Source organism: Drosophila takahashii, chromosome X (genome assembly GCF_030179915.1).
Source record: "Drosophila takahashii strain IR98-3 E-12201 chromosome X, DtakHiC1v2, whole genome shotgun sequence".
Lineage (NCBI taxonomy): Eukaryota > Metazoa > Arthropoda > Insecta > Diptera > Drosophilidae > Drosophila > Drosophila takahashii.
Genome location: NC_091683.1, coordinates 6,670,652 through 6,809,994, shown reverse-complemented (window position 1 = coordinate 6,809,994; position 139,343 = coordinate 6,670,652). Strand labels below are relative to the sequence as shown.

Below are 139,343 nucleotides of genomic sequence, written 5' to 3'. Positions count from 1 at the left end.
CCTCGAACTTGAGTGGGAAGTATATATTTTTGAAGGAAGGGTTCGTTCGTTGCCAAGCACTCAGAAATTTCAATTAGACGAGGTGTTGATGCTGAAATTCTGCGGTGCGATTGGTTTTGTATTTGTCATTTCAAGCATGCTGCACTTGATGACTGGTTACGTTACCCCCGTTCCCAATAGACCATTAACCATTAACCATAACCACACATATTTTTGTCTTTGAAAGCCAGTAGTCGTTATATTGATGTTCAAGTTAAGGTAAATTATAATATAAATGAAATATCAAGAATAACGCGTATCGTGTCAAATGGATCCAACCGGAAAATATAATAAACTAGTAAGACAAAAAAAAAAGAAAAGGACTCCTAAGTCAGGGTCACGGTGGCCACAAGTCCAGCCACTGGAATCTCTCGATCCATCAAGGTCAACTGCAGCAGATAGTCCCCCTTGGGGGCATTATCGGGCAGGAAGTTGGTCTCCAGCTCGTAGTTGTCAATCTGGTATTTTCCCTTCGGAAAGGGGCACTTTCCCTGCTCCGGCAAGTTTGAGACCTTCAGAATCTGGGGATACGTGTCCTCGTCCTCCTTGATGAATTGACAGAACGGCTTGTTCACATTCAAGACCATCGCCCCGCGCTTTTTGGTGTTTTGATCGTAGGTAAAAACCATTAGAGCAATCTGAAAAAATAATATTTTCAAATTATAAAACGTTAAAGAAAACATAAAATAATTAAGGAAAAATAACTTATCATCTATATTAGGTTCGAATTTAAAATATTGAGAAAATTTTAGAGAACATAAAATAAGTAAGAATTAAAAAAGGTTTTATTTTTTAATCAATATATTTACTCTTTAGAAGATTTAAATGATTAAATTTAAAAAAAATGATTTAAAAATGTTACAACATTTAAGAGAACATTAAATTAAAAGGATAAAATGTTATTTTAATATTTTATTCAATATATTTATGGCTTAACCAATTTACCTTTTGCTGATCGGCCATATTGAGTTTAAATTCAAAGTCCCCAGACACCACAAATTTATTTCGCGAGACCTTCTTCATCCTCAGCGTTCCCCAGACCACCCAGTTATCCTGATTTTCGATGGTTTGGTCCATCTCAAAGGTATTCAACTCAACATTGTACGGCTTTTCCCCACGACACATTAGAACCAAAATGATTGGAAGAAAAAGAGTAAATAAATGGCGCACTGCCATCTTGCCAACTGCCAACTACACTGTCCGCCGATCGAACAGATCTCAAAATATATATAGTTACAAAGTACGGCTGAATCTCTAATCTCTCACGCCAAATCGCTGTTCGTACACGATTATGTGGCGTGTAAGCCTTGATTTTTATGAACTATCATTTCGTGATTGGCTGTTATTTAGTGACAAGGCTGAAGCTCTCATCGTAATGGTTCATTAGTATATGGAAACACAAAAGCTTGTTTGTAATGTTTACATATTTTTGGGTGAAAAATCAAGATTTGGGTTTTTGGTGAAAATAGCAACTTTTTATACAATTTTTTGGAATATCTTAATGAGAAATGTTTCCACATCGAAGATAATTTCTATTGCTACCACTTGGAATCGGGGCCGATGACGTGGCTTTTTCCTGCTCATTCAGCAATCAACAGTTTAGGGAATACCCTGAATAAATTTAATTCATGACACTTTCCGTGTGCTTTGAAAAAATAAAATGTTCGCCAATTCTTTTTAAAACTAATGGAACCACCCCATTCCATTCCACTTTTTCGGTAATAATCTGCCCTGAACTTTTCCGTTGAAATTCTGTAAATATTTTATGCCAACTAATCTCTTAACACTCTATTGAGACATATAAACTTTTAATAGCATTTGCTTCACTCCGCCAAAGAGTGGAGAAGTGGGGATATCGGAGGTCTAGAGACCTTGTTTTATGGCCTGCAGCAGTTTTCGTGTTTGAACATCAAAAGTAATAAATTCATCGAACCATCACAGGCCAGAAATTCGGCGGCTAAGGATTTTGTTGTTGTTTTAGGTCGTTGCTCAATAAGTTTTCGCCGGCTTTTCTCGCTTTTCCCCCCCGAAATTCACCGGTATTGCCGTTAATTTCCCGCGAACCTTTCCCCTTCGTTGTTTTGCCATTGTTTTTGCCGTGTTTTGCACCGTTTTTCCTCCTCTGCTGCTGCTGCAAAGTTATTTAGGTAACTGTCTTGACTTGTTTCTTTTGGCCCTCTGCATTGATTGCCCCTGGTATTCCGTATTCCGTCCGAAGTTGAAGTGAAAGTTTGCGCCGGGGTCACCATAAATATCCCAGTTCAGTTCAGTTCCCGAAACAAGGCAGAAGTTAAGTGTCTCTGAAAGTTTGCTGCAAATATTTCAGGCTTATTTATTGGTTTCTAATCGAGAGGAAAGAATAGGAAACTAAATAGAAATTTAAGTATTGGATTTTTACTTGGGATAATTTCGAAATATATTAATTAATAAATTAATTATATTTTTCAAACCCTTTTTCCTTGACTTTTATTGGTTGACTTGAGAAATGACTAATTTTTAATTAATTAAAGCAATGCCAGGCAATAATTACGCCCCCGACTGCTTGACAATTTTGCGCTTAAATGAGAGTCACGTGACAAAATACACGGGACATCGTTTCAATAAAATAAAATAAAGAAAAACAAACCAACAAAATACTCAAAGAATTTCTTTTCAACGGCGCGCGTTGGGTTCATAAAGACAACCCGTTGTGTTAAAGATAGAAAGAGATAGACTCAAGCGGAGAGAGGGAGACGGCAAGACAGAAGTGTGCTAAAAGAATTGCAGCGAAATTAAAATAAAATAAAATTTACGTTGAATTAAAAGCAGGAAAAGCAACAACAACAACAGTGGCACGGAAAACTCTGAAGAATGTAAAGGGATTTTCACAAGGATAACGAATTGTTGATACTCAGTGGTAGAAATTAAAATATATCTATAATTTAAAATATTAGAGTCCTCACTTTACAAAATTAATTAGTTATTAGAAATAAATTCTCTTTTACAGTATTATATTGAAAAATACAATACATTAAAATATATTTATATTTAAAAAAAATAAGTTTTTTCTTCACAAAATAAAAAAATTATTAGATATTAAGTCAACTTATTTAGTTTTATATTAAAGATATTGTTATTGTTTTAGGATTATATTTATTTATTTTTTTTACAACTTTTAACGACGCTCCCACTTTTTTTCCTAATTAAAATCCCTACAGGGTATATCTGATAAGCGAAAAAAAGGCGCAAGAACTGACAAAAGTGGGAGGACGACGGGAGTCGTGACTTCATTTGCTTGACACTTGGAAAAGGGCCGTGGAAAGCGATGGGAAAATGGTGAAAATGCGCGGCGGTGGCATCAAGTGTGTGCCATAAAGGAAACCGAGAGAGAGAGAGAATGAGGAAGAGAGAGAGGGTGCGAAAAGAAAAGGCTGCAAACGATTCCTAATTGAAAACTATTAAATTCTTTTTTATCCCCCCTTTTTCGCCCGCTGCTACTTAATTTCTCCTTGGCACCCAATCTTTTCCCATTTTCCGCGCTATTTTCCAACACCCCCAGCCCATTTTTTTTCGCCTTCGCGGGTCCAAATTGGAACTTGAATTTCATTTCGAATGACATTCGCTCCATCACGCGTCAACTGCAGCCAACTCATGGCACGTAGCTGAGAATGGTTTAAAAAAAAAAGAAAAAGGAAAGCGGAAAAGTCCTGGACAGGGGGTACGAAAAAAAAAATAAGAAAGAAAAGCGGACATTTTCATTTGAGCATATTTAATTAGATGCAATTATTTATGGTATTAAATAGATGAGGCAGTAAATGTGCTGTACACTGCGTTGACTCCTCCGACTCCCCGACTCAGCGACTAGCCGAGGAAAATTGAAATAAAATGCTAAAGAATTGCGTCGTTGTCTGTCGCCAAAGCAAAAGCGAAGAAGGCGAAAAAATACAAAAAATTGGATAGATAGACCCACCAGAGAAGTGGGTAAAAAATACTGGGAAAGAAAAGCGAAGAGAAATATTCAATTCTTGGCTCACTCAAAAAGGCACAATTCTGCAGCGAATGCCAAGCGATGTCCAACGAATCCCCCTCCTCCTTTCGCATCATTTACCAGCCAACCATAACAATGGGGTCCGCAAACCCCCCAAACCCCCCTGGAAAATCCCTCGGACGAAGGAGTGCATTTAAATGGCAGGAAATTTGAAAAAAATTGAAATTTAAGTCTTTGATATATTGAAACCGATTTATTAGCCGCCCCTTTTTCTTTTCTTCTTCTTTTCCCCCAGCCACACCCATTGTTAGTCACTTTCCACAGTAAAAAAATGAAAAACTTGTCTTACGTTTTCCCCATCTTCTCTTTATTTATTGTCTGTATAAAACAGAGATGAGCTGATTTTTCCGACCCCCAACTCCCAAAACACCCCAAATGGCGACCTACTAAACAGAAATTCAGACCGAAAAACTAGTGGTCAATCTGGAAATAAATAGAAATAACTGAAAATGGGTTTAAAATCAAAGGTGTCGCAAAGTATGTAGAGAAAAAAATTTTCGTTTAAAATATATTGTTGTATACTTCCGAACAACTTTTAAAATCATTTCTATAGTCGGAATATATAAAAAGCAAACAAAATTGATTAATCGAAAGGGGCATTATCCCAGATCAATCCAAATCATTGAACATGCCCACAAATCCACACCTTTTTCGTATCTTCTTTTATTGTCATTTATTGGAGTTAATAGCGCGTGACCATGGACGGTTAACCCCTTTCGCACCTTTTGCCCCTTTTGGCAGACAAGACAAATCACACAAATTGACAAACGTTTAACATAATTTACACAGCAAAGCCGAAACGACTTACACTTGACCACACCACCCACTTTGTCCACCCACCCATCCAATATTGACCCTTTCGCTCCTGGATGTCCTGGGAAAGGAAAACCCTTGTCAACGCTGCGTAACCGAAAACTATTAAAAAGATCAGCCGGTCACTTGACTGCAACTGCCAACAAATGGGGAGGGAAAAAAACAGCCAAAAAATGGTAAGAAAAAAGGGGCGAAAAATGGGGAAATAAAATTGAAGAGGATGTCCCACCCAATTCTCCCGGAATTTTCGGTCATTTTTCACACGCTCCGCACGAAAAGAAGGACATATGTTCATGGTCAAATCGATTAAATAAATCATTAGCATCTTTTGTGGCCAATTTCCGTGGCCCTCGTGTCCTTTTCTTTTCTGGATTTTTTTATCTTGTGTGCGTAACGCGTGTCGCAAGTTTTCTCATGTGTTTTTCCTTTTTTTTGTCAGCAAATTGTTTTTTAATACGAGGCGAAGAAAAGAAAAGACAGACCCCTTCTTTCGCTTTCGAAGTGGGAATTTTTCTTTATTTTCCTTTTTTTTATTTGTCCCCTTGTCGTTTGACATTTAATTTGTTGCTCTCTCCTGTTGAGGAGGCCCAAGGAGTGCCAAAGAATGAAGGCTAATTTATTGCATTATACTTGGGAGATAGGAAGAAGAACGCCTTATGAAAGGAAGTCTGTTAAGCTGATTTTAAGGCTTTAGTTAGCTGTAGAATATTATCGATACAATCGGAAATAAGGGAAAGTAGAAAATAAACCACAAATTGCATGATGTCAATCATCAATTACATTTAATTTATTTTAGTTTAGTTTCATAACACAAAAAAGTAAATAAAATCATTTTAGATCTACCAAAAATGTATTTATCTTTAATTAAGTTTATTAAACAAAGAAAAAAAGGGAAAGACAACCAATTATTCTAGATGTGTTTCATGAAGCATATCATTTTCTTTCTTTTCATTTGCAGCATCCTTTTCAGACTTTTCCAAATTTTTTTTTGTCCACCCATTTTGTTTTCTTTTTTGCGGAAGGATATGGCATTGCTTTTGGTGTTTATTTTCTATAAATATAAATTAAATGGGTGGCGTGCGACTGTCCAATAAATTTAGCTATTTTTATATATATTTCGAGACACCTTTTTCGGTTTCGGTTTCTTGCCATTCGTGTTTTCATTTTTTGGCGTTGTTGTTGTTTGCGCCTTGTTTGTCAGACGTGCCATTGTGGTGGTCCTTTTGTGCTTGAAACTCTGGTTCCATGGATCCCGAGTCCTGAATCCCGGATCCCAGATCCTGCTCCGGTGTCGAACCCTTTTCATTGTGCAATGGCCGACAGGGCGTGGCAGGCTAAAAAATATTGCCCAAGTCGGGCCAAATCATGTGACAATAGTTGCTTTATCCACGATTATTCAGCAAACCAACCCACTTTCCATCATCTCTTTTTTTCTGGGCTAATAAAATGCAATTTGTTTTATGAATGAAGCAACAGGGTGACGAAAAAATCCTGGGATGGAGACAAAGCTTCAAGTTCATTGCCACCGCAGAATAAGTATATTTGCTAATAAATATTACACAATAAAAAAAGAAATAATATTAAAAATAATTGAGTTACTTGTCACAAAAAATTGATGGTTTAAAATTAGATGAATTAAAATCACTTAAAAATATCAAAATAAGTGTCTAAAAGTAGGCTACAAAATATTTGTAAGCCAAAAGTGATATGAATTCATACGGGAAGACGACTAGCATTTATTCACTACATACTTTTAGGCAGCAATTTTGATATTTAAGAGTGATTTTAAATATTATCAAATTTTCTGTGATTTAATTTAATTTAATGTTGGAAGATGAAACCAAAGTGCACTTTTTATTTGTGTACCTACCCATATACTTATATACATAAATAAATATATTGCGGTTTTATATATAGAAATCATAACGCGCTCTTTTGTTTTAGTACAGCCCGGGTCCCCCGAAATCTTTTGTGAAGCGAGCAGAAGCGAAAAAAAATGCAAACAATTTCTTGTAATTAAAATCCATGGCCTTTTCAGTCCCCAGCCCACTTAGGGGGGTGGTGGGTGGTTCGAGTGGGTGGGGCTGGGGTGGTTCAGTCAGGTGCTCAGCTGCGCCAATCAGTCACAGACCAGTCAACCACCGAAGCTACCAGGTCCGGCTGTACTTGTCACTGCAGGTGGAAATGGAAAGCGGCGGAAAATGTGGTGGGAGGAGGAAAAACGGTGGGCAGATGGCAGCCCAAAGGCAGACAGCGACCGACCTTTGCCAAGAGATTTCTCCCATCTTTTTCCCAGTTCTTCTTTTTTCACCTTTTGCCTTATTTTTTTGTTCAAGAATTACTGATTATTAATTCATTTTGAACCGGTGAGGCATTCATATTTCTGCTGCAGCCCAGAGTGGGTCGTCCTTCGACACGCACACTGTGGTGCAGGCTATACTGATGCACGGGAAAAAATAAGGTTCGACATCAAAGGGATATTTGTGATATTTAAAAAAAGTAAAATAAAAGGTAATATAAATCTCTAGAATTTTAAAATCACTTAAATATGCGTCTAAAATTATGCAACCATATTTGTACAAGTCCCATTTATTTTTACTGCATACTTTTCGACACCTTGAAGATCTTTTGTTTTTTCTAAGGCATATAAAATGCCTTATATTTTTTTATATAATTTAGTTTTTGTAATTATTTTTCTGAGTGCATTGACTGACTGGCAGCATCATCCTTTCGGTCCTTCATGTTGTCTGTCAATGTTTTGCTTTCATTTTTTTATTCTTTGACTTGCATATATTTGTATAGCTTGCTGGCTTGCTTTTGCCGGCTGCTCCGATGCTCTGATGTTCTCTGAAGCTCTGAAGCCCCGAAGCTCCGATGTACTGATGCTCTGATGTTCTGGGTGCGTCTCGCGATGGCTGGCTGCATTCATTGTTAAATCATTGGGTTTTTACTGCAGTTTGGCGAACGAACGGCATTCGACGCTGCCAACCTCATATCAACCTCAATTTTGCCGTCTGCCTTTGCCTGGTCTACAGCCTCAGTTTTCTGCCTCTTGACTGTCCATGTAAATAAAGTCAGCGCGGTAAGAAAACAAAACGTGAACTGTGACCGGGCCTGCACCTGGACACGGTAAAAAGCCGGAGACACTGAGAGAAATGTGTGAGGTTTGCAATAATAATAATTTTTAAAAATCGATAGGGCAACACTGATATAAAATAAAGCAGTGGAACAATACTGAAGCTTAGGTTTTAGGCAGCACTGAACAATCAATGAGGCAACACTGATCATGAGTCTGAATATCAATTGGGCCACACTGTTTGCATATCAGGGATGCATTATAGATCCATCTTTGGGTAACACTGATTTCAAAAAATGTACAAGAGTAGGGCAACACTTTTAGTTAGAATATCAATAGGGAAACACTGTTTGCATATCAGGGATGTATTCTAGATCCATTGTTGGGCAACACTTTTTTAACCCTTGCTCAGTTACTAAGTGGCCATATTTCTTCGCGGTGCATGGGGCAGCACAGGACATCTGCTATGAAATGCAAGCCTGGGACTGCGAGTCGGGCTTGTTAGTCTGATTGGGTGGCTGATTGGTTGGAACGGCTCGCGCTGGATCTCTGAATCTCAGCTGAGCGCTATGACAGTTGTCCGCCCCGGATCCTGGATGCCGAGACTCGAGAACCGGGCTCTAACAATGAAGCGGAAACAATGTTTACAATTTTCTTTCTTCGCCCCGCCAACATCCTCATCCTCCAGACTCCTTCGGTTCCAAAACAGACAGCATATACATATATATATCTGTATATATGCCGGCGTTTTCGTTTTTATTTCTTTCCATTTTTATTTTTTTTTTTTTTGCTGTACTTCGCTCGGTTCATATTTTGTGTTTGCCTTGTTATGCTTTGTGTGTTGTATACACATTGTACCTGGGCCACCTGTGCCCCACCTGCCTTCTCCTGCCCGGAATCTTCTAGCTGTGCCATGTTTGACTGTATTTAGCCAGCGGTCATAAAGTTAATTTGTACAAATGTTGCAAATAATTCAAACAGTTTGCTACGCTCTCGTCCGCCTCTCTCCCTCTTAGCCATTGCTTTTATCTGTTTTGATGAGTGTATTTCGTATATTGCACTGACCAAATGGAAATCGGTGGCTTTAATTAGGCAGATGGTAACACTGCCAATCGATTTCTGTCGGTTTTGAGTAGAGTAGTACAAGGAAATTACAGAAAATGTAAAAATTATATGGAATTTTAATTGCAAAATGATAAAAAGTATTTTCGATTTATTTCCCATTAAAACTACGCTTTTTTCTCGATAGGGACACACTGTCCCAGCGATCAGTGTGGCCACCTGCCGCAATGACACCAAATGGCGCCCAACAGCCATTAGCAGGTGCCACATAAAATTTCTAATTAACCAAAAAGCCTATTAGCAGCGACACAACGAACACTATTTTATTATTAGCCGAAAAGCAGATGCAGCAACAACAACAAAAAATACCCGAAAACATTCAACACCTTTTAAGGTGGGCCTAATGAAGGAAGGCCTCGCACATCCGAAGCGGGAAAGCATAATTTTACTTATTACAATTTTATATACACATATATATATACTTTAATGGGGGGCGGAAGAGGGGGGCGTGTCCCGCAGCAAAACATATTCCCAAAAATTACCAATTTTGTTGCTTACGATTATTACCTTGGCAATGGTTTGTTGGTGATGTTGCTGATGTGCCGATGGTGTTGCACGTTCCACTTGCCACGTTAGGCTTTTGCGGCACTCTGGAGATGACTTAACACGTAGCACATCATTAAAAATTTTGTGCCATTAATGCATAACACACACACACAGCGAGAAAAGGGGGAGGACTTCGCTACAATTGAGGTCAGAAAAATAATGAACTTAGAAAAAGATAAACAATTATATAAACCTATAAATAAAATAAAAACCTAATCGAAATTTAAAGAATGTTACAACAAAATCCCGTGATAAATATTTAAAATTTAGGTATTTAAAAGTAATTAAATTATAGATAAAACAATTTTATGTCCAATTAAAAAAATACTTTTTACAGAATATTCCTTAATTTATACAAATTTATAAAAATACAATTTTTTTATGTGATGGTCTTATTATTTTGACTTTGACTGTGCGCCACATGGCTTGATCAAATTGCCAATATGTCACACGCATCCTTTGGAAGGGTTGTGTGTTTGTGTGTGTGCTGGCGAAACTAATACCAAAGCAACATCATCATCTTATTTACGTCTTTTTAACACCTTTGCACCACCCACTTTTGGGGCACCACCCACCAACGTATAGCGTTGAACAATTAACAAAAGGTAATGTAAAATTATAATTATCACACAAAAGCACATTTGTTAATTTAAGCTAAAACAAACACGGCCAAAAGAGATATAGTGGGTGGTGTGGGCTGGTTGGGTGGGTGGTACATCTTCCAAGACATTGTCAACAGTGGGTGGTGGGTGGATGGTTAGGTGGCGTTGTCGGTGTGTTGGCAAACGACCGATGCGTAACAATGAAAAGTCCCCAATGTAATAAATATAAAAACAGCCGAAAAATATGCTATAAAATTATTTCGCAGCCAAGATGCTCGAAGAAGAAACTTCATTTTCGTTTTCACTTCAGCCCCCATTGATACTCTCGTCCTTCGTCCTTGACGCTCTCATCTGTTTTGGCTGTCGTTGATTTTTGGTCCTTTTTTTGCGGCCCATAAATTTAATGGCTCTCCCTAACCTAAAACTCAAACCCCAACACACACACACACACATACTGAACATGAACCCTTTTTTGGGGGGCAGGATTCTATTTGTGTTTGAGCTTCAGCTCATTAATGCTCCGGCCTGATAATGTATTATCATTTCTGTTGAGGCGTGGGTACGTTTTTAGTGGTCCAGGGTAGCACTTTCATTATTAGTCCGGTAATGGGATCGTATTTTGGAAGGGAGTTCTCCATTAATCTGTCGTTCTAACTGAAAGTGATTATATTCTATTCAAACACGAATGAAATAAAAATAGGAAAGTGCTTTTAGTACATTTTTAAGATTTACTTGGGGTATTTTAAAAATTATCGATATTTTTGAAATTTTGCCAATAAAACACAAATTAAATATCGAGAAATAGAAAATTGTCGATATTTTTTTTAAGCTCTGTTTTTCACTACATACTTTCAGACACAATTATAAGCGAATTCAAAGCCCTTGTAATTAATATTAATATATTTTATAGCTCACTGTTAAGGAGTTTTTAGTCCATATTTATTTTTAGTCCATCTTTCCACTTTAGAATTTCCTATTTATGCCTGCCTTTAACTCTTTCGCACACACTCTCCGTGTGTTATTAATTTTTTTTTATAACGTAACGTTTTTTCCCCGTTTATTTTGAATGTGCCCCTTAATTTATGGCCTGCTACATAGTAGCAAACACATTGGCATTTTAATGGACCTTTATGGGATATGCGATAGAGGAAGGTAGTTGGGCCTTTCTGGCCTTCTGGTCTAGATGGCGCTGGAATAGGAGGCACACGATAGGAATAGGAGGTCTGCAAAAAGACATTAAAATTATTGAAGCCGACAAAGGGCCATTAATTCGTTGCGCTTAGCTCGCAATAACGGGGCACATAATTGTTTATTAATGAAGTTTAAGTATTTTTATTGGCACATTTGCGTAGACTATGGAAGGAGGAGGGAAAATTAGTGATATTTCTGCTGGGGAGTGGCTTTCGTTACAAATTAGAAGAGATGGGAAAATGATTTTATGAGAAAAATGACTAGAACAAAATAAATACTAGCTCTTTACCTATAAATGTGTCAAAAAGTATGCAACAATATTTTTAAGTATTTTCTGCAGACTTTAAGACACATTTTTTAAGTGATTTAAAATGGTTGTTTCTAATTTTAATGGTTTTACACTTATTTAATTATCTAATTTAGGCCGGAAAACATATTTCTAGTACAAGGACTTGGGCCAAGGACATTTCCACTCAATATCCCTACCCTCCCCTATACGCATGCACTCAATTTGCCACCCACGCCAAAGGGTTGAACGAGTGCAGTCCTGTTTCAGCTTTCACCCCCCATATATCCATATATATCCATATGGATATAAGGATATGGATATAGAGACGCGTGCGCGAGTCTCCTCCGCATCGAAACCTATTGAATTCGCATCAGATATCAATCGGCACACACACACGCACATCGTACATGTGGAATATGTGAGAGAGATGGCAAATGGACGGAAGAAAGAGACGGGCTGTGAGGTCCTGTCTTCGATTTCGGATCCACGAGTGCGAGGACAGCCAATCGTGCGACTGCAGGCAGCTGATTGGACGCATTTCCCTTTTTGCCAAAGCGGAAAATTCCCCCACACACAGAGGACGCCGGAAAAAAAGGAGAAAAACATAATGGAAAAGCCAAGGAAAAAAGATGAAGCTGAAGGAAGAGAAAAACAGAAAACGGTCAGTTGGGTCGGTGGAGAAATGTGAAAAATTACATAATATGCGCTGAAAAATGTGCGTACATTTTTTCTATCCGAAAAGCTGACCAAGTGGAGTCATTCGAGTTCGCCCCAACCCACTTTTATCCATATATTTCTTGTTTTATGCAAAACTTTTGCGTTTTACAATTCATTGCATATTCAATTTGGTTGGGTTTTTGGTTCGGGGTTTCGGGGATTCGGGATTCGGGTTCTTGGCAGGACATCAACGAGGGCGTCCAAATAGCAAAGCAGCAAAGGTCCAAGGCATATTAATAAGGATTTCATTAGTTTTATATGCTACGCTACATTTCTGTTGCTTTTTTTTATATTTTGTATTTTGTATATTCCCTCTAATGGGTCGATACTTTTGTTTCCTTTTTTTATTATCCTCCTGGGGGCGGGGAAGCCCCTAATAAATGGCTAAACGTTTGGACAAATGTTCGTTATTTTGTATTATCGCTGTTGTTTGATATGAAAAGTTGCCCCGGTCGAAAATCTGCTGGGAGCTTTCGCCACTCAAGCGGTCAGTTGGGTAATCTCGAGGATATTCCCATGGCTCGTTATAGAAATTGAGTTTTTTTATAAATAAAGATTGGGTTCTGATTAAATTTTAATCACAGAATTAAAGATATTTACTAGATTATATTTAAAAAACGAACTTTTATCAGTTTGAAATCAAAATTAGTAATAAATATAATTATTTAAAAATATTTTTGAATTGAGTATTTGAATCAATAAGGACGGGCAACAATTATGACAACAATTTTTATTATTATAAAAAACAAGTAAAAATATATTTTGTTAAATTACGAAATTATTAAGAGAAGTTTTGAACTATGTTTGAATTATTTTGAAATGTTTATAGCATATATAAAAATTTCAGTGTACTTTAGCTGGCATTTCGGGAGACCTAGAAAAATACTAGGCCTGCAGGGCCAAGGGTACATATACAATGTATATTATACATATATCTCCCATTCCCCAATTTTCTTTTTTATTTTTCAAACCTCACCCCAAAAATGCCATTTCATTCGCTTACGGTTACCAACTCGAGGCTCGTTTGTGTGCGAAGGCTTTTTGTCTCTATTAAATTAATCGACGCTCATTTTTCCAACTTAACAAACGCAGAAATAAAAAGTATAAGCGATAAAACATTTGCTGGCCACTGCCACCCCACAAACCGAAAAAAAGGAAATACAAAATAAAATAAAACCCACCCCACAGCCACTTTTCATTTCTTCGTCGGTTCTGTTTCACTTTTAAGTAGCACTATTTTTTAAGGATTCTGTTTTTGGACGCCCATCAGTCGGGTCCATAATATCGTACCCCCTTTCCCTTTCCGCCCATCTAAAACAATTTTGTGTGTTTTTTGTGCATTTTTTCATGCTTATCAAATACAAAACAAACGCACACGACAGGCAGAGGGTTTCGGTTTTTACGGGTTGCGGTTCCCCCGCTTGAAAAACCCTGTGACATTTATGTTTCATTTGGCATTTTTGATGCCTTTTCCTTTCAATTTTGTTACGTTTTTTTTTTTCCTTCAGTTATTTTTTTAAGCGACAGGCAGCAGTAGCGCATTTAGTGTGACATTTCAATCAATCAGCTGGCTTCGGTCGGACGATTTGATTAAACACCAGATTTATGGCCGTGTCAGGACCTTCAGATGGCCGGAAAAATGCTAATGGGATGGCTGAATCCATTTGGAGTGTGAGTTGGGATGAGGAAAAAAATTAAAAGAATTTTAAAAGCCACGGAGAAAAGAAGGATCCTTAGTTAATTTTTTTTGGGAAGGAGAAATATACCATTTCGATTTATTTTATAAATGTAAGGACGACAATTAAACTATATTTCAGCTTAATTTAAAAAAGCTAAAGTAATTGGAACTTCTTATAAAAAACGTTCTGAAGTTTTTCTAATTTTTATAATCGAATAAGGGATAGTCTTATGGATTTCTTATATTTTTCTTAATTTTATTTAGTGAAATATTATTTTCATTTTATTTGATTCCACCGAAAAGTCCCTTTGCGACCCCAATAAAGATTTCCCCATTGTTGCTGGCCCACCAAAAATATCGTAAAAATGTTCGAAACAATGGGAAATAAAGGAACAAGTCGAGAAAGCCAAAGATTTTCGGTGGTCGTGTGAAATGTTTTTGCAAATCAGTGAAATCATGAGCGAAGGAGTCGGCATAAATAAACACATCAACACAAAAGGCAAAAGTTTTACAGCCTGCCGGCAACATCAACTTCGCCTTACCCCTTCCCTAACCTTAACCCCTGCTCCAGAAATTCACATGTGAGATTTCTGCCTTCTTTGTTGTTGGACGACGACTGACGACGATGTCGTCTCCAGCAAAACGGAAGTCAGAAACAAAAATGCTCACAAAAAACACAAGAAAAAAACCCATTTTTAATTGCCTCAGATAAGAAGTACACATAACTTTTGGCCACCCAACATTTAATCCTGCCACGCCCCCGCCCTCCAAATTCAAGACAGGAAGGCGGCAATTTTACAATTCAGCGCACATTTCTGATGAGCTTCATAATTTTTTGCTGCTCATTGATGTTTCTACTCATATCACATTGAATGGAATAATGAGGAGGATTCACCTTTTCATGGGATGATGGATGAGTTTGGGGCCAAAAAACAGAATACAGTTTCTGTAAAATAAAAAAAGTACATGTAAGGAAAAAAACTGAAACAGAAAAAAAAGTTTTAATAAATTACAAAATAAATTTATTTAATAAAAAATAATATAAAAAAATTCAACAAATTTTATATTGAAGAAAAATAAATAAAATAATACATAAAATACTTTTTTGTAGGGTATCAACAAATTTCAAAGACCACAGAAAGACAAGAACCAAGACTGACTTTGCAACTTCTCCAACTCTTTTCCGCCACCCTTTCCATTCATTTCACATATATGTCACACAATTATCAAACGCTGTATCTATGCATCACCGCCCACCGAAAAATAAAATAGAAGACAAAAAGGAGCAGCCTACGATGAAGAAGAGCGTTTTGTTTACACGAATTACATGCATTTTACGCAACATAAACGAGATTAGTGCTCGCTTTCGCATTCGCATTCGAGAAGAAACAGAAATGGCAAACCATCTAGAGGTGGAAACTTTTCAAAAAAGTCGTGTCACGATTTAAAAAAATATAGCACAAGTCTTTGAATTATTTTCGAGTTTCGGTTTTTTTTTAGATTTTTGTATCAAGCCGTTTATTTTTTAGAAAAATTTTTAGAAGGCATATTGTATTACTAGTTACCACCTCCATGGCCAAAACTCCACCCACTTGAACCACCTAGCTCACCCCCTAACATTTCTAGTAGACATGAGGACTTGACTAAGATACGACTGAGGAACATGGCAAAAACGAAGGAGTTGGGCGCCAATTGCTTTTGTTTTTTACTTGCCTTGAACTTTTCTCCCGAACCTTCCTTGCGCACCACCCACTTTCAAAGCCACCCCCTCCCATTTCCCAACCCCTTGGGATGTGTAATTGTTGTGGGGGGCAAGGTTATACTCATATGTGTCTGTGTGTGTTTGCATTGTTAACAAGCGCTGAAATTTTTCTCATCTTTCTGTAAGACACAAAAATTTCTATAGACAATGTCGACGTTTTTCGAGTGTCCTGCGTTCCAGCGTTCCGAATTCACATACATATATGAGTGAACATTCTTATATCTATATTTTTTATGACTTTCTGTTGATCTTGGCGAAAAGGCTTAGTGGGTGTAGTTGTTGGGGGTCGTGTTTATGTTCCACAATCCCTATCAGAAGTTATATAAAACGCTTGCATCCTATTGTTTAAAAGGGCTAGAAGTTAAGGGAACAACTTTACATATCTCTTATGCTTGCTCATAAAAAGTATTTCCTTTATTGTGTGTTTAACTGCAATCGCGATTTTTTATTGGAGCTTTGGGACTTGAGAATTATTGTGGGATTTTTTATATTCGAAATTTTGGAATCTATTTCGGATTTTTAAGGAATATTATAAACAGCTTCTTTAAATAACTTCGATTTTTTTAGAATTGCTTCTATGGAACTTGGCAAGTATTATTGGAATTCTTATTCACAAAATATTGAATCCTTTAAAATACTAAGCTTTTTCCAGTGTGTTTGCAAGTTTAGGAATTTTTTTAATTTTTAAATTTAAAGATGACTGTTTCCCAAAATGACTTTAAAAACCCCTGAAGAAGACATTATATTTTTGCAAATTCGCCGAAAATGCTGAGCTTTGCCACATGCAAAAATCGACAGGAGGTAAGGGGAGGACAACAGCTGGAGTCAACTATGGAAGAAAAGAAAGGACGAAAAGCCAAGGAGGAGAAGGGGGAGGCCGCGGGGGCCAAAGTGGAAAATCTCAAATCAAAATGCCATTAAAGCGTGTACCGCTTGACTATAACGGTGAAGTGGAAGTAAATATTGTCATTACTCAAGCTTAAAATTAAAATTACCCACCTGAATGGATAGAGTGGGTGGGGATTGTGGGTGGATAATGGGGGCGCGTTGCAAAAATGATAAACTGCATAAGGCAGCCAGAACCAACCGGGAATTTCAAATGCAAAACTTTCTTTTTTCGCCCCCTTCGCATGGAAGGGGGTTTTCCATAAATGCCGCAGCGGCAGCAAAGAGCAAAGTAATTTTCATAACGACAACAACAAAGTCGCCGAACTTGGCAAAAGGTGCGCACAGCACAGCAAAATCTCCTGATGAGCTGCAACCCAGTCCAGAAAAAATATATAAGCCCCCCAACCTTACTCACTTTTTTTTTTGGAATGTGCCACGTTAAGCACATCTGTTTTTTATTGCTTTTAATTTGCCATTAATAAACCATTCCAAGGCGGCCGTCGTTGGTCCAAGAATGCTAATTTATATATAGATAGATGTACTCCGTATATATAGGTATATAATATATCCAATTTGAATTTTAGCCAATTTATTTCGGGGGGTACTGCAGCCCAGCTAATGCCTCATAAGTCAATGAGTTTTTGGCATTTTTATGGCTTATGAACAGACACCAAAGTGGCAAAGTGGCTGGGGAATGGGGTCAGGTGGTGGTCCTGGTCCCACAGCTGTTGGGCGGAAAAACTCAACTCAAGTTGGCGAAAACTTTTCCAGACGGAGTAATTTCCATATCCAAAATATTGCCTGGCTCTTATATTCGGCTCGAAAAGTCTGGAAAACCAAGCAGTTATTGGAAAATAATGCTGGGTTTTGAGACCTTAATTTATAATGAATGTTTAATCTGTAAGGAGAATTTTAATTTTTTAGAAATATTTATATTTATTTAATTGTATTTCCTATACATTTTTATAGAAAAAAATAATTATTTTTAAAAAATACTTCACTAATATTACTTACTATAATTTCTATTGCATTTCGAAGGCAATTTCTTACCCAAAAGAAAATACCAAGACAATTCTAACAATTTTAGTGATTTTCCTGCAACAAAAGAGTATAGTCCAGTGTTCCCCACACTGTTTCAACTAGATTTTGGATGGTAGGTGGGAATCGTAGCCACCCCTTTTGTTCGAGACAAAGAATCCCGGCTTTCAAGGCACAGAGCAACATCAAAGATTCTGTCGGGCGGCCTAAACAAGAGAACCTTTAGTTCTCGAGGCTGTCCAACTCGAGGCTCGGGCATTGGCAAAAAGCAGTGCGAAATTAGCCAAAAGTAATCCTTTAAGTTTAGTGCCCAAAAATTGCACACAATTGTCAGTGTCTCAGTGTCCTTCCTTCGTTTTCCAGCAGCCACCTCCCACAGCCCACATCCCAGAGACCCCCAAAGATCCCAACCCACATCCAACATTGTCAGCCACCGTTGATGACATTGTGTAAAATTTTGTTGCTGCTGTCGTCGCTTCGTGTTGCCGTTGTCGTTGATGTTGCACGTGAAAAAATACTACCGAAACTTATTAATCGTATATCGTAAATATACGTTTATAACTTTCACGAAAAACAATCACCGGTTTTCATTAAGATAAGTGTAAAAATCATACAGAAAAGAGGGCTAACGAGATCGCGTTTTACAGAAAAGAGTGCTAAAGAATTCGCGCTTTGGCATATTTTCATAAGAATGCGGCTAAAAAATGTACATTACAATTGAAAAGGAAAGCCGGTAAAATTATAAATAAATTATAAACGAATTATTAGAATATAAATATAAATTGTAGGTAATTTAAAAAAGTAACCATTTATTCTTTTTAAATTTTTTTGAATACCAACATTTTAAAACATTTTTCAAAGTGTATTATTCGCGGCTGCCTCCTCTGGCTGGGCTATAAAACTTTTATAGTAAAAAGTAAATGCCACAAATGAGCAATCGAAAATTTCGCATTATAATGCAAACTGTGTGCATTTTTCGGGGTTATTGTAGTCGGCTTTCGGGCGCAAAGACAAACGCATACCGGCAACCAAAGGAGCCAAATACAAGGACCAAAAATCCAAAAGCCAAGCCAGTCGTCATGGTCGCCTCGCCTTCCTTCCACTGCTCTCCACTCTTCGCCTCTATTAATAATAATAGAATTTTTGGAAAATTTTCAACATAGAGTAAGATGGGAGGAAAAAGGAAAAGGAAGCGCTGCTGCCTTTCGGCTCGCGATTTTTGCATTTGACAACGAAAACGAAATGAACGAGTTGGCTTTTTCTCACCATTCCATTCCGTTCCATTCTATTCCATCGTGAAAATGAAAATGAAAATGGGCATAGCCCACGCCCCATTTCCCCCCGGACTGCATTGCATAATTCAGCGGAGTCTGAGTCCTGGAGTCCCGAGTCCTGGCTGACAATAATGCTAATAATGATAATGATTATAATGCATGAACAAAATATTCCCGGAGATGCCGTCCTTTGTCTATCGAACCATGGACTCCATGGACTCCGCGCAGCTCCATTCCCCCGCTGTTTTTGGCATCTAATGAACTTCTTTATGGCTGCATCATTCGCATAGCTAATGCGGAGTGTCTATGGCTCCCATTTTGCAGGGGCTTGGAGAACTTAACAAGCTCGCAAAATTGAGTTGAAATTCAATAGTAAAGTTAAAATAAAAAAAAATTAATAGGTGCTACATAGAAAAAACTTCTGAAATCAAACAGAAAATATTAGACAATAATTTGCTTGATTATTAAGGAATTTTTTATCATTAAATTCGAGAAAATCGAACGAAAATCGCTTCTACGAAAATTTTGATCTTTAAATTCGAGAAAATCGAACGAGAATCGCTTCTGCGAACATTTTGATCTTTAAATTCGAGAAATTCGAACGAGAATCGCTTCTATGCGATGGCAAACACCTTCGCTACGCCCATTAATTTTTACTGCTTTTGGGTTTTCAAGTTTTCAATTTTCCCGAGCTCGCGGAAAAGCCACGTGGACCAGAATGCCATTTAGCGCTGCATAGGAAATCAAACGCGAAAGGTCAAAGACAAAAAGCAGGCGGGTGTATGGGTTGATGTTTTGAATGGGTGGATGGGTTAGGTTATCACCTTGTGATATATGCCGAAAAATGGAGACTCTCCCTGTGTGTGTGTGTGTCTGCAGCATCATCTTGGTGTTTGGAAACCCAGTGAACCACCGAAAATGGACAGGACCAGTAACCCTTCATCGAGCTGAGGGAGGATGAGGGAGCGGGCTAAGAGGAGAAGAAGCTGGGATGCTCCAAAAACCAGCAGTGTTGATTTAGGGTTGCAAACAGAAATTATGATAATGCCTGTGAAAACAACGGGCAGCGGGAGATAGAAACAAGGAGTCGCCGAAAGCAAAGGAAAATATATTAAATGTTATTGAGAGGAACTAATTTTCATTAAAAGGATTAAAAAGCATTTGGCGAAAAGAAGGAAGGAGTCTGCGATGGGAAAAGGGTGGCGATGGGTGTGTTTTTCGAGAACTGGCAACCGCGACGTCGTCGCTGGCTATGAATTAACATAAAAATCATAAAAATATGACACTATGAGAAGGAAACACCATCATGGCCATCAGCATTATCATTTTTCACAGGGGCTGCGGGGGAAAGGGGTTTGAAAATATAAAAAATATAATTTACAAAAAATTAATATATTTTCTATAAATTTTAAAGTAAATTTGTTATATATTTTAAAGAATTAACAAAACATCTGAAGAATTCGCGTCCTCTTTACATTTTATTATTAAAAATAAAACATTTTATATATTTATTTTTTCTATCTTAAAGCAAAGAATTTAAACAAAACATTTGCTGAAGAATTCGCGTTTTCAGTATTTCAGTAAATAAAATGGAATGCCCCCTTTCCTTTTGCGAGCCACTGACCATTATCATCATCATGATGACGAACGCATGATGCTCATTAAAAGGGGGCGGAGGGGGGACTACAGAAAGGGGCAAGGACTTGAGGTTGAGGCGGAAGCCTGTGGAGTAGTCTGGAAGGGGGTTTCCATTGATGGCAATGCGCGACAATCAACACGAGGCGCGCTGATATCGCACAGCAGTGGGTGGATGGGTGGCTGGGTGGTTTGGGTGGATTTGGGTGGATTTCTGGGTGGTTTGGGGGCAGAGTTACTTGGATTGCGGGTTCGGTTCCGTTGGGCAGGAGGATTAGTAATGGCCTGTGGACTGTGTGTGGGCTAAAGGTGGGCAGAGTGGAGCAGGAGCAGCATCATTTTGATGATACCAAGTGCTGATGACGATACCACCATCCCACCACCCAACTCAACCCAATCCAAATACCATTTACCTTTTTCGGGAGTGGGACGAACGTTGTTGTTTGCTTTTTTGTGGGCGTCGCTGCTGCCACTTAGTAACTCACCCGCAGTTTATTATTTTCAAAATATTTAAATTTTTTGGTAATAAGCGAAAAATGGTTTTAATATAACCGAATGGGCGTACCGAAGCGGACGTGCCTGATGACGACGATGATGATGGTGAGATGATGCTGATGTTCCGTAGGTAATCCACCTGATGAAGCGCTTTTGGAAATAGTAGACCATAGGATGCGGCTCGGGGACATTACGGGGATGATGGGTTTACTGCGGATAATGCCAGCTATAAAGTCACTAAATGAAATCACTAAATAAAAAAATGTTTTTAAACATATGTACATAGTCTATATTTTAATTGTGAAATTCCTCGTTTTTCCAGTTCCCAAACTCATACTGTATATCCCAAAATCATTTGTTTTCATTTACACGATAGATTTGCCAAAAAATCACATTGATGATAGCAATATCATTATCTGAACGAATGACTCAGCCCGATATCTGGGTTGTATATATATAGTATATGTTTATGGATATATTGAGGGGAATTCTAGTTTCGACTGGCATGTTGGTCTGTTGATTTTGGACTGATAGATTATTGATCCTTGGGTGGTTCCAAGTGGCATCTGCCCCAATAGTTTTGTTGCTGTTTCTTTTCTTGCTGTTGCTGCTGTTGCTGCTGTTGCTGCTGCTGTTCCTGTTGCTGTTGCATTTGCATCAATTGCAAATGCTGCTGGCGATTACGTGTATTATCCGCTGCCTGCCACGCCTCGTTGCGTCCGCCGCCCCTTTGGCCGGGGCCCATGGCAGCAGCACTACGTTTATAGGACTTGACGGTCTCCTCCCAATCGCGACCCATCACCTCGCGTGAGATTTCATCGGGGCTGCGCATGAACTGCTTTCGCAGCGAAGTGGGCTCAGTTTGACGGAAATTCGGTCGATAGGCGGAGGGATCACGGGGATTTAGCCACTTCGTATCGATATAACTGCGATCGCGCCACATATTATCCTCGCGATTGATGCGACGCTCCAAGGCGCCCGTATTCGTGCCACGCGAATAGGAGCCCGCATCGCTAATCACAGTGGATGTGGCGCTGGCCTTAGGAGTTTTGGGACCACTTCCACGACCATCCTGACCCCAGGAATCCGACGCCATGGCCCTACGAAAACCATTCCAAACGCCGCCAATCAATCCATGGCAACGCGGCCGCACCAGGGGACAGGCAATCAGTGGATAAGAGCGCTGCATGACTCTACAAATAATTTAAAACCTATAAATTGAAAAATAAATTTAAGCAAGTGTCAACTGTCAAAACGAATTTTCTTCTTTATCAAAAATATTGCCCTTTTTTCGTTGCAAATATTGCCACATTCGCGAAAAGTGGCCACCTTTTGTAGCAAATGTTGCCATCTTGACGAATTTCTGAGTACAAGCGTCATAACCTATCGTTTATATTATATTTTAAAGAATAGTCAAATTTCAAGACTTTCTATATTTTTGTACATGGTTTTCACTTTTTCTACACATACTTCCGCGAAAAATGGTAACTCTTTGCAGCAAACGTTGCCACGTCTGGCTAATTTGCCGAATAAAAGCGCGATAGTCGAGCAGTTCTCGTAATTCACAAAAACTTACCTATTAAAATAAACTATTGATTTGCTTCACAAAATCCGATGTCACCATATGCTTGTTAAATTTGGAATTTTAGCTAAGGATTTTACGATAAGATTTAGGCTCTGGTGTTGCCGGTTGAAATTTCTAAGGTTGAATGAGAAAAACCGAGAGTCTCAACTGAACGGCTCGAAAGGCAAAGTAACACTAAACTCAAAGCCACCTTGGAGTCAAAAAAATGGAGCTATCCTATCGCATCCTTTTAAATCAGACGGATATTAATATTTCGGTTGTTTGGGAGCATTTTTGCCAAATTAGAGCAAAAAATCGATTAAGAAATATTTCAAATTTGTACCAAAAATCTAAGTCCTGATTTTTCACCCAAACAAAACGAGTATTTTGCCCATTAAAATTGAAATAATGATCCAAATATTGAATGTCATACCTCGTTGAACTCGTAATAAAATCCCCAATCGATCTGCATTTAAACCTGGAAATTTTTAATTTTTGCCAATTTTCGCAAAAAATTATGATGTAACCCCTTATCAAAAATGCGAAAATTGGCGAAAATTTTATTTTTCCAAAATCACACGGAAAGTTTACTGATATTAATTATTAGGTTGTTAGCTGCCCAAAACAGTACGCCTTTTTGATTTGGGATCATTTTTGCCCAAGTTATAGCAAAAAATCGATTAAGAAATATTTCAAATTTGTACCAAAAATCTAAGTCCTGATTTTCCACCCAAACAAAACGAGTATTTTGGCCATAAAAATTGAAATAATGATCCAAATATTGAATGTCATACCTCGTTGAACTCGTAATAAAATCCCCAATCGATCTGCATTTAAACCTGGAAATTTTTAATTTTTGCCAATTTTCGCAAAAAATTATGATGTAACCCCTTATCAAAAATGTGAAAATTGGCAAAAATTTTAATTTTCCAAAATCACACGGAAAGTTTACTGATATTAATTATTACGTTGTTACCTGCCCAAAACAGTACGCCTTTTTGATTTCGGACCATTTTTAACCAAGTTACAGCAGAAAATCGATTATGAAATTCCCAATCATACTTCATTTAAACCTGGAAATTTTTAATTTGTATAATTTTATTAAAAATGCGAAAATTAATTCAAAAATATCCAAATTACAATTGAAGAACTGCAAAAAAGGGTATTGGTTTATACTTAATACTTGCAGTCAATAAGGTTTTTTTATAAAAATATCCAGAAAATCAGTACTTGTCATTAAAGTGCCTTTAACTCCCTGCACTGACTTGTTGGCAAGTCCTTATTGTCCACCCAACAAAGCAATGATTATTCATATGCATTTTCCACATACATCTGTATGTGAGTATAATTATAGGGACCAGGTCTTGAAGCAATTGCAATTTTGTGGCCACATCCACATCCGACTGGGGAAATCTGGGCAAAACTGCAGCATACTGGCGACCATTAACTGCCTGAGCCGGGCACTTCTTCGGGCCAACCCACTTGCACTTCTTCGACTTAAACGTTGACACTTGAACTCTTTTTGATTTCGCATATGTGCGCGGTCCCTGAACAATGGCACAATTATGTTAAATATCGACAAGTGGCCATCCAACTGGCGCTTTTGTTGTGGGGAAATATTAAGCACTTGTGGGCGGCCGCCTACAATCGAAATTAAAATTAAAAATAGGAAAATGTAGGTACAAAAAAATTAAAAGAGGTTGAGGACCTACAAGATTGCGAAAAAATGGGCATAAATATGCAACTTTTTCTTAGCCTGCTTCAAGGAAAATTAATTAAATTTGTTTTAAAAAAGATTTAATTATATTTTAATTTACAAGGTAAAAATATTAATATATATAAAGAATTTAAATTTTCCTTACTTTTAACCATAAAACATTATTTTACGTACAAACTAGACTAACCCTTTCCATTGATCTCCGACCTACCATTTTGAAAAGGGAACATTTTCCTGTTGGATATAACTTAATTATGCAATCTAAATGCATTGAATCACCTCAACCAAATGACAATAATCATAATGACAGTGGGTGGGGATTGGGGGATGATGAAAATTGTTATCCACCAGAAATGTTAACTCATTTGTTGTCCTTTTTGCAGTTGGCTCGCTGACAGCGAAGAAAACCACACAGAAGGGCAGGTGAAAATTTTGGGAGTGAAAATCCCCCTTCCCCATCCCAGTTTTCCCTTCTCTTTTCTTTGGCGAAAAGAAGGGAGAACGACAAATCTTTGCAATTTATTTACGTGCCATTTCGTAGCGAACATTTTCGTTAGATTTTCCCCATTCGCCTGGCGGAATTCCAAGACTGACTTCAGTCAGGAGGTCCAGGTTACCCCACCCCCTTCCCCAACCCCTTCTGAACCCCTTCCTATGGAACCTTCTTTGGTTTTTTGGCGACAACAAAAGTCATGACGCGCTGATGACGTTGCCAGTGGAAGGATTTAATGGCACATTAAGAATTTTATTACCGCCCAACAACAACAGCGCGGTAAGATGCTGGGGAAGGGCTAAAGAAGTGGTAAGGAAGGTGCTCTGCGGAAAGGGGTGTCTAACCCCGGCACTCGCCTACCTTGACAGAAAAATTTTTCGCGCGCGTACACACAAAATTTTTGACAGGCATTTGCCATGAAAATCTTTCGGTGTCAACAGAAAATTTTCATTTTCATTGGTTTTGTTCTCTTTTTCGTTTTTTCCCAGCGCTACTTTATTTTAGCGTGGATTTTCGATGCTCAGCGTCAGCGAAAGGGTACGGATTTTCTCAGGGGGGGCTTAGGGCTACATCTTCACTCCTTTGGCCGGGAGTTTTCAACGTCTCGTTGGACTAAGACGATTGTCATTATTACAAGTTTTGCATAAATGAATGAATGACATTTATGTATTTCATTTAGCCAGAGCGAAGGACTCTGACGACTTAAGGAGTTGAATGGTGGCTACAAAGAATGGATAAGAGAGGCGTCAGAGATGGCAAAACTTGCCAAATTATGTAATTAGCCTTGTGCTAAAGAATTCGCGTATTTTTGTTTCTTTCGCAGCCTGGCTCTTAATAAAATCAAATAAAAATAGGATTTCATTTTTAATTATATGGTCTGAAAAATGCCCAATCTGGCATCACTGGTGGCTAAGGAGGTGGCTAGGTCGTGAAAAAGGGGGGCAAGGTAATCAGGGGTTGCCTGAAATGATGCGCGACTTTTTCAAATCTTTATGCCCTTTGTTTGATCAACTTTTGCCGGAGCTGCTCTGCAAATTTTTGGACAAATGAGGCGAACGAGGGATGAGGTCAGGTGAATTCGTCGTGCCATTAACCCATTATGTGTCAGCGAAAATTTCAATCCAACCACAATTTCATCTTGACATTTGTGCATAATTGAATTAATTCCAAAATGGAATTCAGACATTTTCGTTGTGGCGAGGCATGCAAATGGAAATGGAAATGGCTGGAGAAAGGCTTTGAAAGGATTTCGGATAAACATAAAGATTCTTAATTATACGAGCTTAAAATTGAAGTTGGGAGCGAAAGGAATCAAGGAAGATTGAGAGAAATTAATTAAAGTCTTTATGGAAAAATTCTAAATTTATTGAACTAACACTCAAACTAAAAAAGAAAGTGCTATTTATAAGGATATCCCAAATAATCCCCAAATTAACGTCGATCCCTGGAACATCTGGAATGAAATGTGTTTTTATTACCTCCTGTTATTTATATGCAACTTAACCATCTTCTTTCGCCTTTTTCTTCAGTTTTTGTTTGTGCAACCCTTCTCTCTGCTTAATTTGAATGCATTTAAAAATGTTAAAATATGAGAATTACCGGGACAAAGCGAAAAAAAGGAGGCAGAATTTATTTACAAAGACACGCACTTTGAACGTTAACTTAAGCGGGGGAGAAATGGCCATATAGTTTGGCCAGGCCTCGGTACACAAGAGATTTGTACGTGTTCCCACTTGATGAGGCCAACACCCCCCGAAACCATCTTTATCAACCCCCACCCATGACAAATAATACGCGAAAAAATGCCTTCAACGGGAAAAAAAGGCTCTCACACACAGCGAAGAAAAGAGTTAGACAAGGATAAGGGATCTACACTACAGAAAATATTGACATAGCTAATCTTTAGATAGATTTTTATTTAAAATTAAAATATATATATTTTTAGTGGCATGAAACCTGTAAATATTTCTACAATATTTTAATGATTTTTTTCATTATAATGTTATTAAATCTAATAATATTTGTATATTTTTCACTGTGCAAAAATAGGCATTATAATAAAAAAGAAATGGAATACACGAAACAAGGGGCGGAGAGGGAAAGGGGGTGGCGCATTACAAGCCCCCCTCCTCCGTTTGCCAGTGGCTCACGTTACGCCGAAAAAGAGATAATTTTATTTCATTAATCCTTTTTTGGGACAAATTCTCTGTCGTTTTTTTTTTGTTTTTCTGTCGTTTTCATTTTCGGGTTCGCGTTTTGTTTGCTGCCCTCTTGTTCTACTGGTTCTTTTTGCCGGCTTCAGCTTCTGTTTTTTCTTGTATTCCGGCTCGGAAATACTGGGGCGTGGCTCGAACGTAATATTAGCTTAAAATTGTGTAAATAAAAATTACATTCGTAAGAAGGTTCCCGTAGTGGCAGCATCTGCTTAAGTCCCCATCCTCGACTATAATGCGTATAGCCGGGTTTTTTTTTTCAGTCCCATTTTGGGATGGGGTTCGGCATGAATCAGTGACCGCAAGTTCTGGGTTCCATCCGCTGAATCTGGGATCCGGGATCTGGATAGGATGTTTGGATGCTTTTTTCTTTGCCCCTGTCGTCGCTATTTTGAGGTACAGTTATGCTTGCTGACAACTAGTTTTAATCTAGCATGATTTAAATGTCTAAAAATAAATATAATAGGGTTTAGAAAAATTTATTTTGAAAAGATATTAGATATTTAAAAATATATAACAAATATTTAAATACATCAAATATTACCTTTTTTTAAAATACATAAAATATTAGATATTTATGTATATATAAAAATATATATATTTATCGAGAGGCTTTTCACAGGACTCTTATCCTCCCCATACCCCCAAAACGTGATCAATATTAACACCTTGGCGAGTCATTTGTCTGGCAATTTACAGCACTTTTTCGGCCAATATAATTCGCGCTTAATGGCCTCTTGGCCGGTAAAACCCTGGCAAACCCTTTGGCACGCATAATTCAAACGGCGCAAAGTTCAGAAAGCACCCCTCCTCGTTTGCAAATTAATGTTACATTTTATTTGAAGAAGAAAATATAAATATAAATATTTTCGCAGCGCTACAAATAAATTTGTCAGGCGGCGCAGGAGTGTGCTTCTTTTTCGCATTTTCGTGAAAAATTATAAACAGTCCGGGTGTCCTTGCCGCCAGTTACGACTCCTGGTTGGGTATATAACTCCGCTCATTAGTTGCCCTACACGCAATTAAGCACAAATGGCTTTCGAGGCGGGCACACGTAGTCCTGGTGTCCCGGAGTCCTTATCCCCTTCTCCAATCCTTTCCCCTGCCTATGGATGTTCCGCTCCGTCTCTATGACAACTCGGTTTTTAGCCAAGCTTCCCAGAATCGCAGAATCCTGGCTCCTCCTCTTGCCACTTCTCCCACTCGCTTAACTATAAATCCTTGGGCAAAAGTTATTCGCAGCGGAAACATTGTCATTGCTTGCTGGCGTTGTCGTTGCCAGCGCCGTGGAAACTTTGACTTTTCATATTTCTTCGGGAAAGCCCAAAGACAAGGCAGCAAACTCAAAAAAAAGCAGCAACTGTACCTGTGTTTCGAGTTGGTGATCCCTCGATTGATCAGTTAAAAAATAAAATATTATACATATTTCAACCATTAAATGCTCAACTGGAATTTAAAAATGCGATCCCCAACTTTTTACGGTCACCGCAACACATTTCTTGATTTTTCGGGGTCACCACTCAAAGTTAATTATGTACTTTTCCTGTGTTTTAAGTTGGTAAACCCTCTATTGATCAGTATAAACAATTAATTAACAATTAAATGCTAAGCAGGAATTTTATAATGCGATTTCTTAATTTTTGGGGTCACCAATAAAATTAAATAAGTTAAGAATCAAGTTATTTATATGCCATAAACAGTATAACATTTTTATTTAAGCTAATAAATATCTGAAAATATATTACAATACTTTTTATTAACCTAAGAACCCTGTATTCTATTTCGTCGAGGTCACCATTCGACATTCGGGGCTTTTTGTCGCTTCTAGAGCCGAGCCGCATTAAAATTTGTCGTTCGTAACTTTGGCGGACGGGCGCATCCGTTGTTGCGTCTGGGACTTTCCTTCCCCTATATCCTTCCCCTATCCCTATTATATATCCTTCCACCCCAAAAAGGAGAACCGCCCGCCAATTTTCGTTGTAACATTCTGGGCAAAGCCAAAAAATTTATTACACGTAAAATTTCACCTGCGCAAGACTTTGCTTTGCCCATTTTAACGCTTAAATAAACTTTTGGCCACCATTCCCCTCAGAGCGGTGTTTTTTTTTTCGTTTTTAATATATATATATTTCTGGCATAAATATACATAAGCGCGAAGAGGATAAGAGAAGGACAGACAGGAGGCGGGCACACACACAAAGGATTCATAAATTTCATAATTGTGAAATGTGCATTTTAATGTGCTCGCAAATGAGTTGAAGACAAATTTTTGAATTATTTGCAAAATTTTGTTGATTTATTGAAATTGCCCCGTGCTTGCTGCCCACCGCCCCAAAAACTCCTAGGAATTATCCTGTCTGCACTGCTTATTTGAGTAAAACACTGAGTCTCCAACTTAATAACCATTTTCAAACTGTTGCGCCGTAGAAGTCCGAAAATTAAACTACTGGTAACATAGAATACATTTTCGGAACGGGAAATTCATTTTTTGCGGTTTTTTTATGATTTAATTTCGGGTATATCTTTTTATGGGATGTTTTGATTTTCTTTTAGAATTTATTTGGATTTCATAAAAAATAAAATATATATTAAAATGATACATTGATACTGCCTAAAAGTATTTAATTGGCACTCCGAATTCCAAGAAAAAACATTTCTTGTTTTCACTGCATACTTTTAGACACCTTCATAAATGATTTAAAGATTTCTAGTTAGGTTTCTAATTTTTTAAGTTAGGAACCAAGTTGAGTATATATATTTTCCAAGTCCCAGGACATCCGAGTGTCGATCAGTAATATTCCTGGACTGCTGTGGCGAAAATTCAGCCATGTGCATGATTCGTTTATGCCTTTGTCAGGTTCGTCAGTGAGCAGCAGTGAAAGCGGTAGAAATGTGGTGGCGGCAGTTTGCTGCACCTGTCTGACCAAGTAGCCACCACCCACCTACTACCCAGCTACAATCTACCCACCCACTCAGTCTGTCCGTCGAGTCAGTTGTTTGATTTTACAGTTGTAGTCCAATTACGATTTTGAGCGCATACCAACCGCACAGATTTCTGCCTTCAGCTATGTGTGTACTTCAGCAGTTGGGGCCAGAATAATAGTTTCGAAATAATAAATATACAAATACTACTACTAATAGTATGATTAAACGAAACAAATATTAGATTGGGCACACGTCGATTCTTCTATAGGGAAGCCAACCAAAATTCCATGGATCTTTTTTCTCAAATTGTTTTTGTCTTTTTCACTGAGTATCACTATTATTGCGAGCACGTGTGTTCTGGGCTTGTAACTGTCTGTCAGCGCTGCAACAGCGTCCTTTTCGTCCTTGTTTCTCGTCCTCAGTCGGTCATGCTCCTTCCGAACGGTTTGCACGCGGTTTTCGACCAGCTCACCACCTGGATTCTAGATGGGTTCGTCCTGGCCTGCTGCTGCTGCTGCTCGTCCTGCTAAATTACATTTTAGCAAGTTAATTGAAATGGAAATTAGTTGAAATTGTAAAACGAATTGAATTGTATGTGATTAGCTGCAGCATTTTCGAATTGGTTAAACAGCAGTAGCAGCAGCAACAGGAGGAAGGCTTGCCTTTTTCCACCTGAAGGACTTTCGGCCAAGATTGTCCTCAATATTCCGAGCACAACTGTACCTGGCAAAGAAATAATCCCGATTAAATGTGATTGATTGAGGTTTTTCGGGTTAAAATACATATCTTGGATTTTATTAAATTGAAATTAATTATTAATAATTCATTTTAATTAATTTTTGATAATATATAAATAATATTCTATAACTATAATCATATTATATATTTATACCCATTGGGCTCTAATAAAAAGTACCATATTTCAAGGGGAGTCACTATCTATTTGCATACTTCCCCCGACTTTTCACTACTTACTTATCTCTTCCTACGAAAATTCTCTTCCTGTTCCACAAAGACCGCAGACAGACATCGCGTATATTTAACCATAAGTAATATTAATACCCATTTTTGTTAACCGAGAAAAAAAGTGCGGAGTATACTTTATGTGTTCAGTGGGTGGGTTTTTCAGTGGGCGGTGGTTGGGTAATGTGTGTGTAAAATTATTATCCTTCACGCTTAATATGCACAAGCGGAAGCCGTCATTTGTACGCCACGGAGAGATGACGATGACCAAAACCCAGGGCCGCTGGCCATTTAGCATACGCAACTGAGTGTGAGTGTGGGTATGAGTGTGAGTGTATCCTGGTGTCATTTTTTTCCTTTCATTTTTTAGTCCGGCGTTTTTTATATCATCGTCCTAGTCATCGTCTACTTATGTGCCACATGCTTCGCTCTGCACTAAAAAATATATATTTTATAAAAAAAATAATGTATTTTACTTAAATCGTAGGGTAAATTTTTCTAATAAGCTTTTGTGTATCCTGTATTTGTATTTGCTTTATAAATTTCTTTGATTTACGATCAAACAACTGCTTATTTCTCGCAGTGTCTTCTCCTGCTTGCTACGTGAGCCGCTGTCCGTTGTCCAAGGGAGCGCGTGTCCTTACAAAATTAGTGCTCTTTTACATTCATATGCACACATGCATCTATCCCAGATATATATATGATTTTTTTCACAATACTCGTACATTATTTTCGGTTGTACATTTAGCATGGGCTAAAAAAAATTTGGAATAAAAAAAATTAAAATATAAAAGGAGGAAGGGGGATAGCTCCTCTCCCGCGGACAAACGGACAAGCGGACGAGCGGACAGCAATCGCAACGCTGATATATAATATTATATTTTTTTGCAACTGTTTGTGCCACTTTGGCGGAAGTATCGCAGCGACATCAGCACGAAAGGACCCCCAAACCCCCCTTAACCCCTTGTTGACCGACCCACACCACTGCTTTTTTTCAGCACAGGACACTCTCGAGCTTTATGCGTTTTTTGTGTGTTTAGCAAAGCATAGAAAAGTGAGCGTATAAAAAATTGAAACCATTTTCTCATATTAAATGTGTGCCGACCGAAAAGAAGGCGTTGGGTGGGGTGCGTGGGCAAAGGGGGCGTGGTGGCAGCAGCAGTTAATAATGAGCGTAGCGCCCCCTAACGGACAGCGTTGGCATCTGGACGCAAACATCTAAGAACTTCAGGGCAAGCAGTTCTTGAAAAACGATCATAAAGATGATTGAAATTTAAAATTGTTATAGGTTTTATAAAATATAATTTAAGGAATTAAAATGATATCCCAAATAAATAAACTTTGTTACTTAAGAACCATACTTATAATTCGTAAAAATGTACTAACATTAACCTTTGCAATTTTTTTTTATTTATATGTTTATAATATTAAAACCATATATGTTTTTAGAAATTAAATAGTAGATTCTTGAGGAGCTTTTTATTTATAAGGTAGAAGATATTTATAGCCTGAAAAGCTTTATAATTCTAGGTTTTCCATCCTCTTTTTTCCTGTATAAGCTCATATCCGTTTCCTGTTTGTAGGCAACGTAACGCTGATCTCTTCGTTTTATTCTTCTGGCAGTCTGGTATTCTTCTCTCCCATTTTGCACTATCCTATCCCTTTGGGTTGACAGTACGTGTTGCCTTGTCACTTTATATATATAAAAAGTATGTATGTACTATATATATCTGAGACACTGAGACTCGCCTGCTGATTATTATTCCGCTGACCGTTTCGTATTTATTTGAAAGGCATTTGCCGCCAGCCACCAGGACACACATATCTGTGTGTGTGTTTTTGTATTTTTTGTATTTTTATCCTGCAGGCGAGGAACAAAACGACATATTCGTCCTGCATAAATGATGTAATTACAGCGCAAGATTTTTGCTATGAGCAATTTTTATTTTAATTTCTTACCCCAACTTTTTCTCTTTCTTCCTCTTTCTCTCCATTACCCCACCCATTTATTTCCCTCTTTATTTCCCCTCCTTGCCCTATATGATGGTATGATGGTACCCTCTGATATGTAAGTACGTATGCTATATAGCACTTGGTCACACACAAGTCTGCCAGTGCCAGCTTGTGAAATATTTTGCATGCTTTTATCATAATTTTAATTAAATGCGCAAATTACTATAGAATTTATATATTCCTTCTTTTTTTATTTGTTTGTGTGCGCTTCTTTTTATAAAACCTTTGACTGAAAATTGAGATTAATATTAATGATTTTCCTTAAGGATTTTTCTAAAACTGGTAGATATGAAAAACGTAAAAAAAAATCTCAAACAATAATTTTTGAAAAATATATAAAATTGTTTTTATTTACAGCAGGAACTTATGTTTTTTTTTTTGATTTTGTATGCCATATCGCTCTGTGTGATTTTTTATTTTCTTGACCACAAATGTTCTCTACCCCATTTCAAAGTTGACTTTCTGCTATTTATTTTGACCAGTCAAAGTCTCGAATAATATCAACAAACAAGTGCTTACTTTTCCCACCTTTTTTTTTCTTCGTTGGATACCCTTTTTTGTTTTTTCTTTTTTTTTGAATGGAACGCTGATATTTTATGGCCCCAAAACGCGACCCCAAAAATATCAACCCACCTGCCAAACAGACTCTAATGCATTTCTAACATGGGTTAAAGGTGAAACGGGAAACGGGAGAAAAGGGGGCGGTGCGATTTGTTGACACAGCCAACGCCGCAAAAACATTGGCGGGCGTGTTAAATGAAATGAAAAGCCAAACGCGCGACCGCGAAAATCAAACAACAATAAAAAATAAACTGAGGGGGAAAACCGCAGAAAGGTAGCTGCCAACAACAACAACAAAACTGGACCTGGGAAATTGCGATGGCAGCAGAAACAAAAAACAACAACAACACACACTCGCACAAATACATAAGCAAAATCAAGCGAAACAAATTGTAGTTAAACCCAATTTGTAATTTGTTTGGCAAATCGCTCGAATGGCGGTAAAAGAACAAAAGCACCAAGAAAAAACAAAAAAAATTTATATTTATAAATAAATTTGTTTTTTTTTAATATTTATAAGCTTAAAACAAGAAACACATGTTATTGAAATATTTTTAAGAAAATAATTTTTCAAACAACTTATACATTAAATGTATTTTGGGCCTAACATTGCAAAAAATGGTCCGAATACGGAGTGTCATACCTCGTTGAGCTCGTTATTTTATTTTCAATCGATTGGCATTCAAATCGAGAAATGTATAATTTTTGGCATTTTTTGCAAAAAATCATGATGTTACCCCTTTAAAAAAATTTAAAAATTGACAAAAATCTTATTTCTTTAAAATCCCACGGAAAGTGTCATAAATTGATTTATTAATTTGTTATCTGTTCAAAACAGTATGCTTTTTTGGCGTGAGACCATTTTTGGCCAAGTTACAGCAAAGAAATTAAAATTTTTAACAAAAATCTAGATCCCAATTTTCCACGCATAAATAATAAGTTTTTTGCCGAAAATTAAAATATAGATTCAAATATGGATTGTCATACCTTTCTGAACAAGTTATTAAATTTCCAATAGATTGGTATTTAAACCCGGACATTTTATTTTTTGCCCATTTTTCGCAAAAAATTATAATGATGATTTCAAAAATTCGAAAATTGATCAAAATATAAATTTCCCTGAAAGTGATGGGGTTCGTTAGTTTAGGTTGTTAGCTGCTTAAAAGAGTCATTCTTTTAGATGTGATCCTCGATTTGTCTAAATTGTAAGTTATTGAATAAATATAATCAACATAATTTTTTTCTCAGTGCTCCAATATAGCAACAGCAACAAGAAAAGCCACAAAGCTAAAAACAGCTAACGGGTAAACGGTAAACCAGCGACCGCCTGAATCCTGAATCCTGTATCCTGAATCCTTTCCCCCAGCTTTTGTGTGTGTGTGTGTTGTCGCGATGAGAAACGTGCCGATGCATAATCATTGAGGCCATTATCATTTATTTCACTCAAAGGTGTCGTTGCCGTTTCGCTTCCGTTTTGCGCCATGTGCCACCTGCAAAAATCAAAAACACACGCACCACTTCGCCAACAGAACGGAAGTAAAAGAAAGTCAAGCTTAGCTAATGCCGCAATACTTTGGGCCTTGAATGCAAGATCAAACTTTTCAAATGTTGTTAAAAATTAAAAAAAAATATATATATATTGATAGGAACATAGAGAAAAAACTGGGTAAATCTAAATATTTAAAAAAAAGGTGTCTAAAGGTATGCTATGATTCTTTAATGTGATTTAACATCTTGGGATATTTCTTTAAAAAAATTAAAAACCAAACCCAAAGTCTAGAGACCCAAGCATTTAAGGCTTTCAAATCGTTTGGTGCAAAGCAACCTTAAAATCCGCCAACGATTAGCAAATAACCCAGCAACAACAAAGCAGCGGCGATTTTACAACCGCATCCACAGCAAACAGCGGACAAACGGCGTCCTGTGCCTGGAAATTTATGAACCCAAATACCATGGTATGGTATGCCCCCTCAACCAAACCAAATCCCCCATACCAACCTATCACCCTCCTTTTGTGTGTGTGAACTGCGCTCGCGATTTTTGGCCTATTTGTTTAGGTCAGAACTATAAAAATCTAACAAACTATAGCGTAATGAAATCAAAATAAAACAGAACCCACATTTCCCCTCGCATAAGTCAACACAAAAGGACATGGAATATGGGGAACCAAACCATAATCTAGCATAGTATTGTCCTTATAAAAAATTCCAAAACCATTAAAAGTTACAACACAAAAAACCTTTCCAAAAAGCCTGGAAAAAATCATGAAACACACAATTTTTTTAAAATAGACTTAAAAAAGATGTACAATTTTTTTCATTTATATTACAAAAGAAATATTTTTTGTTCTCAGCTCGATATATTCCCAATAAACGCAGATGCCCTAGCGATAGACGCTAGTTGATTATTTGATTGTCAAAGCCCTTAGTGCCGGAGTTTCGAATAGAATTCAGTTACATCTGGCTCGGTAAACAGAAAGCAACCAAAAAAATTAAAGAATACATTTCTTTACTTATATATATTTTCTTCTATACGAAATTTCGCAACCCAACTCCGTTCAAGAAAATCCCGGAGTGTTTTTATACCATAACTGCCATGGCGATGAAGATGATGAACCGAAACCAGAACCAGCTGAAGATGAAGATAAACTACACCCATTTTATGGTCGAGCCCATTTTCCCAGTGCCGCAAATGTCGTCGGCAACTTTGAAGGCTCGTCGGGCCGTCGTCGAATCATATAGAGGTCCCCAAATTGCTCCCGATGATGCCATGCTCCCAATGCCGCCGCACAACAGGGCCCAGAGTATGGGTGAGATTCTGCAGGATCTTCGGCAGAGAGTCAAGAATCTGAAGCTCTGGCCTCGGGCCATTCGTCTGCTGAAGAGACGAGTCTAGTCTTATCAATTCGATATAGCAACTATCTCTATTCCATTCTCAAAATCCCCATTAAACAAGTTCGCATTGTGTTCGATTTTGGGTTCCACAAATCGTTAGTCCCCTAAAAATCGATCACATGACGTCGTCTTAAATATATATGTTCCGAAAATAATTACTTTAAAAGTGTTTCTTTGGTATTCTGAAATTTTCAGATCTAAAAACATTACATTAACACACGTTGAGCAATTTAAATGTATTAAGAGTGGAGTTGGGACATCTGGATCCCAGGCCCAAATCGCAAAAGGCCGCCACTGCAAACTGGAACGACAACAATAGCGAAAAAATTAAATTCCAACATTAAAATAAGTTTTTAAAACTAAGCAACGCGGCGGCTTATGTCACATACACACAGAGAGAAAGACACAAAACAAAGCGGCAAAAAAAGAACCACAGGACAGACGGCATTTAGAATATAAATTTAGTTAAACAAATCTCGGACGAGGCGGCCTCCCCAAGGTACACGAATGCAGCCAGAGTTGCTACCGTCATGTATGAGTTTTCTGGCAGGAGAGGAGCTGCGCTGCAGGAAAATGGATAATCTTTTGCATTTCTCTATTAATTTACTATATTTTTAGGAAATATCTTACCTTATATTTTAGAAACGAAACTGAGTTTTAATGCAGCCAGAGTTGCCACCTTCATGTATGAGTTAGATAAGCTGTTGTTGTTCTCTATTATTTGTTAATTTATCTAAAAATTTAAACAAAATCTTCGGTTTATTAATATATAATTTATTAATACAAATAAGGATCGCCAATTAAAATATCGCTCGTTTAATATACCCTGCCAAACCCAGAAGAACTCGAATTCCCAGACTGTAGGGCATTTTAAAGCAAAGCTTTCGACCCCCAGACCCCCAAAGTGCATTTCGTTCGTTTTAGGGTTAGGGTTAACCCTCCACTGCCCCGCGACCTCTCCTTCGGCCTTTTCTTGTTCTGCTTCTTTATCTTTTTGCCATGTAGGCTTCTCTGGCTCGTATTTCCCACCCCGCCAACCGCTGACAAACGTCAAAATATAATTTTTGCGTGGATTTGCGTTGGCCCAACAACAACAGCAACAGTAATAAATGTCAGGGGGTTTGAAACCCCCACCAAAAATGGAGGAAAAAAAAAGTGAAACAATTTTTGCAACTGCTGCCTGCTTCTTATCTCAGGCACGTTAATGTGGCCTATGTGGCCATGTGGGGGAAGGGTTGCCGTTGCCAGCATTGCATGTCCTACTGTGAGACATAATTTTTAATAATCTACAACACAGCCCGGCCACAAACGGGGAGGCGCCCGAAAAATACGCGCATGCAAATGGCTTAATTTAATATATAATTATACCCTGACAACGCAGCAAGGAGTCCACAAAAGAAGATAGGGCTATATTAGCTAGGGATCGGATATATATTTTATATTTTTAAAAATCTTCAGGGCCTCTCTCTCAACGTTTTCATGGGTTTCATGCCTACCAGCGCCCTTCTATGCGATTCTCAAACTTCTTAGGTAGGTCGCTAAATTCGAAACGGAATACAAAACATATTCAAGTGAATTTTCTTCTGGATATATGCTCTAAATTAGAGCATTCCATAGTCATCCAATGTGTGTTAATCCCCTGACGCCCACTACGGGAGTGATTTCCTCGGTTTTCGGCTTGTACACCTTGTCGTGGTGGCTTTTTTATCTGACTCCGAAGGTTGGCCAAAAAGGTGTTAAGACCAAGATGCCATCCATATACGTACACGTATGTGGAAGATTGTCTTGTCTAAGCTCCAGATTGATGCCGCCTTTGCCGCAAAACTCAATCCCAGAGCTGTAATTAAATTATCATGCCAGGAGCATAACGCCGCCTTACCTCCGCCTTAACCCCTCGCATGTGTTCGGGGGTGTTGTAATTCAAACAGGAGCCAACGCAACGGGTTAACATTAGCGCACTTTTATGGCCTTCGCCGGATAAGTATATGTCCTTTCAGCCCAACTCCCCCGCATCGCCATTTGAGCTTCTCTTTTTTCTATGATTAGCTGCTAAATTTATGCCAGCCGCAAAGGAGTTTTGCGGCAAGCAGTTAAAACAGCAATAGCCCTGCAATGCCTATTTATCTGGGGGAAAAACCAGTAGCTGAATGAAAAAGTATAAACTTCATCATATATTTTACCAGCAGATGAGTCTATGAAAAAATTTAGATAAATTTGATTAAATATTTTGAATAAAAATGGTGGAAATATTTATATTTTTGTAATCTTTAATAGCTGATGATGCGATAAAAAATGGCCACCTTGGTGGAAATATTCATTTATTTTAATCCTTTATAGCAGATGAGTCAGTGAAAAATATTTTAAAATATTTTAATAATATTTTAAATGCTAAAAACCTTTTCTAAACCTAACAAAAGCTTTGCTGATGAGCACCATCTTGGTCTTAAAATATTCATATATTTGAAAACACCCAAGTTCTCCTTCGATCTGAATAACACCGGTAAATATACAGATACGATCAGGCTCCAGTCGCCCGTTTATTTAAATGAAAATCCAGTAAAAAATAAAAGAAGAAAAAGGGGAAAAGCGCGGTGGGTGGCTTTTCCATCTTGGACAGCAGCTGTTGACCAAATGTGGACTTAGGACGTGCTTTTAATTTTTAAAAACTGCTCTTAAAACGCGATAAAACACGTTGAAATGGCAAATAGCGGATGGAGGAGGGTGGAGTCTAAAAAAATCAAGCGAAGGAGAGTAAAAGATGGAAATTAGTGGAGGAGACGACGAGAAGGCGAGTTACATATGTACTTAGCCAGTTACATGTGTGTGTTTCTGTGTGATATATATATTTTATTCATATGGACACACACAACCCACACACGAGAAAATCCCAAGTTGGGGAAATAAAAAATATGGTAAAAAAAATGGGGGCCAGAGTGGACAGTGCATCTGAAAAAAATGTGTAAAGCGTGCATTTACATAATGAAAGATGTAGCAGTGCAAGTGTGTGTGTTTTTTTTCCACAGTATATGTGAGGCAAAAGGATTAGCGATGGTCGTCATGTGCGTGGCACAACCAAAAAAAAATAAAATAAAAATAAAAAATAGGGGGAAGGAAAAAAATTAAATTATAAAATATTGAAGCGAGTAAGAAATGCGCAGAAGGGACAGAAAGGCGACAGCACTGCTTGCTAGCACACCCACAAAGGCACTAGAAAAAATAGGAGAACACCAATCACCACTTTAATAATATTAAAAAAATATTTAAATAATTATATAATAATAATAATATTCTGTAATAAAATAATATATTTTAAAAATAAATGATTTGGTGATATTTATAGTCGCTTCGTCACTATGCAAATTCTCTATCCCAAATTTTTTTTAACATAAAAAAAAACGATTTTGTTAAAAAAAAAATTTTGTAAATATTTTTAAAAAGCCCAGCAAACAAATATTTTTCTAGTGCAACCAAAATTAATGTCCTTTTAGATACAAATGCAATTTATAAGAGCTCGTGTGTGTGAGGGGTTCCGAAAAATGCTTTCACATGGCTTCCATCGCCCACTCAACCCCCCTCTTTTTATATTCTTATACATTCTTTTTTTCGCCCAACATAATTTTGAATAGCATTAAAATTATTAGCTACAAATGAATAAAAAACGAAACGGAAAAAGTGAGGGAAAAAATTAGTGAGAAGGACTAGAAGTAGAGGAAAGAAATGGGCGTACGTACGTACCATCATATCTTCCTAAGTCCCCCCATTTGGAAACCCCCTAATTTTTTGCCGTTTTCCCGCCCAGCAACAAATGCGCATAATGAGCTCTGGTCAGCCAGCCTAGACGACGGCCGTGGGAGGTTGCCATCGCAGAGATTTACGCGCGACAAGTTTTTCTTGCCCTTTTCCACAACGTAATTCTTTTCGAATGCCCTATCTATAGGACTGGGAATTCGAACTGCCACTTGGTAACGTTGTAAAAAAGTATCTTTAATATCTAAAAAAGCCCATTAAATAATAATAAATCATATTTTAATTAATGTTTTTAAACGTTACTTTATTTTTCAACTAACTTACAATTTAAATATTACTTCAGAGCATTAAGCACTTCGCCCAAAAAACCATATCCTATTTTAGTAACCATTTTTTTGTAGTCTCGCAACATCCAGCTAAACACTTTTCAGTTGATATCGCAAATCCTTTTCGCTGGCGCTTACATAATGATATGTGGCCGCAGATGCCAAGTGAGGGAAAAGCAAAAAAAATATATATAGAAAAAAAGAAATTAAAATAAAATAAAAAATGAGTGGAAAGGAAGTACCGTCTGCTTGCCTTTTTGCATTTGCATGCAATTTGCGCAAAAAATGCGGAGGAGGAAGCCTTCCTTCGATCTGATGAAATAAAAACGCTGACTGTAGAACTACATCTATAATTTAAGTACCACACTATCATATTACATTTAAAATCCCATAAATAATACCACATTTTGCGTATTATTAAACGTACATTTTAAAATCAGTTTTATTCCGTTATATCATGCTTGCTGTATTGTGTAATATATCAGTTAAACGTAACTCTTAACTAGGCAATAAAAAAAAAATAGAATCGATTAAATGACCGTAATATATGATATTAATTATTATGTAGCTCCACTTAACAGAGTTGCATTTTTCCTTCATGTTTTTTCAGAGTTGCATTTGATCCTCGGCCAGCTGTTTGGGCCTTCGCTTCCGGCGCTTTCGAGCCTTTCGTCGCAGACGATCGAACTTCCGGATCCGGTCGCAAATGAAGTGCTTGAGGTCATCGCCCTCGGCGGCCGATTGCCGGCTGCACGACATGGTGAATAAAATTAGCGAGTTAAGGTAGAAAAAGAATCTTATATCGTAGTCATCCATCGATTGTTTGGAGCCCTTGGATCGATGATTTTTATCCTTTTTGTGATCCCTTTGTTGCTCCTCCCTTTCCCTCTCCTTTTGGTAATTACTGAAGTTGTGCTTGCGCAACTTGGAGGCGGGATATGAGGTGGCCAGGGGATCAAAGGGTTCAAAGGTCGAGCGCTGGCGCTTCGAACCGCTTATCAGGTGTTGCCGTAAATAGTCGTAAATGCTCATGTTCCTTATAACGATGGTGTTGGTGGTGTTGCTAATGGTAGTTATCATCGGTCCCGATTTATGCGGCGCCACATGCTGTAGATTAAGCCAACTGCCGCCTGCCGCCTGCACGCGAGTTGGCAACGATTGGGCCAATATTTTAATATTACTTCTATTGGCCATCATCGTTGTCGTTTTAAATGTATTTAGCATTGGCTCATTGGTGTTATTGCTGCCGATGTTGTGGCATCGGTCGGTTTCTTCTTGTTGTTTTGGTTCTTGATTTGAATAATCATCATGATTATAGGTATAAGGATATAGATTATGTGGGGCTATGGATTTTATTTTGATTTGTGTTTTTGTGTGATCTACAGCAGTGACTGCACCCCGTCAATGATCGGCCACCAGCGGTCCCCAGAACATCTTCGATATCTTCGAGTCGTCCTCGGTTAAGAAGAACTGGCGGCCCAAATGCACAAACTCCTTGAGCGACAATTGGCCATCGCCGTTCTTGTCTATCACAGCGAATGAAACGGCAGCGTCGTCTTCGGTCAGTCCCAGACAGCGGAAGAAGAGCTTGTATTGTTCGAGATCCAAGTGGCCAGTGTGATCGAAGTCCACAGCCTGAGGGGGAGAAATAAAATATAATCAAATAAATATAATATAATAGGGCAGTGTTTTTATAGAATCTAACAAAAATTTCTAAAGAATTCGCGTTTAAGTGCCATAACAATAAGTGATCAAAGAACTTGTGACACGAATTCTTCAGTATTTTCATTGAGTTTAAGGAGAATGCTAAAGAATTCGCGTTTGAATGTTATAACATAAAGTAATCAAAGAATTTATTGCGTGAATTCTATAGGTTAACGTCAGCCTAACTTCAGGTTAAACAAACCTTAAACAAATACGGCAGGAAGCGACCGATGCGTTTGGCCATCTTCTTGTCGTTGAGACGATGATGCAGATCGGTGAGAAACTGCTCGGCAGTCACCAGATTGTAGGGGGTTATCTCCCCGAACTGCTCCTCCCACGTATGCTTGATCACATCGTTGAACTCGGCGGCCACCTCGGGGGTCAAATGGCCCAGATCGTTGAAGCGTTTGGCCAGCAAACTGAAGTCGTCGAACGAGACGACCCCGTCGTGGTTCACGTCCAAAATGCGATGCAGGGTGCGCATTTTGCGGCGCCAGAAGGCCGAGTCGCCCTAAAAATTTAAAGAATAATTTAAAATTAATTTTTGTTTAATTTTATAAAAGAAATATTTATATGTTTGAAACTTAAAAACACAGGACTTTTTACAAGCTCTTTTATAAACTTTGAACTGCTTTGTTGCTTTTTAAAACGGCTTGTAAAGGACTTTTAACTTAAAGCCTGATAATTCTTTTGAGAACTGCTTGCTTGAACTGCTTTTACTAAATACGTTGTGAGCTTTTGAGCTTCCGAAGGACATGGCTAAACTGCTTGTGTGCTTTTGAAGGACTTTTAAAGCTTTCACTGAACTGCTTTAAAAGGACTTCAGATAACTGCTTGCTTACATGTAAAATCCACTGCTTTAAGCTTACAAATACTTGAAATACTTTTGAAGAGAAAACTGTAATGCGGTATTCATAAGTCCGAACCAGAGCTTTGATCTTAAAATAGCCCGCGATTACAACCGGTTGGCACTGCTAACTGACCACTGTTAACCAGGTTACAATGTTAGACTATTTTAAAATACCTCAAAAAGCAGGTTCAAAAAACGGCATTGAGCACACGATAACCAAAATTTCGAAACACGTTTCTGGGCTTGTCAATTGAAAATGAATCAGCCACGTGGAGGCGTGTGTTTTTTTTTTTTTTCTGAGTATCTTTTATGGGTTATATATATGGTTTTTCAAACAGTTCACTCACCCGTTCGCTGCGCTTGGAATCCATTTTCTGGCGACGTCGCTCGAACTCATCGTCCGAATCGGAATCGCTATCACTTTCCACCTCCCGTCGCAATTTGGCCGCTCCGGCGGATTTCTTGGAATATTGACGGACAGCCTGGACCACGGCCGTGGGCATTTGATGCCACAGCAGTGAGTGTTGTGCTCCATGTCCACAGATGTTGCCACCAGTTGCCAGAAAGAGGCGCTGAAATCGGAGGATAATAAAGGATAATAAAGTAAATTTATTTTTAAAGTAAAATACTGAAGCTTAATTCAATTATAATTATTTTTAGTATTTTTGTGCGGTTCTTAAAATCCCATTTTTAATAAAAGAATTACTGAACATTTTACAAGTTTTGTATAATCTAAAGAAAATATAATATAATATTTTCAAAATTATGTTACAATAATAAAGGCCTTTACTCTAAACCCTATAATATTACCCAATATCTTTGCTGTTGGTTTATTTATTTTGGTTTCTATAACCCCATGCTAAAGATCTTTTTGTTGTTATTCTTGATACGGTTGCTATATGCCCTTCGCCCCATAAGCAATCATTATGTTTTTTTAATTACAACTTAGCGCACTGCTGGTTTTCCTCTCTTATTTTTGTTTTGCTTGTTGTTTTCCCAATGGTTAAGGTCAGTTCTGTTTACATACAAATAAGAATTCTAAACCCGATTCGTTATCTGTTTTCCTACGAGTATTTCCAACTTTTGTCTGCCACAAAAAAGTGCCGCGAATGACTGTCAAAAAATGGGTCTTTGAATTCTTGAAATTCATTTTACAGTTTGAGAGGCTCTCGGCCGTAGTAAAAATAAGAAACCACGTGGCGATCATGTAACCAAATAAATAGAAGAAAATGGAAGCCAGTTGGGAAAAGAATGGGTGTATTATGGAAAAGTTACTTAATTGAATATACAATACATAAAAATAGAATAGTATTTTAAATGTAATTAAAGAACAGGAAACTAAAAGATATTTTTGGAAAAGCTTAAGAAATGTTAAAGTAAAATATTGCCACAATGAAAATCAAAAAAAAAAAAAATTAGATGCCAAAAACCAGTTCGGAGAAATGTTTTTCCCATCATCTGTTCCTCCGACAGCTTCTGTCAATGTCATTTAAACAAAAAAAACAGAGATAAAGAGTTTGCCTCTTTTTTAATTACAAAAAACCGAAGAAGAACACTCTTGTAAACGTTTTGAATTTCAATGGCCCACTCGATAAGAAGGCATCCGAGACTACAGATGTTGCCAGCCACCGACGACGACGAGCCGACGATGATATCATACCATATAATACCATTATCATAAAGCCCGCACACTTATTGTATTGGACTGTTTTCGGAACCTTTTTCGGTTCCAGTCGCTTCGTTTTGGTTAAACGAACTTTGGATTGTTTCTTTTTTTTTTGGTTGGATTTTTCGTAAACAAGTTTCTCCTAAAAAAACGAATTAATGAATGCGAAAAAACGGGCCTCCTTTCATTTAAATGTCTGCGCGTCTCGAAAACAAAAAGAAACACGTTTCGAACATAAGAAAAAAACAAAAAAAATACTAATGATTTAGGTAGAAGATGCAGAGAGTCGGCAAATAAATATCAAAGTCGAGCAACAGGTCAATGTTAAACAGCAGAAACCAAAAACAGGGAAAATTGCGAATAAAAACATTCGAAATCCATCACGAAAAGCACTTCCTGTGATTCTAAAACTTTAGTTTTTGGGGGAGGAAGTCTCTTCCTCTTCCTTTGTTATTATTCCCAATGCTTTTGCGCAAGATTTTCCTGCCACAGAATTTGCGCAGTTTTCCGACTTTCGAAACGAGGGGGGTTGAACGGAAAACTTCATCGGCTTTCACCTGAGTACACAGCGGGAAAATACCAATAAATATCTTGTGTTGCCATAGCTGGTTACACATTAAATTGAGTCAATATCTATCGTCAGCATAATATCATAAATTTCGTTTCGAAACCTAAACATTTATGCAAATATACATAGTTTACAAATATAAGCCGGCATTGTCAAAGATAACAAAAATATTATAATAAAATAAACCCGCGACTTTTTTTCTGTGTAATTTTCTTTTGTTTGCATTACTGTTTTTTGTTTTGTTTATTTTACTGAGGGAAATGCGTCTTTCGGCGCCTGTTTCCAAATTTATTATTGATTGATTAAATTGCTGCGCCCTTTAATGATTGATCTTTAAGAGATTGGCTATTAATTTTATAAATTTTTCCCTCAATCATCAATAGAACGAAAAAAAAATAACGAAAATTTATTGAGGCCGCTAGATAATAATTCTAAAGTCGGCATTTTAAGATATAAAACTCGGCTTCTATCCATTTAAAATGAAAATAATTTATTTGAACTTTAATTTGTCATCACAATTTTATAAATCCAATGGCTATATCTCGAGATATACTTAATGGTAAAGTAAAGTTAATACTTCGAGTTCTTACAGTTTGTGAGCCACTGGCCTCGTTTCGTGAACTTCCCTCTCCCATTTTCCATTCTCCCTTTTCCCCTGCCTGTCTTTATTCCCGCTCTGCATACATTTTCCTTCTCCCCCCTGTTTTCCGAATTGCGATTCTATTTCCCTGTTTTGTTTTGAGTTTTTTTCTTGTAGAAGCTGTTCTTAAGGAATGTTTTTAAAAACCTGGGATTGAACTCGTTTTTAGAGGAATATTTTTGAACAATTCTTTTTGTATACTGTTTTTAAAACCCCCAGCTTTGAGTACTGTTTTTTCTAAGTCCCGTTTGTTTGATTTCTGAGCTCTTCTGGTAATTGAATTAGAGTCACTTAAAACTGGCGCACACACTGAGAGAAATTAGACTTACATGGCAATCGCTGTGCGAAATGGGCGTGTTTGGGGGCGGGGAGGCGGTCTGCTGCAGAACGCCGACAGTTGCGGCCATGTTGCGTTCTAGAATTTCTCTCGAAGTGCGCAAAATACCACGGCTCACAATCGAGAATGCCATCTTGTTTTTTCTTTGAGTTCAAATACTCTCTTGATTTTCTTAAATTTTTCCTCAAAATTTCGCTTCTTTTTCCTACAGTTTGAACTGCACTCCAGAAAATGTGCAACGTTGCCTTTTTTTTAGGGTTTTTGTTGTTGTTGTTTAACTCTTTTCGTTGTTTTTAGTGCAGCGCGCATTTAACAACCGGTTTTTTGTTTGGAAGATGCACCACAAAAAAATGTTTTCTTTATTTTTAGTCCGCTTTAATTTAGTACACACTTTTATTGTATTGGTAACTTATTTTTCGATTTCTCTGGGTTTTGAGTTTTTTGAATAATGTTTTTTTTTTCGTTTTGCTTGGGAGGAAACACAACCGTTCGCTTAAGCGTTCGAATTCGTTTTGAAAACCATCGCTGCGCAAAGAAAAGAAGTCGACGTCGACGCCTGTAATGGCAGAGCGGTCTTTCAAAGTGTGTGTGAGCGGGAGTGCGAGTGTGTGTGTGTGAGTGAAGGAGATGGCAGCATAAGAAGGGTGCGGGGACAACAACAGCTGCTACTTGGAATTGTTGCCAGAAGCAGACAATAATACCACAACTGCGGCCAAAATAATAGTAAATAGTTACATATTTGTTAAAAAAAAATACAAATTGTTATTCCTATGTTAAATAAATTGGTTAAAAATAAACGTTTATACCTTAATTATGGTAGATTTTAGTGTTAAAGGAATGTATTTAGGAACTCAAACAAGGAATATTAATTTTTAACCATTGCTCTTTAAGTTGCCTAAATAAAATAAATAAAAATGCAACAGAAAGAATTGGGTTTCCCATTTTTAAGCTTGTAAACTTATGCATTTTGGTTATAAAATATAAAGATAAATAAGAAATATTTATTTTACCCCACTATTAAAATAAATTTTTAATCATAGGCAACAGTGCGTATGAGTGATACATTTTTAAGACCCTAAAGAATTCGCTTTTTACTTTCTTGTTTCTTTAAATGTGTCCTCAGCTGTATGTAAGTGTACACACACACACAGTTAGACCATGTAAGCCGGTTGAAGAAGAAAATGAAGAAGAAGAAGGAGCATAAGCAGAATCAAAAACAAACAAAAGCAAAACCCAGTGAATGTCAAACCTCGCTTAAATTGTGAATTTTATTCCATTTCATGTGGAACTCCCAAAGGAAAATGCATTACATAAACATGGAGCCACACACACACATTCAAAACAGCTTTTCATTGATAATGTAAACGAAAGAAGACGAAGACAAAAACAAAAACGAAAATTCAAAAACCAAATATCATAAAAAGTGCGTATTTAGGTCGCTGCGTGTGACAAACTGTCGGTCCAATACAATATGCCCCAACTCACTTTTCACCCTTCTCCCCGCTCCCCACCACCCAAAAAGTACCCCCCCATACACACGCACAAATAGTTTCTGTTTTTCCGTTTCTGTTCTACTTCATTGTTCCACTGAAAACGCATGTTTACACACACAGTTGAGGTGAAAATTATAGTTATATTACAAGGATTTACAACACCTAAAATAAAAAAAAATCGCATAATTATTGAAATTTTTCTAGGTTTCAAAATGTACATATGGGCACTTCCAAAATGTCGCTCGGGACATTTGCACACCTTTAAAGTTGATAAAAAATTGTAAAACAATGGATTTTAGTTTTAATTATGGGTTTTTCTTTTCACTCATCCCAAGCTCTATTTTTTTGTAAAAATCTTCATTTTGTACCACTTTTAGTTTTTAAGATATCGGTAAAAAACTGCCGTATTCGCTCGGGACAAAAGTAGAAGTGGATTTCGGGGAAGTTCATACAACACCAGAAATTAGCGAATTCTGATGGAATATTTGAATGCGATTTTTTTTAGAATGTTGTTCAAACATGTCGCTGTGAAATGCTTTTGGTTTTACTTAAAAATTCTTTGACGTTTTTTTTTTATGCAGTTTCAACCACATTCGCTCGGGACATGTCGCTCGGGACATTTTTTCCGACTGTTTTGTAAAGCGGATTTCTTTACCTCTATCTCTCAATTGCTGGATGTTTTGACTTTAACATAATAGTTTAGCATGTGAATGAAGCATTCAGTACAGAAAAATGTCACATATTAGCATTCCTATAGGATAAATTAACAACAGAAGACAGGTCCAAAAAATAACAAAAAAATAGCCAAAAACTGATTTTTGCGTATATTGGTGGGGTTTGTCATAAAAATAATCAAACTATACTCCAAATTTGTAGTTAAGGTCAGTATCCATCTAATTAGAAACTAATATCTGGGCAAAATCATGTGGAAATATGTTTTATTCAAGTTTTAAGGTTTTTGGCTTGGTGGACTTTTTTCTGGAAGTGCCCATATGTAAAACATAAAACTTGTTTATAATTTGAAAATATTTTTCGCAAAAAAATTATTTAGAACCACTAGTAATGGTTCCCCCACTGTAGACACCCATACACACACTTGTTACATAGGTGTATATGAGAGATTGTATAATAGTCTTGATCAAATAGAGCGCCAGTGGACTTGGACCCAAAAAAACATTGCATCGAAAACAAAAACAAAAAAATAACGAGCCCAAAAAGAAAAAAAATTAATGAGGAGGAGTGATTTGAATGGATATATCAGTTGCCGGTGAAAATTAAAGGGACTTATTATCAGCTCCACTAATTCCCGATTATCTTGGTCGCTTTAATCGAATTCGAACTGCCCCATCAAGATCAATGCTTTCATAAAACCCCATCCCCTGAAACAGTTTGGCAAGCACTGGTCCCGCCAAGAAGTGCAACATTTTATGTAGAAAATAAAAAAAAAAATCGAAGGCCCCCCACTTTACCGTATCGAATGCGGCAAACGGAGTGCACTGCACTCTGCGGAGGCAAAAACTTGGAAATACAGACAGAAAGCCGAAACATGTGAGCTGGTCGGGAAATTTCCAAAGCGGTTTATGCGAAGGTGAAATCACGATATCTTCAACGTAAGCCGGTTGTAAAGATTATGGAATTTTGTAATCTATGTAGAAAATTCTAGAGGATCCTAGACTTTTGCAAACAAAAAATAGTTTTGTTGTACAACGACTTGAACATTTTTTTTACCACTCTTCCTTTAATAAAACCTTTGTTTATATTATGTAATATATACATTTTGAGAATACTTTTTTATTAAGTTTGAGAATAACATTTTTTATCAGGAGCTGGTTTCTACCTTATAAATTGCAACAGGTTTCCTAAATCATGTTAAGATATTTCTGAAAATCCGAAATCCGGATCTTAATATCCCTCGGTTCCGCATAAACGTCACTTGTTTTGGGGTGGACGTGTGCTTGGGCCGAGAACAACCGGCGCATCGACTGTCTGCTGACTTTCCGACCGTCACGTAACGCCAGGTCCAGGGACAACAAAAGCAACACAACACAAAACAACTGCAAACATATGACCACCAAAACAGGGTCTCAACTATATAGTATGCATATACTATGCACAGAAGTGTGTGCAGTTTAGCATGCGCCCGCTACAAATACATAAATTAAAATCGGTTTGCTGCTGCACCTGCAAAGCCAAATAGAGGGAAAATTAAATTGAATAAATAAATAACCGAATTTGAAGCCACACGACCTGTCTAATGACGTCACATGGAGCTATTAGCATTACACCCACGATCCACATGACATCTACTACAAAACATAAGTAGCCCCACAATTGCCGAAAATTAAAATGCGTAATAAAAAAGTGTGTGCGAAAAAAGTGTATTAAAACACAGTAGATATTTGCATTTTTAACTTTTCTAAAAATGAAAAAAATATAATTATATATAACTGATTACTTTAATGTTTTGGGGTTCTCAAGTATCAACTTTAAAACCATAAATCATTACGATTTCCAAAAGATCCTTTAATTAAAAATAATTTAATACTAAGTTGTCTTAATACTTTAAAGAAAGAAATGTGTACTTAACATTCTTGATTTCAAAACCATTTACCTAGGATTTTTTTAAAAGTGGAGTTCCTTACTTGAAAGATAGAAATACTCCTTGTTCTTCATTGAAAATAATTTCATTTTTAGATTAAGGTAAATTTTTACAAAACACCGTAGGCAGTGCCCACTGTATTGTAATTGTAAGTCCGCTCCCAAGTTTCTGCTTCTGTTTTATATGTTTTTTTTTTGGGCGTGTGCCGGGGGTCTAATCGGAATGGGAATGGAAATGGATGGAGGTGGAGAGGTGGAGGTGGATCGTTGTTGACACACACACGTGTGCGAGGCGAAGTACCCGAGAATATTGGACAAGATCGTCGTCTCGTCTCGAAAGGGAAGCCTTGTGCTCCATGCTGTTCGAGTTTATTTTTTGTTTTTTTTTCGTGAATTCTGCTTCTGCGTTTCTAGTATTTCTTGTCGCGCTTTTCAAGGTCCGCAGTTCCACAGTTTTAATGCCATTTTTCAGATTTCCGCAACGCCATTTAAATTGATGTGCGTATGTGTGAGATGTGCGGTGTTGTGTTGTTGTTTTCCCTGCTTTTCAGTTTTTGGCGTACGTGTTGCGCCCCAACGCCGGCTCAAAAAAAAAAAGAAAAAGTTATAAAAAGAAAAAAAACAGAACAACAGCGCAGCAGCAACATGTGAGAAGCCATAATATTATCTGCTGATGTTGGTTGCTATTTTAACCCTCTGAAATGGCAATTATTTAAGATAGTTTTTGAATATAAACCGAACAATATTTTATTTTAAAACGGACATTTTTAAAAATTATTTGGATAGTTCTTAATAGAAAATATATATTTATGAAGAGACTCAATATTTAACTAAATTTTCAAAAACAATAATTCTTAAATTGAAATTGAATTAAATTAATTAATTAATTAAATTTAAGTTTAAATTAAACACTTGATATAACTGGGAATTCCCAAAAACAATGTTGCTTTATCAAACGTGATACAAATTCATCTTAATATTTCTGTTATATTTTAAGGAATATTACATTTTAATAATTGTTTTTTAAATAAATCAAAATTTAATTCGTTCTTTTTGGATTTTTATTTAATAGTTTACTTCAATTTTTAGATATTCTTTCATCAGTTTCCCATGGACATTTAAAGGGTTAATCAAGAGGGGTTGTTTACGTTTCGGGTTCACTAGTTTTTTTCTCAGTATGCGGATTTTGGCACGTCGACACACCGGCGACAGAGGCAGCGACGTCGACGTTGGCAGAGGAGTCGTGCTGCGCCTTTTACATAAAATGACATAAAATTTAATTGCGTCGTGCATTGGTGTGTGTGCCTGTGAGTTTTCCAGTTGCCTGCACCACCACAAAAAAAAAAAACAACAACAAAAACTAGAAAATAGCAGCGACTACGTGCCACTTGCAACGCATCCTTTTCCTCGGTGTTGTCGTAGGTTTTTGCCCCATGGCTTTTCCATTTTCCTAATTTATAAACAGTTTTCAATTTTTAAGTGGAAAACCCTTGGAAACTCTAGAACGCTCTTGAAGGTACTTTTATACACTTAGAAAATGTTGGAAAGAAAATAAAATTGATCTTAAATGAATGATCATAAATTAATTTCGTATAAAAGAGGGGACTAGTATCAATTTTATAAAATGAAAAAATATTTAAATTTAGGTGTCTTTAAACTTAAAAGAAACTATGAAAAAACTATCTTTTCATATCAAACCTTTAATTTTTTTGCGTGTAATAAATTGAATTACAGCTGATGGTCGCTTCTTATCAGCGACCTGCTTATAATGGCTGATAAAAACCCCAAAAACAATAGCAACACCGAAAAATAAAAATAACAACACATGACTTTCTGACCATCGCGGGTTACAAAACCCCGAAAGCTGGAGATAAAAGCCAGAGCCAGCCCAACTTTAATGTACAGATTAGGCCAGAAAGCAAATACGAAATGAAAATGAAAAGGGCAAACATAAAACAGATTTGGAAATTGGGAATTGGTTTTCGAAAATGTTCGGTAAATAAAAGGGGCCCCGAAAATTTGGCGGGTAAACAAGGCAATTGATTTCTGTTTACAGTTTGACAAGCACTTGGGAATTTGTATTTAATTTAACCAGTCAATTTTTGGTAAAACTAATAATAAATATTATTTAAATTATTTTTTTCTTATTGCAATATTCAATTAATTCTTAGAAAAATTACAAAAATAAATAAATAATTATAATTATTTTTTTAATTATTACTTTTTAAAAGATTAAATAAAAGATACTTTATCTTGAAGATATAACCCAAAAAACAATTGCAATTTCCTTTTCAAAATAAATCAAATTAAGGGCCAAAAATGGAAAGATTTATGCCGCTGCCATTCGCCTTCGGCGGTAATGATAAATTAATTAAATTAATCTTTTATTTATGACCAATAAACACACTTTTAGGGCTTGTGCAATTGACCTTCGACCGCAAACAGCATTCTGAAAAAGGGAAAGAAAACAAAAAACCAAAAACAACGTGGCCCAGAAAAACAAAAAAAAAACCAAAACAAAAACATGTGAAAAATCTAAACAAACACAAGAGGCATGTGAGTTTGAGTTTTTTTGGTGTAATCCACACCGGCATATAACATATAACCCTGATGTCGGCCGATTGAAAGCTCCTTAAGTGCCAAGTGGAGATCCATCACACTTAGAGAAAAATATCGTATTGGGTTTAATATAAGGTCGATTTACTAATAGTCCAGTTTTCATATCGTTTTAAATATTTCGCTTAATCACTTTAATTAATTCTTTGGGTTTTGTATAGATGGTTTTGGATATAGCAATGTTATAATAAAGCCATATTTTACCGTTTTGTTATTGTTTTTCCCCTTTTAATATTATATTATAATTCATTACACTAAAATATCAACAAAAATTACTTTAATTTTTCTAAAATCTAATAACCTTTTTATATTTATTTTTAAGTCCGTTTTTTTTTACCATAATATATTTTTATAACCCACTCATTTTTTTCTGTTCATAAACAACTTCCATTCAGCATAATTGTAAATTGCTTTTTTTTTGCTGCCGCCTGCTATTTTTAGCTGCCAAATAGAATTTTTTGCTTTATCGGGCTCCCAAGAAGAAGAGTACAAAAAAAGGGTAATTTTGTAACGACGACGTTGCCACCGGCACGTTAACACAAAAAATTGTGCGTAAACAAAATTGTAAAACAAAAAAAAAAGAGTAAACAACAACAAGCCATCAACATCAACAAACTTATCGCCAACTTAACACAAAAATTATAGGCATATTGATAGGGGGCGGATAAGTATATATATATATATATTTTGATAGGCCTTCTTGTATTTAGCAACCATTTATGTAATGTCCATTTGAAGGCATAAAATGAGGTTAGTTAAGTATTAATTAATATTTGAATGCGCGCCATTCACAGTGTTGTAAAGACGTTTACTTTTAGTAAGACGAGCTATCGATTAATTTTTAACTAGTCTATCGATCGTGCAAAAGTTTCAAATATTTAAATTAAATGGTACATAATTTTTAACCTAATATATTTTTCAATTATAATATTTTAAGTATATATAGTCAATAAAAGCGTCTTTCCAAAAAAGGGCCCAGTAACGTAAGTTACACAGAAATTGAAATTCTAATTAAATGTATATTTTTAATGGGCCCTAAAGCGAAATTTCTTGAATTTTTTATTTATTTCCCTTGAAATGTATAACTGTTCCATGTTTTTCTCACCTTGGACAGATAATATTCCTAAAATGTAAATGGGTCATACTTATTAATTACAGCCGGCGTTTGTTGCCTTTTGTCGTGCAAATTGTTCACAGATAAAATAAACTGAGTTCAAATTACCACGTAAGGTTGGATATAAAAGCGGAATGCATTTGTTGAAGGTTCCGAAAAAGTTGCAAAATGTCGGGCCACACGGTTTTAATATTATTCATATCCCTAGTGATCTATTGTTTGGCGGAGGAATACTGCAGGAAGGATCTCTGCCAAGGAATGCCCCATATAGCGTGTGTAAGATAAGATATTATAAAAAGGAACTACAAAATCAATTTATTATATGATATGATAAATGATATCATATCAATATGAATATAATTTCACTACATTTTTCTAGAAAATAACACTATAAACTTTAGTTCTATACATTTTGGTAATATTTTCTATAAATATAAATTTCCTATAAGTAGGAAAATCCCACCGGAGCCTTCGGTAGCGCGTGTCCCCCAAGTGTCACCGTCCGCGAACTCGATCAGGATCTTAAGAATATTCTTGTGAGGGACCACAACTTGGAGAGACAGAAGTGGGCCAGTGGCAAGGGGAAGTTTCCGAGGAGCGCCTGCAGAATGGAGACAGTGAAATGGGATGACGACTTGGCCAATTTGGCATTACTAAATGCAAAAACCTGCACAACGGAACATGATGCTTGTCATAATATCGGAAAGTATATGTATTCCGGCCAGAATATCTATTTGGTGACCTTTCAGCAATGCCCAAGAAGAAGACCGCAAATAGAAATAACAACTAGTGAACTTTTGCGGAATGCAACTAAATCTTGGGCAAGAGAAGAAAAGAACTTTGAATCCGATCATGACTTACAGAGTTTCCCCCTCCCCCAAATCGATAAAGAGTAAGTTTTTAATTTAATATACATATCGTTTTCTTATGTTATATCTATCTATTGAACTTTTTCAGACCGATTGGTCACTTGACCGTTGTGATCAATGAGAAAAGTAACGCCGTGGGCTGTGGCATAGTTACCTATATGATGCCGAATAACACTCGGGAATTTATTCTGACCTGTAACTACGCCTATACTAATTATCTTCACGGTACTGTCTACAGCCAATGCGAAAAGGCAGGCAGTCAGTGTCCCAACGGACTGAGCTCGCAGTATCCACCATTATGTGCCTAAATAAAATATGTTTCAAGAAAAAATATAATTTACATTCTGAGCTGTTTTCGAAAAATTCATTAAAGATGTACAAAATCTGGAACCCTAAATATTTTATTGCAACTTTTTTGCATTCGAATGGAAAATTTTTTAAAATTATTATTATTCGGTTTACGATAAAAAAAATACTTCAAAGGGTTTATAAGAATATTATCAACTATTTGAATAATACCATCTAAGAGGTTTTAAGAATACCATTGAAGATATGTATAAAAAGTCTTGATATTGCTACTTTTTTGCATTCGAATGGAATATATTTTTAATTACTATTATTCGATTTAGGATAAATAAAAAATTTTAAAGGGTTTATAAGAATATTATCCACTATTTAAATAATACTATCTAAGAGTTTTTGAGAATAACATTAAAGATATGTATAAAAAGTCTTGATTATGATTATGATTATTATCCCCTATTTAAATAATACTATCTAAGCTGTTTTGGGAATATCATTATAAATATATATCAAATAATGAATTTTAATGAATATTATCACCTATCTTAAAAATACTACCCACTAAAGATATAAAAAATCTTAACCTTTTGAGTATTTGAATTGAAAATATTTAAAATTATATTATTATTCGCATTATGACAAAGAAAGGTTGCTTTTGGTTAACATCACGAAAGATCACATGAATTTTTAGCTTGGGTGGCGAGATTTATGACATTTTCATATAATATTCTCTATTTTCTATTTGGAGACGAGGGTCTTGAAGACGGTGGGGCACTTGTGGGCCGGCAGGTGACGATAGCAGTACGTCTTGATGGCGTCCAAGTCAATATTCGCATCCGGCGATACAATGCAAATGACGCCCAGCCGATGGCCCCACAACTTATTCGGAATCCCTAGCACAGCCACATCGTTGATGTTCGGATGCGAGATGAGGACCTTTTTGATCTCGGAACCGTAAACCTTGTAGCCGCCGACGGTGAAGACATCGCTCGTCTTGCTGAGGAAGTAAAAGTGGCCATTCTGATAGGCGCAAATGTCGCCGGTCTTGAAGAAGACCGCCTCCTCCTCCGATTCCGTGGTTTCCATTGCCCTTTCCATTTGCCGACTATTGCTGGCCGACGACGAATTGCATACCAGATGCGAGCCGGCTATCTGAAGCTCACCAATCACCGTCTGGGCCAAGGACATATCGCCGCCGATATCCTCCACCTGGATGAGGCCATGATCCACAGTGCCGCCCATTTCGTTCTTGCAGGTTATCAATTCGGCGCCCTTGTTGCTGATCAAACGGGCTGTTACTCCTTTTAAGGGGGCACCCAAAGTGCCAGGACGATAATCATTACGGGCGGTAGAATTATGAGCTTCATCCAGCGGATGGCCCAGAACCAAACCCGTCTCCATCATCCCGTAGTACTCGTAGATATTCTGACCCGTGATCTCGCGCCATCGGTAGAAAACTGAATCGGGCAGCAGCGCAAAGGCGGTGGCCATCAGGCGGATCTTCTGCCGGCAATGATTCACAATGTACTCCACCATCCGCGAGTCCTTGGCGAACATCTTCTCGTACTCGGCAATCAGCCGCTTGTACACAATGGGCATGGCCAGAAAGAGGGTGACCCTCTGCTTCGATGGACTATTGATGCCGAGCAGGGCACTCCACGCGTTGTGCCCGTCGAACTTTTGCTGCAATATCACATTGCCGCCGACATTCAAGACGGCACCCAGGGCCGCGTGCATGCGATTCATGGAGAGAATCGGTAGCATACAGTCCGCTGGACTCAGACGCCAACTGGCGATGAGGCAGCGAACCTGGGCATCGATATTGCGATGGCTTAACAGCACCGGCTTGGGATTGTTCACCGCATTGGGCGTGTAGATCAGCATGGCCGGCGCCTTGGCATAGAAATCGCTGGGCAGGGTGCTCTCCGTAAGGATCACGCCTTGGGTTCCAACCAGTTGCTTGGCATACATCGAGGTGGAGGACACACTCTCCGCCGTCGGGACAAAGGCATGATCCAATATGATGGTCGCCGATTGCAATCCCTGCGAGAGTTCCTGAGCCAGTGGCTCAAACTCTGGAGTCGCTATCAGTAGCTTCGTTTTGCAGCTCGACGCCTGGCGACGCAGTTGATCTATCGCCTGGCACGATTCCAGGGGCACGGCCACCTGGCCGGAGATCCAGCAGCTCCACTGGATGGCCACCCACAGGGCGTTGTTCGAGCACAGGTATGTGACATTCGATAATGAGGCACTACCTGGAAAAATCGGAATATAACGTACCATTATAAATTTGCATACTCATTAACGGATTGATGTGAAAAATGGTATGGGCATAGATAAGGGCCTAATAAGTTAGAGTACCAAAAATTATGGGGATATTTTATAATTTACTACTTAAAATTTTATTATTATTAAAATCTTTAAACGATGCTTATGAATACTGGCATAAAGATAAGTAGAGACCTTATATAAACTAAGATACCAAGTTAGAAAGAAACAGTACCTTTAATATTTAATATAAAATATTATATCCTCGAATATTGTAAACTTTCGTAATCATTAACCGATCGTTATGAATATTGGTATATGGTTAGATAGTAGCCTAATAAACTAGAGTACCAAAAATAATAGGTATATCTCCTTCAAGACTTGTAATACTTAATACTTGATTACTTAAAATGTTATTACTATCAAAATATTTAACAGATCGATATGAATACTGGCATAAAGATAAGTAGAGACATTACATGAACTATGATATCAAGATAGAATGGATTAAGTGAAACAGTAGATACAAAATATAATTGTAAGATATTATATCAATATTATTTTATGATATTTAGGATTAATTATAGAAATCCAAGTTAGAGGTCTTGTAAACTTTTATATTCCCTTATGCTTACCGCATATATTTGAGATCTGGATGGCCAGACGCTTGGCGGCCAAGTACAGCTGGAAGTAGGTGTACTCCCCGGTGATGTCCTTCACGGCGATCTCATCGGGATAGAGCATGGCCTTCTTGAACGTGGGCACCACCAGATTGCTGCGCTCATCCTCATCGAAGCTGTGGCGCAGTTTCTCAATGAAGCCATCCTGAAAAGGAGGAATTTTTAAAACCAGTAAATCAGAAATATAATCATTACCTTGTGTATTAACTCCGCGGAGCAGAGACGAATCCAAGGACGCAGCTTTAGTTTGTGGCAACGTCGCAGTAGCAGCATTTTGTTTTTAATTTTTTTTTATATATTATTTTATTAAGTGGTGTAGGCGCGAAAACACTTAATTAGAGTAGTTGCTACGGAGAGCAGAATTTAGCTCCGATTTTCAGTTGCTATCGCTTGAAAAGCCAAAACGATTCTGAGGTTTTCCTCATGGCTTACTAGAAAATGGAAAAAGGAAACCCACTCGATTCGATTCGGTTTGATTTTGTTGGTCTTTATTTACACAATAATAGTTTGCAGACACAAAAAATAATAATTACAATAGTCGTCGGTAATCGGTAAACGTAAAGTAGGTAAAAAAAATGATGTATTCCGAAGTAAAATGTACGTCACAATTTTTCTTTTGGTATTTTTTTGTGTTCGTTTTCGTTGTTTATAATATTATTATCATTATTATTATATATTTTTTTGTTTGTGACCTTTGCATAATACTCAAAAATGTCGTTTACAACGATCCTGGCTTGAGAACTCGAACGTGCATGGGGTTCTAAATATCTTTTTTTTTTGGGCAATGAAAGGAGGTGCAATTGAAAAACAACACTTAGGAAAAACCTACTATATATTTACAGTCTAAGATCGAACAAAAAAAAGAGGAGATTTCGGGGATTATATGGCATTACACCGATTGTTCCTATGGCAGGCTATATGATTGATCATACAAAAACGTATAGGAATAACGATTCGAGGGCTTTATATGGCAGCAAAAACCTTGAGAGGACGGACGAATTAACGGAAACAAGTACAAAGTGTATCTAAAATCTAGTCTCTTTAAATATACTAAGACACATATATTTAACACAAATCGCATACACATTTTGTAACATTTTCGTTGCGTCCTTTTAGTTATTTTCCTTTTCTTTTTTTTTAGATTTTAAGTAAGAGCCGGGGGAAAAATATATGTTTCGAGTGCGTTTATCAAGTGGCGGGCAGTGCTGGCTAAAATTTAACAGTTTCACAATTAACAATACAATCACAGATTACGAATTTAACATAGTTAACGAAAAACAAATGCACAAAAAATTGAACGATTCGAATGGTTGGTTTTTTGGGCTGGTCGAAGGGAAGGTTAGATTGTGGGATATGGAGATTCGGGTTTGGATTTGATTTGTCTCGATTTTCAATATTTAATTATCGAATCGATATTGTGAAATTATCGAAAGTATCGATAAGCTCTACTTCCTTCCCTCGATTTCCAGCCTTTTTTCATTTTTTTTTCTTTGTTTGTTTTTTGTAGAACTGTAAGGCACTCGGCAGTCTCTTCTTTTTCACTTATACACTTAAAACTCAAAATGCGTTTTATTAAAATATTCAGAAAGTTAACTGGTTACTGTTTCTAATTTTCCAGTGATATACTGACCCTGAATCATCGGTATAAAAAATAAAGAAATATAGTCATGAAAGATGACTACTATGTTTATAAATTTGCTTTATCTCCACACAGTTCTTGGAAATGGATGGCTTAAAATTAGAAACAGTAACAGTGTTTTGGGAGAAATATAAAAACCTGATCTCCACCTTAAACCCCACTGCACCCGATTCGATCCCAGGATCCCTGGATCTTCTACACCCGCTTCGGTTTGCTGACGATCGTGTAGTTGAGCCCATTGTAGCTGCGATGATCGATGGCAGCCGTTTCGAGGCTGCTCTTGTTTGACGTGGCACTATTGCTGCTCCCTCCGCTGATGTTGCAATTCGAGATTCCTAAATTATTATTGTTCGTCGTGGTCGTTGTGCTGGCTTTTCTTAGCACTCCGTAGCCCAGATGACTATCGTCGGCCTTGCGGAAGCTCTCCGTATCGGGACTAGCGATCAGTTCGTATTCATTGGGCGGCGGCGGACTGCAGCGTCCGCGATTCGCGGGCAGTGTGACATTCACAATGGTCTTATAACCACTCGATGTCTTGTTGTTCGGCGAGAGAAAGTCCAGGCGATCGTAGTTGGATTCACTCAGCGATGTCGAGATGCCTTCGCCAATGTCGATGTCTATGATCTTGGGCGTGCAGGATTGGCGTACGAATTCCGAGTTATCGCAGAGTATGGGCGGCATCCGTTCGCAGTGCCTCACATCGCCCACGCCCCGCGTGCGCCACGCCTCGGTGATATTCTCGATGCACTCGTAGTCCCTTTCCGGCGGAGGAGCACCCATCTTGGCGACGCTCTCGTTGCGCAGCGGCAGATCGGGCGGCAGATCATCGGGCGATGGCTGGATTATTCCCGGCGATTCCGAGGAGGATCCCGATTCCAGCGGCTTGGCGGCATCGCAGGCGATGGCCGAGGGCGAGGATATCGTCGTTATGGCCACAGGCTCATACTTCACAATGCTCCTGTATTTATCACAATGTTGGCTTGTCGTCGGGCTGACTCCGCCCAGTTTGCGTGGCGGTTTGTTGGGAATGTGTTTGCTGCTGCTGCTGCTGCTGTTGTTAGCCTGGCTACTACTGCTATTTGCGGATGGTACGGTTAGGGTGATTCCTCCGGCGGGCGTAGCTGCCGCTCCAAAGTTATTCAGCGAATCGTTGGAGCTGATGAAGCCACGCAGGGAAATGCAACTTTGCGTCGAGTTGATCTCGAACTCGCCGCCATGCGGATTGCTCGAAGGCGACGGGGGAAGGGGACTTCGGGAGCCGGGTTCCATGCCAGCGGCGGCACTAAACTGATTCTCGCCGCACTCCAAAGTGGCCAGGCTGCTGTCGCCGCTAATCAGCTTCTTCATCGACTTCATCTTGGCGGACATGCAGCGGAATACCTCCTGCGGATTGGTGTGATCCAACGTGAAGACGCCCTCGCCGGTGGTGCACTTTCTGCCCGCCTCGAAGGTGAACTTGCCGTCGCGATAGCCGTACTTCCGGATGAACCGATACGGCCACATGGCTATGGTGGCCCCCAGATCCTCCGACTTCAGCTGCAGTTCGGTGGGCGTCATCTGGAGCATGTACGTCTTGGGCTCGATGCAGCAGCGGATGGAGGCCTCCGAGGGAATCAGTGTGATGATGAACAGGCCGTCCTGCAAGTATGATAAATTAATTTATTATTATACAATTAAATAAATATTTATTGGGATTTTCTTTTTAGAATTTTAGCCCCGTTGAATATATACTTTCTTAAAAAATGGAATTTAAATAAAAATGTAATTATAAATTTAGAATAAAAATATATATATTATTATTTATATAAAATATTTGATATATAATATATACATTGCAAATTTTATTTATAATTTTTACCCAGGTTCAATTAACACTTTTAATGGTTTTTAATTACCAAATCATAAAAATACCCCTTAACTTTGTTATGTTTAAATTTCTATCATTTTTTTTATTATAATAATAAAAATTCGAAAATACGACTTATTTTCGATTTTTATAATAACCATTTAAAAATAAGACTTATTTTCAATTTATATAATACAAATTGAAAAATAGGACTTAATTTTAATATTTATTATACAAATTTTAAAATAAGACTTATTTGCTTTTATTTTTTTTTAAATCAAATAATAATTATTATTTTGTAGTTTTTATATTAAAAATCATAATAATTACGATTCCTGGTATTATTCTACTCAAATTTCTTAGTTTTATCTGAAAAGTAGGCCTGGGTTTTCAGTTTTTATGGAACATACACATTTTAGAACCTTAATTTTTATACATTGACTACATTGATAAACATTTTCTGTGATATTAAGCCTGAAAAAAGCCACCCAACCAAAATCCAACGTTCTAAATAAGAGATGTCTGAGATAATGGAAACGCCTGATGGGGAAACCCCTGATAAAGAAACTCCTGATGAAGAAGCACCTGATGAGGAAGTCTTAGTAGAGCAAATCCCTGATGAAGAGTTACCCAATGAAGAAACCCTTGAAGAGGAAACCCCTAATGAGGAGACTTCTAGAGGGGATCTCGAGGAACTGGATCTCAAAGTGACGACCGAAGATGAGAGCACCGTGGCGACGGAGAGCAGTGCCGAAAGTAGCGTTCATTTCATCCACCAACTACCCTGCGACAGCCCCTTTCTCCTGGGCGCACCCTTTGACCTGCGGGTGGGAAACTTTGACGATGTGCTCCATCAGCTGAGCAACAGCGGCACGGATTTAACAGGTCGTCAGATTCCGCAAGTATCCGTCCAACAGATGGCGAAAAATCTCGATCCCGAGGAAACAGTTGGCCTGGCTTTGGATGAACTCTGGAGTGAGTCGATGGGTCCACCGCGTGTATTTATCCCCCAGCAGCTGCTGACTATGTTCAAGGAGAACGTTAGGCCCACTCTGATTGTGGTGGTCGAGGAGAAACAGTTCCATTGCCATGCCATGGTTCTCCAGGTGCTCTCCAGCTTCTTCCGACGTCCGAAATTCTCCACCTCGCACATCTTCCAGCTGCCCAGTTCGATGGTCAGCGCCCGTTCCTTTGTGGCCATGTATCGCTGGGCCCTGGAGCCATCGGAGCAAATGGGCCCGATTCTCCTGATGCAGGTTTTCCGAACCGCCAGGTTCTTTGGCTGCCAGGAGCTCGTCGCCAACTGTTGGATCGGCATCGATGAGGGCTCGCGGGTGCCGGATAGGGCACTCTGCATCTATATCTGCAGCCGGATGATGGGATTGCAGCTGGAGGAGGGCCTGTTGTCGCGATTGGGCAGCATCTTCCTGCAGTTCGTGGCGAGTAAGGAGTTTCTGGTCGTGGCTCCGGGAACAGTGAGGAGATTGCTGGGCTTGAACTCACTGGCTGTGAATACGGAACTGGAGGTGAGTGTTCTACGCAATGAAGCGGTTTTAATCCTCCTCCTTAGGTCTTTCTAGCCGCCATCCTTTGGCTGAACTACAAGTGGCCGCAGCGCAAGCACTTGGCCTTGAATATGATGCAGCCCATACGCTTCGACCTGATGCCCTTTATGTTCCTGTTCACGGTGGTCAGGGGCTTGGAGGATGGTCCGCCGGTTATGCGTATGCTGGTCAATGCTCCGGCATTCCGGAAGCGGGCACTCAGCATCCTGAATGATATGTAAGTTAGAGCTTAAATACATCACGGAAAAACGAATTTGATATGAAATAGGGTCTTTTTTACCTTGAAATAGGGTCATTTCTACCTTATTTCATATCAATAAAGAGCGGATATGATTAATGTCAATTTATGATTCAAAAATGTAAACTTGATATTTCATCATTTCATTTTAAAATACCAAATTCAGTATTTTTTGAACAAACATTGTAAAGTAAGATCAAAATTATATGAATAACTTGATCTGCTCATATCAATCTGATCTTTTGCCAATTATTTTTTCTGTGTGATAATCAAGTGTTAACTAATCCTTTGTTTAGCAAGGGATCGAGGACCAGGTATCAGGGACGGTACGGGGATAATGCCCGCACCTGGATCTACGACCGAAGGGCGCCCCATCATCACGGCTCCAAGTGCCGGCAGATGCAGTTCCTCAACTGGGACTCCTTTGTGCGTTATCTCACATGGCTGCAGTCCGCCGGTTCGAAGCACTGGCTCTCCCTACGCACCATCGACGATCCCGAAGTTAAGTGCTGTCCCATCGAGCGTCGCCGCTAATTTATGATATAAATTAAAAATTCCAGTGACTAGTGTCTCGTAATAAAGGCCTAAAGCTAATTTCATTTTGATAGTAAGCAGTGTGAAAGAGATTAATCTGGTTTATCAACTTTATCAGGGGATTTGGGGGCTCTATAAAACCAAAGTTCCTCGCTAATCTTGGGATATGTAACCAAAATAGATCTCCAAGTGACTTTATAATTTGTTAACTCAAAAAAATATATATAAAAACATAAGACAACCTATTCCCCTTTGATTTCGTACTTCTCAAGTGTATTATATCGACACACCCCAGTAAGTTTTCGCGCATAAAAGAGGTGGATCACTCACAAAGGAGCTGCAGTAGAGGTCGTTGTCCTCCTCGATGGCCCCGATTCCGCCCGACGGTGAGGTGTCCGGGAAGGCCACCGTTTGCAGGGCGGTGATCCAGTCCTTGAGGTCCTCCTCGCTGCTGGTGCTCAATGTGAGGGTCACATGATGCTTGACGATGTGGATGAGGCGATCGGGCGGCGGCTCCTGCGTGATCTTCACGCACTTCTCAAGGGTGAAGATCTTCGGGTTGCGGTCCTCCTTGCTCTCGCACATCTCCAGCCGGGCGATCCCATGGCGACTGGCCTTGAAGAGCAAACAGTAGCGACTGCATGCTTTCTGCAAAGGATTGCGATATGGATTAGATCGGTTTGGGTATATGAAAAGTAAAGGTATGGTAATATTTTAAAATAGGTATTTTTTATAAATTCATAAGTGAGTTGGATTTTCAAAAAAAAAATTTTAATAGAAAAAAAAAAATTTTTTTCTAGTTCGATTTGGGATGATAAGATTGAAAAAATTGAGTTTTTAAGAACTTTTACGTGGAGTTTTTATAAATCTGTGTGAGAAATATGTATTTTAGCAAAATAATATAATCTAATAAATCCCAAATAATATGATATAACAATATACGACTGATCCTAACAATCTCAGACTGATATTATCATATCCCTAATGATTTTTAAGCTACATATGCATGAGTTCTGCAGAGATTCTGGCTTACATAATGGGCTAAGCCCCGGAGTACTCATCCACCCCCACTTCCCCCTGCCCATGCCCCTTCGGTGCGACCCCCTTTTCTCACCCTCTTCTCTTTTTCCTCAGTTTTCTGCTGGCTCAAGAATTTCCTGTCGCACATAAACACAAATACCATTAAATCGCATGAATCGCCAGCTGTGTGTGCCATCTGAAACTCCAACATTTGCGGTCAGAGTATTAGCACTCAATAAATTTAACTTTTTTTGCATTTGTAAGGTTGTTAAAAAGAAGGTGTTTTTGAAATTATATTTATTAAGCAAGAAAAATTTTAAATACTTTAAGTAGGTTTTTTTTTAAACTAAACTAAATTATTGAAATAAAAATTAAATATTAAAAAACAAAATAAATAATAAATGTCTGTTGCCTCTTAGTTGCTATCATTTTGACCGCCACTGTATGTTGTCGGCCCCTCTCTCGCTCTCTCCCTCTATCGCGTGTGCCCTCTCTCACTCCCACTCGCACAGTGGGCCTCATTTGTATGCAACAAGTATGCAGACACAAACACAAACACACAAAGTCCTGTTTGGTTTTATCGAAATCGAAAAACTGCGCACTTGTAGGAAAGGAGAATTCAAATAGAATCGCTGCATTTGAAGCTTTTCTAAGATATATTTACAAAAAATATGGAAATTGGCAAAATTTCTAGGCGGCTAGGTGAGTTTTCATACCTTTTTCGAGATGCGATTTAGCGAAAATCCAGTTTGGGTCGGCACATTAAGATATCCAGCCAAAACAGGTATTTCAACATCCATTCTGTGTGCACCACTCCTCCGCCTCTCTCCTGCCCACTCTCCTTCGTCTCCTGCTCTCGTTCCCTCTCCCTCGCTCTCCTGCGACGATCTTGCTCACACAATGCGCCTCCGATTCTCCGATATTCCGAATTGTTGTTGTTGTTGTTGCTGTTGGCGGAGTTTTAACTATGCGATTTCTGGAGTTTTCCTCCGTATTTCATCCGATCTTCTCGGGACTTTGATATAATATCGGCATTTAGTTTCAATCACTCACATCGGTATTTTCACAAACAAACAAACAGCGAGGAGCCCACATGTATGAGAAAGATACAAAATAAATGGGGTAAGGAAAACAAACAAGCTCGATCGTTCGTCGTTGATCGAAGAAATCGAAATGGGGCTCGGGCCCGCTTTAAACTCAATAAATCGATTGGTTTGTTCAATATTCCCCGATCGCCAAACACTTTCGGTTCAAAATCGGTGTGACGCGTCTGCTTTGCTTTGATTATTTTATTTTATTAAAATAAAAAACGACAAATATTCGTGTGACCAGGCGGAGTGTGGCCGTATAACGGGCGAAATACCGGCAAACAAAAGGTACTAAATACTAAATAAATACCAAAAATGTGTAGGAACTTGGGCACTTTTCAACACTGTTATGGTAGCCCTGGTTTTTTTAAATTAATTAAAATACAGATCGTTTCCTAAAAGTTAAGAAAAATGAATAATATTTATATTAATATGAGCACAGTTAATAAGTAATTATGATAATAATAATTCGAAATAAATCAGTCGGTCCGGCAACGCTATCTGATAATCATAAACTAAACGAATTGTTCAGGGATGCCATAGATATCATTTCAGCCTCAATTCCGCTAAAATTTTAGTTTATTTTCGCTGATTCCAAAGCTCTGACTATTTCTACTCACCGAATATCTTGTATAAACAATTAGTTTAAATTTAATTAAATTTTGGCGCCAAAAACCAAACTGGTATCTATCGATAAATACACGCAGCGTTGCCACCTTGTCCGTCCGCTGGCCAACAGCTGTTCTTCCGATAGGCCTCGCACACAAATTGGACACCCCTGGGATCTATCGATAACAACCCCGTTTTACCAAGTGCAAAAAGTAAAAATATAATTTTAATCAAAACAAAAGCGAATTTTTCGGAATTTTGGAGCATGGCCCACGACCGCGAGGTGTTGCGAATGATCTGGGAGGGCCAGATAGGCATCTGCTTCACGGCGGATCGGGACGAGATAGTGGGTATAAAGCCGGAGCCCTTCTATCTCATGATATCGCGACTGAGTTACTTGCCCTTGGTCACCGATAAGGTAAACAATGGTTTTTTAAGGGCTAAAACCTAGATCGTAATGATATATTTGTTCCTCCCGTTCAGGTTCGCAAGTACTTCTCCCGGTATATAAGCGCCGAACACCAGGATGGAGCCGTTTGGTTCGATTTCAATGGCACGCCCCTGCGCCTTCACTATCCAATTGGTGGGTTTTTTGAGATCTTAGATCATATCATAGTTTTCTTATTGATAAGTTATGGATTTACTTTTCCCCTTAGGTGTCCTGTACGATCTGCTGCATCCCGAGGAAGACAGCACGCCCTGGTGCCTCACCATCCACTTCTCCAAGTTCCCCGAGGGCACGCTCGTCAAGCTGAATTCCAAGTAATTATCGCTCTAAAATGCTTCACAAGTTTCGATTATAATATAACACATACTAAGACTGAGAAATTTTGAAAAAATTCAAATTTTTACCAAAAATTCAGATCCCAATTTTTCACAAAAAAATAATTAGTTTTTTGACCGTAACAATGGAAGTATTGGTCCAAATACGGATTGTCATACCTTTCTGAACTCGTTATTAAATTTCCAAGCGATTGGCATTAAAACCTGGACATTTTATTTTTTGGCCATTTTTCGTAAAAAATTATGAGGTACCCCCTTATGAAAAAATGTGAAAATTGGCGAAAATTTTATTTTTCCAAAATCACACGGAAAGTGTCATGGATTTATTTCTTATATTGTTATCTGTTCAAAACAGTTTGAATTTTTGCTGTAAGACCATTTTTAGCCAAGTTACAGCAAAAAAAACAAGAAGAAAAAATTCAAATTTTTACCAGAAACCCAGATTTCAATTTTTCACAAAAAAAAGGTTAGTTTTTTTACCGTAACAATCGAAGTATTGATCCAAATATGGATTGTCATACCTCTCTAAACTCGTTATTAAATTTCCAAACGATTGGCATTAAAACCAGTACATTGTATTATTGGCCATTTTAAAGTGGTTAATGATATTCAAGATTCATTAATTTATTAATCATTTCGAACTTTTGCAGGGAGCTTCTGGAGTCGCACTACATGTCCTGCCTGAAGGAGGCGGATGTGCTGAAGCACCGCGGCCTCGTGATTTCCGCGATGCAGAAGAAGGATCACAATCAATTGTGGCTGGGCCTCGTCAACGACAAGTTCGATCAGTTCTGGGCGGTAAATCGCAGGCTAATGGAGCCGTATGCCGAACAGGAGTCCTTCAAGCACATTCCCCTGCGAATCTACACGGACGATGTGAGTGAGAGAACGAGTACTTGGGATTAGGATCAGCTAAAATATATCCTCTTTTTATCCCCCATTATTGATAGGACTTTACGTACACCCAGAAACTGATTTCGCCGATCAGCGAGGGCGGACAAAAGAAGAGTCTGGCCGACCTGATGGCCGAATTATCGACACCTGTGCGCAAAGCGGGTGAGTTTAGCCCCTAGAAGCCTGGCTATCAATTACCGCAGGCACTCTAAACTCTAGAAAAAATATATGGGAAGGAGGAAAACTAAACGCAGAGTCTGAAAACGAGAAAACCCATTGTCTGCGCAGACGCAGCGTCTCTTGGAAATTAGGGAAAAGGTGCCAGTCAGTCTGGCATGGCCAAGTGCATGTCTATCTCTCGCTAGCTGCCTCTCTCTCTGCCCGCTGACTTATTTATTTTTCTATTGAATAACACAAACGAGCCGGGCACCGGCACTCTCCGGCAATCATTCTTCAATTCATCAATGTCCCGTCCGAACAAAAACCCAAAAAAGAAAAAAAAAATAACAAAATAAATAGAAGTAGAAAATAGATGGACAGATAGATGGAAAAGGAGATTCTCTTGGGCCGCAGAACAATGCCCCCGGGGTGGAAAAGCGACCCGGAGCGGATCGGGTCGGATCGGAACGGATCGCAGGTCTTTTTGGCCATCTCGCTTGCTCCTCGACCTCTGAAGACCTGGCCAAAAATGTGCCCTAGCCATTCAAAACAAAAACGAATGAAAAGTTCTTTGTCTGCGCCGGCTGGAAAATTGTCGACAATGAAAATGTGCGTGTGGATTTTCTGGGCAACAACAAAAGCGGCTGGAAAGGCAGCAACAGATGCAACAAAAATACAGCAGCAATTGAAAAAAAATATCCGAAAAACCATAAGCGATTTTAGCAATAATATTTGAAGAAAACTATTTGAAATTAAATAATCCGAAGTAAAATGATTTTATTAGCATCAAACTTAATTTAATACAAATTTTCAGCAATTTAAGTAAAAAAACTATTTTAAAAATATTTAAACTTAAAGAAAACGACAATAACAGCTACAAAAATATAAAATATTAAAATATTAGAAACTTAAAACCAGAAATAATATAAATAGCTTTAGAGTCTTAAGAATTACCTATGGAAACCAGCAACAATCAAAAAAGCATCAATAAGTAGATGCAACATCAAAGGAAACTCCAGCAACACCTATATAAATGTCTTAAGCAGACTTTTAAGTTGCAAAAGCAACATTATAATTTGAAACATTGGAATAGAAGGTGCAACATGAGCTGTAGAACCAGCAACATCATCTAAAACTTCCAGTAACACCTAACAAAAAGCTATGACAGACTTAAAAACCTACAACAGCAAAATTACCAACTGAAAGAGTTGCAATAGAAGGTGCAACATGAGCTGTAGAACCTGCAACATCTACTCAAACTACCATCAACCCCTAATAAAAAGCTAAAACAGACTTTTAAACTTACAACAGCAACATTACGATTGAAAAAGGAACCAATAGAAGGTGCAACATCAACAGAAACTCCCAGCAACACTTATATAAATAAATATAACAGACAAGTGCAACACTATTAACTGAAATAGAACCAATAGAAGGTGCAACATGAGCTGTACAACCTGCAACATCAACAAAAACCCCCACCAACACCTTAATAAATAGCTATGACAAACTTTCAACTTGCAACAGCAACATTACGATTGAGAAGAGAACCAATAGAAGGTGCAACATCAGCTGTAGAACCTGCAACATCAACGGAAACTCCCAGCACAAAACCTGCAACAGCAGGGCAGAGTAGAAAATGCCAAGCATTGCTGGTTGACCTGCGGCGCCGGCGACAAGAGCAGCACGAACCAGAGCGAGACGGCAGCAACAGAGAGAGAGATAGCAAACTAACAGAAGAGCGAGACGGGTAGAGAGACGGGCTGGCCAGCAGCAAACCTCCCACTCCAGTGGCTTAGGTGCAATAATAGCATTGGGAATTCCAAAGACGGACAAAAGGCGGAACTAAATACCTGCGGCTGGGATTTACGAATTATATTGTGAGGGTTCTTCTCTCTTTTTTTCGGGAACCACTTGGCCATCGCTATAGCTCTGTATAGCCCATAGTATAGCCAGTGCTTCGCTCGTCCATTCAGACACACCGAGCGAAGATCCCTACTGTGTTTTCGTGTGCACATGGTCCATATGTTTCGGGCAGGTTGGGTATTTCCCAGGTGTCCCGATCTTTGAGTTTCGTTTCGAGTCCTTTGGTTCCTACGATACCATATCATACTATACTATGCAGTATGGCACACTATGCACCCTAGTGCGCTCGGCCAAGGTGTGAAATCTTTATTTGCATGCTTATAGACGGCCTTCTCGGCACACCCGATGATCCCAAGGAATTTCCCATTCGAAAGGTGAGAGATTTCCGACGATCCTAAACAATTGCCAATGGATGTCGATGATCAACACGTATTTTCCCAAAGGTCATTCGGTGCTGTTTGTCCTTGGCGTAGAATTTGGATTGAGATTCGAAATCGGCAAGGATTCGGATTTGGATTCGGATCGCACGCCTGGATTAAGTGGGCAATCCACTAACATTTTGCTGGTTTCGCAAGATCCAGGATATAGAATGTTGCGTGTTTTGTCGGGATTTTCGGGTGGGCATTTAAAAACAGGTTGTGCTAGTGACTTTAGGGGATACCAAAAATGAATTAGGGGTCTTTATAATTGGGATCTATTAAAATTGTATTATTTAGTTTTGAAAATAAAAAAATAATAATATTAAAAATTCTATAATACATTAAAATGTTATAATTTAAGTTATAAAATATCTGAGTGATTTATTTTTTATATAACATATTATAATTTATAACTAAATATTTGTTTCAAAAAATAATTCAAATTGGATTATGTTTAAGGTTTTTTTCTTTAGTAATTGTTTGCAATATACTAAGTATTTCGGTTTAAGTAATATCTAAAAGTTATTCCTAAAGCATCTTAATTTTATCCCATTTGTATCTTTAATTTCATAATTTTTTTTTGAGATACATTTTTAGCAATACCATACATACGATCTCATATGGCCCTCTTTCATATCCCCACAATTTCTCGATTTAACACCCTACCTCTTTCCTTTCCCCATTGAAGAATCTTTCGCATTTTTCGGAGTACACAGATCCGAATTGAAATCAAACAGAAATGCATTCAAAACATGATCAATTTGTTTCCCCCGGCTTCTTGGATGGTATTATATGGGATGGATGGATGGGGGAACCCGATAAAGAAGAAGAGGGGGCAGCGATGGTTTGGATAACGATTGCACGTATTTGTGGTGCGTGCATTTTCATAGAAAATCGTATTTAAATTGAAATGAAATTCAAATATACAATGCAGCCGGGTCTCTGAGTTTTCAGTCGGAACGTGGAAGGTTCAAAGTAGATGCGATTCCAAGAAATCAAAAAAAAAAAAAAAATACAAAAAAAAGAAGACGAAAGAAGAAGCGGCAGAGGAAGAATCTAAGACGCGTCAAAAATAAAAGAAACGCATTTTGGCTTTGCCTTTGGCTCCTGCTCTTTCTCTCTCTCTCTCTCTCTTTGGCCAACCATCTCGCTCGCACTCATGTTGCTCCTTGTGCATTGGCATTCGCTTCATTTGTTGTTGCTGCTTTCATGATTTGCCGCCGGCAGCGACGCCGACTGCGCTGCCTTCGCCGGAAAGCAGCAACAATAAATGCAAGTGGCTTTCAGTGTTGCCAGGCTTTTAAAAGTTTACAAAAAAAAGTTGTCATAGAAGTTGATAAAAAAAATTTTTAAAAAAATCGTTATTTTCGATTTTATAAAAAATTTGGTTTTTGTATGGACTCTAATCACATTAATTTTACAACTATAATATCATTTAAAAATTCATATGACATATAGCAAGGACTTTTAATGCATTTTTCTGTAGAAAAGATTTTTGTTTATAAATAATAACTTCAAATTCCAAATTGAAATTAGTCTGAAAAAATTAAAGAATTCAATAGACTTTAGTTCGATTTAAACTCTAGTTAGACGTTGAAAGAAATGTCATTACAAACCTAAAAAGGAAATTATTTTCGATATAATTATAAAAATATTTCCTTATCCCATGATTTCTCTATTTAAAAGTGAATAATGGCTTAAAATTCCATGTTGATATTGGGCTGAAAAATTTAAGAATTTGTTGGAATTTAGTTTATTTTCGATTTGTCCCGTCCTGGGTGATTTTTGCTACTTTCCCTTGTTTTTGGTAGACCATTATAGACTACTTTAGATAGAGATATATATTTTTTTCCTGTGTATAAAAAGCTGTATTTAGCTTGAAAAAAGCCAAAGCTGGCTGAGCTATTACACTGAGAGCTCTGTGTGTGTGTGTTTGCATGTGTGGCATGCTGGCTGTGTTTGTGTTTGTATTTGTGTAGGGTGCTCTCGAATGTGTGAAAAGGAAGTTCTGAGATATCACCTCCGCTTATTTGTATTTACACCTTCGCCAGCACCTCGACCCCCGCCCCTCCTACTCTCATTCCTCCTCCCCCTCCCCCTGCCTCTTCGTCTTTATTTTTTTCCCTTACATTTCTGCCTTTTTTTCGCTGCACTCCAACGAAACTCCGGTGAAAACGGCGGCGCACGGAAATCGCACCTCAATATTTATCACTTTTGCCTCTCTCTCTCTCTCTCTTGCTCCTTAACCTGCCACCCCCACCCCCCCCGTTTTTGGCTCTCCCCCTCACTCGCTCTTTCGTCGGCGCATTTGCTTAGTCCCATTTCGACACATTTTCGTTTGCATTTCGTCAATCAGACAAACAATACAAATACCAATACAAATACAAATGCCAACCTGCAAAATGCAACCTGGACAATGTATCTGTGTGCGTGTGTGAGGTGTGCGTGCAGGTGTGTGTTTGTGTTTGTGCGACAATTGGCGGTGCCACGCCCCGCTTTTTGGGTGGGCTGCAGCTATGTGTGCATGTATTTGTGTGTTGATCTTCGCAGCATCATTATTTTAATTTACCTTTCCTCTTAACACCAGGTGATCATCAATCATACTTCATTTAAATGATCCCAAAATCCGAAACAAGATTTATCAGACTTTTTCAAAAAAGGTTCTTTAAAAAAATTTTAAAATTATTTGTATTCTTGTTTTTTTAACAATTATTCATTTTGCATATTTTTTATTATATTTATATTACGTGTTTATGATTATTCCCTTTACGTTTTTTACGACTTTTTATTAACCTTCATCCTTGAAATAAATCTTATAAATATTCATATATTTTTATAATTTTCAACAATCTATTCCCAATATATCCTTGAACTAAATCTTATAAATATCATTATTTTATTATTTTTTGTAATTATTAACGATCTGACAATCTATTCCCAATGTATACCTATTTTTTATGATATTTAAAAATTAATAATACTACAGAAATTATTAATATACCAATAAATCATATGCCGAAAGCAAGTTAACTTAGTTAACAGGTGTATTTCTTAATATATAAAATTACAACCTGAAACTAAAATGATCGATATGCATTATCGATACGATGGTGATACAATATTGCCAGAAGAATCACTTAAGAAGCCTTCGATATTCTGGCACTTCCTGCCACGCCCCCTCCTCCTCCTCCAACCCACTTAATTTTCCACTTTCCTGTTTGTTTGTTTCCTCTTGTCTGGTTGATCGCCCATAATCGGGTGCAATCTTCAATCTTCGGTGCAACAATCCCAACTGCACCGTCAACGAAATCGAAATCGAAATCCGATTTTATTTCTTTCGCTAAACATCCGCAATCCCTTCTTCCCCTTTGATCGTAATACCGCCCAACTTTGTAGCTGCGGATGAAAATAAACCGAAATTAAAATTGAACAAATTATGGGGCCCCAAAAAAAAAAAGAAGAGAAATGAAATGAAGAAAGACAGACAAACAAAAGCAGAAACAATTGATTAGCACTTTTCGATTTTGCACTCTTTTTTTTCTTTTTTTTTTAATGGCGTCACTGAACTGCAAAAATTGAGTTTTCCAAGTGCAATAATATAATCGTTTTTGGTTGGAACGTTTGGAATTATAGAACATTGATAGGGTTTGGGTTTTTTTTCATACTCTTTTCTTTAATGGCTTTATTGGAGCACAATCTATTAAGTGATTATGATGATGATTGGGGCGCCTTATCAGATCGATGAAGCGCTGTTATTTTTAGCCATGAGCTAGGCGATGTCGTACGTTCTCCGCCTCCCTCGTTTTTTCCACGTTGACGATAATAAAAATGGGATCAATAAATTTTCAGACTGTTTGGCGCCACTCTCGCTCTTTCCCTCTCTCTCCCTCTCTCTTTCTTGGGTAGGGGGCCCCACACACACACATTCGCATATCATCGAGATCAGAGGTATACACATATATATAATGCCTGTCTGCGGGTTTGTCCCCCATTTAATAGTTTATATCGTTCGGGTCGGTTTCCTATGCAAGATTTATGATCTATTTGGCGCTTTGAAGGTGTCTTTGTTTTCGGTTTCGGTTTTCGGAACTATAAAACCAGATATGCGGGGCTGGTCTTGAGTTTAATGTGGTTAGTTTGGGAATTTTAAACCAAAAATCAATAGATTTGTAATATTTTTAGATCTTTAATTTACATTTTTTATATAATAGTTATATATTTATAAATACCTTTTTGACAAATCGTTTAGCTCTAAAAGCCTAATGACTATATTAATCGCTTTCGTGCTATTATATTACCTAGTTATGACAACGGCCAATAAAATTTTTATTATATGTAGAATGATTGTGAATTGTAATCACTCGTTTAGCCAGCAGTCGAACTTTGGAACAATCCCATAGATTTACCTCCCTTCCATTTCCACTTAAAGCGGTTTTTATTTATTGCCTCGGTTTAGTACTTTCTAAATAATACCTGTCTTAATATTTAGTTTGTAAATATTTTGTAAAATAAACAGAATATTTTACAAAAGTATACCACTAACCCCTGAATTATTTCGAAATATTTTGTATACTTTGCAAAAGTATATAATCAACCCCTGAAAAACCACCTGAAATATCTATTTGTAAAATATTTTGTATATTTTGCGAAAGTATACCATCACCCCCTGAAAAACCACCTGAGTGGTGCCCCCCAATCGATTCGCTTCCCATATTTCCACTCGAGGCAATTGGATTCCGTTCATTTATTATTTTTGGGGTAGCGCCATTAGCTTGGTCATTAAACTCGTGACTTGCCCAACCGAAACGAAACGAAACGGATCGGATCGAAATGGAATGGAACGGTGTGAGTGGTGTAGTAGGTAGTATCGCTCTATAGAGCCATAGAGCTATGCGCCCTACTTGAACTCGCGCCCCGTTGCACAAATCTTATCGCCACCGCCTCCCACCGCCTGTAATCAGCCATTATCAGCCCATCCACTCGCACACACATTCCATATCTGGCGAGCATTATATGTATGTATATTATATATCAAGTGAGTGGCGGTATAAAGCCTCGATCGGGACGCTCGCCATAACCACCGGACGATTGGCAATCGCACGGCATCGAGAATTGGCGATCGGCAATCTATAATTACAATTTGTATGCTAAAATTAAAAATGACGAAATTTGTCACCCCGAAAAAACGGGGGGAAAAAAAGAACCAAAAACAAAATCAAGAATGGCATGAAAACACTTGTAGATAAGGCGCTAAACTCTGATTTCCAAGCAAGTCCAATTTTTGAAGAGCCCGCCTCCTCTTTTTTTTTTACCATAATCTTTATGGCCCGCAAATTGATCATGATCGTATAGGGCATATGGCAAATGGAAGCGAAAGCTTATCAGTCTGAAGTAATCGCTAGCTGATCTCATTCATTATAATATAGGTACTCGTATATGTAAACTATTCATTGGTTCTGTTTCTCATTAATGGAATATTGATAGCTGATCCTCTACTTTAATGGGTATACCACCTTAAATAATCTTTATTTGACTTCCGGTTTCCCAGTTTTTTGGGGCCTATATTATATAATATCATTTACTGATACCAAAAGTTAAAAGTCATTGTAAAATACTAGAAATAAAGTATATATCTTAAATGCAGCGGCATAACTCCTTTGAACTTTTCAATGATCTCATTAAGTTTTATAAAGATCGATTATATTTGTTTAGGACTTTTTGCCAGACTTTGCAAATGATCGATAATTGGATTAATTGTAGGTTGGTAATAGCTAACTTTTTTTTTTTATAACCACAAACAAAAATAGAAATAAACCCCCAATAATTCTAGGAAAAATAAATACATATTATAAGGTAGAGGATTACTTGTGGGCTTTGAGTTAAGGAGGGTTATGGTGGCCTATATGAAGTGCCCAATAGTAATACTCCGATATTCTTATTTCCCATTTCCAGTTGGATGTCGCACCCACGGCATCGATCTTCACGAGGAAACCCAGCTACAATGGATGTCCGAGCACCTGAGCTATCCCGACAACTTTCTGCATTTATCGGTGGACTACAAGGATGTTTAGCCCCCTGACTATATGTCTATATCCTATATATTTGCCCATATTTTCCATGTTTTGCCCAGTCCGCGTGTGCGTGTATGTGTGCGTTTGTGTTTGTTTCCATGTGTGTGTTTGTGAAAGCTGTATGTGTGTGTGCTGTTCTATTTTTCGATTCCAGCAAATCCCAGGGCGATCCTCAGCGATCGATTTACAGTCATACATACATATATACGCCTGAATGTATATATATAGAAATATACGTCTCTAGTTAAGCTAATCTGTATGTAATATTTATATGATATATGCCAGCATTTAAAAGAAGCGAGCAGCGCAAACCAAACGATTACTGGAACTACCCACTAACTAATAGATACCAACATACATTATAAATATACTTTTATACAGTTTTTTTTATTTCGGAATCCCTTCTGCAAATTTGATTTTTTCTAAGTTTTTATTTTCTTTATATTTTCTTATTATTTTTAAGTTTTTATTATTATCTGATACACTGAAATAACATCACGGAAGCCATTTTGTATTGACCTAATCAAAAATATATATACGAAAGTTATAAAAAAAAAATTGTTTTTTTAATGGTTCTTTAGTTCAACTTGGAAAGTTCAGGAAGATCGGTGGGTAGATCGTTCAAAACACCATGTACATCGATCATTTTCCATTGGAAACTTTTAAGCCGCCGGAAACTGGTCAAGCCCTGCACCAAAAATACACAAAAAAAAAGGTTATCAATTTCGGTCGCGATTTATCCGCCTGTCAAGATAGCGCCTGGAATCGTAAATTGGGTCTGGACTGTGCTGTAGACCTTACACAATATGTTTTTGGCCAACCCCGAAATCGGCGATCTATTTGTTTTCAGTGAATTTCCTTTATTTGAAGAGCATCGATTTGACACTGTCAGGCGTAAACACATAGTCATATATAGAGTCCTGATCTATAATTAGTTAACGCTTTTGCACCACTCGAGAATGATTTATTTGATTGTTATTTGTATCGTTTGTCTGGGCACGTTTGCCCCCGGCCATTCCAAAAATAAACAGCAAATCTGATAAAACGGACAAAAAGCCAAGCCAAATTAAAATCAATTTTCGTATGAATTATTAGGCCGAAATAGTAAGATTATCGGAAATCTGATGGATCCAACGAGCTGTGGCCGCAACATTGATGGATCCCTTGGTTAGTTGCTCTGTCAGCGATTCTGATTGATCAGGGATCTTAAGTCTTTTGGGTGCTTGATATTATTATTATACTATTTTGTATAAAAATATTGGAAATTTTCCCTTTGAGTTAATTTATTATAAATATTTTTTATAGATCACTAGAATTATTTTTCTTTAAAACAAGGGATCTTAAGTCTTTTAGGGAATTTTCTCCTTTGTGTTAATATATTATAAATATTTTTTATAGATCTCAAGAATTCTCTTTCTTTAAAATAATTTCGGTTATTTTCTTTAAAAAACTTCATTTTATGCCCTTACATCTTGTCATACCCATAGGATATATACAAAACGCGATCGATCGGTACAGTTCAGAAGCAAAAGAATTCATATAAGAGATTATGTCACGATTGTCGATCGGATCGCGCGAGATCCGTTCCTTTGATTACAACATCACACGGTGTGCGCAAAACTCGCTTGATCAATAACAAACTATATAAGAACGTATATATAGATATATAGAGACGATCGCCATCTGCAAAGGCACTCGAGACTCGAGATTCTGGTCTCGGGACTCAGGTGAATTTCTATTGCTTCTTCCCTTATTTACTTTGTAAAATTTCGCTGGCTGCAAATCAAAAAATATACTTACGTCCGAGCGATCGAAATTTGTCACGTGGCATCAGAACGGTAGCAAAAAAAAAATAAAAAAAGAAGAAACCCCAAAATTTTTGTGGTAAGGTAGATGAAAAAAAGGCGAGCAAAAGTTTACACGGCAACGCGGTTTCGAAGAAAACAACACGAAAATAAATCGAAATTTAGCAATCATCTGCGGTCGGGTCGTCGCTCCTCCCACAGTTTCCCGGTACGTTGGGTACCTGAGGGGCCCACCTCGAAATACCTATGGTTCCCCGATTTTTAGCTCTCCCTTCCCCTTTGCCACTTTTTTTTGGTGTCCCTGTTCTGTGGAAGTAACCAAGCTTTATTCCTTGTTACTTTGCCTTTATAAGTTAATATTTCTTATTTCATATCATATCATAATATATATCTTTTCAGTTCCCTGTTTCGGAATTTTTAGTTTCATTTATACATAGGTTCTTTGAAGCTTTTTTTCCTTTCTGAAGTTTCCTTTCGTTGTTTTCCTTTCGTTTTGGAGTAGTTGATCTTTTAAATCCTACGGAATCCGTATCCGATGCCCCGTTCTTATTCCTGGCCCTTCTCGCCCTGCCTCTTCCCTATTTTAACTTGAATACGTGGGAACGATCACCTGAACGATCAAATCGCATAGATGCCAACAGTTCCGATCTCGCACCACCATCCCTACCCTTTTCTACACAGAACAAAATTAATGTTATGTAAGTTCTTATAGACGGGAAAATAAGTTTACTTATTTTAGATGAATTTATAAAAGCAATAAATTTTATTGTTGATATTTTTAAAATATCTAATAGAATATCTAATAGAATATCTTTTGTATTTTTAAGTTTTTTGTTCATTCTATTAAGTTTTATGATCTTGGATGTATATTATTATGTTCTTATGGCAGAGTTCTGTAAAACAGAGGTATGTTTTCAGGTAATACTTGACTTCTGTGTATAAGTAGGTTATATTAGGATTTTAAATATTATTTTTCCAAAATCAAAAGGATAAAACAATTTACTATGAGAAATACATTTTTTTAGGACTAAAAAATATTTCTAATTTATAGAAAAAATCGCAATTCACTCAAAAACGTTCTTAAATTCAGGACTAATACTTTATTTAAGTGGGCATTCTTTTTTCCAGTGGATGACTAGGGTATCCCATGGGGTCTGCGATCACTGTGGGTAAACCGTCTATTTTGTCCGCAAATGTCGCAAAAATTCTTTGGCAGCGATCGGTGGGATTTGCTTTTTTATTTTTTTATTATTTTTTTTTTTTTTTGCTCTGCAGAAGGGAAAGCGCGTCAAGTGAAAAACAATGAGTATGCCGCTCTGTCTCGAGAACCGATCCCCAATCCAATCCAAACCGATCCGATACGATACGATGCGATAGCTGGCGGCGGTGGCGGTTGCGGTGGTGCTGATGTGGGGATGTGGATGTGGATGTGGATGTGATGTGGTGGTGCTGAATGCTGCGGCTCGGGGCTCGTGATTGGCGCACACATTGGCAAACGAGAGCACTTTATTTTTAAACGTTTTAAAAATACGATCATTATAGAATTTGCGGCTTAGTCATACCCCGCCGTCGAAATGTGCCAAGCGAATTTCGACCAGAAACCGAGAAGTTCGAGGGGCGGTGGGTGGTTGGGTGGTCCGTGGTTCGAAATGGAAAGCCCCAAAGCCTTAAGCCTTTTGCCCTGACTGACTGATAGAATGACTGACTGACTGACTGGCAGACTGACAACCCATGAGTTGTCACAATGAGGCACGCAAATGGCACATTCGTATGATCGCCGAGATCAAACGGCGATCGGTTCTATAAATGGGGCCTTAACCTCACCTCAGTCAGCTAAGAATTACCGAGCTGAAGGCAGCGAGATGTTTCTAGAATCTGTAGATTATGCTAATTGATTGGGGGTATTTGGAAAATAAATGAGAGAAAATCATTTCCGAATCCTTTGAAGATAATACCATTTTAAAAGAGGCTTTTTAACTATAGAAGATCTTTTCAGACTTTCATATTAAAATATTGAAATATTTTATTATATGATAAATAGTTTAGAATTTACTTCCGAATCCTTTAAAGCAAAGACCATTTCAAAAGAGAGTTCCTAACTCTTTAAGATCATCTTGCAATCCTTTTCCAATTCCTAGAGTTTCATATTGAAATATTTTTGCATATGATAGCTGAAATACCAAAATTATCATTTCGAATTTCCAAGGGATCTCGGAAGATCAGCAAATTAAAACCATCGAAAAGAGGATCATCCCGAAAAAGTTCCATCCATCTAAAAATCAATTCTTCCCTTGAAAGCCCCACCCAAATTCAATGATAAAACCAGTTCAATTTAAAGTTTTTTTAGTTTTCTGTTGTTAATTTAATCAATTCGTTTTCTTGTTGCTTTCTCTTGTTGTTGTTTATGGTCACACAATTATTGTTGTTGTTGTCAAATGTTATATATAAAAATACTGATTTTTATATATATATATATGTTTTTAGGTAAATATCTCTCTATGTATATGCGCTTTTATTTTAAATAGGTTCATTAAAGATTTCCCTTGGCAATGCACAAAAAAAAACGTTATTCTCTTGTTTGTATATAAATATATTGTATATATGTATATTGTATATAATTATAATTAACTTTTAGATTTAACCCTTAGATGTACATTTAATTTCTTGCTCTCCTTTGTGTTTTGTAAATATATATATATTCATTAAGCTTCAGTTTTCAACAATTTATTAAAAAATTTTGTTTTCTTATTTGTTTTGTTCATATCACAAGAATTTTCAATTTTCAATTTCCAAATAAAAACGGTGTGTGTGTGTGTATTTGTAAAGGTGTGTGTTTTGTTTTTAAAGCTTTACTCTTAACAATTTTCTCAGTTTTTCAAGTTGCATTTTTTCACATTTTTCTCTCTCTCTCTCGCTCTCTTACAAAATAAATTTAGCGTTGAAATTCTTAAGCAAATTCAAATGTTTCGCCTTGTTTTTGCTTTTCTTTTGTACACAATTATTTACACATAAAAAAAAAGAAAAACCTAAACTTAAGCTTAATTTGTTCTTAATAGCTAACCAAAAAAAAAAAAAGAAATGTTATCTAAACCTAGGGTTTTGTGTGGGGGCTTTTTTTGCTGATATGCTTGGAAGATATATGTTTTTTTTCGCTTAGATCTAAGGATTTGTAAGGTAAGTTTTAAGGCTAGGAAAAAAAAACTCTCATTCATAGGCTTAAATATGGCTTAGGGAACTAAAAGGCCAGGCCCAGTGACTGCCGTTAAAACATCCGATTGGTGGGATTGCTGCTTCCTTAGTTGCTACTTGTATGTTGTGTGTTCTTAGGCCACCAGGGTCAGGTTTGTGGGCGCCGAATCCGCCAGGATCCTGGACTCCTGATCCAGCCAGCGCTGCAGGTGTTGCTGATGTTGCAGGTGATGTTGCTGCTGCTGTTGCTGCTGCTGTTGCATGTACATCAGATTGTCGTTGTAGACGGCATGCAGCTGGAGATTGAGGCTGTAGCTGCTGCCGCTGTCGCTGTAGGTGGAGGAGCTGCTCTCGTAGCCGGAAACGGGCGATCCTTTGGGGCAGCAGAAGCCGGTGGGCGAGAGGGCGGGCGCCGAGAAGGGGCTAAGGGGCGTGGCTGCCTGATTAGGACTCCCCCCGGCAATGACGGGAAATGTCTGCTGAATCCCGGTGGGGCATTGAAAGCTGCTGCTTCCGGGCGATAGACAGCCACCGGGATACGGATGATTGCTCCAGATGATCGGCTCCCGCTGCTCGCCGATCTTCTTCTTGTGGCGTCGCAGCTGCTTCTTCTTGTTGTCCAGCTCATCATCATCCTCATCGGAGTCGTCCTTGTCGGCATGCTCTGATGAATCCTCCTCGCCGCCAGCGCCCTCATCCAAATCCTCCTGCTCCTCCTGCTGGTTCTCCTCGTCGTCGTCCAGCAAATAGGGCTTGAATAGCTTGACCTGCTTGGAGGGCACCTTATGCTCCTCCGGCTGCTCCGTCTCCACATCCACCTCTACATCCTCGTTCTCGGTTTCCGGCTCCTTCTTGATCTGCTCCTCCTCCTCCTGCATCTCCAGCTTGCTCATCTTGTCGGGTTGCATGGGACTAGTGATGACCTTGCGCTTGCGGAAGGTGAGATCCACGCCGGAGGGATCGGCAACCTTCTCGTTCAGCTGCATTTGACGGCGGGCGGAGGAGCCGAGGGAGAGGTCCATGGGCGCGGGCGTGGCCACCGCCTCCAGAAAGTGGGGATGTTGGTGGTGGTGATGATGATAGGCGGCATAGGGCATGTGTGGAATGTGACTGGCTGAGGAGGAGGAGGAGGAGGAGGCAGAGGTGGTGGTGGTGCTAGTGGTGGATCCACCTGCAGGCGGGGATCCGCTCAGGATTGGCACTTGAATTGGCACTTGGTTGCTGTTGTTGCTGTTGCAATTGCTGTTGCTGTTGCTGCTGCCGTTGCAACTGCTGCCGTTGCTGCTGCTGCTGCTGGCGGGGATTGCTGCTGCTGCTGTTGCGGCGGCAACCACAGCGGCTATTTTGGCGGCCGAAAGATTGCTGCCATTCGAAGTGGCCTCCGATTGTTGCTGCTGTTGCTCCTGCTGTTGCAAGTGCTGCTGCTGCTGTTGCTGCTGCGGATGCATTGCCACCGGGACATGCAGATGGGGATGGGCGGCCAGGGGATGCGGCACCATGCCGTTCGCCGCCAACAGATGATGGGCGGCATGATGGTGGGCCGCTGCTGCTGCTGCTGCCGCCGCTGCTGCCGCCGCCGCTGCCGCCGCATGATGGTGATGGGCGGCATGGTGGTGGTGATGGTGGTGATGACCCACCGCATGATGATGATGCAACTGATGCACCAGCGGATGGCTCAGCTGATGGAACACCTTGACCGCCGCCGGAGTGGGCGATGCAGATTGCTGGGGGAGAAGTTGCTGCTGCTGTTGCTGCTGTTGCTGCTGCTGCTGCTGCTGTTGCTGCTGCTGCTGCTGATTGTTGGCCACCGAGGAGCGGAGATTGGACTCGCATTGCAGCCACTTCTGGATTTGCCGGCGGTGAATGTTGTACTTCCTGGCCGTCGCCCTCTGGTTGCCCTTGCAATCGTTGTCGTTGCGATACGATTCCAGAACCTGCAGCTTGAAATGGGGCGTGAAGATCCGGCGACTGCCCATTTTGGGGCTGCCCGAAGAGTTGCTTGTAGAATTGCTCGCCGCATTCTCCGCAGAATCCTTGGGCCGCTTGAAATTCAAAGCTCCCGCGGCTCCGTTCAACTGTTCGCTGCTATCCATGATCGTCTTTTTTTCAAGATCTCTTTTCTTATAAAGTGTGTATAGAATTTGCTTCCTTTTTTTTGGCAACAAATAAAAAATAGAGTGTGTGGTGCGGTGTTTTTTGTAGAGTTTTTTTCAGTAGCTTTTGTTGTTGCTACTTGCGTGCGACGCTTGCGCTTTCATAACTCGCGATCTGGCAGCTCTGTCCCCAAAGCAGCGACGTCGACTGCGCACACACACACACACGGGCACTCGCGCGCACAAACACACACAGATACTTTTGGAGTTTTATATATTGTAAAAAATGGGAAAAGCACTTTGAAAATCCGTTTGAAATATGTATTTCGAGAGTGTGGCGCAGAAAAACACTGTTAAAAAAATAACGTTCTTTTCTTTCTTCTACTCCTCTTTGCCTCTGTTTTCTGTCGATTCTGAATTCGAATTCTGTTGCTTCTACTACTTCGTACGCTTTGCTACGCTCTTCTCATAACTCTCGCGCTTGCGATCCGCACGGCAAGGAATCCAAAACACAATTGTTCTGCCCTCGGCGTTCTAGTTCGAAGATACGTTCTAGACTGCTGCCGCTGCGTCGCTGCCGGCGCCGACGTCGACTGCGCGCGCGAGTTCACTCACTCACACATACGTAAAGTGCCTGCCTGTCTGCTGCCGCCGCTGTTGTTGTTTCTGCTTTTGCCGTGCCCGTGCCTTCGTGTGGGTGTTCGTGTGCGTGCACGGTGGAGATGCAGAGAGAGAGAACAGAAACCGAACGGGTGAGAGAGAGCGAGAGAGAGACCAACAACAAGAACAACGCATGGCGCTGAGGCATTGAGCACTGCAGACAAACTGACGACAATCATGTCGCGAGGTGTCTGCCTTTGCATGTGTGCATCTCGCACGCGAGTGCGAGCGGGATGGCCACATACCCGTTTTGCTTTGCTGTGCGGTGTGCACGGTGGGACCGAATGGACAACAGGGGACGGAACAATCCCCCTCCCCCCACACACTTTTCGATTGCGGAGCCACTGCCACAGTCACCCGACGACTGACTAACTGACAAACACCGCCAACGGCACAGTGGGGCAAAGGGGTAGTGTTTTTGGGTTTTATTTAAAAAATAAATTCAATTTTATTTTGCAAAAAATGTGTGTTTAATGTTAGGTGATATACTTATTTTGCACTTGTAGTTTTTTCTATGTTGTTCAGAAGCTAAAAACTAGTGAAGACAAATAAATAAAAACAGGTGAATGAGGTATTTGACTAAATACAATCTTTCTATTGCTTTACTAGAGCAAGATGAAAAGTAACTACTTTATTTAGCCCATCATATTAAGCAGTATTAATTAAATGCACCAGAAAATATTTTTGCTTTATAATTATCAAATATTTAACTTAATAATGTTGTCCTTTTAGATAAGTATAAGTAAATAAAAAGTTGATTAGTTAATTTCTATGAAAATAAATAGTATGACAAAAGCAATAAAGTACTACTAATTTCTTAAGCTTTTGGGTGATAACCAAATATTGTTTTTATGGAAAGCTTTAAATTAGGAGTAAAAATGTCAATTTTGTAGGCGTAAAAAAATGCATAATTTAAGCTTTAATTTAAAGCTTCTTTTAGGAAATTCTTTTTTTTTAATATTAAATTCCAATAACTTAATATGAAATTTTAAATATTTATATGGTCACTTTTTGCCCCACTGTGCTGCGACTTTCGTTAGCGGCTGCGGTTGCTGTTGCCGTTGTTGTTTTTTTTCTGTTTCTGGCTGCGCTACAAATTCGCTGGCTCTGCCAGTTGCTCACACAGATACACCGACACGAAGGCAGCCGCAAGTGGTGTGAGTGTGCGCCAGAGTCGTGGCTGCCAGACATTCTGGCACTGCCACTCCACACGCCCCCCTGCCCCGCCGCCAGTCCCCCCACCCCTTTTGACCCACACCCCTGTGCCGACGCCCCCTGCCACCACACACATACACTCACACACTCGGGCGACGCAACAGATCGCTGAACGAACTTGTTGAGCGCCGCTCTCTCGCTCTCTCTTGAATCAACTGTTGAATGCATTGCTGCATTTTTTATATTTTTACACCAACACACAGGCGAAGAGAGGTTTCCAACTATCTTGGTTTTTTTTTTATTCGTTGTTATGGCCGTGGGTGCATATATACTATAAAATAAATATATATATATAGATAGCTTTAGCTTATTTCTGTCGACGTTGCCGCCGTTCTGTCTAAGCTTAAAAAATAGGAATACAACAACTAGAAATGACAAAAAGGGCATGCAATAAGTGCAACTAAAAGAAGCACTTGTTGCAAATGACAAACGAAAATGCTGCCTCTTCTTCTTCTACTTCAGCAGCTTCAGCTCCATCTTCGTCTTCTTCTTCTTCTGCTTTCCTGCTTCGGCAAAATCTGGAATTCATGAATGAAACACACACACACCGGCGCACACCTCGCTCTCTTTCGCTATTTGCATGCGTCGGTCGCCATGTGTGTGTGTGCTTTTGTCGGCGACAGTGGGCTGCTTGGCTTGCGTGTGTATGCAAATTTATGATAAATAAAAAATAAATAAAAAACATAAAACAAATCAAATATATATGGTGTTGTTGTCGAGCATCAATTTGCGCGTGCGATATGGCAAGATAAAGTGCGAAAGGGATGGGGAGAGCGAGAGAGATCTTGGAGTCACCTAGCTCTGAAAAAAACAAAACCAACAAAAACCAAAAGCAATAATGATAGATCTCTGGGGTCCAGATTCCCACGTCGCTGCTGCTGCTGCCCCGCCCCACTGTACCCAAACCGATTCCCCCGCCCCCTCGCTGCACCCACGAATTGAAAAGCGACGACGGACTGTCTGGAAAGATCAAGGAAGCGGGAAAGGGACGGCAACACAAGATGGAGCCTGCGAAGCGCCTGCACACGAAAAAAAACACAAAATGCGGAGAAAAATAACAAGATGCACTGACAAAAAAAGAATTGGAAATCTGAAAAAAAAAACTTCTTACATTTTAAGCATTAAAAAGAAGGCCAAACCAAGTAAACTTAAGAAAATAACTTAAAAAAAAGTTTTTTTAGAGGCTAAAAAAGTACAAATATTAAATACGAGTTTTATATTTAATTAAAAATAAATTGAATTATATAAAAACAAGCCAAATGAGCGAAAAACAAACTTTTCATTGACATATTTTTAAAAAAATGTGAACAAAAATTTAAAAAAAAAACCCTTTAAAAAAGGCGAGAGAAATACATTTTTGAATTGCATTTCCAAGTAAAGCGGCCACAAACAACCCAAAAATATGCCGAAAAACGCACACACACTCGTACCAAAAATTCAACCGACAAAAAAGTTCAAAAGCAACAGACACACACACACACCGGCATAAAAAATCAAAAGAATTCCACTTTTTTTTTTATTTAGACCCCGTCGGCTTCTAAATCGATTTATCAAAAACAAAACAAAAAAAGAAGCGGAAAAGACGAAGGCAAAGAGATAAAAATTGAATATAAAAAGGTAACGTAAAAATCGAAGAAACCCATACACACATACTCCCATACTCCATACCCATGAATTGATTAAAAAGTTGAGAAAAAAAAGAAGTATAAAAAATTGGGAAAGGGAAAGGGCGCGGCAGCCGACGAAAAAGGAGGAGGAGGAGAAGGAGAAGGAGGAGAACGACGTGCTGGGGCACTTATGATCTCCAATCTTCAAGGGAAGGGGGAAGACAGGGCGAAGGAAGGAGAGGAGTGGGAGGAGGAAGAGGAGTTGCTTTTTTTCAACGACGCTGCTGCCGCCGCGCTGTCTGCGTTTGAATAAGCCCACACAAACAAACAAACCAAAAGAGACACACGGAGAGAAGAAAGACCAAAGACTGAAGAATCGCAAGATGGAGCCCCCAAGTAGAAGAAAAACAAATGCCAGGATACACTCAGTGCCCCGAAAAGGAAAAGATTCCAAAAGTGAAACCCATCAAGATCATCTGATGATACATTTCCAGGATTCGAACCCTATAAAATTCCAAGGTTCCAAGACACTTTCAAAAGAAATCTATAAGATGTAGTTCTTCCAGAATAATCTCACGAATCCAAGACACTCCCCAAAGAAATCCTGCGAATCCATCAACTTACCATTAATATATCAACCTATAAGATATAGATACAAACCCTATGAGACGTAGTTCTTCCAGGATACTCTCGCGATTCCAAGACACTTCTTTGCGAAATCCTGTGATAAGAAGAAATAGAATCAACTTACCATTAGATATCAACCTATAAGATATCGATCCTTTAATTATGACAATACCATAACTCATGATATAACCAAGAAAACCTAAAAATTATAATAACAAAAAAAAACAGGAAATTCCTCAGCTATGAAAACAGGCATGCTCATTTAGCCTATGACTAAACCCCAGGAGAACAGACATATAGGTATACGGAACGTATACATATGAGCCTTATCAGGCGATAAGATCAAACAAAGGCGATTCAAGTGCCAAGTTCTATTTGTCGGCCAATAAAAGTCGATTCTGTAAACAATTTTCGACGGAATGGGGCTCGAGCAATTACAAAGTGCACTATATAGTGGCATGGCGTGCACAATCTGAATCGTGAATATACTCCTCTATATACATATGTGTTATATGCGCCCGCACACTCATATCGGCACTATCTATCTGAACACGTAGTGCCCCCAGGTTATCGGTTGGGGGCCCCTGCTGCAATCTCTTTGCCACTGACCACTCTGGTATCTTTATGGGGCTGGGGCTGGGGCTTTGGGGTACGTCACCCCTCGAATAAGCCCTATTTGTTTGTGCGCCCCCCCACCGATCCACGTGGGTCGATCACGTTTCGGGCGGCGAACAAAAACTAGATCCAGGAAAACATTATACGAGCGGTAAATTATATCAGTTGAAGGCCTAAATGATATAGTACGTATGAACAGTTATTTGTAGTCAAAGTGCTGGTTCCACTCTTGTTTTAGCACCGATATGCCCGACCGATTTTGACTATATCACGTCTCGTGTACATTTTAGATTAATTCATATCGAATTGTTTGTGGCTCAACAAACTAAATATACGATCTTAAGCATAGAGCTTATCTTAAGCAGAAGATTCTTTATTTTAGTTATTATTAAATATTTTAGGCAATCTGAAAAGTATTATTTTATTGGAAACCTTTTCAAGGAGTTCTGTTAACACTTTCAGGATATATTACGATCTGGTATATCTTTTCAAATAACTTAATGTTTATTCTTTATAAATAAGACGAATTTCCTTTGAATGACGCCTGCCTTTTCCGATTTTCTGGTTCATTATTTTGCTGGGCTACTGGGAATGTGTGAAATATCCATTTTCAGTTGAAACCTTTTCTTCCCTTTCTCAAAGTTCTGGTGCTTGCCCAATCTTAACGACTACCAATGGCAGCATTAAGGATCGTTCGCTGCACGATCGTTTCTACCCCAACCATGCCCCATACCCCATCATCCTCTTCCGATTCCCAATTCCCGATTCTCGATTCTCGAAGAATCGACTCGCAAGTCCGATTCCAGGTAACTACGAACCGAAGCGAACTCAGGCGCCTAATGGATAGTTCTTCTCGGAAAAGAAAGCGGCCTGCCAAAGCTGCGAGCCAAAAAGCCAGCGTCATGGTAAAGTAACGTTGTCGCTGTCCCATCCCCAGTATCCCCGGTACCCCTATACCGAAGCCCCTGGCCCCCCGTCAAATCTCAAGGCCCCCGTTGGTACCCAGCGTTTCTTGGGGCCCCTATGGGCCAGACATTGGGCCGCCTTGGCGGTTGGAAGGCGCATAAAAATGCACGCTGACCATATACAAAGGAAAAAAACCGCGCCACATAAATATATATATATCTACGGATACACAAGGGGGCGGAGGGAAGTGGTCAGAAGGACTGCACTGTTATAAAAAAATTATTACCCCAATGTCCTTGACTTTTGGGCTCTCCTAACTAACTATCCCTAACATTAAATTTATTTCTTTCCTGTTAAAAATTTTTTTTTACATTTCGAATATTTCAAGGACTTAAAATTATTTGTATTTATGTATCTTTTATATTACTTTTAAAGTATTTTCAATATGATAGTAGTATAATATTTTGTATATCCATAAAAATCTTTTTATCTAATATCTTTTGAATCTACTACTTTTTTGTTACAGTGTACACATGAGAAAGGCAATGCGCGAAGGCAAAACTTTTATTAACTTTTCCGAGAATTGGAATTTCTTGGATCCTTGTGTTGCCTGTTTTCGCCTCGCTTCGCCTGACTTTTAATGCGCTGCCTCCTTCTCCCCCTCTTCTCTTCCCCTCTCTCCCTCTCTATCCTTCGCACACACACACTTATACAAAGCTTAGCCTTTGAGCTTCAGGTGTTTTGCCGTCGCCGTCGTCTTCTTCCTTTTTGCACCTCTCTCTTTGCCTCCCTCTCTACTCATCCTTTTTTTGGTCTTTGGCTAGTTAGCAAACGCCGACGTCGACTGCGCTGCCGGCGTCGCAGCTTTGCGGTTGCACTTTTCTGTCCAGGGGAGCAGCAAAGGGGGGTGTTCTCAAAAGGGGGGTACGACGTCGATTTGAGTCAATTTCTGTTTTGCAGTCGAACGTGAACGAAGCGCATAAAAACGTGAAAAAACAACAACAACAAAATATAGCCTGAAGAAGGGGGCAGCAGAAGAAGAAGAAGCAGAAGAAGGCGCTGCCTGGGGCCTGTGCCTCAAAAAAAATATTGGGGGCCCTCCAACGCCAACACACACACACGTACATTTAAATAGAACCACAGAACGCAGCAAAACGACGGTGCAGGCCAAAATAATAGAAGTTCTTCCAAAAAAAAAACAATATAATCTATTTTAAAATGATACACCATTTGTATTACCTAACCTTGCGCTATAACATATTCTATTTATTTTCGCTTGGAGATCTTATCTTATCTCTCGGTTTGATTTACTCATGCCCAAAGCACTAGTCATGGCAAATGATTAATCAAAAGTGAAAATAGGCAATCTAAAAATTGCAAGCAATTATGAAATTCCTAAAATGTCCAAGGGATCTTTAAGTATCCCAGTCTGGCTAACGCTAAAAGTTTATAAATTACAGTAATATTAAAAAGGTTATTTTCATAGGCCTTTTATATTATTTTTTTTAGTCTGGAAATTTTATAAAAATATTTGTATTTGAAAAAATAAATTGATCAATAAATGAATTTTTTTTTAATTTTATAGGTTGTTTATTTTTGAGATTCTTCGAATGCTATTTTCGCGACTGCGACAGTGGCCACTAAAAATGAATGACTGTGGCCAAATAAATGAATAAGGAAATTAAATTTTTTTAAAATTTTGTAGGTTGTTTTTTTGAGATACTGTATCTTTGATCCCTTCTTTGGATGCTATTTTCGCGACTGCGACTGTGGCCACAGCGACAGACGAGCGGACGCCTACGTGCCCAGCCAGCAGCAACAGCGACAGCAACAACAACAGCGGACGAAAAGTTGCCTCCGCCGATGCAGCTGTGTGCACAGCGGGCAGTGGGGGAGGGGGGAGCGAGAGAAGTAGTGGGGGCAGGGGAGAGGAACAATCGAAGACTGTGTGGCGCACTCTTGGCAGACAAACTGGCAGGCGGCTCTTCCTCTTCTTCTTCGCTCCAACCCCCCTTTCCCCCTCCCTCTCTATCTCTCTCACTCCCTTTTGCATTCTGCCGCTGCTTCGGCTTCTTTAGCTCCTCTTCGTCTTCTTCTTCCTCTTTCGGCTGCGCCCCAAGCAGCGCAGCATAAAGCGCCACACCATGTGTGAGTGTGAGTGTGAGTTGGCCCCATATGTGTGTGCGATTACGAGTTCACTCTCGCACTCGTGCTCGTTGGTTTTCTCCTGCTCCCGCTCCGCTCTCTCTCTCTCTTCTTCTTCCACTTCACAGCTTTTGTGTGTGTATCTGTGTGTATTTTTAGTACAAAATTGTTGTTTAAACAAACAGGTTTTTTTTACACCGCCAGCCACACATAACTCGTCTGTCGAGCTCTCCCCCATCCCCTCCCCCTCCCCCTCTCTCTTTTCTGCAGCGCCACACTTTGTTGTTGTTGCGCCGTTGTCGATTTTCAATTGGAAAGACAGACAGAGCGGCAGCAATACAAAAAAAGTGAGTGGGAGCGATAGAGAGAGAGATGGGGAGCTTGGCTAATTTAATATGCCAGCCCTGGCGCCATGTTCCATGTTGGCTCTCCAGCCCTGGTTGCTGGGCACAGGAAATAGCGGAGAGATCGCCCCCCACTCTCACGCTCTCTCTCTCTCGTTGACATTCCAGGAGCAAAGCGAAGCCTTCCAGGATCATGATCTTGGCTTTTGCCACGTTAGCAACAACAAAACAACGGCGCCCCAATGTCTGCGTTGGCGGCAGCCAGAGAGAGAGAGAGCGAGAGAGAGCGCCGCACAGTGGCAATCGCAAGGTGTACCAAGCTAATGTTATTTAATTTATTTTCGTATTCACACATTGCGCCCCAACTACACTGCGTTGGAGCGAGATGGCGAATAGAGAAGCGGACGTGGGCAGCAAGCGCCAAAGTGCGAGTGTGTGTGTGTGGGGGTCTGGATGAACGCCAGAGCAGAGAGAATGAATAAGAGGAGAGAGGGGCAGAATGGGGGTGGGGGGCCTGGAGTTGCGTTGCCACACATTCATTTTATGTTCATCCACATTCATCGCTGACGTCGCTCTGTCTGCTCCAAAATGGGAAAGAGAGAGAGGGAGCGCCCAAACAGGTATGTCGTTGAGAGAGGGAGAGCAGGCCGATGAAAAGTGGCAACGTTGCGGCGATCGCCACCAGACAGAATGTCGCCAGTTCTTGCTACGCCGCCAGACACTCTGTCGTCGCTGCCGACGCCTCTGCCACCGCCGCTGCCGCCGTCGACGTCGACGCTTCGGTACAGGCGAAATTCCAAAAGTGGTTTTTTATTTGGGCTCCCCACACCAATTTTGATTCATTACCCCCAACCCCTTGACGGTTTCCCATCGATTCGTTGGAATCCGATTCGAAAATATCTATTTATAGGTATTTCTTTATAAATTTGTTTACAACCCGTTAGTATCATAGCTTAAGCTTAAAAAGTAGTTGGTTTATTTATTATAGTAATATTTAATTTCGATTGTAAGGTGCATTTTTTGGTAATCTTAATTTTACCATTAAAAAAAAATGTTATTTAAAAAGTGGTAGCCTACATTACAGGTTCGAATCTATTGTGTTCTTGTTTCTATTATAAATTCTATATAATCTATGTATGAATTTACTGATAGAAAAAATATAGTAATTGTAAATTCGAAAATATTAAATTCAATTTTAATTTTAGTCATTTTAAAGATCTTAAACTTTTACATTTTAACATAAAAATTTCTTAATAATTTTATTTAAAAAAAGATTATCATATTATAAAGTGAATATTATGGCTTTTTATTTATTTTTTTTATCAGTGTATATAAGCTCGGTTTGAGGTTACTTCTTTAAGAGGTTCGACTGTAGTTTAGGTCCCCTTAGGCCTTTGTTTTTGCGCACATGCTCATGCCACCCTATATATACCCCCATTTATTCATACCTACACACAAACATACACATTTTCGTATATCCCCCTTTGTGGTGCGACCTCGACTTTGGCGAACTGATCGATCGATCGATTGCTATTGCTATTGCTGCACCACCACGTAACCACCGAAGCTCTAAGCACCAACTACTGAGTTTGGAATGTGGTACTCGGTACTTTTCCACTTAAGGGGTATGACTATACCGATGACTATTCTATACTACATGGTATATGGTATACCGTATACTTACATATATAGAAACCCTCTTGATACGAGCCCAAAAGTCCATATTCCATCAATAAATAGCTGTGGCAACCAGATTAAACTGGAAAATGGGAAATGAGTGATATTTATTTGCGAAAATATTACACAATAAAAAACTTAAGACGCGTACTTAGTAATCAGCGATAAGAAATTTTTTTTGAAGTACCCCCTAAATACTTGCGGATTTTTGCAAGCATTCCTAATATTTGAACCCATTTCAAGTCAAGATACAAAGATACAGTTCGTTGGTATATAAGAACCTACTTTGTTGCCCAAATGGATGGAAATAAAGAACCGCCTTATAAGGCCTTATGCCATGCAGTTCTTTTGGGGTCTCTAGATCTATACATACAAATACATATACATATATATCTATATGTAGACGCACGTTCTGAATGAATTTGTGCATTCGCGACGGCCATAATTGCAAACTTTCTGTCCAGTCGACATAAAATTAGCTAAATATGTTTGTTTGTGTGCTATGTATAAAAGTTCTTTCACTTTCACTCGTTTCTGCATTTCCATATTCACCCACTTGCTCCTCCCTCAGTTCAAACTTCCCACTTTGATCAGCAATATTTTCTCGTAATTTCAGCATTTTTAAAGTTTTTTGGGTGTTTTTTTCATTTGCGCGTGTGGGTGGCCAACGATCTTTTTTTGGTAGTGCCCCTCGATCTATTCTACTTGGCTAAAATTTATTATATATTTAAATTTTTGCATAGGTTTGTGGTTTGGTTTATTATTTGATTGATACGCTTTTTGTCTTGGGTTCACTGAAGAACCATATAATAATAGTATATGTAACAAAGTTGGGGTTATAATAATATTACTTAAAAGTCTATGTAATTTTATTTTTAAAGAACTTATAATAATAAGTTTAACTTTTAAGAATTTAAAAGAAGAAGTAATAAAAGGTAATTAATAAAAACTTTTAGCAACTTATAGAATTTTGTTATAATAATAATATTTTTAATGCTATGAATAGTATTCTCAAATAACCTATAATATAAGGTTGACCAGTTTTTTACCAGAAGTTACACATTTCATTAATTTATTATTTAATCAGTTGATCATCTGAAAAAGTCAACAAACTCCACCCATATAATCACTAAAAATATATAAAAAGCATTGTGTAAAGTATGGTAAATCTTCGGTGTCTCCATTTCGAGCTTCTCCCTTTTCATCGGCCTGCACTTTCGTGATCAGTCGGAAAAGTAACTGGCAACGCGTGATCTGGTCGTATGGAGGTTAATTTACATAGTTACGAAACTTGTTTTCACACAGCCATCGATCGTCGATTGTCGATCAAATTGAAGTGAGTGAAGATCGAAGTGCATGGAAGAAATCAGATGTGGAATCCTAAAAAAACAAAACCCTATAGTTGTGCAATTTGAAGAGAAAGAGAGAGAGATAAAGACAGAGAGAGTGCCCAGAGGGGCTTACGAAGTCGGAAGATCAGTAGGTGATCATGTATTAGGAAACTTGTCATCTCTAAACTACAAACTGTGACTCATAGATCCAACTGGTGATCTCTTTTTGGGATGGAATGGTAAGGGTTAATTATAATCCTTGGTTCGAAAAATCTGTGGTACACCGATCTTAACTTTTTGATCGCTTTAAGTTGATAAAGAATCGAGATCATGTAAGTACTGTACTAAACTCATGATAAAGATCTAGGTATTTCAATATTTTGGTAATATAGGTTATTGAAGCTATTCCTTAAATCCATTTCAGGCTTATTACTAAATATTATACTGTGTGGCGTTAGGATGATATAGGGGCGCTTGAAAACTTAAACGCCACTTGATTGAGTTTCGTTGGATTTTTTCCGGGACAAGTGGCTCCCTCGATGAGGCCCAGAGGACATGACCTGCTGCCGGTTGTGGGAAACTCCCAGAGGTCCATCCTTCCAGGGAATGTGAACCTGTGAGGGACCTGAGAACTCAGAACTGAGTTCGAGAACATGTGTCGGTCGGTTGGTTGTCCAGCTTTAAAACTGGGGCTTTCCCGTCCAAACCAAACACACATGTGTGCCTGTATGCCTCTAACTTTGGCTTAAATCGAAGGAGCGAAGGATCGGGTGCGGGTTGTGTTTTGGATTTCCCGTCGGATTAAGCAACTTAGTGCACAATCCATCGCGCTGACCTGCCCGCAGTTTCCTTTCCGTGCAGTTCCGACTCATGCTCGAATATCTTTCACGGGTCAGCTCAGGTCAGTCCGTATCTTTGTCCGTATCTCTGTCCGTCCGTCCGTCCGGCTAATTGTAATCGTGGGAAAAACCAATCAGACGCAACATTCGACCCTGAGCCACTGCCACTTTATTGGGGGGCAATATTAGCGTAATCCACATTTAGGGTTTGTGTCGAAGAAGCCGTAAAGAACTTGGCTTGCGTTTACGGCCGCACCATAAACCTCTACGATTCTCGCATACCTGGCTAGGCATCACCTACCTGCCGCGATCTTTCATGGGCTCTTCGGATTCGGGAATTAATTCGGTCTTTAGTTTAATTCAATGACAGGTTATCAATGGTTTCTTTGACACAAAAAGTTTTCTAAAATTTCTAAAAATATATGTTATAATAAATAGATTTAAACATGTAATTAAGATTTTTAAATATACCAATGAAATTTCCAAGTTCCGAGTTCAACTCCGTTCTAAGATAGAATTTTTTTTTTAATTTTTGTATTCCAAAGAGTGATTGCTAAGGTAATATTTTATACATTTTATTGACACACAGCACTTGTAGTGGCACTTTCGGTTGTCATCCCAGAAATCCTCAGTCGTTTATCATCGCCGTCTAATGATGATGGGTGGAAAATCGGATGATGAATGGATCCATATCCGGTAGCTGGTCAAGATTATTGGATACGTGGTCATGTTTATGCATATCTGGCGATATATTTGGTGATTCAGCTGGGGACATCGCAGGTGGCCATAATTTAGGCGGCGGTATCTCTCGTTTAAAAGTTAAATGAGCCACCGGAGACCTCATTAGATACGCACCCCCCGTCTGTCTATCCATCCATCCATCTATCTATCTATCGAATCCATCTCTCTATCTATCTATATGCATACTTCTAAATCGGCGATGGAACGCGCGTGGCATGAACAAAATCGGCCGAGGAAATCGGTTGAAACAGTAGCCAGCCGACATCGCCACCTGTCCATAAATCGCTCAGACACCGAAAGACCCATGGCATTATAGCATTTATACACAATATAAGCGCGGTGTCGGGAGGGAAACGCACCCGAAATACTAATTATGGGAATGAAATCTATGGGGCGTCATAAATCAAATTCGAATTCCGTTCGCAGGCGTTACATTGGAACCATAGACGTAGAGCACTAGTAGGTTCCATTTTCGGGTTTTTGGTAAGAGAAAGGCTGAGAGATTGCAGATAAGAATCAGTGTGGCATTGCATACCAAAAAAAAAACGAGGATGATTTGTGCCCAAGTGTCCCATGTCAACGGGTCTTCGCATTAGTGAGGTGGAAATAGATACCCTGAACGACCAGGATTGTTTTTTTCCAGTTTTCAAGAACCCCCAGATCTTCGGTTTGATTTGTGACCTTTTATAATGGTGGGGGGACTTAATATTAACCCATCTTCAGTCTCGATAGGAAGTACTTGTCCTTTTGTTTAGAAGATTGAAACTTCCACTTGCTTGATAATAAGATAATAATGATTTATAGACTAAATCCTGGTAAAAAAGAGGAACCTTGAGTTTTTGATCAATTATAATGAATAAATGTAATAAATCCTGGTAAAAAGAGGAACCTTGAGTTTTTGATCAATTATAATGAATAAATGTACATAGCATTTAAGGTAAATTCATTATAAATATTATTCTTAGACTTCAGATTTGTATAATTGTTTTCTAGAATATTTTTAAGATTTTCTAGAATATTTTAAAGATTTTCTATAATATTTTTATATATTATTTGTATAATTACATTAGAAAAATTTGTAAAAGGATGGTAATAGAACCCTTTTTATAGGATGTATATTTTCTATTTTCCTTATAAACTATATAGTTAAATCGATCTAATGTCAAATTCATCTGTCTGCGATGGTTTCATTGTACTATAGATCGTTTTCGTTTTCGGGATCTGCCTGGTGTTTCTACTCGTATCACCCCCTGCTGTTAATGCGCCCCCACCCCCTTAGCACACTTTTCCAGTGCCTACTGTACGCGTGGGACACCCAACTGAGCTTCGGAATGGGGTTTGTTTATAGGGCCGGGGTCAACTATCTATGTAAATCCAATATTTGGAGTCTGATAACGCGTGTACAATCCACATATGGGGCATAAAGCATGCTGCAAATGCAGCGGGCGGTGGTTTGTGGGTGGCTTGGGAGGAGGTGCTTTGTTCGAGGCGAGGTGGAAAAATAAAAGTTTATTCCTTGGCAGGGCATACAAATAAACTTTTTTTTCGGGCCTGCTCGCGGACAGACATTATGTGCGCATTATTTTGAATATATGTAGATAAATTATTTCGGAATATTTATGTACGTCTTTTGTTTGTATGTCTTTTGGTTCGAATTTATGCGTGTGGCTTTCAAGTTTTTGAATGCATTTGCAGCTTTTTCGGGTTTTTTTCTTGAAAGTAAATGTTTATGTTAATGGATGTTTTTTTTTGAGTTGAAATATTTCTTTTAAGGTCTATAAAAAGGCAATTTTAAATGTAGAAAATTCCATTATTTTATATTTTTTTGAACTTTTTCGATTCTAATTTAATTCTTTTTTTTTAACTAAAAAATACTTAAAGTATACAGTATTAGTGGTACTATTTTTAATTTAATTATTTCTGAAATAGTAAGTTTTTTTTTAGCTTAAATACGAAGATATTTATTTGTACGATTCCAGTTTCATATTAGTGTATGTACATAATTCCAGTTTTCTTTGTTTTTTTATGGCATTCCCTGTAAAGTCTGATTGTTATAATAAGTTCTGGCAGTAGTATCACAGAATTCAGGCAATTAAAGCACTCCGGGACTTGAGCACCGGGTTTCCTTTTCCTCCTGAAGGTCAGAGTTTCGAAAGGGAGCACGAGCAACCCTTTCAAAAGGTAAAGTTCATGCTCTACGCTCTACGAAGGTAATGCCCACTGTACGTGTGACTGTGAGTGTTTGGTCTTTCGTTTGGTTTTGGGTTTGGGTTTCGTTTTTGGGATACCTACAATCCGACAGTTCCAACAGTCCTACAATAATGCACTCACCAACACCAACGCCAGCCCATCGAGAATCCATATCAGCACGGAGGAACAATAACAAAACGCCGCAATAACAAAACATTCGTGCCCCGGACAAACGGACAAATGGACAAGCGGACAAACGGAACGGACGGAAAGTTCAGACATACACACTGGCACACCTACGTTCTTAGAGCCACAGTGGGGGGTGGGAAAATAGCACCTTCCTAACTTGTTTGTGTAAAGTGCAAAGAAACTACAAATAACATTTAATAAATGGGCTTCCTTAAAATTAATGATTTTAAAAGTTTTAAAATGTAAGAACAACTTTTTGCCATAGTTACAGGAAAAATCGATTAAGAAAAATTTCATGATTTTTCATCCAAAAAAAAAAGGATTTTTGGTCATAAAAATTGAAATAATGATCCAAATATGGAATGTCATACCTTGCTGAACTCGTAATAAAATCCCCAATCGATCTGCATTTAAACCTGGAAATTTTTAATTTTTGCCAATTTTTGCAAAAAATTATGATCAAATGTCATCAAAAATGTGAAAATTGGCGAAAATTTTATTTTTCCAAAATCACACGGAAAGTTTACTGATATTAATTATTAGGTTGATAGCTGCTCAAAACAGTACGCATTTTTGATTTGGGACCATTTTTAACCAAGTTACAGCAAAAAATCGATAAAGAAAAATTTTCAAATTATACCAAAAATTAAAATCCTGACACTAAAAAATAAATGTATATCATTTGGGTGCTATTTTCGTGAGCTGCGCTGTATGTTCGCACACACTGACGCCAAACAATCGGAGACGGAGGTGGCAGAGGCGTCGACGCCGGCGTTGGCAGCGACGCGGGCAGCGGCGTCGGCAGAGTCAGGCCAGACAGTCTGTCGCCAGAAAAATCCGCACTCACACACGCAAGCGCTGCACTCACACACACACACGTGCACTGGGAGAAACTGGAGGTGGGGAGAAGGGTTGGCTGAGGAGGAGGTGGGGGAGTGGGCAGTGGAGGCGTCGACGGCGGCGTCGCTGCCCACTGTTGTTGTATCTCGGTTGAGAAATCGCTCGAAAAAGCGAAGCGCAAAGCAAAGCAAAATTCCATTTAGATTATGCTCTGTGGCTCCTCTGCTTCTTCTTCACGATGCACTGAGAAAAACTGAAATTCCTTGTGACATTTCATTCGGTTAGCTAAGAATACACAGAAAAAAAGGGGCCGAAAATTTTATTTTCTATTTATTAAAACTCAAAAATATTACCTGATGTAAATTAATAATTAATTAAACTTAAACATTTTTGGAAAAAATTCAGAAAGCTACAAAATATAAAAGTAATTTTAAAATTAAAACTAGTTGGTAATAATAAAACTAAAGCTCAAAAATGGTATAAATCTGACTTTTTGAGACTTAATTGTATAAATTCTAGACATATTTAGGTAAATTTTTTCTCATTTTATGTTATTTTTTTCCAGAATTTTCTGCAGTGTATTCTTCGATTTGTTGCTGGCGGTTTTGACGAACTGAACGCGCTGCTTGGGAGGTGTTACCCTATAGAGAATGCACAAACACACATCCACTCGCAATGAACCCCAGAAATACACACACCACTCGATGTGGAGTGTGTGTGCGAGTGAGGTGTGCCGGTGTGAGTGCAGTGTGCATTGCATCGCCAGACCGTCCGGCGCGCATAACGTCATCGGCATTTGGAACAGCGACAGAGGCGTCCCATTTAAGGGGGGTCGTAGAAAAAATACCCATTTTTCTATTTTTGTAATATATCCCTATTGAAAAGGACTTCCAATCTCCAATATCTGCTCCAAAAAGTATGCAATACTTTTTAAAAATTTTAAATAAATTTAAAAAATTTCTGAACATTTTTTTTTTTTAAACTGTATTTTTTATTTTTAGGTTGACAAATCAAAAAATATATTTAAAAAAAATAGTATCAAATTATTACAATAAAACACCTATCCCCCTTCTCAAGCGCGCCCCTGTTCCCCCACTCGAGTACGAATTTTATCGCCCACGATTTTTGGTTGTTGTTGCTCTACTGTTTGCTTTCGATACCCAGGCACACACACACACATACCCACCTCAAAGTACACAGGGGGTACTTGAGTTCTATGGTTCAAAAAACCCCTACCCCACTGTGCGGGTACCGTCCATGAAACAAATAAAAATATTCAAACAAATTCTCCCTAACTAACAATCGAACGCCAAGTTTCATTTGCCATGTCAATGCAAATGTATAATTTTGGAAAGTTTGATAGGTATGAAAGATTAGAAACTACCGATTGTTCTAATAAATTCAGGATATAAGTTGTACTATAAATTAAAAGGTTAACCCTCAAATTTATGGTAAACTTAAAATGATCCTTTTAGAAGAATTTCCAAAAGTAATTATAATTATTTTTTAAACCCCTTTAAATGACCACCTGTTGTAATCATTAAAACTTCGCTTCCAAAATCTTGCATCTTCTGGAAATAAAGATTTTTAACTAAAATGAAACCGAATCCTGCTTATGGCATTTCCACTGATTCAAAAGATGGATTATCCTGCGAATTCCTTGGATCTTTCTCGACCCTTTCGGCCTGTCAGATGGCATATTCCTCAGGTGCCCGTCTGTCTGCGGATTTTATGTGAGTTTTGGGGATAAATCAAGTGAGAGGCGGCGGTCCAGAGGGGGGCGGAAGGGGAAGGGGGTCAGTTTTGGAGAACTCCAGTCCAAACTGTACTAAAGATAGAGTCGAACACGTTCCCAGTGCACACAGATACACACCAATACCAGAGTACAAAAAAAAAGAAGGAGAAAAAAAATACAGGAAACGCGGACGCCAATGGAGAAAACAGAAATCCAGGGGCGGGGGCCGGAGGACAGCAGCGGACGGGGATAAGTGCATATGTGGCCCCTGAAACTTAACACTTCTTTGGCTCCGGCTGCGAATATTAAAATACCCACTTAAGGCCAACAATAACAGCAGCAAGAAGCAGAGAAAATGTGAAAAAGAGGAGCTAGAATTGAACTCAAGTAGTTTCCTCTCACACAGAAAATAAATTTGTTTTTTTCAATTGTAAAAAAAATTTAATTTGAAAAAAATTCAATATAAAAGTTAAGTTTTTAATTTTATCACAGAAAATATCACCTTCTTATATTTTAAAATATATATTACAGTGTTATTATTTAATACATAAATATTTAATAATATTTATTATTTAAAGAATGTATTAACTTTCTAAATGGTAGTTTCAATTATTTCATATATAAACGAGATTTTTTCCAGTGCATAAACATGATCTGGCATTGGCGCCCGACCGTCTGAATATGGAAATCGAAATGGGTTCGGTATGGTATGGTATGGTATGGCATGATATGGTCTGCTGTATATGGGATATGGATAGGACACTTGAGTTTTGGCCCGGACTTATCCTTATCCTAGGGAAGAGCAAGAGGAGAGGAAAGGAAACCCATCCACTCGAAGGGGCGCTCGGCGGCACTTGAGAAAAATGGAGAAGCAGCCTGCAGACTGCATGGATATTAACTAATTGCCGGCCACAAAAGTGCTAGGGAAGCGATCGACACGCCATTTAACACATTCAACACGCTCCAAAAGTGTTTCTCTTTCGAGTTTATTCTGTACTCAATGGTATTTTCAGGATATTACATCTTAAAAAATTTTTTTTTTATAAAAATATAAATAAGAAAAATATTTTGAATACAATGATTGTAAAATATTTTAAACTAAAAGCCTTAGTTTCTGTTTTTTATCTGATCTTAAAAAAAAATTTAATGAACCCAAAGTATAAATAAACTAACTAACTGATTTATGAATGTGTAAACAATTAATGTTTAATTGCCTAAAGAAAATATTATTATATTATCTAAATATATATGTGCATTTATATTTATTTGGTTTTACTTTCGTACTTTTTAAAAAGTGCGCCAAAAGTGTCACCACACTTTCTGTAGAATAATCTTATCATTTCATTAGCCCAAAACAAATGTTTAACTTGAGAACATAAATTGATAATTATACTATAAATTACAGGGGTGAAATAAATAAAATCTTCAAACTTTCTTTATTTTTTTTTAATAATTTAAACATTGCGCCAACAGTGTGACCCCTCCAAATAGTAATAATGTGAAGCCCCCTACTAAGTGGCAACGCTGGTCCTAAGGGTTTTTTTGCCAACGCCAAAACGGTCACACCTCGGGGAGGAAAAAAAGGTGCAATGTTTAACGTTATTTAAATGTGCTAAGTGGAGTTGCATTGCAGACGACAACAACAGAAACAAGAGCAGTGTGAAATGCCGGCACAATTGATTTAATTGATTCAATCGGGCAGCGCAGCGGCAGAGCAGCAACAACAAGAACAACAAACATAAACTAAGCTCCACATATACAGACACACATACACACGGATACAAGGCCCTAATACAAAGGACGAAAAACAAACGGAAAAGGGAAAAATAAACACAAAGGAAAAAAGGAGAGGAGGAGGAAAAAGGAAAAGCAGCTTTTCCTGAAATTGGGTCGCGCCTTGCAAGCTTCATTTGTTGTCGTTGCTGGTGATTTTCATTCCCTTTGTTGTTGTTGTGTGTGTGTGCATTTGTTGTTGTTTTTGTTGTTGCTGTTGCTGGCAGCTAAATGTTATGGCAACACTTGCAACTTGCATTTGTGTGGGTGAGTAGTATTGTTTTTTTTTTTGGGTGCATTTATAAAATTTTCTGCGTTTTTTCTTGATTTTCCTCTATCAACTTGTGTGTTTTCCTTTTTGTTCAAGAGTGAGGAGTGGAAAGCGAAAGGATAATACCAAGAGAATCGGGGAAGTCGGACGGAAGCCTTATATTTCCACCAGAAAATCCTGGCACACTTTATGGCATTTCTACGCTTGTGTGTGTGTGTGGGTGAGTCTATTATTTTTTACTTAATTTTTTTTATTTTTAATAAATTTTAGATATTCTTTAGTTAAAATCCTTTTTAACTAATTTTGTATTTCATTTATTTAGCGAAACTTCTATGTTTTATTTTTCTTCTTAAATTTAGTTTTGTTTTTGTCTGCATGTTAAATTTAAAGTAGACTTTAAATTCTGATTTTTCATATATTTTCAAAGTTTAAACCGTACTTTAAACTAAAATATTTTAATTAGTTAAATTTCCGTAATTTTTTATTACATTTTTTTAACGTAACTTGTATGGTTTTTTTATATTTATTTTAAAATGGACTTTAAACTCTGATTTTTCAAACGTTTTAAAAGTTCGTTTTTACTAGACTTATTGTTAAATGGAAAATAATATTTTTTAATATTAACTGTATTTTTTTTAAAGCTAAATATAAAAATATATTTCTAAAATATTATTTACCTGAAGACTATATAAAAATTTAAGTTTTTTTCCACTCAATATAATAATTTATATATTTGTATATTTTTTATGAATTTCATTTTCAGAGTGAGCCAGCGGAGTAGCTTGAAAGCTAGACGATACAGTCACTGCTACAGCCAGCCAGTCAGGAGCCTTAATCTCCACCAGAAACTGTTCAGCTCCCCGGAAACCCGAGTCCGGAAAACCCAGATACCCGTATACACAATAAATACCACCAATCCGCGTGCAAAATGAGTGTGGTGGGCAAGCAACTGAATCCCGTGCAATCCTCCAGTGCAGCTGCCGTTGCCGCATCGTCCTCCGCGGCCGCAGGATCCTCGTCGTCGTCGGCGGGCAGCGGAGCGGAGGCCAACGGAGGCAGCGGAGGAGCCGCGGGAGCTGCCGCCTCGGGTGGCGGCGGCGGCGGAGGCGCCTCCAATGACTCCAAACGCAGCGCGGAGCCATCGAGCGTCAGTCCCGACGAGGTGCTCCACCTGACCAAGATCACGGACGACTATCTCTGCTCCGCCAATGCAAATGTGTTCGAGATCGACTTTACGCGGTTCAAGATCCGCGACCTGGAGAGCGGAGCCGTGCTCTTCGAGATCGCCAAGCCGCCGAGCGAGCAATATCCCGATGGACTGTCCGTGGAGGAGACCATGCTGGCGGCAGCCGAGGAACTGTCGCTGGAGGACACTGCCGATCCGAATGCCGGACGCTATGTGCGCTATCAGTTCACGCCGGCATTTCTCAACCTCAAAACAGTGGGAGCCACGTGGGTTGCCTTGCATTTTTTCTATTTAATCTATATCTTAATTGATCTCTTTCTATTTCAGTGTGGAATTCACTGTGGGCAGCCAGCCTGTGAACAATTTCCGCATGATCGAACGCCACTTCTTCCGCGATCGCCTGCTAAAGACCTTCGACTTTGAGTTCGGCTACTGCATTCCATATTCGAAGAACACGTGCGAGCACATCTACGAGTTTCCTAACCTTCCACCCGACCTAGGTGAGCCATCTTTACATAATCGGGGCCCAGCCAGCAGCCAAGTGGAAGTGGCTGCCAAAAGTTTGAGGGGTTTGTGGGTCAAGGTCGCTTTCGTTTCGTGCCTGCAAGTTTGTCAGTTTACTTTGAATTTATCTATCTATAAATAGTATTTTAATATGAGGCAATTTATAGACAGTACACTGAGGCTTTTTATTTCCGAATTTACGTTTTTATTTTAGATTTTTATCTCAATCCGTTGAGGTTTATTTTTGCTACTTCCCTTTTTTCGACCATACTTTTATATATTAGTTTGAATTGATTGTGGAAAAAGATTGCAGAATATAGCACACTTTTGTGGGCTTTTTTTCGTATTTCTTTAGCCATCTATATTTGTTTCATATTTATTTAAATCAAATTTCAATATTATTCAAATATATATATTCAAAAATATATTAAAAATATAAATCCTACACTTAATACATTTTATAAAATAATTTTTAACTAACAAAAATGTAAAATAAATTTCTATTAATTAATTATTTTTTTACTCTATGAAACTTGTTAATAATGTAGAAATACAATTAAATAGGTATTTTTTTTATCATATTCAAGAGGGAAAAAATATATTTGAATAATTATTTACCAAACTATCAATGATAATCTCTAATATCTGTATTTATTTTCATATTTTCAGTGGCTGAGATGATATCGAGCCCCTTTGAGACGCGCTCGGACAGCTTTTACTTTGTGGAAAACCGACTCGTCATGCACAACAAAGCCGACTACGCCTACGATGGCGGCATTATAGTCTAAATACCCAACTAAAGTGGAACTAAAACTAGAGCAAAACTAATAACTAAAGAACTAAAAACTACAAATGCTGTGAGACAAAATCAATGACTTGTCACACACACAAAACAAAACACACACACGAAACACTTGAAAACACCCACTAAAAACTCAAATTGAAAATGGAAAAATGAAAAAATGATTAATGAAAATCAAGAATCACACTCACAACACATCGAATCGAATCGAGGAATATTGTCACAGCCATTTTAGCCTTAGCACAAGAGTTTTACCCACCATTCCTGTTTGATGTATTTAGCAAGGATAATGACTCCTGTACACACACACCAACACAACAACAACAACAAACAAACAAACACACACTGAAGCACGCGGACTGTGTTCATTTATCAATGATTTCAACTTTGACTATATAATTTTAAGTGCAATGTGATTTCCCCTGATTTATATCTGTATTTATACACATTTATTTATTCCTAATAATTAAGTACACTCACACACTCCCAACAAGAAACATACATATATATATATATATATTATATATAAATACATACGTATACACACACGAAACCAAAGAAAATTTCGGAAAAATTGAGAAAAACACTTGCCGTCAATTTTTGTATGCAGCATACGATGATCAGGCGAGATCTATCAGCTTCTTCATGGCATTTTTTTTTTCGTGTCTGTGTATGTATATTTTTAAAGAAATGAAAAGAAAAGAAAAAAACCAGATGAGAGAACAAAAAATGGAATTCTGAAAAATCTAAAGAATCTAACGATCACACGCCGAACAAGAATGATAAATTAAATTACATTTTAAATGTACATACACCACTACAAAACTTGAAGTTTTCAAAGGGGGGTTTGATGCTCCAAGTTGACGTCATTTCAGTTGCATTGCGTGACTAAAAGTACTTGGAAATGCAGCTACAGTAAGTATTCGGTAGGGAATATATCATTAGTTTTAATGAGACGTATTTAGGTATTTTTAAATAACCGTTCAAATAATATTAGATATTTATATCATTTTTGTAGGATAAATAATAAAACCACTAAGCTTTTGGATTTATCTTTCACAAGTTATTAACTAAATCTGAATATTAATTGTTATAAAATTCTATATAATTTTTCTTTTTCTAAGAATCTAAGACCCAGAATTAAATCACCTTATAAGGCTGTTGCCATCCCGCTCTTATTGGTGAAAATTCTAGATCGGTAGAGATCTTTAAAAAGAACCCCTTCCCATGAAAACTCATTTTATTAACATTTTTAATTTAGCTAAAGTCTATCTATTATTGACTCCTTTGTACAATTGGCTAACATATCGAATTTGGTCTAATCAGATCTGTTCAGGAACTCGCTGACTAATGTAAGGAACTCTTGAGGCTGCTCGAAATGCACCAGATGCCCGGCTTCCAGCCAGTGGATCTCCGAATTGGGGAACATCTCCACAATCTGCGGCCACTGTTCGCGTCTTAAAGTGTAGAAATATGATAGTATTTAGGATTGGGATTATAATTTATTAAGCTTTACCTCATGTAAGGTGACCGCGATCCGCAGATAAAAGTGGTGGGTCCCGTGTACGGCGGCAGTTTCTCCAGATTGCTTTGGTAATTATCGAAGCGGGTGAGGAAATCTCGAAGTACCCGGGCATTGCAGGCCCATGAGAATCTAAAGGGGTTTATCTCTTTAAATCGGTTCAAATATAATATTTTATTTCTAAACTTACACCCCCGTCTTTGGATCCTTTCGGAGATTCAGCATGATAAAGTCCACGGTCTCGTCCTCGGTGGCCTTTAGTAGTTTTTCCCTTGCGATTTTCCGGCCCTCGGACATGGACAGTGTCGGTGAGAGATCCAAAGAGACCATCGCATCGAAGATTTGCGTCATCTCTCCAGTGGAACGGGGCACGCTTATGGGCGATATATCCACCACTATTAAGCGCTCCACCAACTCGGGCTGAAATTGGAGAAATAAAGATTGTATTATGGTAAAATATTTAATAGTAATAATATTTATTATAAAATAATCCAACCACCAATCAAGGAAAAGTATTAACAACATTAAATTGAAGTAACAGTAATATATTTAAATGTACTAACTATATTAAAGTGTTGTCCGTATTTAATTTTAAAGAATAAAGATAAAAAGAGAGGAATTTACGAAAAGTGTAGACTTATCTTGTTACTTTTCTATTTATTACAATAAATCTACGGTTTTTTTTTATTTATAAGAATATTTTAAACAAACCTTGGGTATTGTTTTAGAATAAAATCCTGCAGTCATCCTAGGTAAATAACAATAAAATATTTTATAAATACAATTTTAGCAATATTTAATATCATATTATTTAATGAGAGGGAATACTTTAAGTAAAGCTTTACGAAAGAATTGATATTTGAACGTTTTCTGAACAGTATTATATTCCTTTCATTACCTTTTAGTTAAACTTTAAAATATTTCATAATATATTATTGTATTACATATGAAGGTTCTGTTCTATTCATAACATTTTTTGATATAATTACAGTTTCTTTATATAATTTCAATTACAAATTTTTAATTCTTAGGTATGTTTTGGGAACCTATCATTTGAACAATATTACTTATCATCCTGGGCCCATATATCCCAATATTCCCAGGTGAATAGCTATGGAACCCCTTGAGATACTCACATATTTCCGGGCGAAGTACATCATGGACCTGCCACCCATGCTGTGTCCCAAGCAGGCGGCCTTCGGGTGCTGCCGCTGCTCCAGAAACAGACGCACATCCTCGCTCATCGCCCTCGAAGTGTGGACACTCGAATGGGGACTCTCGCCATGATTCCGGCAATCCATGGCATAGACCTAGGGAATATAATATAGGGTAATCTCTGGGTAATATAATAATCCCCTGATGACCCACCTTCCTGGGCACTTTCCGCACCAGAGCCTTGCTGATCCCCCGCCAATTTTGCTTGGAACCGAAGAGTCCATGGTAGGTGACCAGTGGTGGCCTCGTTTCCGGCCCCTCACCCGTGTACACGTCGAAGCTGAGCTGCACGGGTTCCGGGGATTCCGAGGAGTACTCCCTCTGCGCCAGGACCTTGGCCCCCAGAGGAGGACAGGCGGCAGGAGAAAGGAGCTTTCCCGCGGGAAAGGAAAGTAAACGTAACGATTTCGTCAGGCGCTGCATCCTGCAGGAATCACCCTGTGGGCCAGTGTGTACACACCCCAACCGGCGGGAATAACTCAGTGGACAGTGGTGGGGCCGCCAAGGGGGATTCACTTTCCTCCTTCAGTTGCGTAATTAAAATTAAATTCTTGGAAATTCGTTAATTTCAGACATTGTGCCAATTGTAGAGTAGAGTCAAATTGATCGGTGTGTTGCTTTTTCAATTATTTACTATTTCTAGGCAATTATCAGTGGCGTAGTTTAGTCAACAAATAAATTTGGTAATAATAAAAATAAAAATTGCTTTATAAATGACAATTACTGTATTTGAATAAATATTACAAAATTTTTAGCTCAATATTTTTTAAGAAAATAGTCGAAATTTTTTATATTTTTATTTTCTATATCCCAGCGCTACAAGTGCAAAACGTGTAAAATGTTAAGGATTTCAAAAATATACTTAAAACGTTTTAGAAAAATACTTGGCTTTATTTTATGGCACTTTTTTAAACTACAGGTAATATTTTTTATTAAATTTTTATTGAAATTTAAATTTGTAACCCCCAACGACGCCCATGCCTGCCAAGTGGCAACGCTGGCGCCATGCTCCGGGCTTATTTAGGGTATTTCCTGCCAACGGCATTGCCCGCCACGCCGCGCACGGCCACACCAGACGAACAGCCGCCATATTTTCACCATTTTTTTTCGAGACAGAGGTTATTCTTTAACTCATAATCGCAGCCAGAGCATTTTCCGCAGCCCCACAAAGCCAACTTGCAGGTAAACCAGCCGCCAAGAAGCCGGGAAAAGGGGCTTTTCAGTCCACCGACTAAAAAGGGGGAAAGCGCGGCGCTGACGTCGGCAGAGGCAGCGCAGCGGCGCTCTCGCTCGCACCCACACGACTCAAACATAGGTAAGCAGCAACAACAAATCGAGCATATTGCTAAAACCAGACCAACAAATTGATATATTTTCAAGTATTCTATTTTTCCCCTCCAAAAAAAAATCGTAAATGAAAACTGAAAAAGAAAAGTACAAAGTTAAGTTCAAAACGTAACACAGTAACCAGTAAACAGTAAAAGTCGAAAGTCAGTAAGTGAAAAAGTGGTTCAAGTTGTTAAGTAAATCCAATTTCGGTCGCGAAAAGTGCGCAAAAGTCCGCAAAAATGCAAGTCTGCAAAAAATCCAAATAATTAACTCTCTCCTGTGTGTGCGTCTCTGTGTGTGTGTGTGTGCGTGTCCTTAACTGTGTGTGTGAGGGGGAGAGAGCGCGAGAATAGAAAGAATTTTTCCAATTGCTCACTCTCTCTCTCTCGCTCTCTGTTGTCTCTCTCGTTCGCGTCAAGAAAATTAATCAAAAATAAAATACAAAAAAAAAACACAGTAGCACACACACAATATAATCAATAAATTAAAAAGATAAATGCTAATAAAAGAAATGAAGGTAAGAACCCCACTAAAAGTTAACAGCAACAAAAAAAAAAACTTATCGATCAAAACTTTTATTCTCCCTCTCATTCCCACTCAAAAAAAAAAATGATACCAACATCGATTGTTATGCCCCATCGCGTTATCGGAGCAGTCGAAAGACTATCGGCATTTGTTGGGGGGTTTTTCGCCCTTGACCTTGGTTTTCCCTTCTTTGGTCGCCTATCGTTATTTTGTTATCGAAGCTATTTGATCACAACGATTTCGATTTCGATTTATGTAATATTTTTCCCAATTTAAGGGTTATATGGATAGGAAACCACGTGGTATGATATGATTATGTATCAAAACAGACAATAGGGTCAAAGAGTTATGTTTTAAATATTTCTCCAATAAATTTTTGATTTTATAGAACCCAGTATTGTAGCTTGTCCGCTTGATCAACCGGTAATTAACCAGAAAAAAGCCTCCAACAAATGATCGACCTGCTCCACTAGTTTTCTTGCCCCGGCTGTAACTCCCCCCCCCATCAAGACGACTTGGTGGTTTACAACTATCGTCTAAGATTTGCCCAGGGTGTTGAGTAGGTACCGCCATGCCAGCCCAACTAATCGCCTATCCCTTCGAATCTCCTCCAGAAACGCCAAGGAACGAGTTGCCCGCACCGGCGTAAGGCGAACCCATGGTCCTCGACATGGAATCGGACGATTCTCGTGCCAGTTCCCCGTCCAATTCCTCGGAGTCGCGTTCCAATTCGCCCACCAACGACAAGGAGGACGAGGAGATGGCTCCGGAACAGGAACAGGCCGAGGAAGCTGGTGGTGGTCCCACTCTAGACCGATCGGTTCGAGCCGCCTCCACCAGCAGCTCATCGTCCAACTCCAGCTCCAGTTCGAGTCGCAGCGAGCTGTCCAAAAAGCAGAAGAAGAGCTCCAGCAGCAGCAGCGGCAGTGGCAGTGGCAGCAGCTCCTCCAGTGGCTCCTCCAGCGAGGATGAGCCCGATCAGGAGCAGCAGCAGCAGCTCCGATTGCCCGAACAGCAGCAGCAGCAGCAGGAGGAGGAGCCGCTTCCCGAACCTGCCGAAACGGATCCCGAATCCTCGGTAGCCGCAGCGCCCGCGGAGCCAGAGCAGCCAGGCTCGCCGAGCGCCAAATCGCAGCCCAGCTCGTTCCTCTCCTCCGTTCGCAGCCGGAGCAACAGTCCCCAGCTGTACAATCAGGCCGCCGTCGATCTGAACATCAGCCACGAGGATCTGAGCGATGTCAGCGACATCGAGGCGGACGAGAAGCGGGCGCCGTCCAAGAATTCGCTGCATCCGGCGGACGAGGACGAGGACGGGGCCATCTCCAATGACTCGCTGCCCGCCGTTGGCGAGGAGGAGGAGGATGAGTTGGCCAAGCAGAACGGCAAGGCAGCCAGCGGGGAAGAGGGCAAGGAGAAGAAGGGCTCCAAGGAGGCCAAGGTGAGCTTTATTTTGATACTATTTTATTTGTTTATACTAGAGCCCTACGTGAATCATTCAATTTTTGTTTTATCATCATATCAATTCAATTCCATGTGAAATAATTTAAATGTTTTGCTAATTAATTTTGAATTGAATGAATGTATGAATAATTTTATGAAAATACAAAATATTTTCTGAATTTTTTTTTGCTTTCTTTTAAGAACAAAAAGTAGAAAATTCTAAAAAAAATCAATTTTAACTGCTTAGAAAATAAAATTTAAGGCAGATTTAATCACAAAATTATGGCCCTTTCTTCTTCAAAAGAAATTGTCGTTTGAATTAGTTCGAAATTAATGCCAGTCATTCTATCAATTCAATTAAACTCAAAATTCAAATTCATTCAATTCTATTAAACTTAAAAATTTAAATTATTTAAATTCTATTAAACTCAAAATTCTAATTAATTCATTTATATAAAACAAAAAATTCAAAATAATCATTGAATCCATTCATGCAGAGCTGAAGTTTATATACAAAATTAAATGTGATTTTATATTCCAGTCCGACGAAGCCTCCAATGGGCGTGGCCCCTCGTCCGCCTTGGAGGAGGATCTGGTGAAGACGCACGACGACGACGCCTTGGACTTCGAGGCGGAGGAGGGCGAGTGTCCGGAGCCGCTGAAGGAGCCTCCATCGTCGGAGAGCAAAGCCAACGAAACAAGATCGAAAGATAACGACGACGACGAAGATGATGATGATGGAGAGGTGGACTGCGATGAAGACGACGAGGCCAAGCGAAAGGGCAACGGCAGCCTGGAGGAGGGCGAGGAGGCCAAGGACAAGACGGCGTCGGCGGACAAGCGGAAAAAGGACGAGGAGGAGCTGGAGGAGGGCGAGGTGTCCGACGAGGACGAGAAGCGGCCCGAGGAGACGGAACCGAAGCCCGTGTGTCGCTTCTACACGCGCGGCCAGTGCACCTGGGGCATGAGCTGTCGCTTCCTGCATCCCGGCGTCACGGACAAGGGCAACTACACGATGTTCGAGAGCCTGGTGCGTTCGGTGCCCATGCAGGGCGGTTCCTCCGGCGCCGGTGCCTCCGGAGCGGGCTCCTCAAGTGCCGCCGCATCGAGGGCCGCAGCGAGTGCCTATAGTTCCCATGCCGCGGCGGCGGCCGACTATCATGACTATCGAAACGAGCGGCCACCGCTGCACCATCGACCGGCGCTCCTCCATGCGCCCAGTATTTACGGCGGCGGCGTTGCCCACGCCGTCCACGATGCCCGGCCGCTGCTGCCGTCCGACGGCGGACCCGTGGTGGTGGAGAACGCCTGGGAGCGCGGCCTGCGCACCGCCAAGGAGATGATGCGCAAGGCTAACAAGCGCAAGGAGCAGGACATGGACTTTGAGGACAAGAAGATGAACCTAACGCTGTCGCCGGATGAACTGGAGAAGGACTCGTACTACCTCAAGGATCGGGGCGGCAGCAGTGCCCGCTCGCCGCCGCCGCCGTCGTCGTCCTCGTCGTCGGTGATGCGCGAACAGCAGCCACTCAATCCGCTCAGCCTGCCGATGTCCATGCATCCGCATGCCGTCGTCGCACACGGCAATCCTCGCACCCTCCTGCCGCCCGTGTACTCGCTGTACGGCGGACCACCGCCGCCTGATCGGTACGGCCGATCTCAGTATATGCCGCCGCCGCAGTACGAGGATGTGGATGCGTACGGAAGGATGGCGAGATATCGCGAGCTGCCGCCCCATCGGATGCCGCACTACGAGGACGATCGAAGGTCGCGGCCAACGCGCGAGGTGATCGTCCAGAGGGTAGAGGCAGCCGGCGGGCGAGGGGATGAGTGGAGCGATCCCTGGATGCGATCCAAGTCGATTGGAAGGGGATCGTACGATCGGGACGATCGCCGGCGCAGGGACAGGCGCAGCTACAGCAGCAACTCGTCGTACTCCACCTCGAACAGCTCGCAGAGCGACTCCAGTTCGGATTCGTCGCGATCGAGCAGTCCGTCGGACCACAAGCGGCGCTACGGCGGCAGTTCGCACAAGCTGGCCGCCGCCGCCGCCTCGGCTTCCTCGCGCCGGCATGGCGGTCGGACGGCCCGGTCGCCCAGCCAAATACCGCGCCGCCCCAGGCACTCTTCCAGTGAGTAATATATGGGTTATTCCCTTGCTAATTGTAAAAAACTTGTGTTATTAACATGTTAAAGTGTTAAGTTCAAAAAAAGTTATTAACATGAGTGTAAAAAATTGTAGCTTACATATGTTAGAAACATAAATAACACAAACAAAATACACAGTGTGTAAAAAACACGTCGTGTTAATAACACATTGTGTAAAATACATAAGAGAGATGTGTGTGTTAACAATTATTTTTCACATTTTAACACTACAATTTTACACGTTTTTAAGATGTGTGTTAAATTCCGAACTCAGCTAGAAACTAAACTCTTATATTTGTACTTACAGAGGGCAGCCTTTCGCCTTCGTACAAGCGACCCGCTCTGGACAAGCGCGGCGTAGGCCTCAGTCCCGCCTCCAAGCGCAAGAAGCTCTCTTCGCCGGCACCCAAGAAGTTTGACAAGTTGCGGCGACGTCGCAGTTCCAGTACATCCGACTCAGGTGAGAGGTTTCAGCCGCCTTTTATTATCTATATAATCCAATTTGGTTGTAAATTCTTGACAGACTCATCGGATACCTCGTACTCCGAATCGGAATCGGGCTCCTCGTCGTCGGACAGCTCGTCGGGATCAAGGGATACGCCCCAGAAGCGAGTGAGAGCCACCGACAAGGCGCTCAACGAGCGCAAGCTTATTAAAAAGCGTAAGGAATAAATTTTATATATCTTTATTTTATAGTTTTAAAGAAAACATATTTGTTTTAACTTCAGAAATAGTTTTTCTTCATCAAAATATTTAAATAGATTTTTTTATAAGGTTTAAATAGTTATTTCTGACTTGTATATAATCTATATGTGATAAGAAACCATTGTAGTTTATGGGAAAACCCGTTTTATTGTTGGTATTAGTCAGAATCTTTGTATTTGTTGATACAGCTGTTTAATTAACATTGTCATGTACGCAATAGTAACAGTTTTTTAAATTATTATATTATTTTGGCATTAAAACCTAATTAATTCTAACTAATTCTCCACAGCTGCTGAACAAGCAACCAAGAAGCGTTCGCCTATTTCCATTGAGATTAAGAAAACGTCGAACATGGTGGGTGTTTCGGCGCTGGCCTCACCCAACAACTCAGCCGACTCCGACAAGGAGAAGGAGCACGGCAACGGCAATGGCAAGGACAGCAAGGACAAGGAGCACAGCAGCAAGGATGGCAAGGATAAGGAGGGCAAGGAGAAGGATGGCAAGGACAAGGACAAGGATGGCGGGAAGGATAAGGATGGCAAGAAGTCGCGGCGAGAGGAGCTGCTGAAGCAGCTGCGCGCCGTCGAGGATGCGATCGCCAAGAAGCGCTCCAAGTTAAACTGATCCTTCCTCCTCCTCTTTGTTACCCAGCACTACCCACAGACGATCCCCAAACCCCAAACAGTCGACCCAACCACAGCCGGAAGATCATCGGTCGGCATCAATCAATACTTAGAAGTTACGCAACATTCGCATCGTATTCGATATTGCCTTGGCCTGTCTGCTGCAGCCACTCGATTGCAATACAATTCAATGCATTTAGGTTTAACAATCATTATGTCCTTTCGCAAATCCCCCTTCCCCTTTCCACCGCCCTGACTACCGCCAATAATGGAGCATTAAATACTATGTTTATAATAGTCTATAAATAAAAGCCAACACTAATATTGAGAACTATTCTTTTCGACTGAAGAACTTGAATGTAAATTATTTGGTTTACAAGCGGGTTTAATTTAGGTGGATATTATTATGATATTGTGATTATGATATTATATTATGATATGATATTATGAAATAATTATGAGATTAAGAGTTAATTAAGAGTTTTCCGAAATTTTTCAAAAGGCTTAATATTAAAGTATACAAGATATACCTTAAATTTTTAATATTATTGTAGAATTAAAACTACTCTCAAATTTTAGGTAATTTAAATTTTGACTGGATTCCAAGGGTTCGGAAAGATGGACCCCCATACCATCGAAAAACCTGCCCATCTGCGTAGAATTTTTCCCATAGATTGGACAATTTCCCCGACCAGTGTGTGCGTGTGTGTGGGTGTGTGTGTAATGCGTAGCAATTCCGCGCAGTGTGGGTGGGGAAAAACCTATTTAGATGACGAATCACAGAAATTTGGCCTCATCAATGTCTGTGGTTCAGTTCAGGGATTCAGGGATCGGAGGAGTGCGTGTGAGTGTATTACATTTCAGGGTTTCATTTTTTATACATGCACATATATATTATGGTTTATTTTTTTTCTTTTTCGCCTTCGTTCCCCGTCATCGTGTCGCATTTTTGGCAATCACAGGCGGCAGCAGAAGCTGTCAGAAGACATTGTCATCATCCCGGCGACCAAGTCAAGAGCCACACCACCAAAAAAATGGAGGAAGACCAACCCACCGAAGGGTGGGGGGCCATCCACCCACCTGGTCACGTCTCCATGTGCGTGAAACGACCATACATGTGTCCCGTAATCGACTGAGTTCGCAGCTCAGTGCATACACTCGCAGAAAATTTAAATATTCACTCATGAAATGTTTTGAAAAGTATGCTATAGTTTTTTGTGAATCCAGGAGTTGTAAGAAAGGATATTACATAAGGATATTCTATTTTTATAGCCTACTTTTAGACATTTATTTTAAATTTTTTGAGTTCCAATTAGAATTTTTTAAAAAGAAGGTATCTATGTATCTTTTGAAAGGTTCTGAAAAGGAGGTTACAATTTTATCTAAATCCTAAAGTTCTACTTTTTATAGCCTAATCTTAGACCAAAAAAAATTAGTTCCAATTAGAATTACGAGTTAAAAAGAGATTTTTCAAAAGAATATCTAAAAAAATCAGATAAAACACTAAAAATTCCATTATAATTCAGAAATAAATTAAAGAAAAAACTGAACAATTGTAAATAATTTTTTCCAGTGTCTTTCCTTCTATTTTTTTTGAGCCTAGCGAACTGTTTGGGAAATAGTGTAATAAAGGCCAGCTTCAGCTGGCGTCGAAGCCGCAGATTCAGATTTACATTCGCCTGAAAATGAAACTGAAACTGAGACCCAGTCGGCTGAGCTCCGCCTCCTTTGCCGGGATTAGCGAATTCCTCTGCCATTTTTTTTTATTTTTTTGGACACCTCCACCTACCTACCACCCACAACCCAAAAACCACACATGTGTGTGTGCGCGAAAAAAAAAACAATCACGAACAGATTTATCGCATTCATATTCAGCCTGATGCGAAATGTGACCAAGAGGGTGAAAAGCGGAAAGCGGGAGGCCGCAAAAAAATGAGTCCAACTCCCCCCTAAAATCCCCCTTCCCCACCCCTGAAGACCGCAAAATGGGATTACATTACTCAAAGAAATTTATTTTGACAGAACTAATATTTTGTCGCAGAGATCAGCCCTGGTCCTCATGTGCTGCTTCTGCTGGCCTGCCCATGGAAATCTGGACTCTGATTGCCTGCTTAGTGGGGGGAGAGGGGCTCAAAGGGGGGTTTGAAGGGGGGTTCAGGAATGGGAGGTATTGCGGTTGTGTGTGGGGCTTTTTTTGGGGAGGTGTTTCCTACGATCTATGGCCTGAAATGTGGTTTTAAGATAAGACTTTTCTTTTTTATAATGTTTAATTTTTTGTAAACTAATTTTCTTACTAAAATTTTTTCTACCACCACATATTGGTAAAATTTATTTTTCAAAAATTGTGATTATAATTTAGTTTTGGTTTTTTATGAATATTTTAAATTGATCAAATTAAATTCTTCTTCTTCAACATTTATTAAATACAACCATATATTTTAAAAAAATTGTGATTATAAATTAGTTTGGTTTTTTGTAAGTTTTTTAAACTGTTCATCTTTAAATTTCTTTAAAAACTAACTAACTAATTATTATTTCTTAAATTGGGATATGTATATGCAATGGAATTTCATTTTTGTTTTTCTTTAAATGTGTGAATGATTTTAGGAAAAGGTCTTTTAAATGGTGTTTTGGTGATTGCGAGTTTATTACATTTTTTATTGGGATTTTCCCTTGGCCAGTTTCAATTTCCGCGCCGCGACTTGATAAACGTCAACAAAGTTGGGGCGTAAAAATGTGAAATGGGGGCGTGGCTGGGGACTAGGTTGTTTGCTTGGATACACCCGGCAATATATATATGTATATACAATGTACATATGGGGATTTGCCACACACGTATTTGGCCATGTCCTTTGGCGTTGTCCCCTGTCCGTTTGTTGCCATAGCCGTTTTCTTTTTCCCCCCTTTCCCCTTCCTCACCCTCCTCATTTTCCCAGTTTCTTGGCCATTTCCACTGCGACTGCGTGTGGTGTGCTTTATTTTTTGCCCCGGCAAAAGTTTTCTTTGATGCAATATGTACAAACGACCCGACCGACCGGCTAACGGCCACCAGGAAAGGACCAAATGCGAATGCCTGATGTCCTGTGAGCAGGCTCCTGCTCCTGTACCCCACCCTGCCCCTCCACCTATTTGCAACTCGACCCTCACGTACGAACTTTGGCCATAACAACAACTGTGGCCATTACGAAGCCAGGGCATGTGAAGTCAAATCACACACACATGTGCACTCGGAGAAAAGTAGTGGGGAACTTTTTATGAAATAAATTATTTACCAAAATCCCAGATTCCCATTTTTGATTTATTTATTTAGTTTTTTCAGTTTGGTTCAGATATGGATTGTCATACCTTTCTGAACTCGTTATTAAATTTCCTATCGATTGGCATTAAAACCTGGACATTTTATTTTTTGGCCATTTTTCGTAAAAAATCATGGGGTACCCCCTTATAAAAAAATTTAAAATTGGCGAAAATTTTATTTTTCCAATATCACCCGGAAAGTGACATGGATTTATTTCTTATTTAGGTATCTGTTCAAAACAGTTTGAATTTTTGGTTGAAGACCATTTTTAGCCAAGTTACAGCAAAAAAACAAAAGAAAAAAGTCAAATTTTTACCAAAAACCCAGATTCCCATTTTCCACAAAAAAAATTAGTTTTTTGACCGTAACAATAGAAGTATTGTTCCAAATATGGATTGTCATACCTTTCTGAACTCGTTATTAAATTTCCAAGCGATTGGCATTAAAACCTGAACATTTTATTTTTTGGCCATTTTTCGTAAAAAATCATGAGGTACCCCCTTATAAAAAAATTGAAAATTGGCGAAAATTTTATTTTTCCAATACCACCCGGAAAGTGTCATGGATTTATTTCTTATTTTGTTATCTGTTCAAAACAGTTTGAATTTTTGGTGTAAGACCATTTCAAGCCAAGTTACAGCAAAAAAACAAAAAGAAAAAAATTTAAATTTTTACCAAAAACCAAGATTCCAATTTTCCACAAAAAAATAATTAGTTTTTTGACCGTAACAATGGAAGTATTGGTTCAAATATGGGTTGTCATACCTTTCTGAACTCGTTATTAAATTTCCTATAGATTAAAGATGATGTAACCCCTTATAAAAAAATGTGAAAATTGGCGAAAATTTCATTTTTCGAAAATCACACGGAAAGTGATTTGGATTTATTTATTATTTTGTTATCTGTTCAAAACAGTTTGTATTTCTGTATTTCCAAGTTACAGCAAAAAAACTATATATAAAAATGTATTTGTGAATGAAAAAATTTAATAATTATTTTCAGTGCAGCGGGTCCCTTGGTCCTTTTGGACATTCCGTGCAGAGAGGCGCGTTGGCAACCGCCTGCTACCTTTGCCAGGACCTTCCACCACCGGCGACCGAACAACTGAACAACGCCAGCATCCAGGGCAGCCATCAAAAAAGGCTTTCAATGGTAGACGAGGTCCTGCCACCGCCACCACCCACTTGCCTCCTCCTCCGCCGCGTCCTCCTCCTCCTGAAGTCTACATCCAATGTCCTGTTGTCCGTTTTCCCGTTGCCATGTTGGACGGCAATGGCGATATTTGCTTTCCTTTCCGCCATGAAACGGAATGGAAACGCGAGGAGGCGGCAAAAGGGGGTGGCAAGGGGTGGAAAGCGCCGGACTGGCCTGCAGAATGTGGGTGGGCCGATTACATGGGGTGGATTTTTCGCCATTATTGTAGCAATTTTGATCAATGGCCCTGTATTTCGGACTTTGCTGTTCGCTAACCCAAAAAAAGAAAGACGAAGGAACTTGCCGCTTTTTTAATATATGTGAGAATTAGCTAAAAAAATTATATATATTAACAAATATAATAGAAATAAATACAGAATTAAATATTTTAACAGGTTTCGTATTTATGCAATTTTTTCCATTTAAAAAGAAAATGTACGTTAGTTATGATAAAAAAGAAACTATTTATCTTGGAAAATATTTATAAAAAATTAACAATTAATAATAATAAAAATAATAGATCCCTTAAGTTATGTTGACAAAAATCCTAAAATATTAGTCTTAAATTACTAATTTGTATATATTGGTTTCTATATATCTATAATATAAGACTCATATTTTATGTTAGAATATTGTTTAGTTATTCTAAATAAATAAAAAATTGTTTAGCATAGGCATCTATTATTTTTAAGGATATTTGCTGGTAGTCGGTTCTTTGCTTTTCCTTTAGACGGCGGCTAACTTCTTCACTCGCTCGTCGGTTTTTATTTTTATTATTTATTTTTGCCGCGTCTGCGGAAATTCGATGGGGAAATCAGGGGGTGGCGTTGGGTGGTTATTATTTGAGCCTTGGCCCCATGACCACATACACATATGCATGTAGCCCCCCTTCCCCCTTGGAAAATACGAAGACCGAAGGCACATATGTGCGACCACAGGCCATGACAACATTTCGGGCTAATCGAAGTTAACCCCTGGCTGCCAGCCCCTTAACCCCACGCACGCCCGTTGGCTTTGGCAATTTTTTATGCATGGCTCCCAGTTTCCCAGTTTGCCATTCAATTCGTTTCGATTCCTTTTCGATTCTGCCACTCCGACTGCCCATTAAATTTACGACACAAAACGCAACCGGGCAAACAAACAAACAACAGCACACACTCACGCACTGCCCCATGCACTGCGAGAAAAGTGTGCGAAAAATACTGTTTATATTTCAACTGCAAATAAAAATCGTATTATAATTATAAAAAATGTTAATCAATTTATAGGGATAATATCGAGATGTTAAATATTGCTAAATCGTTTTAATAGAAAAACAGTTTAATCGTTATAATTAAAAATTTATATTTTAATAAATAAAATGATTAAAATAAAATAATAAATGCAAATTGAAATAAAATAATAAAAAAAATAATAAATGAAGTTATAAGCCAAATAAAAAAATAATAATAAAACAATTTAAAATGGTTTTTTGTTTTGTTTAACGGAATATTTGGAGGTAAATTATCTGGTTTATTATTAAATATTATTTTTGTTTTTCTCACTGCCCGGACAGACAAACAAATCGAAGCATAGACAAACAAACAAACAAACCGAAGGGCAAACATTTTTATAAAGTCGCCGACGACGCCAATGAGCAGCCGGCAAAAAAATAAGAAAGAATGGAAGGAAAATAAAAGAGTTGCTTATGATTGGGGGTTAAGGGTATGGGTTTGGGTTTTCGGAAGGGAAAGGGGTTCTATACCCCAAAATGAAGGCAACTGTGACTGGGCCACATGTTTGTGGACATTTATGCAAACTTTTCGCATTTCTTTTGCGCATTTGGGAGGGCCAGTGTGGGGTTAAGGCTATGGGTCCAGCCTGGGAATGTGGGTTTTTTGGGGGGTTAAGGTCTGTGTGTTTGTCTATTTGGTGGCTTTCACTCAAATTTGATTTAGATTCGATTTAAGGGGTTTAATGTGTTTTTAGGGAGGAAAGGTAATAATGCAAAGATCAAACAAGTAAAATACATTAAAATATTTTAAAGATTTTTTCAAATGTTTTACTTTAAATAAAAACTCAAAAATAGAAAGAATACAATATCTTTTTTTATCACAGTTCTTAAACCAATTTTATTATCAGCCCTCAGCACCTTGATATCTTTTTCCGGCCCAACCAGCATATTTACCCGTGTCCCTTTTTACCCCGATAAGAACACCTCCTTACCGATAAAAACAGATGTCGCTGCTGGCCAGCATAATATATAAAATTACCAAAAAGAAAAGAGAAAAAGATAACAAAACAAATAATAAATAAAAATTGCCCAACAAGGTGCAAATTAAATGAATTCAAATTTCGACTGCGGTCGCCACTATTTTTTTTTTGAAGGGGAGTTGGGTGAACAGGGGAGTTGCATCCCATCCATAAGGGACAGATGTCTTTAAAAGCGACTTTTTTATATTATTACACACACGCACACACTCGAGCGAGTCCTGTTCGTATCTGTCCATTTGGCTGGAGGTGAAATTCAAAGGACGAGGGGTATGTGGCCTATGAGGTGGGCCTGTATTTATTGTTATAAGTATTAAATACTTGTAGAAGAATGTATGTAATTTTAATTATTTTTAATATTTTTAATTAAAAGAAACTTATTTTTTAATAGCTAACGTGATTTATTTTAAACTCAACAAGAACTATTTAATTTATATATTAAGGTGTATGTAAATAAATTTTAAAATTTAATAAACATTTTTGTTTCATATTTAAATCCTTGTTTATTAAAAAAAAAAAACTGTTTATAAATTTACAAATAAATCGGAGGCTAGAGTATTTCCGCTCCGTTGTGCTGCGAAGGCAATGAGGTGCCTTTCTTGTTTTGAATAAAATGAAAAATTTGTAAACGTTCGCGATCTCATATGACGAAACGGGACATGCAAACTACAAAGGACGAGCAATAACAACAACGCGGTAACATGAGGGCCATTTCCACACTGCGAGTGTGTGTGTGTGCCGCCAGATTGCCGCAAGGTAAAAAAGAAAAAAGAGAAAAAAAAAAGTGCACACAAAATCAACGCAACGCGAGTATCTCGCATGTCCTGTCCGTATGTGCTGTCCGTATGTCCTGTGTGCGTATTTCTACCTATTTGGTTTCTCTTTTTATTCATTTTTTTGCATATCACAGGGGGTTGGAATCATCATTTGAATAATTCGACATTTGCGGCATCCTTTTCCCGAGTCCTTCCACCTTTGATTTCCACCTTTCCACGCGCCACAGCCGCGCATCGAATGACGAAAATTTCGTAATAAATAAATAATCCTTTTCCCCCTTTTCCCTCACTCGGTGGAAAACTGAACTGGGCTGAAAAACTATGCCACGGCAGCGGGGAAAATTCGCTCGCAATTTGAAATTATGGATGAAAAGAAATGAGGCCATGCAAATGTGCGCTCGTATGTAGATACAATGTGGGTATTAAGGGTTGTGTGTTTTTTTTTAGGGAAAAGGGAAAAAGGCAAGGGAAAGGGTAGGTGCTGGTGCCAATATCCGGAATCCGGACCTCATAAGCCGCATCCCAGTTTTCCCAACGCAACGCACAACACCTGGCCAACATCATCCATCGGCAATCGATATCCGCGGACAGTTGCTAGCCCAAAATTCGAAATTCAATCGGATGAGCATGAGGATGCGGGATCTCGAATTATACATTTAGATATAGGTACATCCCAGGGTCGGGGGCAAGAAATTCGATTGATCCAAATTGATGAGACCGCCAGAAAGGTGAAGTTAACATTTAAAACGTTGCTACAAAACTTCAAGATATCAAGAAAATTTAAATACATTTTGTATAATTATGAGTACTGGTAAATAATTATAAGAATAATTAAGTGTATTCAATTTGCTAATTTAAATTTGATTTAAAAATATTAATCTTCTAATGTAGTAAAATTATTTTTTTTATAAAAATATTTTAAATTTTAAGACGCGAATAAATAATTTTAGTTGCATTTTTTGTAAGTCACAAACACATTAGGTATTTAATTAACCCAATTAAATTTCCAATTACTTTCAATTTAATTTTCAAAAAAATCTTTAATAATCCAAACTTCTACCAAACTTTTCTCAGTGCACGGCACTAGGCATTAGCATCGTTAAATTTGTGTATTCGAAAACAGTTTTTCAAAAATGTATGTTTCATTCTTTACGCTTCTGTCGTTTTGCAACCCCAAAAACAAAAAAAAACGAAAATCAGCGAAATTTGCCTGTTGTGCCATTTTTTAATTTTTCGCCTTTTGTCATTGTCCTTATGCGTTTTTTCGTCTGCCTCCCCTGTAACCCTCTAAAGCCCTTAACCCTTTTTTACCCACCCATCGTAGAGACCCTCGACCCAGACCAATTGCAATTGCAGTTTCGCCAATGTGCCGGAAAATGCACAAAATCGCATAAAAAGGGGAAAAGGGAAAATCGGGAAACCGAAATCCCAAAACCCAAATCCATCAAGAGGTGTACGTACAGTACAGTACGGCGACCTTATCCGATCCGATTTTGCGATTTCGCTCAACTCATTAACCACTTGACTAATTGCTATAACTCGAATGGAATTTCCCCTAGTTTTTCGCATCGTTTTTTTCACCCAAAAAAAAAAAAACTCGAAAGAGAGACAATCACAATGGGATTGGCGCCTTATCGCATTACACGGACTCCTGTTTTGGCTTTGTGGCCCTAATCGCTGCCTTCACACCTTTAACACAATGCGGCAGCATCCGCACAGCCTCAAGTTCACACGCACTTTGAACCCAAAAACAGGATTCCCTTTCTGTAGGAGAGATGTGATGTGGTCCAGGTTCTCGGGTTCAGCATCCCCTAACCTCTCTCTATTTCTCTTCTGTTCTTTTTTGGGGTAAAAAACCAAGTTTTTGACATTAAACTGCAAACATGATGTTATATAATACACATAATTGCTCGGCTCATGGGACGAGAGACAGCATCATTCATTGGCTCATTGGGAAGTCCGGGCCGGGAAGTCAAGGACCCTTGAAATGATCTGAAAAAAATCCCTTTTTCCCCTCACTCTTCTCGCTCTGTTCTGTTTTCATTTATTATTTTTCCACCAATTTTTTGTCCTTTTTTTTGGGTGTTTTGTTGCTCATAAATTGCCGCTAAATGGCGAGCAGGGGGTAGAGCCATAGAGCCTGTCATTGGTTTGTTTAGGGTTTGATGTGTCAATATTTGACAGATCAAATTGATATTTATACGTTTATGGTATAATACTAGGCGACTCCCCCTCCTCCTCGATGTGCGTGTGTTTTGGCAGCGGCTACTTAAAGCCGGCTAATTGTCTGATTAATGAATTGGCCGGAAAGAGAAGGAGAGAGATAGAGAGTGGGAGAGAAGAGGTCAATTGGCAGACCAGGGGTCATTGGTGGGTTAATCAATTGGTGGGGGAGGAGGCTATTCGATTTATCGAACGGAATCCATAATATTTTTATGATTAATAAGCTATTTAATGGCGGTTTGTTTTCAATTTATAATATATATTTTTTTTTTGTTAAAAATGTGGGCATTTTTTAGAAGTTTGATATTATTATTGTGGTTTATTTTTTAAATTTAATATAAGTTTATATTTCAGGTAAAAATATGTGTATTTATATAAAAAATGTATATATTAATTTAAATGTTATTTTTTACAAATACCTCTGTTTTCTTTATAAAATTATGTCAAAATAAGATTCTAAATTAAATAAAGAAAATATATATTTTCTTATGTCTATACATTTATTTATTTATTTTCATTTAAGTCGGTCACAACGTTCAGCCTTCACACTTCAAAGTGAATGATTTGAGTTATGATTGATGATTATTTTTTTTTGAAAGATGATTAATTATTTCTAGGGAATTTTGATATTATAAAAAAATATATTTAGCTACAAGTATTTTTAAAGGTTACTGATTTTTAATGGGTACATTTTGCTAAAAGAGTTTATTGAAGATATCCTAGATCCTCAGCATAGACCATCCACTTACCACCCCTTACCTTTCGAAATCCTTGAGGCAACCCCGTAGAAAAAACCGATTGTGGATCAATCATCTTGTTAGGGAATGTGCCGTTGTGCCATTGTGTTGTCCTCTGCTCTAAGGACTTTGCTATCCTGCGAGCCTCTCGGCTGAACCTGCGAAATTAGGGATCACAGCTGGCCAAGGACCAAGGACCTCTGAGGAGGATCGCCACCCCTTCGTCCTTAAGACCCCTTGCCGAGGGATGACGCCTCTGTCGCGGTCGGCAGCCTCCGTTATCCTTCGAAGGATCTTTGGTTAGGATCCCTCCGTCTTTTCGCTGCAGCAACTGTTACCTTTTCCTTTTCACCTCGAACGGGCTACCTAATCATTATAAATTATAGCTGTGGTGGCCTCGAAGGGGTTAACAACTTTCTCACGATCTATAAAAAATAGAAAAGAGGCTGCCTGGAAATCCATTAAAAAACGGATCGAAGGAATGCAATATTTTCTTTGTTATAAATTGTAACGGGTTTTTGGGTCCCCTCTAAAAAAATTCGGAACCCATTGACTGACGTTCGACAAATGGGCAAAAGTGTTTGCAAAGGTTTCTGTCACTTGGATTTATGATCGAATTTTGGAAAAACGCAAGGGATTAGGGGAAAATTTCGGATAACGCAGATTTCGTTTTTCTTCATTACTCACTATTGTATAATTTTCGATTATAACATAAATTTCAATAACTCTGCTTTAAGTTTATAATTTTTCCCATTCAAATATCTGAATATCTTATCCACAAAAAATCTAAATGTTTTTGGCAACTTTTCCTATTTCCAGTTTTATTTGTTTATCGTATTTATTTTCGTTATTATTATTTTTATTGGCATATGGGCTATTCTGTCTGTCTGTGTGACTGAGTGCAGCCACGGAAAAGTGTATAATTTCATTTATGTCCTGCCCCGAACCTTTCGTCCTTGTGTCCTTGCGGAATTTAGCCAGCAAATGTAACAAACGCAACGCGGGCAAAAAACTAATGCGAAAAAGCTGGGAGAAAATTTCCAAATGAAGCAGGACCATGTAAACTGGATAACATTTCAGCGGCATCGGGTCCAAGGATCCCAGGATCAGAAAGGGGGGAGGGGGTGAACAGGAGCAGGACTCAACGATGAAGTTGCTACGGAAATTCGTTATTGTGTTACCACAGGCGATGTGTCTGTGTCCCAATGTTGCCCCATCACCCATCCACCATAAACCACCCACCACCCACATCAACATCCACAGTTCCTAATAACAACAGCTTACAGTGGGATGAAAAAGTAGTCTATCTATCAAATTATTATATTATTTTGAGTAAAAAATAATCTTCGATATATATAAAAATCTCTTTAAAAGAATAAGCATCGAGAATATTACCAAATATTTTTACTATGAGTAGGTTTAAGTTAAAAACTGATTTCTTACAAAATTAACAGCATCAGCTCCAAAAAAAAATTAATTTCTCCAGAAAAAAGTATATATTTTCCCATATCTTTTTTCTTTTGAAATAAATGTTTACCCAATTATATTTTAAAAAATTCTACTTCTAAGATATTCCTGAAAATCCCAGTGTTTCAACCACAGTTTGCCAAAGAAACAAGCAGCGACGCACGGCGCCGGGCACCTTTTTCCGTATTCCTTTTTCCTTTTCGAAGGAGCGACCTTTGCATGCACGACAATATTTTAATATGCAAAATTTCAAATACAACGAACACACACACGGACGCAGACGCAGGACCTGCCTTTTGGTCAGGACGACAGACGACAGAGGACAGAGGTCCGTTGAAAGGGATGGAAATGGCGAAATGGGAATGGGGATGGGAGTGCCAGTGGTATCCAATTCAAAAATTTTGCAAACCAACCGGGCGGAATCGGCAAGGACGACGGAACGCCACACGGACAGTTCGTCCTGTTTCTCTCTTTCATTTCATTTCTTTTTTCATTTTTTTTTTCATTTCCTCTTCCGCTGGGCGGCGTCCACCGAAGCGCATCATCAACAAGGAGCACACACCCACCCAAACACATACAACCATACACATGTGAAGCGGTCCAAAAAGGACCCCAGCAGTAAGGACTCACACAGGACGAAAATATCACCTGATATACGAATCAAAATTTCATTTAAAGATATGAATTTGTTGGTATTTTTATGGAATAAATATTTTTGTTAATTTTAAAAAAACTTTTTATATATAAATATTGTAATTTTAATTTTATTATTAATAATTTAATTTATTAATTTAATTATTTTTTAAGTTTGAAAAACTATCAATTTTTGAAGAGGTAAGTACTTTTTGCAGTGCAAACCCTTGCCACCCCATGCAGGTGGTTTCGCTGGCTTAGTGGCATATTGCGCTGACACAGGAGCTTCTTCTCTATTTGCCTGCTGGGTCGCCTTGCCTCTTGACCAGTTATCCTTGCGAGGACCTCCCCTCCTCCCCACACCCCGCTTAAACCCACCCATGTGTCAGGCAGTCAATCAGAGGTCCTGCAGATCCTGATTTACGCAGGTGGGCTGCCATGGGCATTGTTGTTGTTCTTGTGGCCAGGACATTTGATGTGGGATGTGGGGTATGTGGGTCCCATATGTATCACGTAGTCAGTCGCCGTGCGTACTATGTAACCATAACCACCTTTATTTACATAGGCATTGGGCCGTGGTGGATGGAAATCTGATTTTCCTTTTTGTATTTTCTCTTTTTTTTTGCGTGCCAGCCATAATGTGTTTGCCTGGACAAATATTTTGCGCAGTCTGTGGCTTAAGTTGGTCAATGGAGTGGAGTTGAGCAACTGCCATGATGCGATGAACTGACAGGACACATCTGTTTGGGGCTTGCGAAATTATTGGCAAATATCACAAGAAGTCAGCTAAAGAAGACATGCAATTTTAAGTTTGTTATACGAACTTTAATTGCATTATTAAGGCAAGATTTTAATGGGTAATTTAAAATTTAAATTAAATATCTATCAACAACAGTAGTTGGTAAAATGAATAAATCAAAAGAAAGAAAAGATTTTAAATGGTTAAGTTCACTTAGAAAAGGTTTTCTAAAACTTGTGTCCTTTTGGTTTGATATAAGGTGTTTTTGTAAAAACAAATAGAAGTAATTAAAATAAATAAGAGGGCGATTTTTAGATAAGTTAATATTTTAAATTAGTATCTTTAGCCAAGTATACCAATACCTATAAAATAAGAAGTACATTAAATTGAGCGTTAAATTGAATACAAGTCTTTGTGACTGTAATTTTATTTATACACATTTGTATTCCAATATTTAGGTATGAATTTATCTATATTTAAAGTGAAGCTCCCGTTTTGCACTCCAATGATGGCATTTAATTGTCCAATCGATTTAATATTGTTCTTCGCAGGTGGACGAGTATTATTAAGGATGTTGGGCTGCTGGGGATTCCAATTGGAATGGTGGAACAAACACAAAGGCTCCCAGGGAAATCGCCAACTTGCATTTGGCGCCCCGCAGGAGAAGGAATAAAAGGATGTTTCGGAATTGAATGGGGATGGGTAAGGCAGCGGCAGGACTCCCGGTGCCGTTTCGTCGTTTCCGAATGATATGATGCGTGCCTCACATGTGTATCAGTATATATATATAGATATATATAGTACGCATTATATACCGAGCAAAATATATACATTCATGTGTGTTGTTCAGGTTGTTTTTTGGAGCGTGTGGCCGTGTTGTTGTTTTGACAACCGGCGAGACAAAAGGAGCAGGACACCAAGGACCATGGACCATGGACCGTGGAGCGTGGCAAGTGGTTGGCGGGGAGCTGGGAATATTTAACAGGAAGAAACCAATAAAACCTAATGATATGAAAAAATGCAATTTTCTGAAACTCGAACGAACGAAGGCAAAAAACGAAAGGGGAGCGGAAGCACAACACACATACTAAGAAAAAGGGGGCAGTCTTTCGTCGTGTCGCGCCTTAAGTACCGTTCACACAAGGTTTGTTATTATATAAAAAAAAATCTTAAATATTTATAATATTGTTTTTGAAATTTTAAACTAATGAAGTAGGAAATGTTTCAATATTTCACTATTTTACATATTTTTTCAATTTTAATAGGTATCAAAATCAATTAAAAACTTTTAAATATTAAATATTATTTTATTCGAAATTAAATCTAAGCTTTAAATATTATTTAATGTTTCTTCATCTTTCTTTAACTAATATAAAAAGGTGTTATAGTATTTCCCATTTTAAGTAATAGTTTATTTTCCAATATAATATATATTTTCATGTATAAACAGGGCTTAACTTTGATTTTCCGCTTCAAAAATCACAAACATCCAGAGCAGCGGCGTGTGTCTTTGGCCAACTCGTCCTTCGTCCTTCGTCCTACCACCTTACCGTCTTCTTCACCGCAGCCTCCTCCTTCGATTGTCCCCCGTTGTCATATGTGAAGTTCTCGTCGCGTTTGTGGATTTTATATTACCGACAAGAAGCGAAAAAAAAAAATTGAAACGCGAACTTGGCTTCAAAAGGAATTTTTCCCGTGGTGTGTGGAGGGGGGTTTTTCTCTCAAATGATAGACAACGAGAAAACATAAACATGGCACCCAACACTTGTCGTCCGCTGGCCTGGCAAATGGATTGGGTAAAGGAAAACCCATGGAAAACCCAAGGAAAACCCCCAACCAATGCCCAGTATTATACATAAATGAAAATGTATTACCGCTAAACGAAGGCGGGCAGCGGCCAGAAGATAGCAGACATGTAAGCAATTTTCCAAAGTACTTAGTCAGCAATTTTAACCCCTTTTCGCTTTCGCCGGGGGTTTACCCGCCCTTTGACCTCTCTTCTCGGGGTGACCACACACATGAGAAAGAAAAAAAAAATAAAAAAGAGAGAGAAAAGGCGCCCACGCATGGCTCACTGGAGATACCAGGGGTTATGTTATGTCCTGTCACTGGCTACAAGGATACCGATAAGCCAGCCACACCCACTAGCCCACCATCCACCACCCACCGCCCCCTTTTTGGACCACCCAGCCATCCTGCAGAAAAACACATTTTTTTCTTTCGCCAGCGGTTCGCATTTATTTATTTCCATTTTTTTAACACATATTAAGCCGCAAAAATATTGCCTGTCCTTTCCACTTCGTTCTCTTTCATTTTTTTTATTTTGGGTGGTGGTCCAGAATTTGCAAAAGACTCAAAAAGTGCTAGTGATACACTTGAATGAAAATAAATATTTTTACATATTAGTAAGTAATATTATTTAAATTTTTCTAGTTTTAAGGGGGCAGAAATAAAATTATTTCTTATAAAATAAAAGTTCCTTGCGTCTCTCGAAGTAAAATAAATATAATATTTCAATTAAAATTTACATTTTAATAGAATATTAAATTACTATTCAATCAAATTTTTTTTTTTCAATTTTATTAGGTAATTTTTTTGATAAATAATTATAACTAGTTTTATTTTAATTTTTGTAATTTTTAATGGACAGAAAATTAAATTCTTTTTTACAAAAATATTTAAATAATCAGTTGATATACGAATAAAAATTCTTTTTACTTTACTAATCAATCAAAAAGAGTATTTTTCAGCCTTTTCTTTCAGTGTAAGAGGCGAGTGGCAAATGGGGACTGGGAATATTCTAGCTGGTCGTCTAATTCAGTCGATAGCCATTCATTGGAAACGCTTGATTGATGCTCTGGCCTTGTCTGCAGTTCGTTGATAAGCGGCAAAGACTATGCGACTCTTAACCCCACGCAGCCCCTGTCCTTCAGCCACCCCCTTAACCCCCCATCGCCGCTAGAAATGTAACCAGGCTGATTTTTACAATTGCTTGCGATTCAATTTTTCACTTTACATATTTCATGGATTAGACGACTTCAACGGTGGGTTTTTTTCATCTTCAAGGGGATGGAGCGGATGTTGTTGCGGATGGATATGGAAACTAGCATAAATGGAAATTGCTTTGCCGGGGGTTAAGCCAGTGGGTTTTGGTTCTTTGGGAGACTCCGAAGATGCCTTTTATTTTATGGTTTCCACCTTGTTTTCTCCTTATTTTATATAATCAATTTGATTACTTTTAAATTATTTTAAAAAGGGTTTTACAATAGAAAATAAAAGATAAATATTTAATATTATGTTTTTTTAATGATTTTAATATTATTTTAAAATTATTTATGATATTAACGAAAAATCTCTAAAAAACATTAACAAATCATTTTATTTTAATGAATGCTAAAATTGTATTCTTTTTAAGGTATTCAAATTTGAACCTTTGATCTTAAAGTAAAACTTCATAGGATAATTTTATACTCTGAATTTATTTACACTTTTTGATGGCTTCGGACCAAACATCCTATAAATCCTATAAAGTATAAACACTCTTTGGAAATTCAGCTCAAGAGTTAGGCAGATACGAAGGAGACTTCCAGGGGGTCTTCTACCTTATAGAGGGGGTTTCAATTTTTTTGTTTTGACTAACAATTTAATGCTGCTGCTTGCGACGTCGGGCATCCTCGAGTTTCTTCAGATATTTGGCGGCGATGGTCAAGATGGAGGGTTCCTCCACATCCGAGAAGTTGGTATCATCGTCGTCGTCATCCTCATCGAGGCGATTGTGATCCATTTGGAAGGTGGGTGGCGGAGGGGGAGCCAAAGGTGGGTTATTTCCGGATGAAGAGGGCGAACTCTTGACCTGATTCTCCCGATGGATGGGTATCACGGTGATTTTCTGCGTCTTGGTCCTGGGTTTCTTGACCAAATGATCCTCGGGGGCGAAGGTCACATGCTCCTTCATGGGATTGGTAGTCTTCTTGGGTTGTCGCTTTTTAAGAGTGGCTAACCTCAGAGAACTGGAACACTCGGCTGTGGCCTTGGTCTCGGAATACTTGAGATCCTTGTTGTCCTTTCTATCCCCTATTCCCCTCTCCCTCTTTCCTTTCCCAGATGTTGAGGCCAAGCCACTGCCCCCCGCCACCCGCTGATCCAGGATCTTTGTAACCCTTTCCTCAACCATCTGATCAATGGTCGCAGTTAGTTGCTGCAGCTTCTCGTCGATGACCTCATTCACCGCCGTCCTTATAGCCACATATATCTCATTCATATACTTGTTGCGGGTACTTTCCGACTGCGAACGCGGCCTCAGCTTGTCCAGCACATCCTCGGTGATCAGAGCAAAGCGCAGCTTGGTGGCCTTCGACATGATTACCAGAAAAATAAAGAGAATAAATTTTGTTAACTTTGAAATTTTGTTGTTATTTTTTTTCTATAAAAATGGGAGCGTTGGAAAATTGTTACTGAACTTTGCCGTGGCTTTTACAGCTCTGATCAAATCAAACTGACTGCAGACTGAAGGCTAAACTCAAGGACTACTACAGCCAAAAAAGAAACTTGATATGAAACGATGATCGATTTTACGTTACGTGGTATCAATTTTGACTTGATATGCTCGAAATTGAAACAACTGGCGAGTTCGAATTTCGAATATGTTTTTCTCCCTCACACTTATGTTACTTTAAGCGCTATCTCGCTCTAATTCGAATCTCCGAGAGAGATAAATTGGTTCTGCATGGTAAAAACGAAATGCCAGAATTTTACCATATCGATTTAACCGCGACTTGTTTTTTTTATGTGTATATTTGATATGTTTTTTGAACGTGAGTGGTTTATTGTTTGGTTTTTTATTTGTTTCTCCACGTTGACATGTGACAGGTCGTGGACTCATTGTTCGAGAAGCGAAACAAAGGACGAGTGATTTCAATTAGGCGAGTTGAATAAGTCAGAGTTTCTGACCGTGTGACATTTCCCGTACCACTTCCTATTTTTATATTTTATTCAGGCGAGTCCTTGTGCTGACATTTCTCCCCCTTGGCACTTCCTTCCTTTTTGTGGGCACTTCAGCGAAGCCGATCTTAGCGTTTCGGGAAGCCAGATGTCACGGCCGGAATGAAAAATGATAATTTCAGTACTACCTGGCGCTGGATTAACGCGATTTACCCGAAAGGGTTACGCGATCCGAAGATGTTCCAATAAGGGACACTCCATTCCCATTCCCAGGTAGCTAAACCAAAAATCCAAAGGGGGTTCGGAATCGGAACTCACCCCGTTTTTTTTCCGTAGGGAAGTAGTGCCCGTTTAACCCTACGCTAAACCCGATGGCATAGGCAAATCCGCGAGTCATCCCATTCACATTCACGATCGACTGCCGCGAAGATCGGTTGGACGCGTTATCGCTCGCCGATCGGTAATTATCGGCCGACACCCATCGCCCGGCTATCGGTGCTCCTCGTTCGGATTTGCGCTTTTCGAAGTCCTCGATGGGACGCCGAGATCCTAACCCATCCGATACCAGTCAAGTGGTTCCGCCGAAGTGCCATCAATTAGCCAATTCGCATTGTTACCCGCTTCTTCGATACCCTCGCGATCACCTCGTTAAAGATCTAAGATAAGATTATTAAGAGGTCTCAAGAGCTTTAGGGGTTTTCCAAACAGTTTTAATTGTGAATAACATGAAGAACATAAGGATTTAAATGTTGGCTTCTCAAGTAGTTTATTTTCATGTCAGTCTCATGAATTATAATCAGAAATTTCTTATCTCTTGCTTTTTAAATATTTTTATTAATAATTCTATTAATATAAAACATAAATTTAGATTTTCTCACATCTTACTATACTATATTTTAGTTCACTTACTTTTAGTAATATTATTAATTGCCATTTCTGGGCACGATTTATAATATCTACATAAAAGGATCCATTCCACTTTATCCTCTTCATAATATTTATATTTATTATATATCCCAATTAAAATGCGGTAAAAGTTATATGAACTTGACGTTCTCTAAATAATATTGTATTTAAAAAAATATTATATATCCTTTGTTTAGAATGCTTTAAGTTCTCCTTTTTATGGGCAATTTATAGACTTCGAATGCCAAAAAATTAGCCATTAGATGGAATGAAGGGGTGAAACAGCCCCCCAATCAAAATATCAAGAACTTTGAGACTTGGAGACGGAGACCCACTCGATTGTCTTCCCTTCCCCCCTCCGATTTCTGTGTGTTTTTCCATGTCCGCCTGTTTGATATCGCAGAGCGGCATTTATAAATGTAATTGTATAAATGCTGGAGTGAGGGATGGGGTGGGTGTGGGCTGTCCCGTTCCAAGGACACCGGCTATATAGGGTTGAATGGCAAATGGCCGCTTGAGGTCCGTTCGATGTCCGGAGTCTCGAGCTTTTCTGGTCGCTACTCGCTGGCTGCTAGCCATTAGGGGTGGACTTTCGACTTTGTCGATTTCATTCGAAAACGAAGTGAAACACGCAGGATACTCGGGATACTCAGGACCTGTCCAGGATGGCCGGCCAAGCGAGAAGTGCGAGAGTGAGAGAGACAAGGTAAAATATGTGCGATTTCAATCCACGAACAACTGCAAAACTGGCAGCCACTTCAGCTCTGCTCCGTGGGCCGTCCATCACCGGGCCACCAACACTAACGACCAGCCCGCTCAATGTCCTGCGAGTCCTTCGAGGGGGTGGTGGTGGGTCAGAAATAGAGGGAGGGAGAGAGAGAAAGAGCGAGCAAGCGAGCCAGTCCAGTTTAGACACTGAAAACAAATTTTACAGCATTTAAAAAGGTAATCTAAAATATAATAATATTTTACTCTTATAATTTTAAAAGAATACAAAGCAAAAAATATTGTGAACTTTCACTGAATTATTTTAGTGTTAATCTTTTACTTTTAAAACATTTATTCGGAATTATTTTGGCATTTACCTTCTAATTTAAAAGGCAGTTCAAAGAAGTATAAGTACCTACATTTGAATGTTCAATTATTTAATTATTTAAATTTTGATTTTAAATATATAACATTTTCCTTGCTTTTGAAGAATAAAATTGATAGATTAATAAATTTAAATATTTAATGGATATTTGTTATTATAAGTATATTTTTCAGTCTAATTTAAATTTTCTCTCTGTGTGTTTTTGGTTTTGCGTTTTAGCGCTCCAACAAAGGGGTCAATAAAGGGGGGGACGCTTTAACGACTGTGACTGCCCCACTACGTTCTGCACCCCCTTTTGCCTCCCCCTGCCACCCCTTTCCCACCCCCGCCCCTGCTGTTTAGCCCTTTCGTGGGACTGTGTTCGTATTCAACCCCCTCAGCAGATTGACTTTTATGTTGATAACTCCGATGCCGTTCTGTTCCTGCTTTGCCTCTCGACCAAACCCAAACCCAACCCCCCACCCCTAACCCACTCACTTCCCACCCCCTCCCACAACCCCGTTTTTGTTTGTATGTGTTGCACAAGTTGTCCACTACAGAAGCGAACTCGCCGTTGGCTTTCCACTCACCCCTCAAGTGGCCATTTTGAATTTTGGCCATTTCCCTTAGCATTCCCTTTGGACACCCCCCTTTTTGGCACTCCCATGCCGCCCACGCCCCCAAAGAACCTCCTAGTTATCCACCTCTTAGTCCTCCGCAGGATCCTCCCTTTCCTTGTTGCCACTTCATTGATTAAGGTAACTTTCGGGGGCGTCTTTAAGCCCTCTCATTCAGCTGACCATCTTCAATTTTATTCTACACAGCGAAAAAGAGGAGTGATTGAAATACGCAAAAAATATTTATTAAACATAATTTAACTAGATTTTTAGATCGTTTTAGTAATAAATTTACAAATTTATTTACAGAATTGCAAAGAGAAAGATGTTATTATAGCTTAGATTTTCATTCCAATCAAAGAGTAAATATACCATCTTTAACATTAATATCAAGAAATAGATATTTTTCAAATGGTAGATTTAATTATTTTCGTAATAAACTTGTAATTTGCAGAAGGAGAACCTTTTTAAGATTCTTACATTATATTAAACTAATACATCATTATGGAATTTCTAAGCAGGACTTGTTCACTTATCCTTGAAACATAACTCCTTCTGGTCACTTCCTAAGCCCTCGTGAACTTCCGTCTACCTCGGCGGCATTTAAGTCGCTTTTTCGTGTGGTGTGGGTGGCAAATCCGTAAATTAGTTGCCTCCCCCAATAATACGGTTCTAAGCTGGCCCTTCCCAGCACTCACATAACCACATACCATCCTATCCACCTATCCACCTACATACGTCTCTATTCGGTCCGGTTTTTCGGTCTGAGGACTGCGGACTCCGGACTCCGGACTCTGGTTCTATCCCACCATCGACTTGACGATGTTTTTATGATGCCCAAGACAGCAGCTCGTGCTCGTTGTTCGCCTGCCCGTATTAAGACAAAAGGTTAAATTTAAATTTGAAATGATGAAGGGGTTGGTTCTTCGAAAAGGGGGTTTTATAGAGGGGGTTTGTTCCAGGTTCGAGCATCACGTCCACATTCGCTGGCTGCGTGCTCCAAGCGCCCTGGCCATACATTGCAATATGGCTGCCCCTTCGGCTTACCAGGGTTCCCCACCCATGACCCCTGACCCCCTTGAGCCCCCCCTCTCCCCCCTTGACCCACCGCCTCTGTGTGCGGAGCATATTGTTGCCTCGGAATTGGATTGTTGGGTTAGGTGTAAGGTGTGGCAGATGGTGTGGATTTTCCCCTGACCGTGTGTGTGTGTCTGTGTGTGGAGGCAACCCGAAGACCTTTGCCTCAAAGCCCCCCCTTCGAAACCCCCCTGAAAAACCATCTGTGTGGGTGGTAAGTTGCTGAGTGGTTCGATGGCAAAAAGGAGCGAAAGCGAAAGAAACTTCCAGCCAAAGGCTGCAGACGTGGCCAGGATAACTGGGAGGGTTAAGGCTTTTGGGGGGTTAAAGGGGGGGCCACAGGGGCGTAGGGGAAAAGGGGTTCAAGTGCCTGTTGTTCTAGGCAAACGGTATTATATTTAAAAAATTATTTAAATACTTTTAAAATATTTAAATATTTTTATAATATATTTTGAAAAATTTTTAGTTTTAAAATACAATTTGAAAATATTAAAATTAGAAAACGCATTAAAATATAAATATTATAAATAAAACAAAATTGAAACAGAAAGATTAAATGTAAAAATAATATATACCCCTTTCGAAAAAAATCCCCCTACGCCCCTGAAGACCTCTGAGCAAAAACCGGGTATAGGTGGATTCGTCGTATGCTAATGGACATTCGAGATTTTGGTTTTGGGTATTTTGAGCAGTTCAGCTCCTGTTTAGTCGGTCTTCGGTCGAGCTCGGGGAAAAGCCGATAAGTACGCTTTATGCCCTTAGAATGCTACGTGTGCGACTTGCAGGAGGGGGGGCGGGGAGGGACTTACAAAGGGGGGTTACGACTGGACTGGGCTTATGATACTCATTTTGTGATTGTGTGATGATGGATGGGACATGTGCCGGTGGGCGGGGAGGTCCTTTTGGTCCTCTGGTCCTTTGGTCCTCGGTCTCTTGCCCAGAATGCCGATGGCTGAATGGATGGATGGCCAAAAGGACACAGGGCCAGTTCCTTGGGCCAGTTGCATTTGTCCTTGTGCTATTGAGCGTGAGCTCTCCTGCTCGCTGGAGTGTGCCGGAAAAAGGATTCGAACGATTTAGCATTCGGAATAAGTTGTCCCGGATCTCGGCGGCCCGGATCCCCGGATTCCCGGATCCTTTGGCATCTGTTTGTTTGCATTCCACTCACCTGATACCACATATGGAATACTAAAGGGGGACGACCATTAGATCCATGAAATATGCATGCTGGATAAACATAATTCGGGGCATGCGAGTAAATACTTTTGTCAAGATTTGACCATGATTGAGTGCGACTTTTGGGGTCCTGCAGGTCCTGCGAAGAGGTTAACTAGCCATAATTTATACGCTCGATTGGATTTCGCATTTGTATCGGGGTTTTCAGGGTTGGGGGCTCCAACTGGGGGTCTATCTGAACTTGATTGTGTGGTAAATGGTTTGTAATGTATAGGTACTTATAAATGATGGTCAGCAATTCAATTATAATATTAGAGGATTGCCTTTCATGGTAAATATTTAAAGGGGTTTATTTTGAATTTATTTGAAATTATTTAGTAGTGAACACAGTGATTTTCGAA

General features: G+C 38.8%; 15 protein-coding genes across 19 annotated transcripts; 6 read left to right on the top strand and 9 right to left on the bottom strand.

The window, feature by feature from the left end:
• Positions 1–227: 227 nt before the first annotated feature.
• CheA7a (Chemosensory protein A 7a) lies at positions 228–1,223 on the bottom strand. Its single transcript, XM_017145940.3, has 2 exons — positions 985–1,223; positions 228–677 (listed from the first exon to the last, which is right to left on the bottom strand). Exons 1-2 carry the CDS (start codon positions 1,213–1,215, stop codon positions 366–368), a joined length of 543 nt encoding a protein of 180 aa, XP_017001429.2. The 5' UTR covers positions 1,216–1,223; the 3' UTR covers positions 228–365.
• A 20,232-nt stretch (positions 1,224–21,455) lies between these two features.
• Positions 21,456–22,924, bottom strand: LOC108060287 (uncharacterized). Of its 2 annotated transcripts, none has more exons than XM_017145928.3 (2): positions 22,769–22,924; positions 21,456–22,403 (listed from the first exon to the last, which is right to left on the bottom strand). In XM_017145928.3, exon 2 carries the CDS (start codon positions 22,379–22,381, stop codon positions 21,728–21,730), a length of 654 nt encoding a protein of 217 aa, XP_017001417.2. In that variant the 5' UTR covers positions 22,382–22,403; positions 22,769–22,924; the 3' UTR covers positions 21,456–21,727. The 2 variants fall into 2 exon arrangements, with proteins under 2 accessions (XP_017001417.2, XP_017001418.2); XM_017145929.3 differs by having other exon boundaries at positions 21,456–22,385; positions 22,769–22,922.
• A 13,154-nt stretch (positions 22,925–36,078) lies between these two features.
• Positions 36,079–36,690, top strand: LOC108060301 (uncharacterized). The gene has a single exon (XM_017145945.3). The coding sequence runs from the start codon at positions 36,237–36,239 to the stop codon at positions 36,534–36,536; it is 300 nt and encodes a 99-aa protein (XP_017001434.2). The 5' UTR covers positions 36,079–36,236; the 3' UTR covers positions 36,537–36,690.
• Positions 36,691–41,013: 4,323 nt separating this feature from the next.
• Positions 41,014–46,881, bottom strand: CBP (sarcoplasmic calcium-binding protein). The gene is made up of 4 exons (XM_017145987.3): positions 46,366–46,881; positions 43,510–43,734; positions 42,515–42,823; positions 41,014–42,243 (listed from the first exon to the last, which is right to left on the bottom strand). The coding sequence occupies exons 1-4, from the start codon at positions 46,504–46,506 to the stop codon at positions 42,010–42,012; spliced, it is 909 nt and encodes a 302-aa protein (XP_017001476.3). The 5' UTR covers positions 46,507–46,881; the 3' UTR covers positions 41,014–42,009.
• LOC138913787 (uncharacterized) lies at positions 41,215–41,805 on the bottom strand. The gene has a single exon (XM_070218512.1). It carries the CDS (start codon positions 41,803–41,805, stop codon positions 41,215–41,217), a length of 591 nt encoding a protein of 196 aa, XP_070074613.1.
• A 7,439-nt stretch (positions 46,882–54,320) lies between the features above and the next one.
• Positions 54,321–55,460, top strand: LOC108060286 (venom allergen-1). The gene is made up of 3 exons (XM_017145927.3): positions 54,321–54,470; positions 54,647–55,086; positions 55,152–55,460. Exons 1-3 carry the CDS (start codon positions 54,363–54,365, stop codon positions 55,369–55,371), a joined length of 768 nt encoding a protein of 255 aa, XP_017001416.2. The 5' UTR covers positions 54,321–54,362; the 3' UTR covers positions 55,372–55,460.
• Positions 55,461–55,960: 500 nt separating this feature from the next.
• Positions 55,961–58,711, bottom strand: Acsf3 (Acyl-CoA synthetase family member 3). Its single transcript, XM_017145969.3, has 3 exons — positions 58,510–58,711; positions 58,270–58,459; positions 55,961–57,621 (listed from the first exon to the last, which is right to left on the bottom strand). The coding sequence occupies exons 1-3, from the start codon at positions 58,585–58,587 to the stop codon at positions 56,105–56,107; spliced, it is 1,785 nt and encodes a 594-aa protein (XP_017001458.2). The 5' UTR covers positions 58,588–58,711; the 3' UTR covers positions 55,961–56,104.
• Positions 58,712–58,780: 69 nt separating this feature from the next.
• Positions 58,781–66,505, bottom strand: Dok (docking protein homolog). Its single transcript, XM_017145968.3, has 3 exons — positions 65,873–66,505; positions 64,467–64,784; positions 58,781–61,591 (listed from the first exon to the last, which is right to left on the bottom strand). The coding sequence occupies exons 1-3, from the start codon at positions 65,954–65,956 to the stop codon at positions 60,149–60,151; spliced, it is 1,845 nt and encodes a 614-aa protein (XP_017001457.2). The 5' UTR covers positions 65,957–66,505; the 3' UTR covers positions 58,781–60,148.
• On the top strand, positions 62,190–64,213 carry LOC108060317 (kelch-like protein 7). Its single transcript, XM_070218262.1, has 3 exons — positions 62,190–63,325; positions 63,370–63,581; positions 63,899–64,213. The coding sequence occupies exons 1-3, from the start codon at positions 62,318–62,320 to the stop codon at positions 64,134–64,136; spliced, it is 1,458 nt and encodes a 485-aa protein (XP_070074363.1). The 5' UTR covers positions 62,190–62,317; the 3' UTR covers positions 64,137–64,213.
• A 499-nt stretch (positions 66,506–67,004) lies between the features above and the next one.
• On the top strand, positions 67,005–100,866 carry Atg5 (autophagy protein 5). 2 transcript variants are annotated; one of them, XM_070218911.1, is made up of 6 exons: positions 67,005–67,271; positions 67,337–67,436; positions 67,510–67,615; positions 68,287–68,512; positions 68,587–68,692; positions 100,624–100,866. In XM_070218911.1, exons 1-6 carry the CDS (start codon positions 67,119–67,121, stop codon positions 100,665–100,667), a joined length of 735 nt encoding a protein of 244 aa, XP_070075012.1. In that variant the 5' UTR covers positions 67,005–67,118; the 3' UTR covers positions 100,668–100,866. The 2 variants fall into 2 exon arrangements, with proteins under 2 accessions (XP_070075012.1, XP_017001481.1); XM_017145992.3 differs by lacking the exon at positions 100,624–100,866 and adding an exon at positions 76,927–77,574 and having other exon boundaries at positions 67,007–67,271.
• Positions 81,171–84,677, bottom strand: brk (transcriptional repressor brinker). The gene has a single exon (XM_017145994.3). The coding sequence runs from the start codon at positions 84,130–84,132 to the stop codon at positions 82,174–82,176; it is 1,959 nt and encodes a 652-aa protein (XP_017001483.2). The 5' UTR covers positions 84,133–84,677; the 3' UTR covers positions 81,171–82,173.
• A 2,477-nt stretch (positions 100,867–103,343) lies between the features above and the next one.
• On the top strand, positions 103,344–107,154 carry unc-119 (unc-119 lipid binding chaperone). Its single transcript, XM_044394496.2, has 5 exons — positions 103,344–103,833; positions 103,934–104,057; positions 104,601–105,289; positions 105,351–105,523; positions 106,197–107,154. The coding sequence occupies exons 3-5, from the start codon at positions 104,766–104,768 to the stop codon at positions 106,313–106,315; spliced, it is 816 nt and encodes a 271-aa protein (XP_044250431.1). The 5' UTR covers positions 103,344–103,833; positions 103,934–104,057; positions 104,601–104,765; the 3' UTR covers positions 106,316–107,154.
• Positions 107,155–107,567: 413 nt separating this feature from the next.
• Positions 107,568–109,632, bottom strand: LOC108060284 (sn-1-specific diacylglycerol lipase ABHD11). Of its 2 annotated transcripts, none has more exons than XM_017145924.3 (5): positions 109,220–109,632; positions 108,988–109,161; positions 108,042–108,271; positions 107,846–107,983; positions 107,568–107,786 (listed from the first exon to the last, which is right to left on the bottom strand). In XM_017145924.3, the coding sequence occupies exons 1-5, from the start codon at positions 109,487–109,489 to the stop codon at positions 107,648–107,650; spliced, it is 951 nt and encodes a 316-aa protein (XP_017001413.2). In that variant the 5' UTR covers positions 109,490–109,632; the 3' UTR covers positions 107,568–107,647. The 2 variants fall into 2 exon arrangements, with proteins under 2 accessions (XP_017001413.2, XP_070075268.1); XM_070219167.1 differs by lacking the exon at positions 109,220–109,632 and adding an exon at positions 108,563–108,599 and having other exon boundaries at positions 108,988–109,082.
• Positions 109,633–110,124: 492 nt separating this feature from the next.
• Positions 110,125–116,177, top strand: LOC108060323 (zinc finger CCCH domain-containing protein 18). 2 transcript variants are annotated; one of them, XM_017145985.3, is made up of 6 exons: positions 110,125–110,381; positions 111,535–112,358; positions 112,902–114,492; positions 114,816–114,968; positions 115,032–115,169; positions 115,503–116,177. In XM_017145985.3, the coding sequence occupies exons 2-6, from the start codon at positions 111,579–111,581 to the stop codon at positions 115,835–115,837; spliced, it is 2,997 nt and encodes a 998-aa protein (XP_017001474.2). In that variant the 5' UTR covers positions 110,125–110,381; positions 111,535–111,578; the 3' UTR covers positions 115,838–116,177. The 2 variants fall into 2 exon arrangements, with proteins under 2 accessions (XP_017001474.2, XP_017001475.2); XM_017145986.3 differs by lacking the exon at positions 110,125–110,381 and adding an exon at positions 110,492–110,912.
• A 16,436-nt stretch (positions 116,178–132,613) lies between these two features.
• On the bottom strand, positions 132,614–133,652 carry LOC108060288 (uncharacterized). Its single transcript, XM_017145931.3, has one exon. It carries the CDS (start codon positions 133,511–133,513, stop codon positions 132,797–132,799), a length of 717 nt encoding a protein of 238 aa, XP_017001420.2. The 5' UTR covers positions 133,514–133,652; the 3' UTR covers positions 132,614–132,796.
• Positions 133,653–139,343: the final 5,691 nt, after the last annotated feature.

Coding starts and splice junctions, on each gene's coding strand:
- CBP (XM_017145987.3), bottom strand. CDS start 46,506: ATGGCATTCTCGATTGTGAGCCGTGGTATTTTGCGCACTTCGAGAGAA. Junction 42,824..43,509: donor ATTCCAAGCGCAGCGAACGG/GTGAGTGAACTG, acceptor TTAAATTTTTAG/GGCGACTCGGCCTTCTGGCG. Junction 42,244..42,514: donor TCCTGCCGTATTTGTTTAAG/GTTTGTTTAACC, acceptor TCTCCCCCTCAG/GCTGTGGACTTCGATCACAC.
- LOC138913787 (XM_070218512.1), bottom strand. CDS start 41,805: ATGATGGCCAATAGAAGTAATATTAAAATATTGGCCCAATCGTTGCCA.
- LOC108060286 (XM_017145927.3), top strand. CDS start 54,363: ATGTCGGGCCACACGGTTTTAATATTATTCATATCCCTAGTGATCTAT. Junction 54,471..54,646: donor GAATGCCCCATATAGCGTGT/GTAAGATAAGAT, acceptor TCCTATAAGTAG/GAAAATCCCACCGGAGCCTT. Junction 55,087..55,151: donor CTCCCCCAAATCGATAAAGA/GTAAGTTTTTAA, acceptor GAACTTTTTCAG/ACCGATTGGTCACTTGACCG.
- Acsf3 (XM_017145969.3), bottom strand. CDS start 58,587: ATGCTGCTACTGCGACGTTGCCACAAACTAAAGCTGCGTCCTTGGATT. Junction 58,460..58,509: donor CCGCGGAGTTAATACACAAG/GTAATGATTATA, acceptor CCTCCTTTTCAG/GATGGCTTCATTGAGAAACT. Junction 57,622..58,269: donor CCAGATCTCAAATATATGCG/GTAAGCATAAGG, acceptor CGATTTTTCCAG/GTAGTGCCTCATTATCGAAT.
- LOC108060287 (XM_017145928.3), bottom strand. CDS start 22,381: ATGCAGCGCTCTTATCCACTGATTGCCTGTCCCCTGGTGCGGCCGCGT.
- LOC108060284 (XM_017145924.3), bottom strand. CDS start 109,489: ATGCAGCGCCTGACGAAATCGTTACGTTTACTTTCCTTTCCCGCGGGA. Junction 108,272..108,987: donor TGTACTTCGCCCGGAAATAT/GTGAGTATCTCA, acceptor CTCCAATTTCAG/CCCGAGTTGGTGGAGCGCTT. Junction 107,787..107,845: donor TCGCGGTCACCTTACATGAG/GTAAAGCTTAAT, acceptor CTACACTTTAAG/ACGCGAACAGTGGCCGCAGA.
- LOC108060317 (XM_070218262.1), top strand. CDS start 62,318: ATGTCTGAGATAATGGAAACGCCTGATGGGGAAACCCCTGATAAAGAA. Junction 63,326..63,369: donor CTGTGAATACGGAACTGGAG/GTGAGTGTTCTA, acceptor CCTCCTCCTTAG/GTCTTTCTAGCCGCCATCCT. Junction 63,582..63,898: donor CTCAGCATCCTGAATGATAT/GTAAGTTAGAGC, acceptor TCCTTTGTTTAG/CAAGGGATCGAGGACCAGGT.
- LOC108060323 (XM_017145985.3), top strand. CDS start 111,579: ATGGTCCTCGACATGGAATCGGACGATTCTCGTGCCAGTTCCCCGTCC. Junction 112,359..112,901: donor AGGGCTCCAAGGAGGCCAAG/GTGAGCTTTATT, acceptor TTTATATTCCAG/TCCGACGAAGCCTCCAATGG. Junction 114,493..114,815: donor CCGCCCCAGGCACTCTTCCA/GTGAGTAATATA, acceptor TTGTACTTACAG/AGGGCAGCCTTTCGCCTTCG.
- Atg5 (XM_017145992.3), top strand. CDS start 67,119: ATGGCCCACGACCGCGAGGTGTTGCGAATGATCTGGGAGGGCCAGATA. Junction 67,272..67,336: donor TGCCCTTGGTCACCGATAAG/GTAAACAATGGT, acceptor CCTCCCGTTCAG/GTTCGCAAGTACTTCTCCCG. Junction 67,437..67,509: donor GCGCCTTCACTATCCAATTG/GTGGGTTTTTTG, acceptor TTTTCCCCTTAG/GTGTCCTGTACGATCTGCTG.
- brk (XM_017145994.3), bottom strand. CDS start 84,132: ATGGATAGCAGCGAACAGTTGAACGGAGCCGCGGGAGCTTTGAATTTC.
- LOC108060301 (XM_017145945.3), top strand. CDS start 36,237: ATGGCGATGAAGATGATGAACCGAAACCAGAACCAGCTGAAGATGAAG.
- LOC108060288 (XM_017145931.3), bottom strand. CDS start 133,513: ATGTCGAAGGCCACCAAGCTGCGCTTTGCTCTGATCACCGAGGATGTG.
- CheA7a (XM_017145940.3), bottom strand. CDS start 1,215: ATGGCAGTGCGCCATTTATTTACTCTTTTTCTTCCAATCATTTTGGTT. Junction 678..984: donor ATATGGCCGATCAGCAAAAG/GTAAATTGGTTA, acceptor TTATTTTTTCAG/ATTGCTCTAATGGTTTTTAC.
- unc-119 (XM_044394496.2), top strand. CDS start 104,766: ATGAGTGTGGTGGGCAAGCAACTGAATCCCGTGCAATCCTCCAGTGCA. Junction 105,290..105,350: donor CTCAAAACAGTGGGAGCCAC/GTGGGTTGCCTT, acceptor TTTCTATTTCAG/TGTGGAATTCACTGTGGGCA. Junction 105,524..106,196: donor TAACCTTCCACCCGACCTAG/GTGAGCCATCTT, acceptor TCATATTTTCAG/TGGCTGAGATGATATCGAGC.
- Dok (XM_017145968.3), bottom strand. CDS start 65,956: ATGGATGTTGAAATACCTGTTTTGGCTGGATATCTTAATGTGCCGACC. Junction 64,785..65,872: donor TAAATCGCATCTCGAAAAAG/GTATGAAAACTC, acceptor AATCCTTTGCAG/AAAGCATGCAGTCGCTACTG. Junction 61,592..64,466: donor ACCTCTACTGCAGCTCCTTT/GTGAGTGATCCA, acceptor TCATACTTGCAG/GACGGCCTGTTCATCATCAC.